This window comes from Antechinus flavipes, chromosome 2, assembly GCF_016432865.1.
Source record: "Antechinus flavipes isolate AdamAnt ecotype Samford, QLD, Australia chromosome 2, AdamAnt_v2, whole genome shotgun sequence".
NCBI classification, from domain to species: Eukaryota; Metazoa; Chordata; class Mammalia; order Dasyuromorphia; family Dasyuridae; genus Antechinus; species Antechinus flavipes.
The window spans coordinates 57387503-57531681 of NC_067399.1; the positions used below are offsets into that span (position 1 = coordinate 57387503).

At 38.2% G+C, this 144179-nt stretch overlaps 2 protein-coding genes across 4 annotated transcripts; one reads left to right on the forward strand and one right to left on the reverse strand.

Moving 5' to 3' along the window:
- The first annotated feature begins 2317 nt into the window (after positions 1 to 2317).
- ZDHHC7 (zinc finger DHHC-type palmitoyltransferase 7) lies at positions 2318 to 48113 on the forward strand. 3 transcript variants are annotated; one of them, XM_051974912.1, is made up of 9 exons: positions 2318 to 2600; positions 17004 to 17084; positions 23605 to 23660; positions 34826 to 35157; positions 39010 to 39134; positions 40825 to 40921; positions 41334 to 41415; positions 44295 to 44425; positions 45937 to 48113. In XM_051974912.1, the coding sequence occupies exons 4-9, from the start codon at positions 34843 to 34845 to the stop codon at positions 46111 to 46113; spliced, it is 927 nt and encodes a 308-aa protein (XP_051830872.1). In that variant the 5' UTR covers positions 2318 to 2600; positions 17004 to 17084; positions 23605 to 23660; positions 34826 to 34842; the 3' UTR covers positions 46114 to 48113. The 3 variants fall into 3 exon arrangements, with proteins under 3 accessions (XP_051830872.1, XP_051830870.1, XP_051830871.1); XM_051974910.1 differs by lacking the exon at positions 23605 to 23660; XM_051974911.1 differs by lacking the exons at positions 2318 to 2600; positions 23605 to 23660 and adding an exon at positions 3295 to 3566.
- Positions 48114 to 49470: 1357 nt separating this feature from the next.
- Positions 49471 to 119691, reverse strand: LOC127547842 (hepatocyte nuclear factor 4-beta-like). Its single transcript, XM_051974914.1, has 10 exons — positions 119477 to 119691; positions 100716 to 100917; positions 94311 to 94405; positions 87282 to 87388; positions 74447 to 74602; positions 65959 to 66046; positions 59742 to 59894; positions 57519 to 57755; positions 55415 to 55564; positions 49471 to 54686 (listed from the first exon to the last, which is right to left on the reverse strand). Exons 1-10 carry the CDS (start codon positions 119589 to 119591, stop codon positions 54553 to 54555), a joined length of 1437 nt encoding a protein of 478 aa, XP_051830874.1. The 5' UTR covers positions 119592 to 119691; the 3' UTR covers positions 49471 to 54552.
- Between the last annotated feature and the right edge of the window lie 24488 nt (positions 119692 to 144179).

Sequence of the window (144179 nt, forward strand, 5' to 3'; positions counted from 1 at the left end):
TTTGGAATCCAAGCCTAGGACTATTTGCTACACTTTCCTAAGTATACTGAAGTCTTTGGTGGGACATATGGGGGGACTAGCACCTCTGGTGTGAAGACTTGCCGTTCATCTACTTGGGACTCAACACTTCCCTTTGCTTCCAAGAAGCTCTTGCATGTGCAGCAGCCACACTTTGGTAAGCCATTTCAGCAGATGGGCTAAAAATCAAGTTGTTGGTAACTGACAGGGGTCTCAAACCCATTGGTACAGGAGGGCTCACCCTAAGCATGTGAGGAGTGGGTGGATGAGAACAATTTGTTCCAAGGACCAGGAAGGTGAATGAAGCAGGTGCTGTGGAGCACTTAGACCTTGGTCAGATGTTGCAGAAGCCAAGGTCATCCACTTCATCCCAGGGCACTGTTAGCCATCTTGACTTTTATCCTACCAACATATTTCAATGATTCAGGAAGAGTAAGGCTAATGATTGTACAATTCTGCCTCACTTAAATCCAAGTCACCCTCCTTGTTCTCTTTGGTCCTCTTTGGAAACAAAGGATGAACTGCATAGTCTTTAGTTATTGGTGTGAATCCCCTTATTAGACCCTAAACTCTATGAAGGTAAAGACAATATTTTTCCAACCTGGAAAAACTTTGACTTTGAGATGAACTGATCCAAAGTGAAATGAGCAGAATCAGAAGAACATTGTATTTAATAACAATTTTATATGATGGTCAGTTGTAAATGACTTGCCTTTTCTAGCAATACAATTATCCAAAACAGTTCTGAAGAAAGTATCATGAAAAAGTATTTACCTCCAGAAAAAGGACCAATGGAGTATGAATGCAGATCGAAGCACAATTTTTAAACTTTTTTTCTTGTCTTTTTTTTTTTTTGGCAATATGGCTTAAATATGGAAATGTTTACACAATTTCACATATACATTTAATATTATTTTTCTTGTCTTGATGAAGGATGGGAGGGAAAGAATTTGGGACTCAACACTAAAAGAATGTTAAAAAATAATAAATTTAAAACAAAAAATTAGACACTATCTTCTCTAAACTGGTTTATATCTCCTCTTCTCTTTCCTCTTCCCCTGTTCCCCCAAAGACTCTCTGCTCTTCCTACTGGACTCCATTTCCCAACCCTTGTGGCACCCCACACGTGTGACGCTGTCCTTCCTTATCTCTGCTTCTGGGTTTTCCTAGCTCTCTTTCAGACTAACCTCATTTTTTTCACATTTTACATGAGGTTTTCCCCCTTTGAGTTCCTTTTGTCGGCTCTATTTGGATCTTACATATACATAGTTATTTTATATGTTGTCATGAGCTCCTTAAGAAAGGGGACCGTGTTTCTGTCTTTCCTTGTAGCAACAAGAATTAGGACTCGGTGGTTGCAACAGAATGCTTTAAAAGTGCTGCTTGACTGACCATATGCAGTAGACCCCAAATAAATATTTGTTGAGTTGAATTGAATCGGGGAATGGAATCTTAGATTTTGGTCCTAATCCTAGCGTTTTTTTTTTTTTTTGTTTGTTTTTTTACAAAGGAGGAAATTGAAGAGCAAAGAAAGAAAGAATGGGCACGGCTTGAATCATCGTATGTTCTTGATTTGGTAAAATGAGATAATGGTCTGTTTTTATTTCTATTATTACTGCTGCAGTCTTAAATATTTTAATGGCTGATTTAATGATGCTTTTCCTCCGGGGCTTTTTAGCAGAGATCCTAATTGATGATAATAAGCATATATATGCTTATTAAACACATTTGAACAAATGATCTACACATTAAATAAGTACAGAAACTAGAACACATAAACCCAATTCCCGTGTAATCTCAGCTAAGGAATAGTTTGGAAGCTTTTTTTTTTTCCTTAGGGGACAGATTCGTTATCTTAGGTTCTAGGTTGCAGGCTTGCAGATTTCACAGCCCCCGGTTATTAAGCTGCAAACGAGGCTTCCCGGGAGGCCTTTGCAATCTGGACACGGCAGGAGCTGCGGCGCGAGGACTCCCGCACTCCGCCCCAGAACTAAGCCTCACAGTTTGGGTGGGGTGGTCTCCCAGAGTCCCTTTCCAGGTCTCCCAACCCACCGAGGAGTTTATTCTCTAGGCGGAAACGTCTAGGGAAAGCCTGCTATTGGTTAACGGACTTTCTCCGCCCCCCGGAAACGTTCGCTTTCCCGAGCTGATCTTCGATCCCACCTTTTTGCCCCACCCGCTTTATGCCTCTAATTCCCCGGGGCCTCCCCCCTCCCCACCCTGTTGCGGAAGTCGGATAACGGCCGCCCCAGACCTCCGCACATGCGCCGTGCCTCCGCGAGATTACTTCCGGGGGCTGCGCTCGGCAAGGCGAGCCCTGGGCGGCGGGTCGCCTGTGAGGCGCCGGCCGCTGCTGTGGGAGGTTCCGCTGACGAGCTGCAGCGAGCCCGGCCCGAGGGAGCCAGCGTGCGGCTGTGGCCCTGCCTCCTCCTCCCGGCGCCTGCGGCCGGGTCATGAGCTCAGGCGCATGATGTGCGCCCGCCCGCCCCGGCTGCCGCCGCCGTCGCCGCCCGCAAGCCCGGAGGAGCCGCCGCGCCGGGCGGACCCCCGGGGCTCCCGCCCAGCCCGGCCCGGGGACCCGGGTGAGTGAGCGCGGCGGTCCGACCTCTCCCCGCCCTCTCCTCCTCCCTTTTCTCCTCCCTCTCTCCTCCTTCTCTCCTTCCTCTCGTCTCTCTCCTCTCCTCCCTTCCTTACCTCCCTCTCTTCCATATCTCTCCACTCACTGCCTCCTCCCTCACTTCCTCCCTTCTGTCATCCCCCTTTTTTTCCGCCCAAATCATCCAATTTAATTTTATGCTTTTGAAAACTTAATTCTGAGAAAAGACCCCTAGAAAAGGTCTGTCTTTCCCTATTTTCATCTTCCCCTCCCCCTCTTCTCTTTCTCTTGCCTTTCTCCCTCCCCTCCCCCTTTCCCTTTCTTCCCTTCCTTCTTTCTCCCTCCCCCTCCCCTTCTCACTTTACTTTTCTCTGCCACTCTGAGAGGCTTGGCCTCCCAGATTGAAAGGTTCACCCTTATCCCCCTTAGCTGTCTCCGTTCCCGGAGTCCTTCTCGATTTTCTTTAATCTCTGCCACTTTCCCATTTGTAATTCTACTCTTTTTCTCCTCCAGTCTTTTTGTTTTGGAGACTACTCCCTGCACTCTTGTTGCACCAGTTGCCAAATCCCATTTTTTCTTTCATCTGCCACTCTTCTACTTTCTTTCTCCCTCCCTCCCAAAACCACCGTTTTTGCGTTTTTCTGGTGTGCATTTTTTTTTTTTTTACTGAATTTGATAAAGTGCCAGTTAGGAAGGGGTTCTTAATTCAGGGGGTTCTTAACCTTTTTATGTGTTTTCAGATTCCTTGGTTATCTAGTAAACCTTATGGACCCTTCTCGGAATAAGTATTTTTTAAAGCAAAAAAAAAAAGAAGAAAGGAAATCAGTTATGTTAAAATCTAGTTATCAGTTTTGTTTTTAAAAGTTCATGAGATCCCAGATTAATGTTTCAGTCAATCCTTTTTCATTGATAGAAAAATTGGAGATTTAGAAGGATCCAAGATCAGCAAGAAGTAAGTAATACAGTTGGGATTGATTCTTATTCTGGTCTTTTTGCTACATTAGGTGTTTCACTTTATTTCTTCCACAGGAAATAATAGCATTTTTTCCTATTAATTGTAGTAAGGTAGTTTAAAAATATTAGTAAAAATTATGATAGGGGAAAACAGATTTCTGGAGCCTGAGATTATACTATCTCCAGGCAGCCTTCCCTGGGTCTCTTCCCCTAGGGGATGAATGATCCTCCCTCTCAAAACCTCACTTTTTGTACTTTCTCTAAGGCCCTGAGCTGCCTTAAACAGTGTTAATATAGTGAGTAGAGTTATAGGATCTGTAGAGCTAAGGCTAAAAGGATCTCTATGATTCAGTCTCTGTGTTTTACAGATGCTTAAACAAAGTTGAGACTTACCTGAGGTAAGAGATAGGAAAAAAATCAGGGTGGAACTTGATACATTATTATGAAAATCAGTTGAGATAATAATGTATTATTGTATGTAAAGAGGACAGCAATCACATCTAATTGAAATTTTATCTTTTCCAACAACCGTTGCGGTTTTTTAGTACCCTTTTTTGACCTTGGGTAAATTTTTCTCATCTGTAAGATGAAGGGCTTGAATTAAATGATTTCTTAAGTATTTTTCAGCTCTAACATTCTATGACTGGGAAATCAGGTTTTAGTATGTTCCCTCCCTATAGACAGGACTCTTCTTATCCCATTAAAGGTGCTGTTGCTGCTACTAAGACCCTGAACATTATCCCTCTTTCTCTAGTAGGTACTCTGCAAAATAGTTGAGCGTTCTTCATGCCTTATCTGGAACCATAGGAGAGACCTGGAATAAAAACATTAAAAAATATATATTGTTAAATGGAGAAGAAGAAATTGCTGATGTTTGTAATTTCCCATTTTAGGTTAGATTACCATTTAATCAGAATTCATTAAAATCTTTAATTTTCAACAAGCTTCAGTATGCTAAAATTTTTTGACTATTATAAGCCTTTGCTTATAGTTGTTGTAAACATTCTTTTAAAGATGCATAATAAGAGAATCATAACATTTTACAACTATAAAGTTCTAGTAGATAATCCCTCTCATTTTACAGACGTCGTTAAAGTAATTTATTGTTGTGATAGAACTTGAATTAAAATAAAATATAGTATACTTGACTCCCTAACCAGTCTGTACCACACTATCTGATCAAGATTTAGTATTCCTTGTATGATATTAGTGATAGGCCATAACATTAATATGAAGTTCTTTTGGACTGGATTTACAGCCAAAGAATACTCATTAAATGATTTGAGGCAACAACCTATAATAGAAAATACTAGAAGCATAGTTAATATTAGATGGCTGAATATTGGGAATGAGTCTAGTAAAGTGAAACTTAATAGGGATAAATGTGAAATGTAAAGATTAAAAAATCAACTTCACTAAACATAGAATGGTCCAAGAGGCTTTCTTCTTAGCTATCAGTCCACCTGAAAGATCTTGGAGTTTTAATTTACTTCAGACTCAGTAAAACTTAATAGTGTGTTATGCCAAGTTATGAGATACATAGTATCCCAAAACTAGGGAGATGTAAGTCTCTTTGTATTTTTTTTTTTTTAGTTAGATATAGTCTTATTGCATTTAGTTGCAAAATGTTTGATCAGATATTGATAAACTGAAGAGCAAAAAGAGTAGTGAAGAACAGGCAAAGTGTCCTGTGATCTTGCCAGCTGAGGTTCATTTGAAGGAGCTGGCAAAGTGTTCTGCGTAGAAAAAAGAAGATTTAGTGGGGACATGTTAGCTTTAAAATATCTGAAAACATCATATAGATACCTATCAATTTTACAGAACTACATTTGGTCTTGTATATGCAGAGAGGATTGGTAGGAAGAAAAAGCTTCCCCAAGGATGTCCCAAAGTGGAATGAGATCCTTTGGGAGATGATGGATTCTTTTTCAAAGGCTGAAAGCAAGTATCTAGTATATTATAGGAAGAAATTCTTTTTTGTTTAGATCTGATGGCCATTGATGTTCTAATATTGTGATTGAAAGTTATCTCATCTATAAAATGGGGATAATAATAGTAACACCAACCCTACAGGGTTATTGTGAGAAATGAAATAGTGCATAAAAAGTTCTTTGTAACCTTAAAATGATATGAAAATATTAGCTGTTCTTAGGGATAAACGCTGAGCCTGTGATTATATTGATATAGGAAACTCCTGGATTGAGGAAAGTCTACTAATTTAGATTGGCAGATTCTTTGCAATTTAGAGGCTCAGAGAAAGAGAACAAAGAATTTAAGGGATTGGTCAGGGTCATGTGGTTGTTAAATATCCACTATAACAAGAATGTCAAATAGAAGAGAAAGCCACTAATCTGTACTTGAGGATTCCTGTGGGTCCCATATTAACTTAGTTTTAAAATATCTGTTGTTATGTTTTTGCATATTTCGTTAAGTATTTCCCAGTTTTAATCTGGTTAGGCTGCACTGTGTTATGGGCTGCATGTAAATTGGAACCACGTTTAACCTCTGCACCACACTATGCTACTTTTCTTCTGTTATCATTATTATTGTTCTTATTAATAGTTTCCCTGAAAACAGGGAAGTTTATTTTTCAGTTTCTAGAATTTATTTGATTAAATGATTTCTAATAATCAACTAAAAAGTGATCTTAAAACAAATTTCAAAGCAGAATAAAATTTTGGAAGCTAGTGTGGTAATTTAAAAGACTATTTCATACTTGGATGCTACTTTTCTCTTAAAATTAGAAAATACCAGGGAAGGCCTTTTAAAAATATATTTAATTTTTCTGTAGCTTAGAATGTTAATGAAAGTAGAACCATTCTCTTACTTTTTGTTGTTGTTGTTTGCAGTTATTCAAATTGCAGTTATTTTTAAAAAATTGCAAATCATGTATATGAATGTCTATAAAGTCTTAATTGATGCGAGGAAGTATAACACTTAAGCATTCTGCTGTATCTTATTTTAAGGGGGAAATGAAAGGAATGTTGTAGTCAGAGGATAGGGATTCATGTTTCAGCTTTGCCATTTTTGCTACCTCTTGACTTTGGGCAAATCTTTTAACCTCCTGTGGCCTTTTCCTCATTTGTAAAAGAAGCAGGTTGAATTAGATGACTAGTGAGCCAGTAACCCTGTGAGATTCACAGAAGAAGTAAAAATGCCATTTAAAGATGAGGTAAAATCCTTATTTTTACAGATAAAGAAATGGAACATCAGACACTTGCTCAAAGTTAGTGATACAGGCAGAACTAGCCACCTAGGTTTTAGGATTCCTAATTGGTGTTTTTAATAGGCTACTGTGCATTTTTTCCTAACCTTATTTCTCACTTCTCCCAAATGAACCCAATATTTCAGTTAACTTGTAATACTCCTTGTCTTTGGACATGTTTTTACATTCATGTTTTTCTCATGCTGTTTTCTTTATCAGTCTTGAGCTCAATTCAAAATCCAGCTCAGTTATCCTTTCTGAGTGGTTTCTTGGTACCAAACTACCTATGGAAAAACTGAGCTTTTCATTTTTCTCCTTGTATAAGCACTTAACTTTGTACTAGTCACATGGTACTTTGATATATTTCTATGTATTGAATATTTCATGTATAACTTCATATTTTTGCGATGGCTTGGCATAAACTTCTATATAGATACTCAATAATTTGATAATTTATGATATTGTCATTGTGGACATTCTTTTACACTCCTCTAGATGAAAATCTATCCTTTCTTCATTCAAATCATTAAACATCTATTGAGTACTTGCAATGAGAAAGCTCATTGTGCCAACAGGTCAGGTTGTGGGGATATAGAGACAAAAAAAAAAAAGTATCAGCAAGCTTAATTTTTAGTTGGACTTACAACACATTCAAGTAAGTTCAAAGTAATTAGAGGGTAATTAAATGACATGGGAAACCCATTATTATCTGGGGTGATAAGGGAGGTAGAAATTCTATACAGTGTGCTGGAGACCTTTCTTTTAGGTGTTTTGGAGATAACAGTGCCACATGCATGTTGTATAATTGTAACTCCACATTCTCCCTCTATGATTAATTTTTTATGTTCTATGCTTTGTTTTCTGGACTTCAGTTTCCTTGATACTTAATTGTTGTGTCTTTTTTTTAAATACTGTTTTATACAGTAATCTTTGATCCATGGAATAAGCACTCTATGGTTGTTTTTTCAAGGATTATTTAATATCTTTCAGTAGTTACTGAATAAATTTAGAGAGCATGCAGCTTTGCTTTATCTCCTTTGTATCAGTTTGAAGGTACATAAAGGGAGAAATGAACCAGTTTCTCCCATCAGACTTTTGTAGTATTATTTTTGTTGAAGTTTTCACAGTATTAGAGACTCTCTTAGATAGATCTAAATTAAAGTTACCTTTTGAAACCAGATACTGTGAACATTTATTCTCTGGCATTTGCTGTCTCCATTTGCATGGATATGGTTGAGAATTTAGTACATTTGTATTTGAAATCCTTTGCTACTTATTTGAATATGGGTGGGTGTGTTTCTCTGTAAATTCACTTCAAGCGAAATAAAAAAACCTTTGGAAGATCTGAAGAAGTCTAGTTTTATTTTCTTAGGACCTGGTACTTGGGGAGAGATTCTGGCTCCTGGATTTGCAAGTGTGGAATTGTAAATTTAAGATTCTTTTGGATTCATTTACTGGACTGACCATTGTAGCAACTTTTCTTGTATGATAGGTTTCAGTTGTGCTTTGAATTTTAAGAACTAAATGGGGCATGTGATCGTTATACGTGAAAAATTTCCTCTTATTCTCATTCAAAATATGTGTCTTTTCAATCTTGCTAAACTTGCCATCTCCTTGAATTACAATTTCCCTAAGGGGATTACAAGACAATGAAGTGTTTTGATTGAAAAGATCTTTCTTGAAGTAGGAAGCCATATTTTGATATTGATAATATAGATTGTGGATAATATGTTGGTATAAAATTGAGAGTTGACTGTAGTTGGCATGATAAATTAATATTGTACTTTCCTTTTGAATATTCTTTAGATTCTGTAATTGGAGAGGAAAATAGTGTTTTTTGTGTTCAGTGGATAATTGCTAAGCTTTTAAAGAACAAACTAAATATTTCATGATTGCAAATTAACAGAAAGAATGTTTAAAGACCATAATTGCTACATCTGCACTTTAGTTGATTATCTAAAAGTTATATCCTTGTAAGCTCCAGTTTCCTTCATAACTTGCCTCAGATACCAACTTCTGAGTCCTTTCTTGATTTTCTCAGTTCTTTAGTACCTTTCCCAAGCTTGTAATTTTGCCTCATAATTTTGTTGTTATTTATAAGATGTATTGCCTCTTTCCTTAATAGATTGCTAACTCCTTGGACATAACGAGATAGTTTCAAGATGATTTCATTGTTGTCTTTCTGTTGCTGTGTGCCTAATACAGTGCTTTACTTAGAATATGTTTGTAAATACTTGATTCACAGTTAAGTCCTTCCTGAGGCAGTAAAAAGGCCAGCAATTTTTTTTTTTTTTCTTAAGAGGTAGTAAGTGGACAAGGAAATGATGAGGACTTTAATCCAAGCTTTCATTTAGCTCACATTCCAATCTTTAAAATAAGAGCCTGTCATAACAAGTGCTTTTAAAATACTTGTCTAATGAAATTTAGTGCATACTTTGTGTAACACATTGCAGGTGCTATATACCAAAATCCAGGGCAGCCAATTTGGTATATGTAATAGTAATAATAAACTATTGCTTATATCTTGGGTTTTTATAGCATCTTTGTTTCAGAAAAACCTGGAGCACTTTTACCTATTACCTAATTTGTTTTAGAATTAATTTTCAGTGTTAATATCCTCTTGTTCTCTGCCAAAAGATGTGGGTGAGCCTAAATAACTTGGACTGAAGTCACAGTTAAAAGTAGATATCCAGTTCTAGACTGAGTTCCTGACTTGCAGCCTCATTGTTCTGCCACAGGTCCTGTTTTAACCAGCCAAACTAGATATCAGAGTTACATAACATTATATTTATATTTCATTGGAATGAAAAATTATTGCTAAAGCATCCTAAAAGATTTTCATTTACATAATTTTTGGGAAATAACTAGAATAGAATATATGCTACCCTCATATATGCTGTAGAAACATATCTTTGCCCAGTTTGTACTGTGCTTTAGTAGAGGTAACTCCTATTACAAAAACTCTGTATTTAAAAAAAAAAAGTTTTAATTCCAAGATAATTCCCTAACTTTTGAAAGAGATATCAGATTATTGTAAGACATATGGAATTAATACTTAATATTGCCCTTCCACTGTTTTTGTAGAAGAGAAAACAATGTATGTAATGGGAATTTTTTTTTTGATTAAGTAGAATGCATATAGGAGAAATACCTGTATTTATTCATTGTCTTGAGGAAACTGCCTCTACCATTGCAAATGTGCAGACTATTTTTATCTTTTTTTTTTTTTTAATGGTCTTTAAGACTTGTCTGGGTCACTAAGAGAGAATTAAGTAATTTGCCCAAGACATCTTTACCTGTCTGTTGGATGTTTCAAATTGGATGTCTTGTAGAATCTTAAACTTAACATGTCTAAAACTGAACACCGAACTTATTCACTTTCCCCTCTCCAAAACTCTCCTTCCTTCCAATCTTCCCTAAGGGCAGGTAGGTGGATAGAGTGGACAGAGCAACCAGTCCTGAAGTCAGGAGGACCTGAGTTCAGAAATTTGGCCTCAGACTAGGTGTGTGATTCTAGGCATTTCAGAAAAATCTATACAAAGACATTCCCAAGGTTTCCCTTAACTTTATTTTTTTTAAAAATTTTTATTTAATAATTACTTTATATTGACACTCGTTTCTGTTCCGATTTTTTTTTTCCCTCCCTCCCTCCACCCCCTCCCCTAGATGGCAAGCAGTCCTTTATATGTTGCTTTAGAATTGACAGTATGACACTGGCACATGACTGCCCAGCATGGCATGCCTTCATTGGAGAAAGTGCTGTGCTCTATGAACAAAAACAGAATTGAAATAGCTCAGGAAAAAACACAAAATGTGCAAAGTTAGAGACTTCAATCCCGATGTTCATAAGGGACTATATGTGCCTGACCTCTGGGCAGAGCATTGTGAGCTCATTTTGGTCTGATCCGCTGCAGACACACTGTAACTCAACACTAACGCAGTGATGTCATTTCAGTCCTCTTCAAGAACAAAGGATGACAACAACCACTACTATCCAGTATGCTATCCTCATCTTCCCAGTCGCCTAAGCTTGCAACCTTGCTGTCCTTGATTCTTCAGTCTTTTTTGACTTTTATCCAGTTTTGTTCCCTCTTCTCTCCTGACACTGCCACCACCCTCTTGCAGGAACTATTGCATTGGTCTGCCTTAAGTCTCTACACCAGTCTAGCCTCTACTCATCTGTTAATCTTCATAAAACACAGTCTGGCTACTTCTTTCCTTCCTGCTCATTAAACATCAGCAGTTCCCTTTCATTTCCAGCCTCAAATATAAACCCTCTTGGTCAAAACCCTTCATAACCTGATCTTTGTGCAGACGTGTTTAACTTTACTCCCCTCAATGTTTCCTATATTGTAGTGTCTCTGTCTTCTTTGCTGCTGTTCTCACAACATAGCCAATGAAAATGCAGCATCTGGACTTGGACTATATCTCCCATGGCTGAAATTCTCCCTCCTCATCTTTGTCTCCTGGCTTTCTTCAAGTCCCAGTTAAAACCCACTTTTAACAAGAAACCATTCTTGTCCCCTTTAATGCTAGTGCCTTCCTTCTGTTGCTTATTTCCAGTTTGTCCGATATATATCTTGTTTATACATCTTACATATTCTTATATTACTTCCCCATTAATTGAGTTTCTTGAAAGTAGGGTTAAACAATGTCTTATTTTGGCATGGCAGTGACTCTAGGTTTTTTAAGGCTCTGCTAGGTTATCCTAAGATCTGCCAAATTCTTGTAAGCTGGGAATGTTTCAGGTGGGCTAAGGTTAGTGACTGTCTTTTTAGAATCAATCCAGCTTAGTTCGAAGAGGCTCAACTATCACCAGAACTTTGTTCATGAGGTAAATATATTTGTTTAGATCACCAACAGTTCATAAAGTGGTTAAAACATACTTCTGGTCGGGGGAGTAGAGATAATACCTGCAATGATTATATCACAGTCTTTTAATGAATTGAAAAAGGATGCCATTTACTCTACTTTTCCAAGAGTGAAAAATGTTTATAGACTAACATTTGTGAATGGGTAGGAAAAGTAGCTCTTTTTTTCAATGCATTAAAAATATATGAAGTATCTATTCTGTATGCTAGGTTAGGATATACAAAGAAGTACAAAATACTCTTTAAAGTTCTTGTTCTCCAAGGCCTTTGTAAGATACAGAAGTTTAACACTATTATACACTCAGTATTGCATCAGGATTACAAACAAATGGAATAGTTCCTTGAACCCAGGTAATCAAGTTGCTCTTTTGATTAACTCTGCTTTTAACAGACTCTGTGGCTAAGCTGTCTGAAAAAGATCGTTTTTAGCAGCCTTACTATTCCTAACATGGCTTAGAGCCAACATTTTGGCATAAAAGTTTTCTTCCCCCTGATCCTAATTGCCAATTAGTTACTTATGCTGCTTGGCCTGCCTGCTTTGGTGAAATAAAGCTTTGATTTAAAGAGAATCCTGTGCTAGTGTTCTCACTCCTACTCTGAAACAACTGCTCTCCAGTAGCATTTTTCTTGAGCTGAAAACCCAGTTATGGGATATCCCTTATGGATCCTAGAACTCTCTTTCAGTCAAAAGAAGTAGAGATGAGTGCTTCATGGGATCATCACTTCGGTTTAAGGGTACTTAAGGATAATTTACTCTCTCATTTTACATGTGAGGAAACCAAGGGGAAAAAAGGTAGCAGGAGCTTGAACTCCACTCCCAACTCCAAATCCAGAGTGCTTTCTGTTGTTCTATACTACTTTATTTATTGATCCACGGAAACCAGTGTCTCATTCTTATCAAGCAAGCCCTTTTAAAAATTCTTTTAACCACCACTAAGCCTCTGCTATCTATAAAAACTCAGTAAGTAGAAATTTAGTCAAGAAAGTCAAACAGTGAAAGTAAATTTTGCCTCAATATTAGTTGTCCTTGAATATCAGATGACTTTTTAAAGAAGATAATTTTTAAAGTATAGGAATTAATCTTGGACCTGTGATAAGGAAATGCCCTCTCCCATTGTAGTTTGTCATCTTGTCTTCAGCAGTCCTTAAAGAATTGCTTTGCACATGGAGAAGTTAAGTGACTTGCACAGAATCACAGTATGGATCAGAGTCAGTACTTGAAGTGTAAAAGCAGCAGTGAAATTCGTGATAAATCACTTCTGTGAATCAGAAGTTTTTAGAGCTCCTCCAAATAAGCATAAGATGTACTTGATATGTTGATAACTTTTTCCAAGGAGATGTGCTGACTTTTTTTAAATAAAATTCTGAAAGTACCAAAGTAATGATTAGGGAACTAATGATAGGGAATTATGATATCTCCAAATGTAGTCTGCAGTTCAGTAAAGCAAGTAGGTCTTCATGAAGATGTATTTTTCTTCTGGGGAATATTTTTTTGGGGGGGAAGAAGTTGGTGGTATTGCAAATAGCTGGGGAGGATAGCTAACATTGAATCACTTCTGAATCTTGTAATAAACTAATAATCACATTTACCTGGATGGAATTTTTTAGAAGTCATTGTGAGCTTATAAACATGCTAAGTATTGAAATAGAAAATTTGAATCAATTCAGTTTCTCAAGCATTTCCATGTGCTAGTCTGGTAAGACAACACATAAAGGAAGCATGGCTTAACCTCAGTATTGATGGAAAGACCAGCTAGTACTTAAGTTTTAGCCACCACAGTTGGCAGGACCTTAAGGATCTTGGCTAACAATGGCTTTGTGAGTACTCAGTCCAAGAGTAATAGAGGATGAGACTCTGGGATATTGTTGGTGGTAGAGATTGTAGGGATACCAATGCTGTATGGTAACTAAGCAATAAGGATTAAGCTATAGCAGAAGTCAGCCCATTGGCTCCTCACTATGTGGCCTGGTAATGTTGATACCTTAGAATTCTAAAATATCTGATTTTTTTTTGTAAATTTTTGTATTCACTTGTGTCCTTAAGCATCATTAATCTAAGTGATGGTTACTATAGAAAAGTTAGAGCTGTCACTTATCTTAAAACTCATCATGCTCAGTGTCCTAATTTTACAGATGAGGAATTTGAGGCATAGAAAAGGTAAATCAGTCAACCTATTAAAGGACCTGTTCTGTGCCAATTGCTATACAGGGTCTTGGGGAAGACAAAAACATAAGCCTAACAACTCCTACCTTTAAGAAGCTTACATTTTGTTCAGTTAGATGATAAGTATTAGTGTATTAAAGGAGTGTGTGTGTGTATACACATCTATTCATATTGTAATATGTATTTTGTGTAGGAATGTATTTTATATATGCAAAGTATATATTCCCATATGAATATGATTATTCGTATATATGTGTGTGTATATAATCTTATATATACATACATATATATATAAATGTCATCTAATGATACAAAATGTAAGCTTCTTGAGGGCAGGGATTGTTGGATTTATATCTTTGTTTTATATATTTTGTTGTCCTGTCCAGATTTTTATACTTAATAGCATTGATTCTCAAATTCCTTTTTTCATGATTCAGTAGATCGTGAGATTTTGAACATTGGGAATGCAGTGCTTGAAGATTTGGTTTGGTAAATTCATTTGGATGACATTGGTTGTTTATCCTTTTTTTGGGAGGAAATTAGTAGATTTTCATTCTGTATAAGCATTGGACATGATAGTGGATACATTTAAGAAAAACTTATTCACAGAATATGAAACAAGAAAAATGACAGATTTGGAGAACAGAGAGAAAATATAAGAATAATTGGACTGCTAGAAAGTTCTGACCAAAAAGAGAACCATGACACAGTAATGCGGGAAATAATCCAAGAAAAAGTCCTAGAATGATAGAACATAAGAGGAAAGTAGAAGTAGAAAAAAATCTGTCAATCATCATCTCAAAGAAATCCTGTGTGGAAAACACAGGAATATTGTTGCCAAATTTCGAAACCCCCAGGTCAAAGAAACAATATTGTAAGAGGGGGAAAAATTCAAATATGCTGGAGGTACAGTTAGAATTGTACGAGATTTATCAGCAGCTTAATAAAAGACCGTGGGTCCTGGAATTATATATACCAACAACCAAAAGAACTAGGCTTGCAGCCAAAAATATCATATCCAGCAAAATGATCTATAATCCTAATGAGAAAAATTGGACATTCAACAAACTTTCAGATTTTCAGGACTTCCTATTAACCAAATCCGATTTTAACAGAAAATGTAACATATAAGAGCCGATATGAAAACTCAATTTTTAGAAACTTAACATGGACAAATTGTTTAAATGACAAATTATTTTTTTTGTGTGTGTGTGTGTGTGTGTGTAAGATACATATCAACAGTGGGGTAGCTTAAGGTAAAAATAATATGTTAAACAAATGAGGTGCAGAGAAAAAAATAAACACAGCAGCATTAGAGGAGAGAAGAGGGCTTATAGTTCTGAAAACCAAATCACATTGGGAATGGGTTTAATAGGTGACACTTACATATATGCCACAAAGAGTATAACACTCCAAAATCTATAAAGAAATGAGGGAAAAGAACGATCGGATGAGGAAGCAAAGGATTAGGGAAGAAGATGAGGGAAGGATTCTTGGGGGGAGGTTAATAACAAGCCAAATTATGCAGCAGGATTTAATTAAAGAGGCAGTAAGGATAGGAAAGACATGTATGTCTATGTGGGGGGCGGGAGTGTGTGTGTGTGTGTGTGTGTGTGTGTGTGTGTGTGTGTGTGTGTGTATAAGTGTATTTTTTCTTAAATGTAGCTTGCTTGGGAGTGGTGGATGGGATGAAAAGGGGGAAAAAAGAATAAAGTAAATAATGTGAGCAGCAGAGAATCAAAGAACAATTTACAAAGAAATAAAGAAAAAATAGTCATTCATAATTTCTTCTGATACATATGTGTGTTTTTACACACACACACACACACACACACACACACACATACTTTCTTGAGCTGGTAATTTGTTTTTATATATTTTGAATCCTCCCTGATGTTCTGCTGGGCACAAAACAATATTCTCTTTGGTTTTGCTTTGCTTTTTTTTTAATTTCTTTTCTGTTTTCCTTTTTTTTCTTACTCTGTTTTTTCAAATAAAAGAAAAGAAAAAAAAACAAAGAAAAACTTGTAATTTTCCATTAACATATGATGATAATTAGTCAAAGACTGATAAGATAGGGTTATTCTAATTGAGTTCCTTTTCCTCTGTTATTTGCAATTTTTCTCAATCTTAAAAGAATGAAGAACTAAATATATCACAGAATCATAAACATCTTATATTCTGATTTAGGACATTTTCATTGACTGGCATATATTAGATGTTTAATAGCTGATTATCTATCTAATACCATCTAACATGCTGCACTTTAAAGCATTTTCCATGTTTTAACTCATTTGGTCCTCATAGCAGCCTTTGGAGTTACGAGGATTAGCCCCATTTTGGAGATGAAGAAGCTGAGGTAGAGAGAAGTTAAATGATTTGCTCAGAGTCTAACAACTGTTGACCATCTGAGTCAGTATTTGATACTGACACCAATGTTTCTCTAGTCAGGAAGGAATGCATAGTCCCATTCCTACCTGATTGAGAAGCCCCTCTGTAACAGTCATTGATCATTTGGATCTTTAGTGGAGGGGAACTTGCCTGTGCCCCATTTCACTCTTGTGAAAGCTCAGATCTTTTTTCCATTCTATCAGGCCTAAGACTGTCTACAATTTCCACCCACTGCTTCTAGTGATCCTTTCTGAGATTGAGCAAAAGAAGCTCATTCTTATTCTTCTTGATAGCTCTTAACTGTACAGTTCTGTGATGTGTGCTTAAAATGCTGAGTAGGTTAATTATGCTTACCACCAGGGGGAAAAAAAGACCAAACCTCTGTGCCTACAATAAAACATGTGTTAGATTTCCAATCAGAGGTTTATTTTGAAATCCTGGATCTGTTACTATCTGTTTGTTCTTAGGCATTCATATTTTTAGTTTTCCCACGTATAAAACAAAGGAATTTAAATAAATTGCTTTTAAGGTCTTCTAAGTTCTACATATATAATCCTAAAAATATATATAATATATATTTTTTTCTGTCAATAGATTTGTGTGTCTTTGATTATCATCTTTTCTTAGTAAATTTATTTATTTTTAATATACATTGCTTTATGATCACATTGAGAGAGGACTATAAATCTTTCCAGGCATTTCTACAATCAATTTGTTCATTTTTTATAGACCAGTGATACTTCATTGATAGAACAATAATATTCCATTAGATTATTTTAATAATTGGATTTTTCCTTTTTTCAGATCATACCATATATGACAATATGCACCTTAGCCTGAAGAAAAGGCACAATGTCCAAGGAACATTAAAAAAAAGTCTGTGAGGTAAGTTGTCAGTTTATGGATATGATCTATGGTTTTTCTTTTATCTTTTGGAAGATTAGAGATTTATTTTTAAGTAGGCTTGGTTGTTATTATAAAAGTGTGGTGGGGCATACCTGTAGTCCCTAAGGCTGGGGAAACTTGAAGCTGGCATGTCAATTGAGTTAGGAAGCTCAGACCTATAAAAGAGTTAAAGCTGATTGTGTCAGCACAAACTGACACCAGTAAAGTAAGCCCTGGGAATTGGAGGGTCGGTCATCAGGCTATCTAAGGAGGGGAGTGCCAGCACAGATTAGAAAATGGAGCAGGTTAAAGCTTCCGTGCATACCATAATGGTATTGGGCCTCTGAGTGGCCTACATTAGATAGAGCCAGCTTTAGCTAAATAAATGCAGAAACTAGACCATATCATATGGTCAATATAATGGTATAATAATTTCAGAGGGAAATCTTTGTATAGCTGAATCAACTTGGCTTGGTTTGTCTTGTCCCTTTAAGAAATTAATTCTTAAGGCAGCCTACTATCATAGTAAACATTTGTGGCATATTATAGTACAATGTGCTGTCATTTATATGACTTAATATAATGTATTTTTGTGATTCTTGAAAAATTCTGGTTCATTCTCTTCCTCTGTGTTCTTATCTTAGAAGGAATTGCTAGGGTCAGATTAGTAGTGATTACATTTGGGCTAGAGGAACATAGAGATTTTTCAGTGATTCTTGTTTTCAAATAGGAGATGCTTTTTTTTTTTTTTTATTACAGCTTTTTATTGACAGAACATATACATGGGTAATTTTGACAACATCGTCCCTTGCACTCACTTCTGTCCCAACTTTTTCCTTCCTTCCCTCCACCCCCTCCCCTAGATGGCAGGCAGTCTTATACATGTTAAAGTATATCCTAGATACAACGTATATGTGCAGATCCATACAGTTCTTTTGTTGCACAAGAAAAATTGGATTCAGAAGGGAAAAATAACCTGGGGAGAAAAACAAAAATGCAAGTAGTCTACATTCATTCCCCAATGTTCCTTCTCTGGGTGTAACTAATTCTGTCCATTATTGATCAGTTGGAACTGAATTGGATCTTCTCTTTGTCGAAGATATCCATTTCTATCAGAATGCATCCTCATACAGTATTGTTGTTGAAGTGTATAATGATCACCTGGTTCTGCTCATTTCACTCAGCATCAGTACCTGTAAGTCTCTCCAAGTCTCTCTATATTCATCCTTCTGGTCATTTCTTACAGAACAATAATATTCCATAACATTCATATACCACAATTTACCCAACCATCTGACACGTGGGTTCTTTTCCCTTCTTTAATATCTCTTTGGGATACAGGCCCAGTAGTAGCACTGCTGGATCAAAGGGTATGCACAGTTTGATAACTTTTGGGGCATAATTCCAGATTGGTCTCCAGAATGGCTGAATTTGTTCACAACTCCACCAACAATGCATCAGTGTCCCAGTTTTCCGCATCCCCTCCAACATTCATCATTATCTTTTCTTGTCATCTTAGCCAATCTGACAGGTGTGTAGTGGTAGCTCAGAGTTGTCTTAATTTGCATTTCTATGATCAATAGTGATTTGGAACACCCTTTCATATGAGTAAAAATAGTTTCAATTTCATCATCTGAAATTTTCTGTTCATATCCTTTGACCATTTATCAATTGGAGAATGGCTTGATTTCTTATAGAGTCAATTCTCTGTATGTTTTGGAAATGAGGCCTTTATCAGAACCTTTAACTGAAAAAATGTTTTGGGAGATGCATTTTGAAACTTTTTTTGGGGGGAGGAGAGAGAGGGTTGAGGCAATTGGGGTTAAATGACTTATCCAGAGTTACATAGCTAGGACATAGTGTCTGAGGCTAGATTTGAATTCAGGGCTGATGTTCTATCCACTGCACCATCTAGCTGCCCCTGCAATATATTTCTTAAATATTTTATAAATTTACATAGAAAAAAAGGGTTTTTTGTTTGTTTTCTGTTTTTTTTAATTGGAGAAGTTAAAGAATAAAGAATGAGAGAGGTCTAGAGATCTCTTTGTTCCTAGTCTAGTGGGCCTTCTTTATTCCTGTGCTTTTAGATTTTGTAAGTTTTAGTAGGCAGGAACAAAATCCTTTAATGTAATGGAGATTTGTGTTTGAATTTAATTCCTATAGAGATTTTTCAAATTTGAGCATAAATGAAAAGAGAATATTTGTTTCATATATTCTTAGCTGATTGTCAGTATTCTTATGTCTCCAAGTTTTATGACTGCTTGTTTTTGATATATGGAACATCATATGCTGGCTAGGTCACCCTCCTCCTGAGTTTTCAGCTTTCTTTTGTGTACAGTCTTCCCCCATCAGACTGTGAGCTTCTTGAGGGCAGACAGACTGACTTTTACCTTTTTTTTTTTTTTTTGTATCCCCAGTGCTTAGTGCTATACCTGGCACATTGAATTGAATTGAATTGAATTAGCTTTATCTTGCGTGCTTGGAGCTGTAGCTTATCCTAAATAGTGTTACCTATTTTATAGGCCTCAAAGGCTGTCTAGTCAAACTTTTTCCTTTACAGAGTTCCTGACTAGCAGACATAAAGCTTCTGCATGATCACATCCAGTGAGGGGAGAATTTATGACCTCATGAAACAGCCTATTCCACTTTTGGAGAGCCCTAATTGTAGAGATTTTTCTTTAGATGAAGCTAAAAATCAACCTTCAATGGCTGACTTGTGTCTTCTATCTCTAGACTTTTGAATGCCACTTACATCTTTCAACATATCAATAGATATCCAAGCTCTTGTTTGATTATATGCCATAGGAAATGATTCCATTCTAGAGAATATAATGGTTCCATATTCAATAAATAGAACCTCTTAGGAGCCTTAGGCACTCAAAGACTGTGCATTCCTGATCTTCAGTTCTTCTACTTATAACCAATTATCTACAGTAAAGAATCCTTTACAGACATTTATCTCCTCTTCCCTCCTCCCCCCAAAACCTCCCCACTTTTCTAGTTGAAAGTCATTATTCAAGCTAAAATGATGTCACTGAAGTCTTTTCTGCCTTAAAGTTACATTTATTCTTGAGCTCCTCTTATTCTCTATCTCTTAGGTATTCCAACTGTCCTTATAGGAAAAAGTGTTTCATAGTCTGCTTGCCAAAAACTCAACTTCTTTACTAGTTTCCTTCTCTGAAGAATGTAGAAATTGTATTAGAGGTAATTTCCAAGGACTTTTCTAGTTCTAAGATTCAGTGAGTTGGGTTAGAATAATTAGCCAGTATCACAGAATAAAATATAATAACTAAATGTGTATGTATTATTACTTTTTGCCTTTCAAGTTTGGTACATTTTGAAGACCTTTAGAATTGCAGTCAAATCCATACTTTGCTTTCTCCCTCTGGTTTTGGGCTACATGGCTACTATCGCCCTGCTGATGGATCTAAATATATATTCTAATTTATTTGAAATTGAAAGTTTCTAATCTAGAAACTGTTTCTTGATTAACAGAAATTTGTGAATTTTGATATTCTGAGAAGTGAGTGCTATTTTTATTTAACATGATAGTAAATACCTTGAATTGGGAATGGAGTAAGAAAATTCCATTAAATCTGAGAAAACTGACTATTGCTGTTAGAGCATCTTGACTGTTAACGTTTCCAATTTCTCTTAAAAACGAACTTCGCATGAATTAGTGTGAAATCAGTAATGATTTTGATATTAAGAGTAAATCTAGGCATTCATATTATTCTTTAATGGGTATAATACTTTAGTAGCATTTTTTAAAATAAATTCTCATTAGTATACCATTTATACATTCTCAACTTTCCTTAGATTAGTGTCTCAAAAGAATTGTTTCTTTACTTCTGGCCTCCTGCCTTTGTCCTAATTAGTAGACAATTATAGTAATTTGTTACATTTTTTTCCATGTTGTGAAGAAATTTGTATCATCTTGATATTGTTTTAGACATTATTTGCTCTTCTGAAAAAATTGAATAATTGATTTTTGATTATTGAATCATTTTCTCATTGACGTTTGTTATAATTTCAGAAAGATGTTCCTATAAAAATGTTGCCCCTAAAACACAATCATGATGTTTGCATCAAGGAATGTTCTGTTTTGCTTTTTGTCTTTAGATTTTTTTCACAAAAACCCTACAATTTAATTCAGCATTCATTAAGCACCCAATCTATGTAAAGCACTGTAAGAAATTAATTAAAATGAGTCAGCCCATAAGATATTTGTACATGTTTTAAGGATATTTCTTAAAGTATACCAATTGGTAGTTTCAATTTCTTTGGGAACTTTCATATTGTTCATATTTGAATTAATGTGAAGTCATAGGACATGGATTCAAATTTTGCCTCATATACTTAACAAACCTTTGTGACTTTAGAAAAGTTACTATTTTGTTTGAGTACTAGTTTTTAATGACTGAATGGGTACAGCCTGTTGAAGACTTTAGCTTACAAAGACTGAGGTCTCCCACTGTTCCAGGGCCATCTCCAGTCATCCTGAGCTATATCTGGCCACTGGACCCAGATAGATTTGGAGGGGGAAGTGAGGCCAGGGACCTTGCCTAGCTCTATCACTCGAACGTCATGGTATCACACTCCTAATGTCATGGTCCTCTTCGAGAATAAAGAACAGACAACAACCATCTGCTTTTCTAATGTAATGTAGTTGAATTACTTGATCTCCAAAATTCTACTCTACACACACCTTCCTCTGCTGGTTAGAAGGTCTGCTTTGAAATAAAAAACACACCATTACTAGGACTGGCTACTCTTTCTCTCATTTGCCTTGACTTGGTTGCTGGTGGGAGCTCCTTAATATTCCTTGCTTCCCATCTCTTTCATCTTCACTAAACATATTCCTCCGAGTTTTAAGCCATCCCAATTTATCATCCAATCCAGATTCTGGTGGTTAACCCTCAATTCCTAGGAAATTTTCCTTCCTTAGTGAGTTTAATACCTGGCTTGCAGTCTCTCGCCTCCCCATCTTATGCCTCCTTACTAGGATATTTCAGCATACATATTCGTGCTCCCTCAAACACCTTAAATCCTCAGTTCATCATTCTGATCAATTGCCATGACTTCGCTCTCTACTTTGGTTGAGTGAGACACAGAGGAGGCCATATCTTTAATGTTGTCATTGTGCTGTGTTCTACCACTTTTTTTTTTTAGTGAATTTTGGTATAACTTTTTTTCTGATACAATCTTTTTATCATTTCACCTTTCCTAATGTCTAGTGATTCTTAGCCCTTTTCTTTGTTCTCATGGTAATCTTTCATTCCCTCCACCCTTCAATTCTTTCCTAGTTCTTGGTGAACCAACTCTGTAGTATCCTTTCAAAAATACTCTTAAATCCTTTACTCATCTATTCCATCAGGGATCATAATCTTTCTATATCACAACCCTGGATTACTCCTAGTATCTACTTTTGATACAGTCATGTGCTGTCAAACAGAGTTAAAAAATCATGGAACTGTGCTGATCGACTCCAATACAAATTCATGCTACATTACATCAGTTGGGCTCTTACTGTAGCAAAGAACATTTTTGCTATCCCATTTACCCCAGTGACTTCCTTCCTTAAATTTGCCATTCTCTCTCCCATCCCTACATTTGAGGACTCATCTCATCCTTTATTGAAAAAAAAGTTAGTTTTTTCCACTTCTTTTTTCCTCCTCATCTCACACCATTCAGACACCTTTCCCCTTGATCTCTTCCTTCCCTCTAATTTTGAATGAAAAGTTACCAGACTGTCTGCATGTATTCTTGCCCACATACCCTCTTGAATTCTCCATCAAGTTCCCCTCCTCACCCCCACCACTGTCATCTCTATTCTCTAATCTTCAGCTTCTTCTTATCTATTTGCTTCTTCCCCTGCCTACCCCAGAGTCATTTGGTCTTTTCATTCCAGCTCGCCCTCATCCTCTTTATAGTAATGCTCTTCACACTAAGTGCCTTGACTTCCTTTTTTCTTCACTGTCTTTTAAACACTCTGCAATATGGTTTCTAGTCCCATCATTCTCCTGAAACTGCTTTCCCCAAAGCTACTGATGCTTTCTTAATAGCCAGATCTAATGGCCTTTTCCTCAATCTTTGTCCTTCTTAACCTGTAGTATCTGACATGGTCAGTAACCTTTTGGACACAGGTCCAATCTCATTAAGTTTTTGTCACTACTCTCTTCTTTTACTTCAAATCACTTCTCAGTCTGTCACATAGCAGTGGCTGACATTTATATAGTGCTCACTGTGTCAAGTACTAAAGTAAAGGGCTAAATCAGTGGTTCTCAAACTTTTGTTCTCAGCATCTTCATGGTAAAAAACTATTGAGGATCTGTTCAAAGAGTTTTTGTTCACATGGGTTATATTTATAGCTATTTACTATATTAGAAATTAAAAATGATTTTGAATTTGTAGACCCTCTGAAAGGGTTTCAGAGACCCCAACAATTCTTTGGACTACACTTTGAGGACCACTGGGCTAAATGTTTCACAAATATGATTTCATTTGATTCTCTCAACAGCTCGGCAAGGGAGTGGTTGTTATTATCTCCATTTTATAAGCACATTGAGGCACTAGGTAAGTATCTTGAGATTGGATTTGAATTCTCTTCTTCCTGACTTTAGGCCCAGCATTCCATCCATTGCACTATATGGTTGTCCATGCTGCTTGTTGACTTAGGATTCTTTGGTGATCTTTGCTAATTCTTCCTCTAGGTTCCATCCAATAACCATGGGTTGTCCCCCATGCTTTGGCCTGGGCCTTCTTCCTCCTCTATACTACCTGACTTAGAGATCTCCTCATTTACCATTGATTTAGTTATTTTTGTGCTGATGATCCCCAGGTTTATGTTGTTACCTTTCTGTTGTTTAAGTCATGTCTGATTCTTCCTGATCCCTAAATAGTTTTCTTGGCAAACATACTGGAATGATTCACCATCTCCTTCTCCAGTTCATTTTATAGATGAGGAAACTGAGGCAAACAAGATTAAATGAGTGTCTAAGGTCACAGTTAGTTGATTTCAGGCCTATCCATTGCTCTGTCCAGGTCCTATCCATTGCTCCACCTAGTTGCCCCCAAATCATCAATATTTGTTCATAGAACCAATTAAACTCATTAAGAAGAGAGCTAAAAATTCCATTTAAAATTACTATAGAATGTATAACATACTTGGGAATTAACTTTGTAAGACACAAGTACTATATAATTATTATTACAATAAACTTTATAGAAATAAATAATTGGGAAAATATTAATTATACAAGGAATAGGGTAGGTGCTAGCTTTTTTAACATTGTAAAAATGATAGTTCTACCAAAATTAATTTATTGTTTATTCAATGCCACACCAATTAAACCACCAAAGGAATAATTTATAGAACTGGCAAAAAATAATAAAATTCATATGGAGGGAAAAAAAGGTTAAGAATCTTAAGAGAAATTATGGAAGGAAATGGGAATGAAGAGAACTTGGTAGTGATAAATCTCAGCTTCTATTACAAAACATTTAGTTCTCAAAACAATTTGGTATTAAGAAATAGAGATCAATCAATAGAAAGACACAACATCGAAGCAAATATGTCTAGAACCCCCAAATTTGATGAACACAAAAACACTTATTAGGATAAAGACTCAGTATTTGACAAGCTACTGGGAAAATTGGCAAATACATCCTAGATAGAAAAGGTCCTACATAAACAAATTAGGGAAATATTTTAAAAAATTTTAACTTTCAGATCTGTGAATAGGAGAAAAATTTATAACTAAATGAGAAGGTCACAGAATAAAATGGATAATTTTGACTACTTAAAATTGAGGTTTTTGTTTATTTTACAAACCAAATAAAGATGAGATTAAAAGACAAATGACTGGGGACAAAATTTTGTACTAAGCTTTTCTGATAAAGGTCTCATTTCTAAGATATATAAAAAAACCAGTTCAAATTTATAGTAAGAGTAGGAGCCATTTGCCATTTGATAAATGGTCCAGGGATATGAACTAGTAGATCTTAAAGACAGAAACTCAGACTATATATAGTTGGGAAAGAAATGGGGAAAAAAAAAAAAAGAAAGAAAAAGAAAAATTACTACAAAAAAGTTCTAAATCACTGCTAATTAGAGAAGTGCAAATTAATCCTTAGATCAATCCCTGCTTTTAAAAAAGATTTTTTAAAAAGTAAATCCCTGGATTCCATTTTGTAGTTGAGTTTTCATTTCTTACCAAAGTGACAAAGGTAATCCCTCCTCCTCCCAAAAAAGAAAATGATAAATATTGGAGGGATAAGAACAAAGACAAAGGAACTACAACCAGAAACAATTCTTTGGAATCCTTAGATGGCTGCCATCATCCTTTGGCTTTCTTCCATTTTGCTCTGACTAATTTTTTAAAATATTTGTACATTTTTCCTTAAAATTTTCCTATTTCAGGACAGCTAGGTAGTACAGTGGATAGAGCACCAGCCCTGACGTCAGGAGGACCCGAATTCAAATGTGGCCTCAGACACTTAATACTCCCTAGCTGTGTGACCCTGGGCAAGTCACTTAATCCCAATTGCCTCGGGGGGCGGGGGGGGGGGGAAGAATTTTCCTATTTCTAGCCATTTAGTAGTTTCACATAAATAAATTATATGTAAAGTCCTACAATTTTATGAGGACATTTTTGCAATTGTATTGTTTAGTCTTCATTTTACAGATAATGTAGTAGTAAGTAGTCGAACTGGAGATTGAAAAGTTCTTTGATTCTAAATCTGGTGTTCTTTCTATGATACCACAGCACTAAGAACAAGTTTTATCTTAAAAGTTAAGAGTATTGTGTGGGGCAGGGACAGGCTAAATAGCTATTTTAAAAGTTATGTTGTATGTTTTGTTTTTACATGTTTAGGGAATAAAAACTTATTAACTACTGAATTGTACAGGTTGTTCAGCAATGTCATATTTAGATTTTGGGGAGTTGCTTGTATGTAACTCTTTTAATCTGTTTAAAATTTAATCTCATTTATCCATTTTACCCTGCTTTCTAAATTTTATGTAAAATTTATTTCATATTGAGTTTTTTAAAATTCTTATTTGCTCAGTTCTTACTGCTTTTTTTTTTTACTTTCTTTTAAATCTTTTTTTCCTTTGACTTTGTGAAAAAAATAATTGTCCTTTTTTGTGCTTTTTATATATCCCATAAAGTGAGTTTACAATGCTTTTCTCTTTTCCGATAACCAGATTTTCCTTTCTATTTTCTTCTTGCTCTCAAGGTTTTCTTAATTTATGTTAAATTTTTTTTTTGGTTTTACATTTAGTTCTGAATAATTTTCTTACCATTTATCTTAGAACAATTTTTTTTTTAAAAGGAAGAAAAAATTAAACAACAAAATCAGTCAAAATAAACCATAAAGGTCACCTGATCTAAATTCCTTACTTTACAGATAATAATTAAGTCCAACAGAGGTTAAGTGATTTGCCAGGGATCACTCAAATTCTGAGACTGAATTTGAATCCATATTTGCCTGCCTCCCAGTGCAGCTCTCTGTCAGCCCCACCTTTGCAAAGGAGGTTGAATGTTCTCAGTTATTTTCTTAGGCTATGCTTGGTCTTTATAATTATCTAGTGTCCAATTCCCCTTTTGTTGTTGTTGTTCCTGTTTTCATTGTTACAGTTATTGTGTATATTGTTTCGCTGGTTATGTTTAACTTCACTCTATCAGTTTTATATATATAAATATATATACACATATACATACACACACAACAATATAGAATTCTCATAGTTTCTTATAAGACAGTAGTGACGTATTAATTTGTGTACTAGAATTTGTTTAATCATTCCTTAGCCTTTGGTCACATAATTTGTTCTACTTTCTTATTACCACAAAAAGTCTACTATGAATATTTTAATACATATGGATTTTTTTCCTAATCTTTAATATATTTGGAACACACACACACACACACAGCCTATTTAGATTTGGGATTTCTGGGATCAAAGGGTATGGACATTTCAAAATTTCATAGCTTCACTGATAGTGTTTTTAAAATACCTTTTTGCATATTTGCATATTTCTTAGTGATTTGGAGTAGTAGTCTTTTTAAAAATAAATTTATTGATATTTGACTTTTTACATCACTGGAATTTCAGTGTATCCTTTTCCCATTCTCAGATAGCAATGTCATATAACAAATAATATTTTTAAAGGAAAAGAAAAAGAGGAAGAAGAAAGCTGTCTGTATATGCAGAGAACCACACCCATGGACCTCCCACTTTTTCAAGAAGTGGGGTGAGGGTGTCTTCTCATTTCTCTTATTTTGGAGCAATAATTGTTCTTTGAATTTTGCAGTATTCCTTTTTGATCTTTTCATTTATATTGCTATAGTCATTGCATGTCTCATCCCCTCCCCACCTTTGGCTATGCTTATTTCACTCTACATCAGTACCTGTTAAGTCTGCGCTTTTCTGTATTTATCATTTTTGTCATTTCTCATGGTACCATAATATACTTTGTTACATTCACATTGAACAATTTGTTTAGCAGTTCCTCAATTGCTGGACATACTTAATTTCCTTTTTTTTCCCCTACCATAAAAAGTGCTGCTATAAATATTTTAGTGTTTATGGGGACTTTATTCTTGTTTATGAAGTACATGGGATATAAACCTAGTGGTGGAAACTCTAGGTCAAGAAATACGGATATTTTAGATACTTCATTTGCCTCATTTCAAATTGCTTGCCAGAGTAATTGTGCTTATTTATAGCTCTGCCTGCTTATAAGATAGTGTGCTGTTTTTCCATAACCGTATAACATTGACTATTCTAATCTTTGACAATTTTTTGGATGTTTTGATTTGCCTTTCTCTGATCATTAATATAAAGCAGTCTTTCGAATGACTGTTAGTTGCTTTTAATGCTTTTGAGAATTCTTTTTTCAATTCCTTTGATTATTTTTTTATTGGAGAATGGCCCCTTAGTCTAATCTATAATTATATAGATATATTACATATATCTATATTTATATATACATATTATTTCCTGTGGAAATATTTCATGCAAAGATTTTTTTCCTCCAACCAACAGCTTTCCTTATCCTAGATACATAAGTCTTTTTTTTTTTTTTTTTTTATCTTAATCAGATTTTCTTTATAGAACCTGATAAGCATCTTGGGAAAAGGAGATTAGAGATATCTCTAAGTAATCTTTTTTTTTTTTTTTTTTTTTTAAACTAGGAGAGTTCACTGAATAAGAGTGCTGGGCCTATAATCAAGAAGACAGATCCTACTTCAGACACTCATTAGGTGTGGGACACTAGGCAAATTACTTTTATCTTTGTGTCAGTTTGCACACATGTAATGGGGATGATGTTACTAGCACCTACCTTTAAAAATTGTGAGAATCAAATGAGTTACTATATGTAAAAATCTCATTGCACATTAAAATTCTGTTATAAATATTAGCTATTATTAATAGTGGTAATAGCTCCTTTTTTTGGCTTTTTGTTTACATTTATAACCTTTTGTTATTTATGTTTGTTGGCAAATGAGGAATAGCAGATAAAAAATCTACCATTAAATTTGTTTTTTCTTTCATGCAAAGACTTTAGAGCATTTTCAAAAACTTTTGTTAGAACCGAAACATCCTCTTGGATGAAATAATTTGTTCTCCTTTAGAAGAATGAAAGAAATTCAGATTGTTTCTTCTTTAGTGTCCTAAGTGATAAGTACATTAGCATCCCAGATTCTACAGTTAATTGCTTGGCTGGTACTTTCCTTGTCTGTACTGCCATTGAAGAGAGTTAAATTTTCCCTCTCCCTGAAGTGGGGAAAAATACTATTTGGCAAAAAGCTAAATTATTTAGATCACTAATGTTTCTATAGAATCCCCTCCATATTCTTTGAATGTTAAGTTGTACAGAGGTATATATTGTTAATGTTAATATTAGACTTGTAAAATTGTTCTTGCCCATGGAGAGGAAAAAAAAAGACAGATGTTTTCAGAAAGTTGGTATTAAAAAACATTTTTAGATTTGCAAAAATAAAATGTACTGATAGTAATGCTCATACTTGATCATCTCCACACTTGACCTTGCCTAGTGTTTTTGTTGCCAACAGAAGCCTCAAGAGGCAGAAGCATCCTGCTTTTAGAAAATTTGAAAAAATATTTCTCAGTAATGATGGTATAACATCTTTCCTGTTCATATTAGTCATTCTTTGAAATGATGTTTTTAATATTGAACTAGAATATTAATGGTATTAGCTTATTTTAATTCACCAAAGCTTTAAGGTAACTAGTGTATATAAAGTAGTATACCAAGTGGTAAAGAATGTAAAATTAAATAAAACAAGAAATTTGTAATTTAATAATGGCAATAATGTAGGAACCTAGACAACTGTAATGCACAATTATAAATTTATAGGTAATGGCACAGAGTGAAGAGACAGATTCAAAGCAGAAATTAATTCTGATTGGTGGGGGTGTGGATGGAGTGACAGAGACCTTGATCCAAGATTGCAGTAAAATGGGGCCTGGAAGAATACAAACAGGAAGCAAGAATGGGATAAGAGTATGGGTCTGGGTTGGGAACAGTGTGATCAAAAACACAAGAGAGGAACAAAGTAGTTCATTTTAAAATTTGATATGAATATTGCTTCCCCTCAATGAAATAAACATGTTCCTATAAAGACATTAAAGGACATTTATCTCTGAATTGTATTGTCTTTTCTCATTGACTTCCATTTTAATTTCTTGGCTATAGACACAGGAAAAATGCTGCCCCCAATCAGGAAGTTCTCTTTGTAGATCATGATAGATTTGCTGATATAACTAGCATAGTGTTACATGCAAGAAGAACACATTTGTTGAATTTAAGAGTCATGGCTAGATTTTGGATCCAGGTCACCTCATTCTAAATCCAGTGCTATTTCCCCTCCCCTGTATCTAACTTGCAATATGTAGTTGGATTTCTTCCTTTGGTGTTTTATCTGTCATAATTGAAAGGTATAAATTGTTTTTGTCCTTTCACTTATCCCTTTACACTGTCATTCCAAACCAAAATTAACGGATTAACAGTAGACCGTTGTTACTGTTATTTAATGTATATATCGCTAAAGAGGTGTGAAATAGAAAAATCTTGATTCACATTGAAGGTAGGAATGAGAAGAAAACATTAGCAAAAGTGTAGATAAACTTTTTTATTGAGTAATCATGTGGACTCCCAAGTGTAACTATCCCAAGGTGGTCTTGGAAATGGGACATAACTTTTTTCTTTTGCTGAGGCCATTGGAGTTAAGTGACTTGCCTAGGCTCACCCAGCTAGGAAGTGTTTAGTGTCTGAGACCAGATTTGAACTCAAGTCCTCCTGACTTCAGGGCTGGTGCTCTATCCACTGCACCACCTGTTAAAAATTTTTTATTTTCCTTTTTTTTTTTGGATTGAATTTTTGAATTCACCAATATAAAGAACTCTTTGGCCTGGAAACACCCTCCACATTACAGATCTGGCAGTTGTAGTTCATCTATAATTTATAGTCTGAGAGTTAATTGAGCCTAAAGAGATAAAATGACTTGACCTTGACCTGAGGTCCCCACAGCTAATATGTTTCAGAGGCCTTCTTCCAGGGCAACCCCTCTACCTACTAGGCCACACTATTTTCTATTAAATGATATCAGAATTAAAGAATAGAGATGGGAAACTCTCTCCACTAGTACTCTGCAATTTTATAGGCTTGGTAGTTGCCTAGGTTAGTGAGAGATTGTGACTTTTTCCAAGGTCACACAGCCAGTTTGACAGACAAATTTAAGACTTGACCTCAAGTCTTTTTGGTTCCAATGCCAACTCTCTATCCACTATACCATGCTACATCTCACATCAAAATGACAAGGGCAAATTGTAGGAAACATAACATACCTAAGTGTTGGAATACACAATAGCCACCTGACAGGGGCTGCGGGAGATCCAACCCAGAATGGATCTCCTCCTGTGAGAGGATGATACAAGGAGACTGAGGCCGGTGCATTGTCTGACCTCTCTCTCTTCCCTCTGCCTCCAATTTATCTCATTCCCAGTCTGCAACACCTGTGTCAGCAAAGACCGCCCTGCAACTCCTTCAGATGTTATGATCTACAGCTGTGGTGGCTCTTGGAGAATTGACCTGCCCCTTAACAATTCCCCATTTTGCATTTTTTTGCTGTTATTTCCCCCCACAGCATGTCCACACATGGAGGAGTGCAAGCAGCACTGTCACTTCTGGATGGTTGTAGCAGGTGTTGATTGAGGAGGCAAACTTCCAAGCGGAGAAGAGGACTGTAGTCAGAACAGGCATTTAAGTCTCTTGGCTTGGCCTTTTGATGTGATGGTCCATTTAATTACCCCAACTAAAAATGTCTTATGGGGCTCTTCTTGCTTAATTCTGGAAGGATCTTTTTCCACGAACAGCTCTGGTTCTTGTAATTCTTGCTCCAGATTCGGGTGGCATGTTGGAATACATGGGAGCCACCCGACAGTCTGCTGGAGATCCAAACCAGAATGGATCTCCTCCTGTGAGGGGATGATACAAGGACACTGAGAGGCCGTTGCTGTTCTCTGACCTCTCTTACTGAGAGGCCGTTGCTTTGTCTGACCTCTCTCCTCTTCCCTCTGCCTCCAATTTATCTCATTCCCAATCTGCAACACCTGTGTCAGCAAAGGCTGCCCTGCAACCACTTCAGATGTTATGATCTACAGCTGTGGAGGCTTTTGGGAATTGACCTGTCCCATAACACCTAAGAATTGAAAGAAATGGAGGATCTACTTATATGTCAGAATTAATGAACAAGGAGGAGAGTATTAGTCTGGTGTAGGGCACAGAGAACTATTCTTGGAGCCAAGTCGCTTCCAGGCCCAGCTCTTTGTGGTCTTGGGGAACTTAGAGCTGCTAACCTTTTGTTTCCTCTTCTGTAAAATGGATAGTGACACTTGTATTTCTTGTTTCTGAAAGTGGTTTTATTGAAAGCCCTTTGTGTAGAACTTGAAAGGCTGAGACTCTCTTTTGTGTTTGTATCAGTGTCATTTTCAGTTCCTAACCTATATTAACTTAATAAATATTTGAAGTAACTTGGTTTGTTATCTATTTCAGATTGCCTAAGGTTAATACAATGGAACGTAATCTAGAAATCACATAATCCTAGATTAAGAGGGGGAAGGAATGTTAGAGATACAGTCCAACCTTGTCATGTGACAGATGAAAAGTCAGGTTCCAGGAGGTTAAGTTGGCCCAGGGTCATCCAGAGGCCATTCTGGTATCTTAGTTTCTTCATTTAGTTGGATGAGGAGTTATACTAAAGGACTTGTAAGCTGTCCTTTGGAAATGTCTTCTTAAGGTCACACACAAGTAAGTAGTAGACTGCAGAGGCAGGAGCTCAGACTCCAAATCTAGCATTCTCTCTACTAATACCATGCATAATTGAAGTCCTTAATTTGGATTTTTAAAAAAGTTATAGGATAAGGGAACTGCACTTGGCTAAACTAGAGGTATAATGTGACATGACATCCAAAACAGTCCAGAAAACACTAGTGGAAGGTGGGGAGGACGCAGTAGCAGCAGCTGAAGTCTTTCCGTCCTGTTCCTGGTCCTGGTCCTAGTACATCTATCTGAAATTTTGTGTTCATTTCTTAACATCTTTTTCTTTCTTTTTTTTTTTTTTTAATTGATATTCTTTCGGTTTATTTTGGGGAGTAATAATAAAGTTCAAGACTCTTTTCCAAATATTTGTTGTTTTCCCATCTCTCAAGAGCTTAAGCACTAACCCCCTTAATACTTTTTTTTTTTTTAAATAACTTTTTATTGACAGAACCCAAGCCAGGGTAATTTTTTACAACATTATCCCTTGCACTCACTTCTGTTCCAGTTTTCCCCCTCCCTCCCTCCACGCCCTCCCCCAGATGGCAAGCAGTCCTTTACATGTCTTAACATCTTTTTCAAGAAGAATATTGATAGGATATAAAACATTCCCAGGATAGTAAGCAGCTCAGTGAAAAGAATGGAAACTGAATCATGTAGGAACTGAAGATAATTAGTTGGGTGAAGAAAAAGTTTAGGAAGACATTTGTCTTCAAGACATCAATACACTTCTATTTAGAAAAAGGACTCCTTGTTCTGCTTCTTAGTACTAGGATAGCAATGACTAAATGGTGAAGAGAGGCAAATTTCTGTAATATAAAAAATTGTTATATTTAGTGCATTTTTAGTGCATTTCTAAAATGAAATGACTTTCATTATTAATAAGGTATTAATTTTCCTGTCACTGGATTACTTGGAGTCATATCTGTGTGATCCTTTTGGGAGTTTTTGTAGAAAGGATTTTTTTTTAATAGTTTTTTGTTTACAAATTATATGTATGGGCAATTTTACAGCACTGACAATTGCCAAACCTTTTGTTCCAATTTTTCCCTCCTTTACCCCATCCCCTCCCCCAGATAGCAAGTTGACCAATACGTGTTAAATATATTAAAGTATAAATTAAATACAATATAAATATACATGTCCAAACGGTTATTTTGCTGTGCAAAAAGAATTGGACTTTGAAATAGTATACTATTAGCCTGTGAAGGAAATAAAAAATGCAGGCGGACAAAAATATAGGGATTGAGAATTCAATGTAATGCTTCATAGTCATCTCCCAGAGTTCTTTCACTGGGTGTAGCTGGTTCAATTCATTTACTTTCAATTCATTAAATTTCAATTTAATTTCAATTCATTACTGCTCCATTGGAACTGATTTGGTTCATCTCATTGCTGGAGATGGCCACGTCCATCAGAATTGATCATCATATAGTATTGTTGTTGAAGTATGTAATGATCTCCTGGTCCTGCTCATTTCACTCAGCATCAGTTCATGTAAGTCTCTCCAGGTCTTTCTGAAGTCATCCTGCTGGTCATTTCTTACTGAACAATAATATTCCATAATAGTCATAAACCACAATTTGTTCAGCTATTCTCCAATTGATGGGCATCCACTCAGTTTCCAGTTTCTGGCCACTACAAAGAGACCTGCCACAAACATTCTTGCACATACAGGTCCCTTTTTGTAGAAGGGATTTTTAAAAAGTCAAGTAATTAGATAGTAGATGGACCTTGGGGTCTCTTCTGATTTCGAAATTCTGGGACTTAATACTTCCTATCAGTGTGGCTTTGACAAGTCTCTTCATCTCACTCAGTTTCAGTTTCCTTTTATGTAAAATGAGGACAATGGACTAAATAAGGTCTGTGATCCTGTGAATTTGGAATCAACATGGCACTTTAGGAATAGGAAGAAACTATACTACATATGGATATGTAACCTTGTATAAGCTCTTGTTCTTGTTCTTTTTATGGTGTAGATAGAGTTGCCACAATTTATATGAGTAAAATCAGTGATGTTGATTATATTATGGCCAAGCATGAGAATGTCAAAAGCATTGAAGTTGCACCAGTCCTGAAGTCAGGAGAACCTGAGTTCAAATCTGGCCTCAGATACTTAACACTTTCTAGCTGTGTGACCCTGGTCAAGTCACTTAAATCTAATTGCCTCAGCAAAAAAAAAGGCATTGGAATTTAGAGCAGAAGTATTTAGACCTATTTTTGGGTTTCAAACCTAACTTAGATTTTTAAGGGCAATGGAAGAAGTTAATTTTATTTCTTTTATTCAAGACATGAGTCATCAAGTGCATATTTTCTAGCACAGCTCTGTTCTTTATTGGTTTTTATGTTGCATTTACATGTACATAAATGTTGCCTTTCTCCTGTCTTCAGGGTAAGCCCAGGAAATCATGCAGTCATCAGGGCACAGGTTCCGTGATGTGGAACATCATCCCCTTCTTGGTGAAAATGAGAATTATGATTCTTCATCCTCATCCTCATCTGAAGCTGACACAGCAGACAAGATTTGGTTCATCCGGGATGGCTGTGGTATGGTCTGCGCTGTCATGACATGGCTTCTAGTTGTCTATGCAGACTTTGTTGTGACTTTTGTCATGTTGCTGCCTTCCAAAGACTTTTGGTACTCTATGATCAACGGTGTTGTTTTTAACTGCTTGGCAGTTCTAGCCCTGTCGTCTCATCTGAGAACTATGCTTACTGACCCTGTAAGTATGTTCTTATTCTATTGATATTTTCTCTTGTGTTAAATTTAGCTGGCTTCTTTGAGTCTATAGCTGAAGATTTCTTGTTCATTTAATCTTAAATTTTTGTTTTATGTTTATGTTTCCTGAATGTATGGCATTTTAATTGCATAAATTAGAAAAGAAAAATGTCACTTTAAAGGTGAGAGACATCACAGTTTAGTGGGAATGACACTAACTTAGAAGTTAAGCTGAGTATACCTGCTGAGTGAGTTTGGGCAAGGCACTTTACATATTTGGGTCTTCATTCACTGTCCTTAATAAAATCAGATTTTGGACTAGGTAATTTCAAGAAGGTTCCTTTTGTCTAGAAAGTTGTGATCGTATAAATTGCATGGGGGTTGGGGTTGCCATGTTGTGTTGATTTGTGGAGCCTCGGATCTCTTCTGTTCCTTCTTCTTTTGACTGTGATTTTTGTCTTTATGCTTTGGAATTATTTGGAGTGTAACTGTACTATAAAAGGAGGAGGAGGGAGGAAAATAATAATGAGTGTCTGTTATCTGCCAGGCATTGCACTAAGAGTTTTGCAGACCTGAGGGTCTCATTTTTTTTCCTCACAACAATCCTACGGCTTGTTTTCTCTATTTTTTTTTTTTTTTTTTTTTTTTTTTTTACAATTTTACAATTACAATTACTAAGATAAACTGAGATTAAGTGACTCACTCAGCTAATAAGTGTTTGAGGCTGGATTTGAACTCAAATCTTTCTTCGTCCAGGCCCATTGCTCTATCCCCTGTCCACATAGCAGTCTCTTTAGATGCATCTTGCAGGTGATAGAAAAAATATATCCAAAATCCTTTTTAAAGTGTCTAATTGTATGCTCTTTATATGGTATCAAGAGATGAATTGAATTGTAATTTAATTCATTATATTTTTCTTTTTGTTGTGCCATCAAATAGTATTTATCTTTCAGTATTGCTCTTTACTCACACTTTCAGGCTCATTCTAGGCCATCCTTCACTAATCTCCAAAGCACAAAAATTCAGAGAGCTTAGAAAAAGCAAACTTTCTCCTTTGGATTTAAGCAATTTTCTTCATTTGTTAGTGTACTACCAAGAGGTTTTGTAGTGTTCAATAGAATGGATTTCACTTGTGGTTTAAACTCTATTGTTGCATGTCCTACTAAAGTTCTGGAGTTCTAACCTTCTTCAATCGCTGCCAAATCCCCAAGTCCAAAGTTGCCATGCTGGCTGACAGCATTTTTTGGTAGCAGTGACATGAGTATATTTGGTCCCTAACATTTTGAACAGGGAACAAAGAGTGAGTTAAGCTTGAGTCAGTGATGGAACAGTATATTAAATCATTTATCTAAAGGTCATCATGAATTTAGCCATTTAGAACCTTGGTTAATAACTCAGAAATGAGTGAAAAATCGTGGTTCTCTCCATAGCAGCAAAAGCCCTTAGAACCTGCTGGTATTACTTTAAATGTATCATTGTTAATGAACCCCTTCTGTGCCTAGATCATTGTATTAATCATTGGGATATGCAAAGACACTTAAAAAAAAATAGGCCATTGCTCTTAGGACCTAATATTGTAGTTGGTTAGATATGGCTCAACACAGATTAATAAATAAGTCCTAGGTGTTACTTGGGGTATGTTGAAATTAAGTGATTTGCCTGAGTTCACAAAGCTGCTGTCATAGAGGTGAGATTTAAAGCTCTAATCTTTTCTGCTCAAAGCACTCCATCCTGATGCAATCTCTAGATATTAAAAGATGAATACTGTTACAGGGAACCAGATGAGTACTTTTACAATTGTCTGATCTTTTATTTTAGTTTTGTTTTAAATTTGCACCCAACAATGGAACCAGCAGAATTAAGAGTTCCAATTTTGATACTTTCAGTCTGGTCACGAGAAAATCATTTTGTTTCTTAGAGCTTGAATTTCTCCATCTGGAAAATGGAGACAATTATACTAACTTAGAAGAGTTATGAGGAAAGTGCTTTGTGAACCTTTAAAATACTATACAAAGGTATACTGTCTTAGTCATCTGGTTTCCCAGCTTAGAACAGATTAGAAGTAATAAACTGATAAGAAAATCTAAAACAAAACTAAAAGACCTGACAATTATAAAAGCACATCAGCCTAGGGATTATTCTGTATAATGAATAGTTGGTAAACATTTATTAAGCGCCTGTTTGGTGCCAGGCACTATGCTAAACACTGAGGATACAAATATAAAAAAAAGAAAGATAATCCTCTCCCTCTAAGAGTATTGTAGCAGTATTGTAGTATTGTATTGTATTGTAGCAGAGGTGCAAAACAGTGAGGAGATATCTGAGCTGAGCCTCCTTCTTCAATGGGGGGTTTGGAGGCTGTGGCTCTACCCTTTAGTCAGAGGAACAAAGGGTGAGGCCAATAGGGAGTCTCCATGGTTGATGGCACAAATAGCCCTGCATATTTGAATGGCCCAAGAGATCTCATTGCATTATGTTACTGAATTAGGTAATGCAGTATAATGAGAATCTCTAGTATTTATAAAGCATGTTAAAGTTTGCAGGGTGCTTTACATAAAGTACTTCATTTGATCCTTACAACAACTTTAGAAGATAGGTACTATTATTCCCATTTTACAACAAAGGAAATTGAGGCTGAGAATACAGAAGTGAGTAGCCAGAGGTCACAGAGCTTAGTGCATATCAGAGATAGAATACAAACTTGAGTCTTCTGGATTCAAAGATCAGTGCTATTGATACTGCCCCAAACTGTCCCATAATATGATGATGATCCTGTGTGATGAAGAAAAGTGCAATATGTTTAATATGCTCTTTTGAAGAAGGCAGAAAAGAATTTATCTGTATCAGAGCCAATATGTTTGTTGTTGTCCCTGAATTCTTTTTACAGTGTAATAATATAAGTATAGTAGTTGGGCTCTTTAGTTGATTCCTTTATCGGACACAAAATAATCTCCAATTATGGCTGCTTTATTCGTGTATTGGTCCTGATGACTGCCTCTTTTAGTCACCCAAACTCAATTTAAGATTCTTACCTTTTCTACTTTTTCCTTTTACTGATTTTCCTTTCTGACTCCAGAAACAGCACTCTTTATACTATACCACCCTAAAAAAGCTTTTTTTGATTTTGTATGGTAGAATTTTCAGTTTTTTTAGCCATTTTTTTTCTTTTGGGGATTTTTATGTGTGTTCTGTTTATTTGTTGAGGACATAAGAGAACTTGAATGCTTCTGATCCTTTCAGTCCAAAATCTTGAATCTGGTTCCTGAGATAAACTTGTATTATTAGTTAAAATAAAAAATAAAAAAAAGACCTTAGTCATTAAAGTGGAGAAAGCAGCAAAGGCATGGTAGAAACAAGTAAGGAGTCTATGGGATACAGCAAAAAAAGATTTGGATGATTAAAGCAAAAGGAAATTGATTTGGGAAAATTTGAATGTTTTTCAAAGTAGACTGAGCTAGATATGTATTAGATTTTAGAAGGTAAGCTAAATTATTCATTTTTAGGTCAGTATTGTTCTCATTTGTATTTGGTACTAAAACTGATAGTACTTAGAGTTGGAGGAGTTGATTATTTCTAATGTGAAACCATTGTTAAGTTGGAACACCTTAAGGTTAGAGGTTAATCTAGCCTGTATAGTATAGGTTTGGTTAAGCTTAGAAAACTATTGAGATTCTTGGCTTGCAGAGGGTTTGAGATAATTGAGGTTAATGTTGTGGGACTTCTTTACAGAAGTCTTTTGATGGTGTCCTTTTGTGGAAGTGGAAGAGGTTGTGTTCATATAGAATACCTTTTCAAAAGCAAGTGCATCTGCAAAGACACAATTTTGATGGTTTTTCTCTAACTTCTCACCTTATAGGGGGCGGTACCCAAAGGCAATGCTACTAAAGAGTACATGGAGAGTCTGCAGCTAAAGCCTGGCGAGGTGATCTACAAGTGTCCCAAATGTTGCTGTGTCAAGCCTGAGCGTGCACACCACTGCAGGTAGAAGCTCCTGGGGGCTTGTGGAGTGTTTGATAGTAGCCTTGCTTCTGATGAGACTGCCAAAGCATTCTCTAGGAAAGGCTGTTTCTTTGAAAAGACTTAGAATACAAAAATTCAAAGAAGTGCCATTTAGATTTTTAGAATTTTCTTGTGCTATATTTCCATGTTGCCAGCTCTGTCATAAGCTACAAGACCAAAATGTCGCTCAAACTTAGTACTTTTTTTAGCTTTGATATGTTTTTCAAGAGCCCATAGGTGGCAGACCATTTTTTTGAAGAGATATATACTGTACTATAAATACTATAAATATGGATGGACTGTTTTTTACATGGGTGTAGTGAGGCAAGCAACCAGAATTTAGACATAGAAACAGCCCCTTTGAAATGACTGCCCTGGCTGTGTTACTACAGAGATTCCTTCCTTGCTGTTGGATCTGCTACTGCCTAGAATCCATCTTCCCCCTTGAATTCCAGTTCCTAATCCTAGAGTAGGAGAGAGTAACTTCCTACATGACTGACAGAGGGGTGCATGGGACAAGATACATTCTCATTGACCTCCCTATTCCCCATCAGCATCCACTGTGGTCAGTGTTGTATTATTTTTCTTTCTTCCATTTTCTAGTAGTGAGTTTTCTTTTAATAGGGGTATGAATCTTTAGTTCTTTTTGTGTCCAAAGACTCTGCTTTAAGTGGAAGCAACAGTTCTCCTTGGAGTCAACAGAGTTAATTACGTTTTTAAGTTTAGATCCAGGCTACTGTGTGACTCTGAGTCAGATATCCTTTTTCAGTCTTGATTTCCTCAGTACCAAAAAATGGGGATAGAAATACTGGGATGGCTAGTTCTCAGGTGTGTGGTGAGCAAATCACCTTGCAAAAATCCTCCATCACCTTTTAAAAGGATCAGCATAATTATCTGTGGACAGCTTTGTTGTTCCTTCTTAGACCAAGTGAAAAGGGCAGGTGAGGAGCCATAGAATCAAAACTTTGCTTTCCAGTTGCTGTGATTAGGAAGAACTCAAAAACTCCCAGAGGGAGAAGGGCTTGCTTCAGGAACAGGAAGGTAGGGAATAAGTGGTGAGTCTTTGTTCTTGTCCACAGTGGTCACCAGGGGAGAAAGAAATCTTTGTTAGAAGTCTTGTGTGGGAACAGTGACACCTCAAGACCTGATTCTTGAGGTTTTCTCAAGAAAAAGACTAGCTCTTGACAGATTGTTTTTCTGTCTGGTTTGACCATTTGGAGACCCTGACTTCCCATAGCTCTGCTCTTCACACCCTTCCTCCGTCCTCAGAAACAGTGCAAGACATAACTAAGGCTGCTGAAGCGGCTGTCCATAAAGCTCATTCTGGAGAAGTCCTGTTGCCCCTGGAGCAGCCCTGCTGGAGTTAGGAACATGTTTTAAAATGGTGTGATGAAATTTTTTAGTATAGCACTATTATTATTTTAAGTCAGTGGCCTGGCCTGGGGACCTCATACTATGGGAAACATTATTTTTTAATGCTTTGCTGCTTTTGGAAACACAACCTGTTTTGCAAATTGGAGACTTAGTGTAATTGTTAACATTTTAATTTCCTTTCTCCTTATTTTCTCTGCTCTTTTGTTTTAATTAATTATATTATTCTATATTTTAATCAATTATATTAGCTTTCTTTGCTAGAATATTAAAAATTTTTAAAAAACCTTCCTTTTTCTAGTATTTGTAAGCGATGTATTCGGAAGATGGATCACCACTGCCCATGGGTGAACAATTGTGTAGGAGAAAAAAATCAGAGGTTTTTTGTGCTCTTTACTGTGAGTAAAAATTAAATTTTGGTGCTTGATGGATTATAAATTTGCTTTTGATAGACACATTTCTTTTAGGATTCTTCCCTAACTATCCTTATCAGTAAGGCACAAATTGTAACAATTGCTTGGCTGCTAATTATGTGCTGCATGCATTGTCTGCTATGGGCCATAATGGTCTCTCTCATCATAGATCACAGATGTTTACCCATTGCTGCTCTTCACAGAAGAAATTTTCCAGTGTGATCTTGAGATGCTAATAAATGTCACAATACTTAACTTTTAAACTTTTAAAACTTTTATCACTCTGTGCTTAGTGCATTTATTTTACTTGACACTTGAAACTGAATAGAAAAACTATTATCTGTCAGTCTTTTCTGTTTCCAATGGATTACAGCCTCCTACTTTTTCTCTTACTCAGATGTATATAGCTCTGTCTTCAGCTCATGCTCTGATCCTGTGTGGATTTCAGTTTTTTTCCTGTGTTCGAGGGCAGTGGACTGGTAAGTAGATGCTTAGGTATAAAAAAAATTGTAGAAATATAGAAATAGCATTACCATACTATTGCATGTGGAAAGAAACAAACTATTACACTCAGTGGCAAACAATTGCCAAAAAAAGAAAACCATCTTTTGTTGTCACTCTGAATGCTTTTCTAGGATGAGATTATCTTTACATCATGACACCAAGACTTTCTATTATCACAGTGAAACCATATAATCAACTTTCCCTTAAAATCATGTACATATTTGACTCTTGGGAAGGTTATATAATTTGCTTGTTGCAGATATTGTGTCTACATAGAAATCAATATTATTTTTTTTCACCTATTAGAGTTAATACTCTACCAAAAAAATTTCTGCCAAAAATTTCTCCCTTCTTTCTCAGGTGATTTGTTTGTTTAAAAAAAAAGAAAAGAAAGAAACAGCCAACCACAGTTTCATACTCTTTGTACGTTGGCTTGAAGGCCCGTCCTACTTTAGTTAAATATATTTTTCTCACCCTCTTCTTCTTGCCTTCTTTAGCCATATACTTTTTATTTAAGCATGTGAATGGATGAGACCATGTATACAAGTGTGAGTGGGAGGGGTGAAGACATGAGCCTAATCATGGTCAAGTGATTGTAGGTTTATGTTTCCTTATGCCCAATTACCTTTGATTTGTCATAACCACTCACTACAACTTGCAATATTCTTAGGTAATTCTTTTGTACACCCAGTGATTGATTACAAAGGGCGTGGTCAATACACATTTTTGATCACCATTGGGAGAAAAAACCCTCAACAGTATTTATCTAGTAATGTGTACATATTCAGCATGAATTCTCATTGAAGGTGAATGTTATCATTAGATGCCGATGGTGATATAGTTACTGCTTCAAAGGGACTGAATATGATTGAGTAAATAAGTCTACTGACTTGGTGCAGGGACATATTTTAGATTTTGTGTAAATTCTGAATGATGGCATTGTTGATTAGGATGGCCTTACAAATGAGTGTAAAATATTACCAGCCCACACTAAATTTTTTTTAAACTAAATTACATTCACTAATTGGAGAGAGAGCAAAAGAAATAAAGTTAAAAAAAAGAAAAAGATTAAAATTTTTTTTTCCTTTTTAAGAGCAAGAGATTAAGTAAATTCATCTTTCTTCTTTGAGATAAGAATCAATATTTAACCATTTTCTAAAAGATAGTTGTGTTTTCTTTCTCTAAAAATTTCAAGAGAAAGACATTTAGTTTTTCTTAAAGTCTACCCCGAACATTTAATGTAAAGAAGGGAGAAATTTTCTGACACAGTAGCTAAGTGACATACAGTCATACGTGTTAGAAGAGAATCCTAAGAGAAGAAAACAGTAGCTGGAACAATCAAAAAATCATTTGTATTTAAGTTGGCTTTGATATCTTAGAAATTAACATTTGAAAAAAGTCACATAATAAATAGCTCAACTAAAGAAGAACTGAAAAATATTCCAGTATCCTCATCCTGTCCCCATCCTCCCTCAGCTCTGGTAGAGATTCATGGTCTTAACCTCTCAGACTGGTGTTAGAAATGCCAGCTTGAGCAGTGCTCCCATCTTGTGTCATCTCACTGTGTGTCTGGTTTAGCTCTTCCCTGGGTAAGTTAAGGGGTTAGGGTTGGTAATTCTGATTTTGTTTAAAAGGCCTTTCCTGGTGGATGAATCAGGGTGGGGAGAGGAGAGACACCTCCAAGTTACTGAACTGAAATGCTGTCCAAGGATGCAGTGGTCTCCTCCGCTCTCTCAAACCTTTCCTTCGGGCTTCTGCTGAATTGCAGGCCGCATGCAGTTAGTCTACAGAGGAGGTGAGAGCTAACTGTAGGTAGAGGTGAAAAATGAAGCCTGGGCCACCGGGAAACAATACATCTGGGCTGAAACTAAGAGAAATTCCTGAATGTGCAGACCCTTCTCAAGATTAGAAGCAACAGGAAGTACTCATTTAGAGCCCAAGTGTGGAAGAAAATTCAAATCCATTTCTTCATTTAAGCTGAATGAGATTGAGAAACAAAAATATTTCATTCAGTACACAAAATTCATGCTTCATGTATGTTTATAGTTTTACATGTAGTATGAAAAATAATTTTTTGTTTAAAAGGATTAGGCATACCAGGACAAAAATATCTTTATTTCAGTTAAATTAAATAATTTAGAATGTGAGCCAACATACACATATTTTGTTTTAGAGTGAAATTTGAATCACTTATTTGTTGTGCCATTTTCTCCATTTTTTTTAAAGGCTAAAAATTATGTTGTTGCTTACAAATTGTGATGTGCTTGACTACAAATGGGTTTGCCTATTTGTAAAAAGGCATACTTGTAATGTGCAAAAAGAAAAAGCCTCTTATAGTTGTAATTCTCTTTGGGAATGAGGCAGGCTAGCTTTGCTCAAGTACAAATATTGTTTAGTAGCCAGCAGCTTCACTGTGGAAAGATGAAAATGGCTTATTTGTACTTTCTTGGAGGGCATATTACTTTGAGTTTTAAATTTCCGACATAGTTTTTAAAATACTGTAATTTCTGTTGTTATAAAAATCAAACTAAACAAATCCCAACTCCTTTTTTAAAGAGTTCAAAAAAAATCAAGCAGTTACCATCTAATCAGACAGTGAAACTACTGACTAGGAAACACAGTTGTCGGGCTTCTTTTGTACTGGTGTAGGGTTGACCTCCAGTCCCCAAAGACACCCAGACAGAAAACCTTGTTTCTCTGAGTGGCCCTGGTGCCTCTGTTTGCAAGTGGGTTTGCCTTTCTGCAAGATGGATACAATCCTTCCTGTACTATTAGGAACATAGGATTTCAAAGTGACACAATTTGGGGATATGCTCTCTATGCTAATGAATGATTCTCTTGACCTGTTTCACAGAATGCAGTGATTTTTCTCCACCTGTAACTGTAATCCTGCTGATCTTCTTGTGCCTTGAGGGTCTTCTGTTTCTCACTTTCACCGCAGTCATGTTTGGCACTCAGATCCACTCAATATGCAACGACGAAACGGTAGGGTTGAGATTTTTGCTTTTTGTGCTGTTGTCTGAGATGAAGGTTTTAGAAGGTTCAGACCCTGATTCACAGATTCAGGAAGGATCCTCCAAGAGGAGTTTGTGTAGTCCCATTTTGAGAAAGCTGAAGGTCCGGGGTGTTTAAACAAATGACTGCCCAGGTGAAATAGAAAACAAATATCAGAGGAAGGATTTGAACTCTTGCCCACAGATTTCAGAGGTAGTATTCTTTAAAAAATTTATAAAAAAAAAATGCTTCTTTTACTACCAAGCTGCTTCTGTCTTTCAGAAGACAGCTTTTTGGAGGTGGGATACTATTGAGCTTGTTACAGTGAAGTTACAACACAAAGTTCAGTTCCAAAAAGGTGTTTTTGTTTTACCATTCCAACTTTCTTTTTACCATTAAACTTTCTTTTAAATAAAAGGACTTGATTGTAGGCTTGATTGAAGTACCAGCTAAGGAGAACTAGACTTATTATATTGACCTCTAAATCTCTTATTTTCAACTTCCTTATTTCTCTTGGTTATACAATCTTTTCATTGTCTCAGGTGCATAATATTGCCAGTATCCTCACCTCTATTCTTCCTATCCCCATGGATCCATTCCATTGTCAAATCCTGCTCTTTCAGCTATCACAATATTTCCACACATATCACATATTACAACCTGAGCCCTTCTCTTAGCTCACCCAGCTGTCACTTTAGGTAGGGTACCTCCTACCCTTCTCTCCGGTACTGTGATGACATCCTACCTGGTTTCCCTGCCTCGAGTCTCTTGTCACTCCAGACTGTTCTACAAAATGTCACCAGTCATTTCCTGAAGTGTACCTGTGGCCATGTAATTCTCCTACTTGGTCAACTTCACTGGCTTCTTGGAGTCTATTAAGTAAATCTGACTCTAGCCTATTTCAATAGGAATTCACTTGACATTATTTCTCTTCTACTCAACAATCCCACCAAAAACTTTCTCTCCCTCACTAATGACACCTGTCTCATATTTTTGTGCCTTTCTATTGGCCATTCTCTGTGCATGAAATGCACTCCCTTTTTGTATGAAATCTGATAGCCCCAATGGTTTGTGCTTTCTGTTCCATAGTACTTAGTGTGTGTATATATAGATACACACACACACACACACACACACGCGCGCGCAATTAGTGTTATATTTATGCTATATGTGTGCATGCATATATATGTGTGTGTATATACATATATATACTATATCTGCACATAAAAAACACTTGTTTTATATGTGCTTGTATGTCTCCATATATACACATATGCATCTGCACACACGTTTGTAGGGTATATGTATGGATATGTGTGTGTGTATATATGTCTCCTTTCTTTGGATCCAATATTGAATCAAAACCAAAAATACATAATTTAATTTGATTTATTTTAGTAATTGTAAAAAATGAGTATTGAACGCTTCTCTCTGAATTTCCATTTCATGTTAACTGTCTTTTGTCAAGCAGTAATGTTTTACCATTATTTATTTGTGCACAGGAGATTGAAAGACTGAAAAGTGAAAAGCCAACTTGGGAACGGAGGCTCCGATGGGAAGGGATGAAGTCTGTTTTTGGGGGCCAGCCTTCAATTCTATGGATGAATCCTTTCGCAGGATTTCGATTCAGGAGATTCCTACTGAAGTCAAAGAGAGGTGGTCCAGAGTTTTCTGTGTGAGGCCTACTTTCCCATACTGGAACTTGCAAATGCACTCTAGGATATTTATTTGGGGTTTGAAAGCCTATTGACATATAATCTGTGACCAATGGGGACTGAACCAACACAAACCAGTTGCTTGTAGCAAGCAGAATTTTATACATTTATAGTCACGGAGATCACAAATTTTCCAAAATGTTAACTGGATGCTGTAAGGACTTTTCAACTGTACCACTAATGAAAGGCATGTGGCCACACTAAAGAAGCCAAATGTCATTATTCTACTGTGAGATTATGTTTTCTGTTAAATCTTTTTCATTTGATCAAATGTTGTATTAATATGCTATTTTATTAAAAATCCTGTGTACTGAGCTGCATTTGTCAATCATGGAAAAAAAACAATCCCCAGTGGACAAGAATTCTCAAGCCAGTAGCATCAGGGAGTTTCTGTTTACCATGTAATTTCATTCCGTTATTGCTTTTCCCATGTCTTAATGCTACAGGAACCCTTTCTTAGAATTTCATTTCAATCTTTCATTTTTATCTTCTCTTGCAATTAAGTTGCAGAAGATTAAGTATGCACTGAGCAGCATAGGTAAATATCAAATATACTCATTAATTTCCTCCCTCCCCCATTTATCATTGCTTTTACTTCCTTTTCCCCTCCCTGCCTAACCCCAGGACAAAATGTTTTCTTGATCCTAGCAGCAAGTTTAATATATGTAGTAGTTTTTCCTTTTTTAAAAAAATTAAAATTTTTATTTTTAATGGCAAGCTATTTTTAAAAACCTATGTTCAGGGAAGAGGAAAAAGCTGCTATGATATCCTCCTTTGGGACTAACTATGAATGTATTTCCAATTGGACAGTCTACAGATCCAAAGAACAATCAGTTGTCTCCCCTTCCCATTCCCTTGTTAAGATCTTGTGTAGATTTAATTTCTGAGAGAGTAAAGGAGCTGGAACTGTTTTGGCTTTGTTTCTTCAGCCAAATTAGCATTATCTGGGTGAATGTCACTCTTGGTAAAGAAGAGTCAAGCCTCCTGTTAGGAAACCTCAATCTCTGTGTATCTCAATGCTGCATTTTTAGTCTGAGCAAGGAGGAGATCACATAGCCCTTTACTGAAGGCAGACCAGTGTGCACTTCACCACAACTTTAAAGAGATAATTCATGGGGCGTCAGCCCTTCTTTGTGGCTCCCTTGTAGAGGAGAGCAGAGCACACATTTTAACTCTTTTAGAAATAAACACAAACAAAGCTGAATTACCAGGATGCCTAGACGTAGATGTGGGACTGTCATTAATGCTGTTCTTTTCTCATCCTACAGTTGATGGAGAACCAGGAACTTTGGGGTGTGAGAATTATGCCTGAACAGTGAACAGCTTCTTTAAGAGTGGGGTGGGGAGGGGAGATATTGCCTTAAACTCACCTGGCTTGTGTATATTTTGTCAGAAGCTTCTAGGAGCAATTTTTAACATGCTAAGAGGTCTTCCTTATTTAAATTGATCTCTCACACTAAACATTTTGGTATTTTCTTTCTGGACACAATGCCTTTCTGTTTATCTGTGAAGATCTTCAAAGAAAACATGTATTTTAACTGTATATTAATACAGATGGAATTCGTCAAGAGATCAACCCAGCACTCAAAAGCCAAATGAACAAAGCAAACAGTTGGTGAAAGATCATCACAAAAATGTCTATAAGTTGTAGGAAATTGATCAAGAACAGCAGATAAGCAAGAACTTAATGGCATGATCAACAAAGGAGGCAAGTTCCAAAAGAATTTTTTTTTTTTTTTTGCACATCTGTTGGACCATATATTAGGCTTCATCATGAGGCTTTTGAAATGATATATTCTGTTGGTTAAAGATTAAGAGTTTGAATCTTGTGAGACTTAGCAAGTATGTGTGTTTGAAATCAGGTCTACTTGGCTTTTTCAACCCCTTTCATTGTAATTTTTATATAAAATAAAGCCATTCATTGACATTTCTCAAAGTTGGTAATTAAATGATACTGGGTCTCATTGGATTTAGTCTGTTTATTTCCTTGGCTCATTGAATTTCTTTTTTGAAGGAAGTTTATGATACTAACACAATGTTCAGGCCCTGTGGAATAATTTTAATATCCAAACTGAATTTTCAAAGAGTATTTACTGACTGGTAAAGAGTTCCAATTTCTAGTAAATTCAAATCTTTAGAATGTATTTGTGATCCGAGGACTTATCTTAAAGGTGTACCTACATTCAACCCCAACAGTTCTATGTAAAATAAGGCAGCAGAATATAGTTAATATAAAGCCACAAGCCGAACAGAGGGAGAATTATTACTCTATCTGCTTTTTCTAGCATGGAGCTCTGAGGTTATTTAACTTGGGGACAGGTAATCCTGCACACCACAGGCCTGAATTATAGCATGATATCATAATGTTTAGAAGAAACCAAGAAAAAGCTTAAAATTAGTCCGTTTTTAAGGTTGTATGCATTGTATTTTATATGGCTTTCTATTCAAAATGTTTAAAACAAATGGGATTTTCTTTTAGGCACTCTGAGGAGTTGGCTTGAATTTGTTGGGAAAAAAATCCCTTGAGGTTTTTCCACTTCATTACTAATGAGTTATTTTCCATTAATATTAGCAGTTTCTTGGTTTGTCCCTCATAATCCGTCTCATTTGCAGTCACATTCATGCTAGATAATTGTAGAATTGGGATAAATATGGCATAATTACATGTAGGAAAATATCACTGGACTGTATTTAAAAAAAAAAAAAAAACCAAGGTAGTGATGATTTTATATGTGTGTGTGTGTGTGTGTGTGTGTGTGTGTGTATTAAATATATATACATATATTTATATATATATATACATACACATTAATATACATGAAAAGTGCCTTAAATGTGGAGCCATAGAGAGAGGCATGGATCTATTTAAATGGTCATTGACAAAACTTACTACACAGCCTTCTGTTAGGACTATGGATGCAAAGATAGAGAAGTAGAATCTGTCTGCAAGGAAAGAAAAGGCATTAGCTTCCTTCTTACTAGTGATGACCAAATTTCTTTTTAGATAGAAATAATGGTTTCTCTTATAGTTTTAGTTATGTAGAAATTTAAATTTTATCATCAAAAAAGGTTTCATTTGGTGTAATAACTCCTTCGGGCAAATAGGGTCAAATTTTAAGTGGTTGGCTCAGTTTTTTAGACGTTTCTGGCTGACGTTTAATTCTAGACAATGCTTTCTGATTCAGTCATACTGAGTTAGCCCCTGTGCAATGAAAGCCATCTTCTAAGCTGAACTTTTAAGGGTCCACAACACTAACATGCACATTGCTGCATTTGTTGGATGATGATAGATGTCCACCCCTCCCAAGGATGAGAAGTTGATGTAGTGTTAAATGTACACACATTTACTTTTTATAAACCTATTTAACAGGAGAAAAAGTGTGCTCTAAACAAGGAGACATGGTTGTATTGACGTGAAAGTCATACTCCAATTAGGGCAAAACGGTGCCTTTAACCCCATTATCGCCATCTGTGATGAATAGACATTTATCACTTTAATTGGACCATCCCAACTTTTTTTTTTTTAAGTTGGGTTCACTTAACTTAAAACCTTAGGAGAAAAAGGAGGACAGAATCTAGAAAACTTTATGTGAATTACCTCTGAGTCCCCCACCCTAGAAGCTAGGGTTATGGGATGAATATTGCTGCCAGTTGCCCTCTTTCTTCAGAGTGGAGGACGTGGTGGCAATGATTACTTTGAAGAGGTTGACCCAGTAAAGCTTTAAATAAAATCTTTGTCTCTGAGACCTCAGTTCCCACTGTAAACTCTTCCAAAGAAATATTTCAGTGGCTTTTATATCAAGTGATAGGGGGAATCAGAATTGGTGGTTGTCCTGAGAAAAGGCTAAATGCAGATAAGCCTTGCGGGAAACCTATCTGAATTTTTATTATGTTTCTAAAAGGAAGGAGACAGCAGTGGGAAGAGTGCTAGGTTTAGATTCAGGATAAAGGTTCAGATTTTGGCATAGGCACTTAAGCAATTCAGTTTTCTTCTATAGGCCTCTGTTCTTCCTTTGTACAATGAGGGAATCAAACTGAATATTCTCCAAAGCCCCTTCTAGATCTAAATCTATAATTCTATGACTTTTTTAACCTGCCTCTGTAAGGGCAAGAGTCAGGAAAAGATAGTTTTTGGAAGGTTACTTCAAAATAGACCAGTATTATTATTTTACTTACAATAAATTCAGCTGAAGAGTCATTTCTTATGATGGGACTCTGGCAAAGTTCCAATAAGGTTTTATGCTGCGTTCTTTTCTTTTAATACATGCTTTTTATATATCTTCATTCAGAACTCTGATGCCTTACCTTGGTGTGGAAGTGACTCTGGGTTTCCTAGGGTTATGTCAGTGGGGAATCGGCTCTTGCTGATATCAAACTGGAAAGACTGAGTGAGCCAGCAACTCCCTCATATGTTGTATGAGAGCTAGCCTAGCTAAATACAGAGGATCGGTGACCAGATGATAAACAATTTTTGACACAAGTCATGAAAAACTTATCAAATACTGATCTTAGTAGAGAAAGTTCTCACACTGACAAAACCATGATCCTTTGATATACTGAAAAACCAATGTTTTATACATCATAAAGTGGAAATAAAGTATTTTAGATAAAGCATTTTGCAGATCTTAAGCACTATGTGAGCTACTATTATTTTGCTGAAAGACAGGTATGTAACCAAGGCCTTAATGTATCTTTACCTTTTCCCCAGAATCAATTGTAAGCTCCTTGAGGGCAAAAACTTTACTTTTTTTGTCTCTGTATACTCAGTGACTAGGTGCTTAATAAATTCTTGATTGAATTGTCTTTAGTAGCATTGCATTTGTAAAGAGGACTGATTTTTCAACACTCTTTTTTTCAACTAACTAAAGAGTCTGGGCCCTTTTTGACACCCATCTTTGAATAAAGATATAAGATATTTGTTTATCTGTATTAGAGTAGATGACAGGAGTAAGTCTTACTTTTCTAGGATGGCTGAGATAACAAGACTTGTGGTCAACTGGCAATATCACCAGTTTGCTTACTATTTTATCCCTCCTCTCTCTTCCCAATTCCCATAGACAGATTGGTTTTCTCCAGTTGTCTTATTAATCATCCACATGTGACAGCATTAAAGTCTTGGAGGTCACCAAGATCATTAGCTAAAACAAATATTGAGCAGTGAAATCCAGACATCCTAGTACATGACAGAACTTGTGCCGTGATTCTATATAAAATGAGATAGTGTTTGCACAGTGCCTAGCACACACCAGCCACTTAAGTAAGTGCTTGTTTTCTTGTTTGCCCCTGAGCAAAATTTCCCTTTCACCCATAGAAGAGCCCAGCACACATTTTTTTTTTTTTTAAATTGTGTAATGGTCTTGTATTTTATTTAGAAAAAAGAAAGCCAGAAGTTGGAAAAACAAATTCAGTAATGATACCTATAATAACCATATATACAGAACTTCTTCCAGAAACTGGGGAAAGAGTAGTTGGTATATATTGTTTTTGAGAGACCCTTGGAAACGTGAATGAGCTTTGGCATCACACTAATAAAGGGATCAGATAAAAAGGAAACATTTCTTGGATTTTACTAATTTTCTTCTTTTATTGCATCTCATCATTCTGATGACTTTGGTGAGCAGAGCTGTAGTTGGCAGAGGCCACTTGTGTGCCAATGACAACAGAAGGTCACTGCCGCACACTGCCTAACATCCCTGCTCCCCTACCTCCAGTGTGCACATCCATTTATTGGTCCTAGATAGTGCTGTCATAAACCTCATCTGAGTCTGCCTTCTGCTCCCTCACCAAAGCAGCTGCAGCTAGGGAGAACTACCTATATCATCGCTGGATTTGGGGACCTACAGGGTATCTGGGGTCAGTGAAAATGGCATTTGCTGCCCTTCTCAGTGATGTGCTGCTCAAGATTTCTGCCCCTTCCCTCAAATATCTAGTGATGGTTGGGATGCCCAATGTAATTTGTAAGAAGCACAAAAAAATGCAAATTATTGACATGGATTCCATTTCCTGATCTGCCAAATCAGTTTGGGGAAAAAAGTCCTCCCCCTAAAGTCACTTCTTTGCCTTATAGGATATTGGAAACTCATAGAATGGAAAATGATTCCCGAGTTCAAGAGAAAATTGTGATCTGGTCATTGCATGATAATAGTCAAACTTTTCTGCTATGGTGTTGTTCACTGGCCATTGTTTAATCATTATAGGGCTCCCCATTTAAGGCTAATGTAGCTGTAAAAATCAACAGATACATTTTTTTATTGGTAGTGATCAGACCAGTGATTTAGTCAAAGTTGGTCCATGGTAGAGTCTTTGCCAGACCAGGCTTATCTCAGATAAGTTAGCTTATCTTCAGTTTTGTTGCCATGATCTGACTTGAAACTTAAAGGCATCAGGCATTTCTGGATGTTGGTATAATTTCTGCCTTTCCATTTAGAAGAAGCAAGATTTTTAAGGCTGTGAAAAGACCACATGCATTGCAGTCATAACATTTTCATGCTGTAGGCTAACTTCAGTGAATAGAAATACCACGACTTTCTAGATTTTTTTGAGCATTAATACTGTGCGTAGAAAATTGTTCAAGAAGTTTCAGATAGGCAGTTTTATATATGTGGGGACATGGATCAGATTTTTTTCCTGTTATACAATACCAAAATATGCACATTTATTTATTTATTTATTTTAGAGCCTTGGCTATAAAAAGGACATCAGTAATGAGACATTTTCACAACTCTTGACTAATGTGAAAATACCTGTATTAATTATATTCCTCATGGATAAGGTGTGACTATGAAGTCATGGGACAGATTTTTTTTTTTAACAATAGAATTTACACATCAAATGTATAATGTTTTCTTCAAAAAAGTCACCATGGGAGATTATACTTGTGCTAAAGGTGCTATCATTACTTAAATATGTGTGTAGGTCCTCTTTAGATATAACCTTCAAGGACCAATCAATTTTGGTTTGAGTCTTTGGTAAGCAGAACTGAAACCAGGCTAATTCCTTTTCTATATCATCCTTCATTTTTTACCCAAATGGTTTTGTCCAGTTTGATCCCCTACTCAGTCACCTACTATGACTCAGAATGACTGTTTTCAACACTCAGTTCCACAGTCATAAGACAAAGATTTGTCAACCCTGGGAATAAAAATGATTTTGATTCTAAAGATAATTTTGAGAAGAAGTATCCTGAGGGATAATACTTATTTGGACATTCAGCTTCTATCTGAACCTCCTCTGTGTCAGGCAAAAAGGCCTTTGTGTCTTGAAGCTTAATTCAAGTACTCGACCACTGAAAAAAACTGGTTTAGAAGGAGTCTAAGAGATTAGGAAGTGCAGAAGGAGGAATGGAGGCAGGGATGGGGGTGGTTAAAATGACTACAGAGAGGTTTCATAATGCTATTAATAGTGGATATTCATCCCACACCTTGTCCCTAAACATCCTTTGATCCTTATCACAACTTGGCAAGGTGGGAACCATAAATTATCTTCATTTTATAGATGAATTGAATGGGGTTCCAAAACTCCCTTTATGGCCACACAGTTGGCAAGTGCCTGGGGCTAGATCTGACTCTAGATGGAACACTCCTTCCACTATTACCACTCTGTAATGGCTTTATTGTGTCTTATTAGAACCAAACCAAAATTCCCCAGTACTAACCAGTTATTTCTGTTTTAGGTATTGGTGTAACGTACTTGAAGTGGGAAATTGTATGGTTTTTAATAGGTGTTGCATTGGAATGCTTTGGAGAGGCATGTGAATGGCAGGAAGGAGGATACAGAGAAAGGATGTCTTAGAAGTTAGAACTTGTATGTAAAAATCAAGCCAGTGATTAGCACAATATCTTGCACATAGTAGGCACTTAGCAAATATTTCTGCAATTGAATGAAGGATGGCTAGGCCCTTCTTCTAATTATCAGGTGAATGCCCCAATAAAACCCTCCACCCAATTCCAAATGGGCTGTTTTTTCAAGATGTATGTTCTCTGTATAGTTCGGGTTTTGTCTCCACTTCTGAAAAATCTTAAGCTGAGGATATAAATATAGTTGGATCTGTATCGCTTTGTGTTATGCTAATGAAAGCCAGAGGTTTCACTCCTGCCAAATGGAGTTAGACTATAGTGGTTTTTCAGTTCTGTTGGACAGCTGTTGGAGACATCTATTTTCAAGTACCTCCAAATTTTAGCCATCTTATATTTTTAAAAAGGAAAGACATCCTGGGGAATCGCTCCAACAGTAAGCCTATTCCTAATCAAGTGGCCAACTGGATGTGAACATTGGAATCCCCAACCCCTGAAATCTGGGTGGGCTGTGCAGCTGAGACAGTCATGGTGGCTCACATCTGGAAAGGTAAAGAAATTGGCTTGTAGCTGACTTCCAAGGGGGCTTAAGTCTCTTGACTTTCATGGCTTATAAAATCTCTTGCTTAGGTACGACAGTCTGAGGCAGTATTTGAATGGGCATTTCAGATCCTCTGGCAGGGTCCAATTTGTAATCTTCATTCCCAGAGCTTGTAGGAGAAGAGACAGATGTGTCTGTAGACACTGGTCAGGGAAAAAGATGTTAGTTCATATTCTCTGCCAGCTAAAAGGTAAACTTTGAAAACTTGGAACAGAATGATCTATTAGCTAAGTTGGCTGACAAGTGTAACAGCCTGAAATGCTTATTTATCAGATTTAGCTTCTATTCCCAACTCCCCTAAAAAAAAAAAAAAAAAAATCAAGTTGATTCTCAAGAAGAAAGATTTTCAATTAAAGTAAGGATGATTAAACTTTTTTGGATCATGAACGTTTTTGTCCAATGGTGAAACCAATGGACCCTTTGGAATAAGGCTTATAGTACAAAGAAAATCAATTCTATTGAAAAATATATATTTTAAAGTTCACAGACCCCACGGAAAGAATTTTTGATCTAAGACATTCAAATATCTTGTGGTGCCCCAAACACCTACAGTCCTACAGACCCTTGCTTCTAAAGCTAGCTAGCTGCTAGCTAGTATATGGCCTCCTTTGAGTGTTTGCATTTAATAGATGGCTCCATCTTAAAATTCTCTGTCATACCCAAATGCAACTCTGAGGTAGAATTTCAGGCTCCATGACCAGTGACAAAATTGAGATTTGGGAGCAGGAAGCCCTTAAAGCACAACATAAGGACAACTGTTCTCATAGACATCATCCTCCACAAACTCAAAGCCCAATTATTCCAACTGCTTTTTTTTTTTTTTTTTTTTTTTTGTAACTTTAGTCCAACAACCCTATTTTGATTTCCTCACCATGACCTGGTGTAAAAGAGCAGTTCTGGCCTGATCCAGGGGCGGCTTGGATCACCGAACTGAGGGTGTTGGGAAGAATATGGCTTGTGACTGGCTCTAGGTTTAAGCTGGGCATCCCAGAATGATACTGGGGCATTTCCATGGTGTTCCCTGTAAGCAAATACAAAGGGAGAGTTTAGTTCAAGGCTGCAGCTGGATGTAGTACTTAGTTCTACATGGCTCTGGGAAGACTGTGATAAAACTCTTCTGTTCCATGAACTAGACCCAAAAGCTATACTGCCTTGATACTTAGCAGTTTGATGGAGGGAAAGAAAGACAAAATCCAATTTCAGGGGTGAGAAATGTTTTTCTTTTTCATATTCAAAGTCTTGCATATATTGAGCAAGGGGAGGAGAAGGAAGCAGAAGAGACAGTTCACAAGTGACTTCATTCTTGTGTGACAGAAATAGACTTAAAACCTTTAAGGCAAAATCTGTGATTTCCTCAATGTGCAATTCTCTTCACTGATGCAAACTGCTGCCTCCCTTGACTTTATTGGGGTCTGCTTTTGCTGTGGCCCCCAACTTCCCTGCCTACTGACCAAAATTTGGGTGATTTGGGTTTGCCTTTGGATGACAGTCTGTCCTAGGACCTCACAGACTTTGTAGCCTGGCAAAACCTGTCCCCAATTTGCCTCTAGCTGGCACTGCCTTTTTGAGAATCCAGAGGTATCAGAAGAGGACTTTTAAGACAAGAAGTGAAGCATTCAGGTCAGTCACTTTTTCAGTTAAAAAGAGGTAATGCAAAACTTCATTTAGTTAATTATGAATAAACATCAAGCTTTATATCATAGCTAAATAGGGAAAGAGGCAGTTGGTTTTGCAGAGATGAGAAAACTATGGGTGTAGATTGTTGCATATATGCCATCAGACTCAGTCAATGTGTTGGTTTGGACTAACTGAACTTATATTCTCTTTGCTTAACTGTTCTTTCTTGCTTTCCTTTTTTTATTCACAGAAGGGAAGAAGGATGTACTTGGAAATAAATAGTAATGTAAAAGCAAAAAATTGTAAAATATGTAAAAAGGAAAACTAGAAAGGAAGTATCAAGAAATTGGGAAAATAAGAGGAAGAAAAAAATGGTTAATTCTTTTTTCCCCACAATTTCTACGTATCCAAAGGTAGAGTGGATGGGAAATAAAGCCCCAGAGTGAAATGGAATTCTCCCTGGACAAGCCTCATATTCAGTTTCATCATCTATAAAATGGGAATAAATACATTTACTTCATTAACCCTTCAAAAGACTCAAATGAAAGAATATAGGTGACCGAACAGTAAAGATATTGTTATTAACAATTGCTATTATCCATCCCTATGCCTTAACCCTCCTCCCCCTCCCCCACCCCCCATTCCATTCCATTCAAGAGGCAGAAGCTGATTCCATCCCTGTTTTCGGGTAAATCTGACCCTTATTATCTGCTTAGCCCATGGTCTTTTTAACTTATACTTCTTTTCAGTTCATCTGAGTTTTATCTAGCTTCCCATTCTCCACCCCTTTTTCTATTCCAGCCTCAGGCTGCCCAAATGTTATTATAGCAAACAAAGTGGTTTGAAGCCTGCAAAGCACTTGACAGGTGTGGTCTCATATAATCCTCAAGGACCTGAGGTAGATGCTAATATCCCGATTTTTCAAAATAAAAGACCTACCCCAAAGGGTATTGTAGCCAACATATAGTGGTCTGAAGTCTGCAAAGCACTTGAGAGATACGGTCTCAGAATGCGCAACCTCCCTGAGATGCTAACATTCCGATTTTACAGAAGAGGAAACTGCGACACAAGCGAAGTGAGGTAGGGATCATAGAATCAGAAAGGGTTTGAAGTGGGACTTGACTTTGGTCCTTCCCGACTCCAGGTCTAGCGCTCTAGCCATTGTATCACCTCCACCTCTTCCAACGGAAAACAGCATTATGGGAACTTTGGTAAAAATTCATCCCAGAACCCTCAGCGGCCCAAGGGCTGGGCAGGTAACGGAGGAGGGCAGCGATGGGGAGAAGCGCGGGCTCGGGGGTGGGGTCCGGGCGGGCCCCGAGGGCAGTGGGGCGGCTGCTGGGCGGGGCCTTCCCTACCTCCCAGGAGCATCTCCTGCAGCAAGCTGTCGATGCGGGCCATGCCGAAGAGTTTGACGAACTGGATCTGCTCGATCATCTGCCAGGTGATGCTCTGCAGCGGCGGCAGCAGCAGCAGGAGGTCGCTGAAGCGGCCCCGCGAGTCGTACTGGCGGTCCGTGACGTAGTCCTCCAGGTTCACTTGCACCTGGAAGCGCATTCGTTTCACCTTGCCAGGGTCGCTCAGGCCTTTGCAGTCTGCGAGAGGGAGGGAGAGGGCAGAGAGCTGCCCCGGCTCGGGGTCTTGACATTGCCTCCCTGCCTCCCTTCCCAGGCTGAATCGGACCCGGCACCGACCGACCAACCAGAGGCTTCTCCGGGCCGGGCCGCGAAGGACGGAAATAAAAAAGGGGACGGGCATTGCTTAAAATTCTGGACTCCCTGTCAGCAGTGCTCAAGGCTGCTGGGCCTTTTGGGGTGTTTATATGCAGCACAAAGACACCCCTGCTATGCAGAAAGGAAGGGGATGGGAAGGAAAGGGGAAGGAGGGAGGGAAGAAGAAAAGAAGGAAGGGAGAGAGAGAGGAAAGGAAGGAGGGAGAGAGGGAGGAAGAAAAGGAAAGGAGGAAAGAAGGAAGAAAGGGAGGAAAGTAGGAAGGAAGAAAGGAAGGGAAAGGCAGAGAGGGAGAGGAGGAAGAAAAGGAAAGGAGGAAAGAAAGGAGGAGGGAAGGGAGGGAGAGAGGAAAGGAAGGAGGGAGAGAGGGAGGAAAGTAGGAAGGAAGAAAGGAAGGGAAAGAGGCAGAGAGGGAGAGGAGGAAGAAAAGGAAAGAGGGAGGAAAGAAGGAAGAGAGGGAGGGGAGGAAGGAAGGAAGAAGGGAGAGAAAAAAAGGATGGGAAGGAAGGAAAAAAGAAGGGAAGGAGAGAAGAGGAAGGAAGGAATGAGGTAAGGGAGGGAGAGAGGAAGGAAGAAAAAAAGGAAAGGAGGACAGGAGGGAATGTCTTAGCCAGATTTAACTCAGGAAGATGTCTTCCTAACTCCAGGCCCAACCCTCTACTCACTACAGTGCTACCTAGTTGCCCTTAATAAGCTTCTTTCTAGATAAAGTTTTGTAATCTGCCCCTCCCCCTTGGTTTCTTAAATTCTAGTGTAGATTAGATTTGTAAGGAATTTTTGTGGTCATTAGGCCAACCACGAATCTAATGGATGAATCCTGCCCTGTGACAAGTCACTCATTGCCTCATAAAAACTGCCAGCTTATCCCACACTGAGCAGTTCTGTCCTTGTGTCCCAGTTCTGCCCGCTGGAGTCAAGTAAACCCTTTGGGTGTTTGAAGATGTTGTCTGACAACTTCTGCTTTTTTTTTTTGACAACTTCTGCTTTTTTTTGATGTGGTTTCAAGTTCTCTAACAATCACTGCACCAAAACAGACACCTGGAGCAGCTAGACTGGTTGTTTTCTTGGGGCTTTGTCAGCTTTAAAAATACACTATCTTTAGCTCGAGTAGTGGCTAGAACACTGGACCTGGATCAAGACGATCTAACTCAGACATTCACTAGCTGTATAACCCTGGCGAAGTCACTTAGTTTTTGCTGTGCTATATAAATGCTTATTTCCTTCCCCTTTTTTCTACTGGTTGGCAAAAGCATTGCTTAAGTACTTACTGTATGCCAGGCACTGCTGTACTAAGTCTGCTTGGGTGAGTAGTAACATCAATGTGTACAGAGTTTTCCAGCAATTTTATACCAGGATCCTTTTCTCCCCACCTTTCTTTTAGGACTGGTTTCTCTTCCCTATCATCCTGACCCATTCCTTCTCTTCCTCCCTCCCTCTGTCCCTTCTTCCTTCCCTCCCTTCTTTCCTTTTCCCTCCCCCCTTTCTTTCAATTTCTCTTTTTTTGATTTCTTTCAATTTCTTTGTTTCTTTCTTCCTCTCTCCCTCCCTTCCTTTCTTCCTCATTCTTTCCCTCCCTTCTCTCCCTTCCTCCTTCCTTCCTTTTTTCCTTCCTTCCTCCCTCTCTCTTTTTCTCTTTCTTTTTCTTTCCTTTTCCTTCCTTCCTCCCTCCTCCTTTTTTCCCTTTCTTTTTCTTTCCTTTTCCTTCCTTCCTTCTTTCCCTTCTTTCTTTCTTTTTCTTCTCTCCTCTCTGTCTGTCTGTTTCTATCTCTGTCACTGTCTCTCTCCCTTCATTTCTTTCTTTCTTCTCTTGCATAGCCAGAGTCAGAGACTAGTGACTTTTAGTTCTCTTACCTGGATCAAAGAATATAATAGCTTTAAGACAAGCATATTCATTGTCATCAATTTGGATTTCTCTCAAAGGCTTGACCAACTCATCCAATATTCTTATAGCAACTCGAGCAATTTCCAGTTCTGGGCAGTGCATAGGAATAATGAAATCATTTCCTGGAGAGGAATGAAAACAGCTGTATCATCTGCATTGGACTCTGTCAACTGGTACACTTGTCATGAAAGCCTATCTATATACAGAAAATGTATCACACACATGCCAAAAAATGACCTTGAGCATATCTATGTGTAGACATACTGGAGTCTATATACTTCTAGACTGGGGACTGGGAGAGAATCTCATAGGATAATAAGTATGTGAGAAAATGACCACCTGAACTTTTCAAATAAACACAGTCCTTTGCCCATTTAAATAATGACCATTTCACACTAAAGCCTACTCTGGGGCAAAAATCATGGAGATAGCCAACCACTCCCTTTTGGGTTTTTTTTTCACTTCATTGTAGGTATATCCCCTCCTCTCCACACATCTTATGATCTGGTCCTCTCCCCTAAACTCTGCTCTCAAGAAAGGTACAAATGGATTCATTCATCTTAAATGGCTAATCTTAAAATTCAATTAAATCTCAATCAAATTAATTCAATTAAAGTTCAACAAAAAGTCCATTAAAGCCTACAGGACTAGTTCGTTTATTAATCAAATCCAATCTTCTGATGAGGATTTACATTTTAACATAGAACTGAAGGCATTATATAGGGCAATTAGGTGGTACCATGGATGGAGCACTAGGGCTGGAGTCAGGAAAACCTGAGTTCAAATTAAGTTTCTGATACTGCGTAGCTGTGGGATGATGAGCAATTCATTTAATCCTGATTGTCTCAGTTTCCTCATCTGTAAAATGAGCTGGAGAAGAAAATGGCAAACCACTCCAGTATCTTTGCCAAAAACCCAAAGTAGGTCATGGGGAGTCAGACACTACTGAACAACAACAAAAATGACTGAGGATTACTGAGAATGTAGAATTGGCAGTGGTCAAAATTCAAACAAAAGTTAAATGGTTTTAGGAGGTATTTTAGGGCAATGGCTCAGTAGGAGTTGGTAATTCCATTATATAGCACAATACAGGCAGTTGCCTCTTTTACTTATTAAATCTAGCTCTCTGTAATACTGATAGGAAAGCTCACATTTAATAAGTAAATTTGAGTTTCCTTTAAATCCCAACTAAAATCCCATCTTCTATAAGATGCCTTTTCCAACTGCTTTCAATTTCTTTTTTTAATTTATTTTATTTAATTAAAGCTTTTTATTTACAAAATATATGCATGGGTAATTTTTCAACATTGATCCTTGCAAAATTTTCTGTTCCAAATTTTTCCCTCTTTCTCCCCACCCCTCCCCAAGTCCAATACATGTTAAATATGTTAAAATATATTAAATTCAATATATGTATGCACATTTATACAGTTATCTTGCTGCACAGGAAAAATTGGATCAAAAAGGAAAAAAAAAAACCAAACCTGAGAACTGCTCTTAATTTTTAGGGCTTTCCCTCTGCTAATTGTTGTCTCACAGGGACTTTGTCTCAATTTTAAAATTCTCAGTATTTAGCACAGTCTCTAGGACACTATTGTTGTTTTGATTCTTTAAGACCCCATTTTTGGAGTTTTCTTGGCAAAGATACTGAAGTGGTTTGCCATTTTCCTTCTCCAGTATGTCCCCATTTTACAGATGAGGAACTAAGGTAAATAAGAGTGGTGACTTGCCCAGTGTTGCACAGCCAGTGTCTGAGGTGGATTTCAGCTTAGGTCATCCTAACTCCAGGCCAGGTGCTCTATCCACTACACCACCCAGCTGTCCTCAACATACAGTTCCTAGCATATAGTAGGTGCTAAATAAGTGTTTATTGATTGCTTTGTAGAATCAATGTAGGTGGAGACAACTCTACTAGTACAATACAGTAACTCTTCCTGACAGCAGGTGGTGCTCTAGGATATGCTCAGTTACTCTGATGAAATTTGAATTATTAAAGGTTTTACTTTTCTCTAACTTTAGTCTATCCTTTTTCCTTCCTTGTTCTATGCAACTCAATTCAGCACCAAAAACCAAGAAAATTTCTTAAAGCTTCTGGGACTGGCTTATTTATTAAGTAAATGCCATGTTGTTGTTTTTTTGTAAATGCCTTCTTCTACATGGGGACACAGTAGTAGGCAGTGATTAACAGATTGGGCCAACATTCACAAAGCTGGATCCTTAGCATTAGGATGGACTTTACTCTAAAGCCCCAGGATTCTATCTCACCCCCACAATGTCCCCTTTCTGCTCTGACAGTAACCTCTCTGGTTTGGCCCCTCATGACTTCTAGACTGGACTATCACCATAACCCCCTGACTGAATTCCCTTCCTCCAGTCCCTCCCTATTAAATCCATCATCCTCAAAGTTACCAAATGGATATCATAGATCTGAGCACGTCCCTCCCCTCCTCAAGAAGCTTCAAAAGCTGTTTCTTGTCTGCAAGACAAAATATTTTTTTTTCCTTGTGATTGGTATTTAAAGCCTTTCCCCATATGACTTTAGACTTTCTAGGTTAATTTGATATTATTCTATCTCCTGTATTTTGTGGTCTAGCTCACATGGTCTAATTGTTATTCTCCATATATAGTATTCTGCCTCCTATCTTTGTTGCTATTTTTTTGTTTGTTTGTTTTTTAGCATTGTCTGTATTCTGTCTTTTAAAATCCCTAGATCCCCTCACATGTTAGTTCAAATGCCACCTTTTTCAACATGAGGCATTTCCTTATTCACTTTTTAGTGCTTTTATGCCATCCTTGAAAAAACTAATACTTTTGTATACATTGTATTTAGTTATCTTTGTATATATTATATACACTTTAATATCTATGATTCTGTCCATGTTACATATTACAATGCAGTTTCCCTATGGTACAAACTCCCTCAAAGTATGATGCCTATGGATTGTTGTTGGTCTTTGCACTTTCAATGTATACCATATATACAATATATGTACAGATCAATCAATACAAGGTCATTTGAGAAAAGAGAAGGAAGAGCAGGAAGACTTTGTAGAATATTTAACATCTGAAGGATGATTAAAAATTCTTAAAGAATCAAAAAATCTCTGGGTTGGAAGAACCTCAGTGTTTATATTCAAATCCAATATTTACTGATAATCATATTTTCATGACCCTCTTGAAGAAGAATCCCTTTATAGTATACTCAACAAGTGGTCATCCAGTCTTTGCATGAAGGTGAGAAAAATGATTCTTTCTTTCTTATATCAATAACAATTATTGAATTAGAATGAAGATTTCTCCTCTCCCCATCTTTTCTTCCCTCCCCTTTCTACTTCCTCATTCAGAAATTTTAGGTTATTCAGGCAGGCTTTGAAGTGCAGCACTGATAATGAGAGGGAAAACTCTTATCTGTTCAAAAGGAAAAGAAATTTTAATTTAAGTGAATTGATGGATTCTGGCCCATTGTGTTTTACTCAGACAGGTCTGGGAAAATGTGGATTCTCTCTTGTGTCTAGATCAAAACTTTTTAAACTGTGTGTCATCACTGAATGTGAGGATCACAAAAATATAATTATCAGTAAATGTTTGATTAGTATACCTATTTTAAATACCTATGTACTTGTATAAAATTTTTTTTCTGGCGAAAAGGTGTCTTGAGTGGAAAAAGTTTAAGAAGCCCTGGTCTAGATGACCTTAGAGGAGATGATATATGTATAGATAGATCTGTTTGTCCAAGACTGAGTGATCAGATTAACCCACATCTCATGATAATATTCATTATCTCATTAATTGTAAAGTAACTAGAGCTGATTGCCACCCATTCTTCAAGGGCATATAAGTATTGAATGCATTCCCTGAGGGGTCTTTGACCCCTTTTATTAATTATATGCCAGCATGATTAACAAAGTGATTAATTACCCCAAAACTATGTCTTTTGAACTTTTTATATGTCACAAAAAACTCCAAGTTAGGTGGGGGCCCTCCCCCTCCTGGGACAGGTCACTCCACTTTTTCATTACAATAATAAGTTTTAGATCAAGCTTTATTATCTTTTCACTGCTTACATTCATTCTCACCAGAGCTCCTTTCTCCACATTTTGGGGCCAATAAAAGGAAATTTCTCTTCTGAAGGAGTCTATCAAATACTTGGAAATGATCACAGAATCATAATGCTAGAGCCAGAAGGAAACTTGGAAATTATAAAATCCAACTCTCCACTTTTAGATGAGGAAATGGAGACTCAGGGAGGTTAACTTATTTACGTAAAGTCACAAATGTAGTCAGCATCAGAGAAAGGTTTTGAACCCAGGTTACCAGTGCTATTGCTACCATGCTTCTATTATGGCCTCCCTTAAATGTTCCCTTTTTTCAGCTAAAAAGTCCCCTTTTCTTTCAAACAATTTCTCAAGATATGATCTTAAGGCTCTTCACCCTCCCTATTAATTTTCTCAGGGCAGTAAAAGTTTTCATTTGGATATGGGGTGAATTGTGCTCCTTTCCAAGACTAAGATTTTGACTTCTGTGACTCTTTCTGAAATATTGAGTCCAAAATGAAGCTCAGTATTCTATTTGTAGAAAGAATAGAGTAAAACCTCCCTAGTCCAACCACTGGTTGCTGCTTTGCTTGATTCACACTAAGAACACAGCAGCTTTTGTAGCACCCACTGATTTTTCTTGAGCTTGCGATCCATTACAATCTCCTAGCTTTCTTTTTAGATGATCTACCTAATTCTGAGAGCTGGAGATAAGGAGGAAATATATTCCAATCAAACAGTATGAGACTATCTCCTTCTCCTTTAAAGGAGGAAATTTGGGGTTAGAGGAAGTGACTTGTCCATTTAGGCCCATGCTTTGTCATTTGACTACAAATCTAGGGTTCTTTTCATCCTATCCTGCTTTCCTTAAAGGCAGCATAATGTACTAGAAAGAGAATTACACATAGATTGAAGATATTTAAAAATCTTATACCTGGTTCAAAGAAATCGTGAGGAAAAGCATGGTTAGGCAACAGTTTGAAGAAGATCGGGGGTCTTAATGGTTTGTGAACTTACTATGAATCAAAAGTAAGTTAGTCCAAAAAGTTAATGCAATCTTAGATAGTTTTAAAGAATAAGGAGATGACCCTTTTTGCCCTAGTCAGTCCGCAGCTGGAATATTGTGTTCAATTCTGGTCATTGTAGTTTATAAAGGATATTGGTAAACTGGAGACTATTTAAAGGGAGGTAACAAAGCTGGTGGAGAGCCTTGAGTCTATATCACATGAAGACTGAAGAAACTGTGGATATAGGTAGACAGCAAGATATAAGGCAAATGTCACTGAATTTGGACTTGTATTTGAACCTGGCTCCTTGGGTACTTGTGTGATCTTTAACAGGTCACTTAACTCTTGGAACCTTAGTTTCTTCATATGTACAAGGAGGAGGTTAGATTAGTTCACCTTTAAGATCCTTTCCATCTTTGGAACTATAATCCTATGATGTATATTTAGTGGAAAAGAGATTTAGGAGAGCAATGAGAGCTGCCTTCATGTATCTGAATGGCTACTATATGGAAAAGGGAATTGATGTGTTCTGTTCAACTCTAAAGAGAGGAAGCTGGAGCACTGGGTAAAAGTTATCAAGAGATAAATTTAGGTTTGATGTCAGGGAAAACGTCCTAGCAATTAGAACTGTCCAAAAATGGAATGGGCTGCCTCAAGATGGTAATGCATTCTCCCTTCCTTAGGTTCTTCAAATAGAGGCTAAATGACCACTTGCCAAATATATTTGTAGTAGGGGTTCTCATTTGGGATATGGGTTGGATTGCAGTTCCTTCCAAGTTTAAGATTGGGAGATTCTGTGACTCTCCCTCCCTTCCCCCCCCCCCCCCCCCACATATTTGCCTCTGTATCTTTGATTATTTCACTTAGAAATACCTTATTCCCTTTTGTTTTTCAAATTTAATGTTCTCTCCATCCATCAAAGCGCAATCTGGATATCATCTTTCCTCCAAGTAGCTTATCCCAACTACTCTGTAACATTGGTCTTATCTACTGGCTCCTCCTAACTACAGATCCATGGCTAGCACTCTCATTTCAGTGCTAGAAGTGATGATTTTACTTAATGCCAGTAAAGGGCTTACAGTGGAAGTTCAAGCAGATCAAGAAAAAAGAATTCTGAAATGTTTATTTTTTTGTTTGTTTTTTACCTAAAAGTAGAAAATCCGTAAAGGGAATAGATCGTTTGGCAACTCCAAGAAGAAGGTGTTCCCCAGCATGGGCTCTCAACAATGCCACCTGCAAGTCACATATGAAAGAGAAAAGAATTGATTATATATTGGAAGAAGAGCTAGAAAACATCTTTGAGATTTAGAACAATCCGTTAGCTGAGAGGAAAGATTTTTTTTAAAAAGCACTAATTCAATTGAATTTTAACTGTTAAATCAGTTTTAGAATGTTAATTAATCTGCTTTCATTTTACAGGAATCTCAGGCCCAGAGAAAGGAGGTAACATTCATTTCATACTGGTCTAGTCAGGACCATGACTAAAAACTAGGAGGCTTTTCCCATTTTTTCTCCCTTCTGGATCATGCTGACTTTCCTTTAGCCTGAAGGCTAAGGATTTCTTTAGAGTTGGAATGAGTTCAGCCTTTTCATTAAATTTTTTAAAATAGTATTTTGTTTTTCCAAATACATACAAAGATAGTTTTCAATATTCACCTTTGCAAAACTTTGTGTTACAAATTTTTTCCCTTCTTCTCCTGCCTCCTCCCTCCCTAAGACAACAAGCAGTCTATTATAGGTTAAACGTGCAATTCTTCTAAACATATTTCCATATTTGTCATATTATACAAGAAAAATTAGATCAAAAGGGGAAAAAAACATTAAAAAACCTGAGCAAACAAACAACAATAACAAAAAGTGAAATATTATGTTTTGATCTACTCAGTCTCCAAGTTCTCTCTCTGGATATGGGTGGCATTTTCCATCTCAAATATATTGCCTTAAATCACCTCATTGTTGAAAAGAGCCAAGTCCATCACAGCTAATCGTTACATAATCTTGCTGTTACTGTATACAATGCTTTCTTCATTCTGCTCATTTCACTTAGCATCAGTTTCATGTATTTCCAGACTTTTCTACAATCAGCTTGCTTATCATTTCTTATAGAATAATAATATTTCATTACATTCATATATCATAACTTATTCAGCCATTCCCCAACTGCTGGGCATCCACTCACTTTCCAGTTCCTTGCCACAACAAAAACAGCCCTTTCATTTTATAAGTGAAAAAAACAACTTAGACAGGGCACTTGACTTGTTTAAGATCACATAGTTCAGAGCAGGACTAGGACCAGAACCCAAATATAATTGTACAGCAGGTTTTTTTAGTTTCTAAAAAGAAGAAAGTTTTTTCTTTGTCTTTTGTTTTAGATATTTAAATTCATTTCATTGGCAAGTCATGGCGTCCCCTTCCTAATATAATGGTCCTCTTTGAAAACAAAGGGCAAACAACAATAATCATTTTCCTATATTACCTGTCCTCCTTCAGCTACATTCAATCCTCTAAAGAAATAGAAAAGAATCAAATAAAACCCAAGAAAAAGCAGTCATATTAATAGCATTGGCACATCCTGTACATCTACATGATTCATTCTCTCCTTTTAGAGGCATTAAGTGTGTTTCATCACCTTTTCTCTGAGACCAAGATAGAACAATTAAAATGATTATTTAATGGTATCCAGGGCTTGGTACAACTTTAGCATACAGTAAGCACTTACTAAATGTTTGTTGATTCATCTCTATTAAATTTGAGTTTGGTAGCATATTCCTGTTGCTTTTATTGACATTATTATAGACTTTATGCATATTATTCTATTGGTTCTATTTTCTCTATTCCATATCAGTTCATACAAGTCTTTTTCTTGGCAGCTAGGTAGTGAGCATCAGGTCTGGAGTCAGAAAGACCTGGTTCAAATGAAACCTCAGATGCTTACTGGCAAATCATTTCAGCTCTGTTTGCTTCAGTTTATCCATCTGTAAAATGTGGGTGATGATAGCACTTATGTGTAGAGGGTGGAATTTTGGAGAAGTATACATGAAACAAGGTATTAACTCACTAGAATTGATGAGACAATGGTTCTCTAGTTTACATATACTTAGTATTTAGCATGGTGAGATGATAGTTCTACAATCTATCTTGGATTATCTTTGTGGTGGCTCTCTTGCCTCCTGTGCTATAGGGAAGACTGGCAGACTGGCAGACTGCTGGAAGAAACTGGGGACAGTCAGTCAGACTGTGAGTCAGAATGGAGAGAGGAGGAAGAATGGGAGGGGTAGTGACACAATCAGCACCACCCATGAAGCAGCTTTGTCCACCCCTCATGACATGATTACAAAAGGCACTAATTAAAACTAAAGAGGAAGGACAAGATAAATCTGATTTAAGAATAGAAATGTATCTTGTGATTGAAAAGTATGACTCTTCAGGTCAAGAAAAAAGAAAATACACTCTTTTTAATCTAGAAATTATCAAAGATCTGAAAAAGGCTTGCACTCTTTATGGATCTACACCGTCTTATGTTAAGATGATATTAGAGAATTTGGCTTCTGAAGTTTTAACCCATAATAATTGAAAATCTATAGCAAGGACATTTTTAGAACCTGGACAAAACTTGTTGTGCCTTTCTGAGTATAGTGAACTCTGTAGAACACAAGCCCAATGAAATAGGCAAACTGGAGTTAATATACCAGTCACCTCTGATCAACTAGCAGATTTAGGTCTTTATGCAGACACTTTAGCACAGATTAATTTCTCTATAACAGCATATGAGCAAATTGCTTCTGCTGCTATCAAAGCATGGGACTTTCTCCCAGGACAACAAGATAGAGGAGAAGCCTTCACAAAAATAGCCCAAGATCCAAATGAATCCTTTGGTGATTTTGTGGGATGTCTGCAGACAGCTGTCACAAGAACTATTGGTGAAAATGCAGCAACAGAAATTATGATAAGACAACTTGCTAGAGAAAATGCTACTGAGGTTTGTAGAAGAATTATACTAGGACTATACAAGGATGCTTCTTTAGAGGAGGTCATAAGATGCTGTGCCACAATAAACACAAATACCTTTTATACCCAGGCTATGATGTAGACTTCTCAAGATTTGAACATGGGAAGACAGGATCCCTTTTGGCAAGGGACTTCCAGAAAGAATCATCAATGCTTTCAATGTGGTAAAGTAGAGCATCTGTTTAGCTATTACACAATTGGCAATGGATTTTTGAAGAAAAGGTTTCTAAGGTTCCTCTTAAAGGACCAACTATCTTTATAGATGCATCCAAACATAACATTTGTGATGTATACTCTCTCTTATGACCCAGTGTTTTTGTAAGGATCAGATGAAAAGAATAATTGTATAATACTTAGCACAGTGTCTGGTCTATGATAAGCACTGTATAAATGTTGGCTATGATGATGATGATGATGTCCCTTAAATTCATACTTTTCCATTATTTCTCTTGAAATTCAACACCTTTTTTTTTTTTTTTTTTTGCACTTTCTTCATGAACTTTATTATTTAGTTTAGTTCTATAAAGTAACTCCTTGGAATTTTAATTGGCAAATCACTGAATCCATAAGTTAATTAAAAATTATTATTATTTTTATTATATTGACTTAGCCCAACCACAAATAATGACTCCAATTATTTGTCTTCCTTTATTGCTGTAAAGGATGATTTATGGTTGAATTTTTATAAGAACTATATGTGTCGCCGTAGTTGTAATTCAGATATTTTTATGTGGTTATTTTGAATGTTATAACTCTTTCTATCATTTTTCTCCTGAGTTTTGTTAGTAATGAATAGAAAATTCTGATTTTTATAGACTTATTTCATATTATTTTCCTTTGCTAAAATTAATAATCAATTTGATTGGTTTTCTCACTGATTCTATGAGTGACTTCTGTTTGTCATCTACACATCTTTGCACTAGTCATTCCTTATCATCAGAGAATTCCTCTCTTTATCCAAAATGTCAATTTTGCTATATTCATCGGCCCCTTCTCTGCTCTGACATTGCTGCCACTTTGGGGCAGGCCCCAATCGCTTCACTTATGTTGCCACTCAGCTGTCAAACTAATTTTCCTAAAGCAAGTCTAACCATGTCTCCATAAAGTGGCTCCCCATCACATTTAGGATCAAATACAAAATATTGTTTGTTGTTCAGGTCTTTCATAAGATGCTCCCCCTTTTTGATCTTGTTACACATCACACACACACACACACACATTTCACTTCCTTTCCACCCCCATCCCCTCAACTTTTAACTGATTTCCTTGATTTTTTCTTAAAGAAAACCATGTCTCTGATCCAAGTATTGTTTCTAGTTGTTCTCAATGTCTAGAATGCTCTCCCTCTTCTTGTCCAATTCTTGGCTTTCCTGACTTTGTTCAAGACCCAGGAAAATCCTATCTTTCATTGTAGCCTTTCCCCACCTCTCTTAATTCTCATGCTTTTCTTTTTTTGTTTAGAGTTGCTTGAAGGATAATCGATTTTGTCCAAGTATTCACTCTATTGATAATTTCCCATTTATCCAATATATATCTTGTATCCTGTATATATGTTTGTATGTTGTCTCCCCCATAAGTTCCTTGAGGCCTGAGACCGCCTTTTGCCTCTTTTTGTATCCCCAGTGCTTAGCACAATACCTGGCACTGTAGATCCATCATAGAAGTTTTCATGTTATCAAAGAATAGGAAGGAGTTTTTGTTGCTGACTGCTTTCAGTCCTGCTGACTTTTTGTGAGCACTTTTGGGTTTTTCTTGGCAGAGAAACTGAAGTGGTTTGCCATTTCCTTCTCCATCTCATTTTCAGATGAGGAAACTGGGGCAAATAGGGTCAAATGACTTGCTCAGGGTCACAGAGCTAAGAAGTGTCTAAGACTGCATTTGAAATCAGGTTTTCCTGACTGCAGACTACTCACCTATCTAGCATCTTTAGGACATATTCATGCCAAAAAGGCATTTGATAGAATGCTTTCTTTCTCAATTATTGAGAATAATTTTTGTAGCATGGCTATTTATTGCTATTTAAATGCTTGATAAATCTACCTGAACCAACCTCTAGGATGTTCTGAGGTTAAGATCTCTAGCTCTTGCATGTTAATTTGAGAACTTTATAATTCAATGTTTAATATGCTATTAGTCGCTTTTGCTTTTCTTTATTAATTATAATTTTTATTATGCCTTTTTATTTGAAAAGCATATATTTATTATTGTAAACTTTAACTTTTTAATTTCTTTTTCTTTTTTACTGAGGCAATTGGAGTAAAGTGACTTGTCCAGGGTTACACAACCAGGACGTGTTAAATGTCTGAGGCCAGATTTGAATTCACGTTCTCCTAACTTCAGGGTTGGTGCTCTATCTACTACACCAAATAGATGCCCATCTTTTTTGTTTCTGTATGCCTTAATGAATCATCAATTTTTGTAAAGTTATTTTCTGATTATTATTATTATTATTTTGTTGTTGTTGTTGTTAAGGCAATTGGAGTTAAGTGAGTTGCCCAGGGTCACACAGCTAGAAGTGTTAAGTGTCTGAGACCAGATTTGAACTCAGGTCTTCCTGACTTCAGGGCTGGTGCTCTATCCACTCTACACCTAACTGCCTCCTATCTTCTAATTCTAATAAATATTATGTGTAATATGCTAATTCACAATCACCAATAGTCTTAAAATATTATTGCCCCATCATTCTGTTCATCTTATTGGCTGTAACCCTGGCAAGTCACTTAATTCCATTTGCCTCAGTTTTTCATCTGTAAAATGAGTTGTAAAATGGCAAACCACTCCAGTGTCTTTGCCAAGAAATCTTTTTGTTAGATTTATCCAGTTTAAAAAAGGAATGTTAAAGTTTCCTAAAATTATTATGTTGCCATCAATATCTTTTTGCAATTTGACTAGCTTTCACTTTAAGAATTTAGAAGGTAGGCTATTTGTTGCATATATATTTAAAAATTATTTATATCTTTTGTATTTACATCACCTAAATTTTCTCCAACCCCATCAGTTATCCATTCTTTATAAGAAAGATTTTTTAAAAGAAAAAGAGGAAAAGGAGAAAAAAATCACTAAAACTAATCAAAACATTTAAAAAATCTGACAATATTGTTGAATATGTACTTAATATTAAAGTTTCATTGACTATGGTATCTTCAAACATAATCTAATTTTCTTGCTTAGATATCTTGCTATTATCCACCTTTCTCTTTTAAAAAAGTCTCAACTTTTGAATTATCTATGACTGCAATTTCTTTCTGTTTAGAGTTGCCCGAACAATAGTAGATTTTGCCCAGACGCTCACTTTAAGTTAGTAGTGGTATATGTGTTTTAAATGTTTGTCTTTTATTCAGCAGATTTCTCATCCTCTCTCCCCCCCTCCATTTACCTTCTTTTTTTTTTTTTCTGGAAAAGTTTAATCCATCCCTGTTTAGAGTTATAATTGCTATGTTTGTGTTTTTGTCCATTAAGTTATTTTATGTCAATTACTATACCCAAAAAACCTCTTTAAAATGAGCACTTGGTCTCTGTGGTTTGTTTTGCTTACACTAATCTGGTCCCTGTCTCCTCAAACAGATTTCTTCCATCCAACCTAGCCAGTTTTCTTTATTTGACTTCATTTCAAACTATTGAAGTTTACTTTGATTTCTACTTTATTTTTTTTTCAATGCAAATATTTATCAAGCATCTATGTGCAGAAGACTCTGCTAGATCTTAGAGATACAAAGAAAAACATGAAAATAGTTCTTATCTTCAAGAAGTTTTTATATTTACATCTATCCTTCTGCTCCTGTAGCTTATCATCAGGCTACCTGGCAACCAGGACCTAGGGCCCATTGCTATCTTCCTTGTCCCTTCTCTTTGCCCATTAGAGTATGAACTCTTTCAGGGAAGGAAGAATCTTTGTTTTTATTTTTTGCTCTTATAGGTATCCTGAGATCTCAGAACAGTACCTGACATACAATAAATACTTAAGAAATGTCTGTTACCTATTTGCTGATCCTTTCCATCCAGGCCCTTTGGCTAGTAGGTACAATATTCAAGATTGAGAATGACATTTCTTGTAGAGTTCAACCTTGGATTTTTCTCTGTAGATGATGCCCTCTGAAAGCTAAATTATTTAAATTTTGCTTTCTTTCCAATACTTTTAATAACTTTACGATTATTTCTTGGAAAATTTCCTGTATTATTTTCTTATCTATGATGTTCCTGCTTGTCTGGGACAGTAGTATCAAACTGAAATAGATCCTGTGGTCTACATGTTGACTTAGAAAATTAACATTATATTGTATTTTTTTTTTTGTTAATCCCTAATTGCATTTTAATTTGATCTGAGTTTTGATAGAATTTGATGCCTCTGGCCCAGGACACTTTTAATTCTATTATTTCTTCTTCCCATCTTATACAATTTCCATAGTTTATAGAGTTTTCATATGTTCTTCCAATTATGTTTTCTTTTCATTTTTAAGTTCCTTTTCTTCTGTCTCTGCAGTTTTTACATTGCATATGTGTAATAGTATCTATTATTACAGGAATTTCATCTCTTCTAAGTATTCAAATCTCTTTCTTGTTTTTATTAACTTGAGACTTCTAGTTACTGTACACATTTCACCCTTATTTCTTTTAATTCTTTTGTGGGTCTTCTCAATCACCCTGGGGCTTCTTACAGTTGTTGCATTGTCATTTCTGGTGGTCTAGAAAAATGTAATAGAGAATTTTCTCCTTTGGGAATTTTTCTAGAGTTTTTCCTTCTGTCTCTTGTTCCTGATCAATGAAATGGCTTCTTTTTGCAACTGTTTGCTCATTTTTACTACTTTTCAAACTCTGTGTTAGCTTTTTTTTCTTTTTGTAATTCCCTTCCTTTATACAACTCTTTCTCTGTAATCCCCTTTCCCCTTTTCTGTTAGCTCTAATAGAAGAAACATCATTAGGTCTTTATTTTTTCTTTGTTGTTTCTGTTCAGTCATATCTGATTCTTCATGACTCAATTTGGAGTTTTCTTGGCAAAGATATTGGAGTGGTTTGCCATTTTCTTCTCCAGCTCATTTTACAGATGAAGAAACTGAGGCAAACAGAGTGAAATGATTTTTTAAGGGTCACACAGCTAGTAAGTGTTTGAAGCTGAATTTGAACTCAGGAAAAAGAGTCTTCCTAATTCCAGGCCTGGTGCCATTTAGCTGTCCTGTTTTTTTTTTTTGTTTTGTTTTGTTTTGTTTTTAGTATTGTTTTTGTGTAGGGCACAGGATTAGGATACTTGGGGAATATAAAATTGAAGTCTAAGTATTAATAAGTAACCATCTCTCTTCTTAGTCCTCAACTCTAGCTTGAAACTGGAAAGCTGCACAAGATTTCAAGGGAAGGAACAAACATTTACTAAGCACTGACTGTATACCAGGTACTTTACAAATATTATCTCATTTGAATCTCACAACAACCTGAAGTAAGTGCTCTTATAATTTCCATTTTGCAGATGAAGAAACTGAGGCTCAGAGGAGCTATAGAACTTTTCCTCTCTAATCCCTGCCCAACTGATATCCCCCGGGGGGTGGGGGGGAATGATGTGATGGAGCTCAGGTGAGACAAGGTGAATGAAAGGATGTTGTAATCATATTAAATTAAGGACCTTAATGTCACTACCTGGTCATCCAGTGGGAGCTCCCAGAACACTGGGATATATTTGGCCCATTCAACCAGAATCAACAGCTGCTGCTTCATTGACTCACACACATCGCTGATGGTGGCCACCTTTTTCGAGGTCACATCGGTTCTGTTCGTAGGGTTTATGGAGGAGTGCTGTGGAGCAAAGAGAAAGACTGTCATTTAGCTGACTTTCCTGAAGAGGGAGCTTAGAGCTAACAAAGTCCCTGCACCAGCTAGGGGAGGACAAGTTTTGGTTTTAAAGGAAAAATCAGAACAAAACCATATCAGGCCAAGATAGAACCTTAGAGATTATCAATATATATCACAGGTTCTTAACCTGGGGCCCATGATCTTTTTTCTTTTTTCTTTTTTTGGTATCTGTATTTCAATGGTTTCCTTTGTAATCCTACGTATTTTTTATTTTATGCATTTATGTAGAACTTGATTCTACAAGGGAGTCCTCAGACTTCCCCAGACTGTCAGAGTGGAGTCATGACAGGATAAAAACTTAAGAACTTTTGGACTGGGCCACCCCTCTCATTTGGGGAAAGTGAGACTCCCAACCCCTCCCCCCCACCCCGCTCCTCTTATACCATCCTGCTGGCTTGAAAATTACTCAGTAGTTGTATTATATACATTATTTCTCTTACATTCATGCCCAAGATATCGACATCTAACAACTCACATTCTCTAAATGGAAAGTGGCTACCTAGTCTCATCCTCCATTTTACAAATAAGAAAACTGAGACCAAGGAAGAACAAATGCTTTGCTAAAACTTATACAGGTAGTGCCCGAGGAAGGACACACAGACATTGTCCGTATCAATATCGGATCCAGGACCAAAATCCAGCTGCAATGAGAAAAGACGGCTTAGGACAACAGAGTAAGGATAGATTGGAGAATTAGGAGATGTGAGTCCTAGTTCCTCCCATAGCTTCTGACTTTGATGAAGTTACTGCTTTTCTCTGAGCCTTAGTTTTTTATTCTGTAAAATTTGGGAGCAGGATAGAATGACTCAAGGACTCTAAAAAATCACAACTTTGTAACTTCTGGGTCTTTCTGGGTATCTACTTTGTTTCTCTTCGCATCTCTTTATATCTCTGTTCTGTGTCTCTTTGACTCTGTTTCTTTGTCTCCATCCCTCTCTGTTTCTGTGACTCTGTCTCTCTGTCTCTGTCTCTGTCTCTCTCTCCCTCTGTTCTATTCCTTTGTGTCTCTTTATCTCTGTTTCCATCCCTGTCTGTCTCTTTGTCTCTTGTCTCTCTCCCTCTCCATCTCTCTAGTTTACCTCTATCTCTTTGTCCCTATTTCTATCCTGTCTATCCATCTTTCTGTCTCTGTTTCTGTCCTTCTCTGCTCTCTGTGTCTCTTTGTCTCTCTCCGTGTGTCTAATCTTTGGCTAGAAGACCAGAGCCCATGTAATACAAGCAGACAATTACTAGTTGAAAGGGCTCTGAAAGCCCATTCATTTGTGGTCAGTTGCCTGGCCACTCTGTACTCTGGGGAAGCCATACAAGCTGAACAGAGCCAAGCCCCCCTCAAGCCCCGGGCAGACCTCCCAAATCAACTTGTGGTCCTGCTACAAGGGAGAATGTCAATGATCTTGGGTCTCTATCCCCTCGCTGCCAAATAATCAATTTGTTGGTGTTTGCCAGTAAGTTGACTAGACACGATTGTCAGACTGGGTTCCTGTGAGTCTACATATTCTTGTGTATACAGTTGGTACACCCAGAGATATACACCATAGTAAACCTTCCAACTTTTGGATGGTACCAAAGGAAACTTGCAAAGAACAATGTAAAATGATGACTAATTTAAGGCTCACAAAATGATTCCCTCTCAGCACCTCAGTGATACAGTGAGTACCATAATTATCTCCATTTTACACAGGTGTAAACTGAGGTTTTAAGAAATGAAATCATTTACTCAGGATCACACAGAGTTTCAGAGTTGGGATTCAAATTTTGATTCCTTTAAATCATGCTGATAGTAATAATGTATCTACTGTTTCATGTCACTCATTTTCTGAACCTGGATGTGGAATTACTTGGACCAACCTTAAGCACTATCAGAGAAGGTGTCATTTGAGTGAGTTATAGGGTGAGAAGGTCCTAGGCTTTAGACCCTTTTGGAGAGCCACAAGATCACAATCCCATCATGCTGAGTAAAACTCAACCATTAGAGAGCCATTCCTTTGGGTGTTTATGTCAAAAGGTGCCTATTTCAGCAGTAAATTCACTCAGCAAATAAATTGTTATTGCTATTTACCATCAGCAATAGTAAATTGGAGTTTATTACTCCACTCTACCTGAGTGTAGGGCCTTGAGGGAGTGGAAATTTTTCTGGGTAGTCAGGACACAGAGAGTAATATTTAAGCATTTGGCTCTTGGTTTGATCCAACTGAGATACCATAGTTTAGGGTTCAGGGCAGCTAGGGGCCAGAACATGGAGTGAGCAAGATCTGAACACACAGAGAGAAAGTCAGAGAGGGATGATAGCATGATGGAGTGAAAAGAGGGCTGGAGACAGTGTTTGCATAAGAACATGGTTCTGGGCAAGTAATTCTACTCAGTTTCCTCATCTGTAAAATAGGGATAGTAAAAGAGTATAAATAGGGATATTTATATTCTTACATGGGGATACTATATTATATACTATATAGGGATTATGTTATACTATACACTATGTAGGGATACATATTATATAATACGTATATCATATGACATATATTATATAATTATCTATAATATATAATACAAATATCTATAATATACATTTATAATTAATATATAAAATTACATATTATACATGTACATACATACATATGTATATATTATACATATTATATTATAATATAAATTTATAATTAATATATTATATAAAAACTATATAGTATCTAATAATATAATATAATATAATATAAATAATATAATAATAATATAATATAATAACATAAATAGGGATAGATAATACTTGGTCTAGCTCCCCCACCCAAAGGTTAGAAATAACTTTGTAAATCTTCAAATGTTATAGAAATATGAGCTTTTAATCCTGCAAAATGGAATCAGAGTGACAGAGGGCTCTGAATAATAATGTCAGCAACCACAAGGTAAGACCCTTATCTAAACCTCTCTATTTCATTCAACACTTTCAGGAGGTCCTTTCAAACATTCTGTGGGCACATGGTGAATATTTAGTGGACTGAATTGAAAGTCTGACTCTGGTCGTTAGAGCTTATCCTATTGGCTAGTTGAATCAGGAATCAATTCAATTCAACTGAACAAATATTTATTAATTCCTGACTCTTGGCCAGACAGTATTCTAGGAACTGAGGATACAAAGACAGAAATAAATTAGTCCCTGCCTTCAAAGAGATTATACTCTTCTGGGGTTGGGATAAGGGATAGAGATACAACATATACACAAGTTAGTAAATACAAAGGAATTTCAAAAGAGACCATGTAACAGTAACTGAGAAAATCAGGAAAGGCCTGCTATAGGAAAAAGCTCAGGAAGGGTTCTTTGAAGAAAACCAAGAAATCTAAGAGGGGTAGGTGAGGTAGGAGTACATTCTAGACAAGGAACACCCAGATATGTTGTATATGGGGTATAATAGCAGTCAGTTTTATTGTGATGGAGAACATGTAGATGCATATACCACGAAATAAGCCAGTAAAGGCGATTATATGGGAGGTGTATTTGGCAGTTATCTATAGGAATTAGGGCAGCTAAATGGGACCATAGTGCAGAGAGCTCCAACGACAAACCATTCCAGGATCTCTGCTAATAAAACCGGAAATTGGGTCCTGAAGAATTGGACATGATTGAAATGACTGGCCAATAATAAAAACAGGATGAATTGGAGTTAAAAGACACAGGAGGTAGAGAAGGCAATAGAAAACTATAGCAGTGATTCATGAGAATGATGACAGAAACTTTGATTAAATAGGAAGTGATAGGACCATCTGAAAAGGTTGTGTGAGTGGACGGTTGTGTGAATGGAGGATTGACCAGATCTGGCATCTGATTGGGAATTGGGGATGAGTCCAAAGTTATGAACCTCAGCAATTGGGAAGACAGTGGATCTGTAAGCAGAAATTTCAAAATTTGGAGTAGTGAAAAATTTTGAAGGCAAATATATTTTAAGGAAAGATCTCTTTATTACTCTCTCTAAATTTTTTAAAAATAGGAATGGGTGCTATATTTTGTCAAAAGCTTTTTCTGCATCTATTGAGATTACCATATAATTTCTGTTGGTTTTGTTATTATATGGTCAATTGTGGTAATAATTTTCCTGATATTGAACCAGCTTTTCATTCTTGGAATAAATCCCACTTGGTCATAGTGTATTATCCTGCTGATAAGTTGCTGTTATCTTTTGAAGGGAAATATAATGATTTCTTTTTTGGACAGGTTGAGTTTGAGATGTCTTGGGGGCCATGTCCAATGGAGATATCTAGCGGGTATAGATATGGGAGTTATCTAAGTAGAGAAAATTGAGTCCACTTGAGTTGATGAGATTGCCAAAACAGATAGTATAGAATCAAAGAGGCAGGAACTGCTCAACTTTGCTGGTCAAAAGGATGACAATGAAACAGCAAAGAATGGTCAGATAGGCAAGGAGGAGAATTATGAGAAATTAAGGAAGGAGTGAATATCCAGGCCCGAAGTAGAGAAGAGTCATCTTCATGAGTTCAAATCCAGCTTTGGACACTTAATAAGCCGTGTGACCCTTAGCAACCCTATGTCTCAGTTTCCTCATCTATAAGATGAAGACAATGTTGACAGGGCCAAGGAAAGGTCTAAAGCAGTTAGGAGATATTGGTAACCTAGGAGAGAAGATATTTTACCTGAGAGGTAGGGCCAGAAGCCAAATTTGCAAGGAATGAAAGAGTGAATTGGAGGTAAGAAAAGAATAGACAATTTTTTGGGGAAGTTTGACAAAGTTAGAAAGAAGATAGGGTCATATGAGTTTTTTTTAAATTAAATTAATTTTTTAGTGTGAGGTTAATCTGAGCATTTTTTGTTGGTGGTACTGATTGGGAAGGATCTGATGACTAAAGAGAAATTAAAGAAGAGTGAAAAAGAGGAAGTGATTGAGAGAGTGAGTTCCTAGAAGCATCAGGAAAGAAGAGAGTCAAAAAACCAAGTAGAGGAATTAACCTTGAGCAAAGAAAAGACTCCCATCTTTATCAGAATCTGGAGCAAAGAAAAGAATGAGAATAATGAAGAAGCATTTTGAGGGATGGGATTGGGAGAATAGAGGGAGTTCAGAACTGACAGATATCCTATTTCCTCAGAAATTAGAAATTTCCTGAAAGAAAGAGAGGGGGAGTGGTTTAGGAGCTGTGAGCAGAGAGGAGAGTATTTCTAATAGCCATAGTGGAGAGTGTGATAGAGACCCAGTCAAGGAATAATAAAAAAATTGCTGTGCAATGGTGAGGACCCAGTTGAAATGAGATAAGATTGTGCATTTGGTCACCATGGCTGCATGATTTTCTCTCCAAGAGCATTCAGCAATGGATGAGTAAGGATGGAGAAGCTGATTTAGAGTTCTGCAGTAGATATTGCCATGTAATGAGGGGTTACTGTGTCTGGACTCGACATCCTTCTAAAAGACTGGTCAGAAGCATCCTCATAATACCTTTCCACCATGGAAACCTGTTCAAAGTGCCTTCATAGCGAGGTATAAAGGACTGAAAGCAGATAAGGTGGGCTTCCTTTCAGGGAGGTTGGCATTTTTACAAGTATCAAATCATAAAGCAAAGATTCACTGGAGTTAGGAACTCTTAAAAATATTTTGACACAATATTTCAATATAATTGGTTTCCTATGTCATCCCCTCTGCTATATCTTAAAATCTTATTCTGAGAGGGCATCCATTGACTTTATCAGATTACCAATGGGGTTTAAGACTCAGAAAAGTTACGAACCCCTGTCAACCTGTCCAAAATTAAAGAGAAAATGGTCCCACTATATTCTTCTCTGTTTAGACCATCTCTGGGGTATTATGTTTTAATTTTGGACGTTGCATTTTAGGAGGGATTTGAAAAGCTGAGAGCCTCCCCAAAACACTCTCTGTCTCTATCTCTCTCTCCCCTTCTTTCCCTTCTATTCTCTCCCCTCCCCTTTGGAGAGCAAAGCATCTGGAAAGGTGTTGGCAGGATGCAAAGGAGTTGAGAAATGAATAGTACCCAACCAGAATGGTAAATATGGTATATTGAGAATGAAGTGAAAGACTTTGGGACATTTAGGGTGGAGAAGAGAATATTTGGATGAGTTGATGATAGGAGGAGGAGAACATAAGAGCTGTCTTCAGATACTTGGAGGATCATAATGAGAAAAAGATGTTCTTTTTGGTCCTGATAGATAGAATTGGGTGGAAGCTGGAGAGGCAGATTCAGATCAGTACAAGAGAAAACTTCCCAATAGTTAGAATTAAAAAAGGAATGAGTTGGCTCAGAAAGTAGTGGATTCCCTCTCCTTGGAGATCTTGAAATAACGGCTCAGAGATATTGTAGAGGAGAATTCTTCTTAGAAATGGATTGCACCAGAAGACTTTGAGGAACCTCCTAATTTCAAGTTTCTGGAAAATCCTTAATTTAAGCAATAAAATTCAGATAATAGAATTCTAGGCATCAGATAGGGACAGGAGTGAATTTGGGACACAAATACATCTTTACATATGGCAGATGCAAGATCCTGGAGACAGGTTCACTCATGCTGTTGTCAGGAATGACAAAAAGCTTAAGATTTTCCTTTCAATTGGGACCAAGTTGATGTTAGAAATAGACAGAAACAGTCTCAGACCTCACTGGGACTCATCCTGATTCACTAGCTGGGCCTTCAGGATGCCACAGGCTCTGTCAGCCTGCACCAAAGGCCTAGGAAACCCCACCCTTCCTGCCAGGCTCCAGGGCTTTGGCCAGCCCGACACAATTTTTACCTGGCAAGTCTGACCAGTTCTCTTAGAATCACCAGAAACTGCTCTCAACTTCTCAAGTCAAGGAGTAGAGAGGGCAGCTCCCATAAAATAGTAACAGGAGAAGAAAGAAGAAGAGGAAGAAGAAGAATATGATGATGAAGAAGAAGAAAGAGGAAGAGGAGGAGGAGGAAGAGGAAGAGAAAGAAAAAGAAAAGGAGGAAGAGGAGAGGAAGAAGGAGGAGGAGGAGGAAGAAAAAAAGAAGGAGGAGGAGTAAGACAGGGAAGGACAAGATGAAGTAGGAGGAGGAGGAGAAGAAGAAAAAAAGGAGGAGGAGGAGAAAGAGGAGAAGAAGAAGAAACATTTATATAGTGCTTCACAGATTATATCTCATTTTATCCTTACAACTACCTTGGGAAGTAGGTGCTATTGTTATCCCATTCTCCAGCTGGGGAAACTGAGGCAGAGGCTTAATGAGTTGCCTAGGTCTCATTACACAGTGTCTGAGGCTACATTTGAACTCAGGTCTTCTTGACCCTAAGTACAATATTCTGCGTACTTGACAAAGGACCATCCATTCTCTCCTTCAGTAATGGGAAACCTACCATCTCACTATCATTTGGGGCATCTCCCAAAGTTTGTCTTACTTTGAGCCTTGGATGGCCACTGTGCAACTTGCCCCAGTTGTTTCTCGTTCTGCCTGTTAGGGCCAAGTACAAGACGTTGGGTCTTTCTCACCATATTATAGCTCAGTGTTTACTCGCAGAGGAATGATGCTGCCGGGCCCTTCAGCGTGGTTCCATGGCTAATGAACAGCTCCGGCCTTGGCAGGTGTCTGCCGGCTTTCATCCGGTCCCTACTCAGTGCAGGATCAGGGCAGCCCGGCTCCGAGCCCCATTCATTTCTCAATTCCCTTGCATCCTAGCAACACCTTTCCAGATGCTTTGTTTGCTCCTCGCAGGAGGGAAGGAGGGAGATAGAAAAGAGGGACAGAGACAGAAAGAGAGAGAGAAAGAGAAAGAGAGAGAGAGAGAGAAGCAGAGACAGAGAGAAAGAGATAGAGAAAAGAAAAGAGAGAGAGAAAGGGAGAAAAAGAGAGAGACAGAAAGAGACAGAGATAGAGAGAAAGAAAGAGAGACAGAGAGAGAGAGAGGGAGGAAGAGAGGGAGACACAGAGAGAGAGACAGAGAGAGAGCGAGAGAAAGGGAGAAAACAGAGAGAGAGAGACAGAGAGACAGAAAGGAAAAGAGAGAGAAAGAGAGAGAGGGAGGAAGAGAGGGAGACAGAGAGAGAGAAGAGAGACAGAGACAGAGAGGGAGAGAGGGAGGTAGGTATGTCTAGCATAGCAACACCTCAGTTATCTAAAAAGTGGAGGTGCCTGATAATCTCTTTTATTCAAAAGTGAGTTGAAAATGAGAAGGAAAGCAAAAAACAAAAACAAAAACCCTGAGTAACCAGAACAAATTGTCATAAAGTGCTCACCTCCAGGCTCATGCATTTTCAGGAAAGCTCTACCAGCCCCACTGAGAACTGTTAATTCTTAGTTTACCCTTAGCTGTAACAAACTTAGTTATTTGTTTCCCAACCAACAATAAATCAGAAAAGGCAAATCAGAAGGAGGGAGCTCTCTGGGTGAGGGCACTGGCAACAATGACAAGTGACAGCAGACAGAAAAACTGTAATTCAAACTACCTCAGTTTGAACTCCAGCTTTGTCATTTGGTACCTTTGTGATTTGGAGTAAATCAATGCCCCTCTTTGAGGATCCCTAGGGCCCTCCCAGTTCTGACTTTCCCTTTTCTAAGGGAACATCTAGCTCTGTCATTCTATGAGTCTGTAAAAGCTGAGTCTCCTATTCACTGTTCTCCTATTCCTATTCTGAATACCCCAGAAGACTGAATTTCTAGGACTGGAGAGTGATAATAGCCCTGCCTCCCACTTCTGTGACATTGAAGGCTTTCACAAGCGATCATACGTAACAATCCATTGTGGGTAGCACAAGTGAGATGATTTTTTTTTCCCCATTTTATAGAGGAAGAAACTGTCATTTAAAGAGGTTACGACTTTCTTAGCTCTGGATGATCAGAGCTCTTCAGAGGCCACCCAACCAAGTCCATGTTTTAAAGTTAAGGAAAGTGACGTTCAGGAAGACTATGATTTGCCTAAAATCACAGAACTCCTCTGTCAGAGATCAAATTTGAACACAAGCACTCTGATTTCTGAGCCAATTCCCATTCTACCATATCATGAAGCCTCCCAGAGGGTGAATAAACAGCCATGATTGGATGTAGGGGCCCACACACTCGCTGCTGTTCAACCCTGCCCAGTAAGGGGCCCGGATCCAAAATGCACTGGGAGGTCTGACTCCCGCTTGGTTTTGATCCTTACTGTATTCATATTAACAGTTAATCTGATCTTGGTTTTTATTGTTGTTTTTTTTTAATCCATTAAAAAAAAAAAAAAAAAGAAAGCCTATCCTTTCTAGGTCTATCATAGGAGTACAAATATTTACAAGATTTTCCCCAGAAAATATTCTTGCCCCATGATTTTTGGAATTAGAAAGCACTAGTCATTGGGTCTTTTACCTTTCTAATATGTGCCTCGAATGTCTTTACTATTAACCTTATAAGATAAATTTTATAATTCTCTCTCTCTCTACATATATATATATATATATTTATACACACACATATATTTATACTTAATTCTCTAATTTTATAGCGACGAAAGCTGAGACCCAGAGAAAGGAAATCACTTCCCCTGGGTCACCCAGCTCAGCTTAGGACTGGAACCCAGGCCTTTTCCCTCCTGGCCCATGTGTTCTCTCCATTAGACTACGCTGGCTCATTCACTTCCCACTTGGCTGTTTAGCTTGGAGGCCACAGGCCCTTTTCTGTGAAGTAGCATCGACAGATTTATTGGAAATGTGAAATTCCATGTGTTTTTGGTCTCTGGTTACACTGTCACTTCCAAAAAAATGCCTTTGGTTGGTGGTGACCTTGGTGATTTGGTGCCCTGGCACCCGCTGTCCCCACTTCACAACGGCGACTACTGAGCGATTTATTGGTCAGAGTCTGTCCTTGGCAAGGTCCAGCAACTCCTGCCTCCATCCCTCCATCCAAACCGTGTGGAGCCGTTTACAAACCTCCATTCCCCCACGCCCCCAACCTCAGCCTCCGTGGAACAACCCCCCAGACAAGGAACAACATGACTGTGGCCAGTCGAGTTGACACCCATAATCAAGACAGGGAAAGACCCCGCAGAATCTGTTCCCTTGGGGATGAGCTCAAAAAAAGTGACATTTGAGCCGAGATGGATGGTGGTTTCAGGAAAGAAACCAAACTAGTCAGCAGCTGCCAGAGGCCTGGTTTTTATTTCTTATTTTTTTCGACAGCTGCCTTAGACAGGATTCTCTATTCATGATGGGGCAGGTCAGCCGTGTCTGGATCTCCTGCCTGTTATGGTCATTTTGCACATCTCTCCTAGGGACATGGGGAGAGGGGGTGGGTAGCAAGAGGACCCAAGGACCATACATCGCCTCCCTGCTGGTGGAGGTCACTTCAGGGAGTAACTCCAGGTGCTGGCCAGGTGGCTGCAAATCTGGGCTCCCTCTCAGAAGGGCTGACTGACTGCCTTTCTTTCCCAACCCAATTTCATCACGGGCGATTCTGATGATTTGTGGGGGGGGGGGCAGCCTTTCTCTGGCTTCTCTTCTGTGCTGCTGGAGAGGTTGGAGATTGGGAGAAAGGATGCTGATGACATTTGAAATGAGCTGGGATATTCATAAGCTTCACCAGAATCATTGTCTGTAGCTACGATTCACTATCTAGCCCCCAAATTCTAGGAGTTTATCATTTCATGATTCCTTAATTGTCCCCCTTGTTCCCAAGTTTCATCAATAAATTACATGAGGCAATCTATATAAAATATTTTCTAATCTTTAAAGTATGGTCAAGTAGAAAGAGTCCTGAACTTGACTCTGATACCCTTGTGAGGGTTTATATATATATATATATATATATATATATATATATATATATATACACACACACACACACACACACACACATATATATATACACATACATGTGTATAGCTTGTGTGTATACATGTATGTATATATGTGTATGTGTGTGTGTGTGTGTGTGTATATATATATATATATATATATATATATATATATACCCTAGAGAGCAAATCATTTTGCTTCTCTAAGAAGGGGCTTTCTCTTCTGTAAAATGTGGGTGTTTAACTGGATAGTCTGTAAATGTAAGTATAAGTGTAAATATCAGATGGTCTATATATTAATATTATAGGGATCAATGTAAAGTCATAGGCTTGTATTCAAAAAGTCAATTGCATTAAGTAAAAAGTGAAGGAGAAAGGGAGGCAGCAGTTTGTCTGAAAAAGACTTGAAAAAGCTTCAGGAGACTTTGGGGTCAATAATAATCAACAGTGGGTTATAGGAGCCAAAAAAGCTAATGGGGTATTGGGCTGCAAGAATAGAGGTAGAGTGGAGGCCAAAAGAAGGAATGGTGATATTGGAATCTGCTATAGTCAGATCACATTTGCATTATTGTATTCTATTTTGTCCACCCATACTCTAGGAGGATGATTAATTAGCTCTAGAAAACATTCATAAGGAATCTTGGGGACTTTGAGATCAGGCCATATTTGGGATTGTTGAAAGAAAGGAGGTGGGGAATCTGGAAATGATGATTATTTTCAACTATGTTAAGAGATGATTGTATGAAGAAGAGATTGAACTTAGAAGTAGGAGCAGTGGGTAGAAATCATGGATATATTTTTATTTAATGTACAAAAACTATCTATATCATTAGAGGTATCCAAAGAGGAATGGGCTTCCTCAAGGGATAGTTGATATTTTCAAACAAAAATTGGATGACCATTTATCAAAAATGCTGGAAGGGGATTCTAATTTCAGTATGTGTTGGAGTAAATGAACTATGATTTCCTAATTAGGTATTCTCTGATTCCATCTTTTCCAAACAGATCTTAGGTCCTCAAAATGCAATGTAAATGTTAGTTATAAGGAGAAAAATGGAGCTAATAATCACTGCCCTCTCACTGTTCTTGTGAAAGCCAGAAAAGGTCTTAGATGTGAAAGTATCTTACAAAAAAAAAGACCCATCCAAAATGTGAGCAGGGGTGGCTCATATTTTGGGGACTGAGCTGAAGGACAGAGAATGTAGCTATCTATGAGAGGAAAAGAAAAAGGTATGCTAGTAAATGTTTAACAACCAGATCTTTTGGGGAAAAAGTATACATGATACATTTTAAAGTTTAAAGTAATGATAAATTTAGAAGTTTAATCTTAAATTATTATTTTCTCCATCATTTTCTTAAACCTAAACAATCAACAAAACAATAAATTGGACCCCATTTGAGATGTTTGCCAATTTCCGAGATGTAGATGCTAGTGCTGAAATTTTAATAATTTACTCTCAAGCGTCAGTTTAAATTGATTCCAGGTGCCATTAAATACTCCCCTATGTGTCCTATAAAGTCCTTTCCATCATCAAGTTTATCATCTGTCTTAAAATGATAAGTAACACCTGATAATCATAGTCCCTGCGGAGACTCTCCACCTTCTGCAGGTGAGACTCAATGAAGAGTCCAGGATGGATGCTAAGTAGCATTGGTAGTCTTTCTTTAGAGATATCTAGAAAATCCTTAGATCCTCAGTATCCAGAATCTAAGAGAATAGGGAGTTCCTTCCTTCCTCTTCTTCTTCCTCTTCCTCCTCCTCTTCCTCTTCCTCCTCCTCATTTCCTTCTTCCTCTTATTTCTCCCCCTCTTCTTTCTCTTTTTCTCTCTCTTCTACCTCAACAATTATCAAATTTGAAATCCAAGATTGAGAAGGAACAATAATAAAAGCATTCTCCTACCTGGGTTGCCATCACTTCTGCCTGGGTCAGGATGGCAATCGACAGGGACCCATTGTCTTCATAGCTGTTCCTGCGAATACTTATCCGATCTCGCTCATTCTGTACAGCTTTGAGAAGGAGATACACACAGTCAACTGAGCATAAGCTGGGCTCATGTGAAATCATCCCTGATCCATGACAGCTGCCCAGCTACTGACTGAATCTACTAAACAGACAATCAACCCACCAACAACGATCTATCGAGCAGTAATCGTGTGTAAGCATTGAGATTAGCTCTGGATACAAAAAAATATGGGAAAATGTGTCTGCTGCAAAAAAAAAAAAATAATACTAAATAAGACTGGGTGGGGAGACCCTAAACAAGTGACTTTCTCTTGGTCTCAGTTTCCTCATTTGTCAAAAGGCAAGTCACATCAAGTGATCTCTCAACCCCCTTTCACAAGCTTTAGAATTCTATAGTTTCATTGTATAAATTGAGAGAAAGGGTCACAGGGATAGCATGGGAAGGGTCCAATCCTTTTGTATCGGCTATTGTATGAAACCAAGACAATTATGTAATTAGTGAAGGGCAGACCCAACATTTGTTGGTGAAAAATCCAAAGCACTTTATGTTTTACACACACACACACACACACACACACACACACACACACATCAGGGTTGAATAAGGCTGCAAGGTACAGTTTGATGATGATGATAATAATAACAATAAATCCATGTTTCTATAGAGATTTATAATTAAAGCATTTGCTTCACAACAACCCTAAGAAATAGGGAGAACAAGTATTATTTTCATTTTTCAGATGATAAACTAAGAATATTAGATTAGATTCTAGCCTTTTGAAGTTTTAATCTACATTTAAATCTACATTTCTGTCATCTGTAATCTCATCAGATCCTCACAATAATTTTGTGAAGCATTAGAGATTTCATACCTAGCTAAGTGATTCAGTGGGTCTAGAGTTAAGAAAACCTCAGATTCTTACTAGATTGTGACCCTGTGGAGGTCACTTGATCCATGCCTGCCTCAGTTTCCTCATTTGTAAAATGGGCATAATGACAGCATCTCCTTCCCAGGGTTGCTGACAGGATCAAATGTTTGTAAAGAGCTTGATGTGTGATAAGCACTCTATTAGCTGTTTTGTTTTATAGATAAGCAAACCAAGACTAAAACGGGTTAGGTTGACCCGCCAAAGTAAATAATATTAGAGGCAATTTCAGAGCCCAGGTCTCCTCCAGCTGCAAGTTCAAGACTCTTTCCGCCTTCACCATAGTGTCTCAGAAAGCCAAGTTCCAGTAAAGTTAAGTGATTTGCTGATGAAAACACAATTCATAATTAGGACCAAGCCTCAAATCCAGTTCTTCTTGCTGCAGTCTCCTCCCACTCCTCAGAACACCAGGCAAACAGTTAAGTGTTAGAAGATCCAAAGCAGGGAGATCTAGGGTGGTCAGTGGAGACTTCACCAAGGAGGGAAGGGTTGGGTTGGGCCCTGGAATTGGCCAGTAAAGTACCTTGCTAGGGATTGCATGGCAATTTCTTGCTCTACTTTATCAGGGAATAAGGGTGGGTGTTGGTCATGTCTGGCTATAAAAAAGTGATGATAAACATTATTAATATTTCTTTAAAAGGAACCATCTCAAGATTTCCCAACTTATCTTAAATTTCCAAACTGTTTCTACGGCACATACTCTGATAAGGTTAATTGCCGCTATGGGATTGCTTCAACCCTCTCAAGGTGACTGTTTTCCCCCATGATCTCTACAGTTTCCTCAGAAGTCAAGCTAGGGCCTGAACAAAGTTGTTAATGATTCACCCACCATGAAAACCAGGCAAATTTCGCATCCTCTAATGCTGCAATATTTATTATGTTCCTAAGTAGAGCAGAGGTCAGCCCTCCCTCCGATCTTGGCTTTGTGGTTGAAGGATTGTCTCCCTCTTAAATGTCCACCCCGACATTGCACCTGACATTTGGTGTCCCCATTGCCGAAGGCTTGACTGGTTCATCTTATTTCTCAACAGTCTTTCCCCAAAATGGTCCCTTCCAGGCACTGTAACTGAACTTAACATCTCTCCAGCTTCAGCTAAGTCCTTGCTGTGATATTTTGGGGGGAAATCATTTCTCTCTGGGCTGAATGAAGGGGTTGAGATATCTCTATGATCTTCCCTCCAAAACTTGTCCCTGCTGCTTTCTTGTTATTTATAGACGGTACCAAACATTCCTAGCCACTCAGCCACTTTTGACTTTCCTCTCTCCTTTATCTCCTCCTAGAGCACATCGCTGAGCCAGGATGATTTTCTTCTTCCATTTCCTACAATTTCAGTTCCATTGCTATCTTCCATCCATTCTCGTCACCGTTGCTCTTATTCTTATATTTTTATACCATTGCTAAAGCTTCCTAACTGGAACCCCGGCTTCCAATCTCTGCCTCGTCCATCCTTGGCCCTGCTATCTGCATTAAATCACCACTCTGATTTTGTTCAAAACCTTTTAATAGCTCCCTGTTGCCTTTGGGATAAAATCCACTTTCTTTAACATGCCATAAATGGCTTTTCCCAATCTGGTTCTGGTCTTCTGGCCTTATGTTCCAAGGACTTTTCTGCACAAATTCTCCATTCCATTGAGATTAGTCACATGCTGTTTATAAAAGAGATGTCAAATTTTCTTCCCACTTTCCCGCTTTGCTTCCACTATAATCTATACCTGTAATCCCTTTCCCATTCCCATCTCTTTTTAACCAAATTCATTCTATTTTGGAGGACTGAGCTTGAGTCCTACCCTTTGAGAAGCCCTCTCCTAATTCTATCAGCCCATTCTGCCTCTTTTGAGTTTATATCTAGAACTTGGCTTAGCACTTAGTTATTAAACAAGGCAAAATACGGCATTAGTGTACACAAATTCTCTTTCCAAAGAGATTGTTAGTTTCTTTTTCTTTTTCTTTCTTTCTTTTTTTTTTTTTTTTGCTAAGGCAGTTGGGATTAAGTGACTTGCCCAGGGTCATACAGCTAGGAAGTGTTAAGTGTCTGATTTGAACTCAGGTCCTCCTGACTTGAAGGCTGGTGCTTTATCCACTGCTCCACTTAGCTGCCCCAGATTGTTAGTTTCTTTAAAGAGAAAACTGGGTCTTTCTTCCCTTCATCAACAATGAATATTAATCAAATGCCTATTTAATTGAATTCAACAAACATCTATTAAGCCCCTACCGTGGGCTAGCCACTGGGGACATAGAGGAAGAAATGAAATAATCTCAACCCTCACAAAACTGACATTCTTCTGGGAGATACACATATACTGGGAAGTCATATATGACATCATCCTGGTCTCATGGGATTTATAATCTAGTTAGAGGAAAAAAGGAACTCAATAATCCATATCAGAGAAACCTTCTAAATAAGAAAATTTCAGAAAATTTTTTTATACATATGCTAGAAGAAACACTTTATATTTCACTTAAAGCTCAAGGCAAGACTCAAATCCAGGGATTTTTTTAAGTCTTTTGATTCCAAATTTATTGATCTTTTTCATGTAAAGCTCCTGCATGTATACTCTAAGGGGTATTAAGACATAAGGTCTTGCAAAACATTTCCTCATATTTGTCATATAGTAATAATAATAAAAACATTAATATAGTACTTACTATGCCACCAGATCCTATTTCATTTGATTCTTACAATTGTCCTGGAAGGTAGGTACTAGTCTTACCCCCATTTTACAGATAAGGAAACTGAGGCAAACAGAGGTTAAAGGGATGTGGCCAGGGTCACACACTCACTAAGAATGGAGTTAGAATCAAGCTCAGGTCTTCCTGACTGCAGACAGGGCGCTCTGTCCACTAAGCTACCTGGCTTCCTCTAAGAGGAAGCTTTATATTATGTAAGGTAAATATGGACAAGAATCACACAGGATGAGAAAGCATGGAGGGACTGCAATGAGCACCAACCTGGGGAATGTCAGCCCGAGAAGGGAACTCATATTTTCAAGTCAGTGTCTCTGAATCCCAGATGTCTAGCTCCCTGTCAGTTCTGATGGTCTATTGTTACCTTTCCTTGTACACCCTGGAGGACCCTTCTAAGACCTTTAATAGACACAGGCAAAGGTAATGCAGAGGACAAGGATAAGCCCCAAAGGAATAACAGATCTCCCTTCCTCCCTTCTTTCTTCTCTCCCTCCTCCTCCTCCTCTCCCTTCTCCTCTTCTTCCTGCTCCTCCTCTTATTTTTCTTCTCTCTCTTTCTCTCTGTCTCTGTCACTCTGTCTCTTTCTCTCTCTCTGTGACTTTCTTTTTTTCTGTCTGAGTTTCTCTCTCTCTCCTTCTCTCCCCTTCTCTCCATCTCTCCATCTCTCTGTCTCTGTCTCTGTCTCTGTGTGGTTAGAAGAGGTTATTAGGGCAGCTGGGTAGCACAGTGGATGGAACACCCAACCTGGCGTCGGGCAAACTCATTTTTGTGAGTTCAAATCTGGCCTCAGACATTGACTGCTTATGTGACCCTGAGCAAGTCACTTCATCTACTTTGCTTCAGTTCCCTCCGTTATCAAATGAGCTGGAGAAGGAACTGGCAAACCACTCCAATATCTCTGCCAAAAAACCTCCAAATGGAGTCACTGGCAATCAGCTATAACCGAAAAAGGACTCGACAACAACAAATCTGGGGCGATCTCCTAAAAGGCTCCAATCACTTTAGCCTCATCATTTCCAAGCACCAAGCTTCTCAACACTGAACTGTGCACATGGGCACTGAGCACGGCAGCCAAGCATTTCCTCATTCTCATGATGGCCCGAGAGCTGACGCAGATTTGTGGGGGCCTTTGACCCTACTGAGATGATAAGATCTACAAGATTTCAAGGGAAGGAATTGCCAGGAGACAACAAAGACGGAGCTGAGCCCACTTCTTACACCAGAGAGGGATGGATCTAAAGTCAGAGAAAGTTAGCACATGTCTTGGCTCTGTGATTATCTTATCATCTGCAACTAGCTGGCTAGCATGGATTAGTTGTTTATGCTCAGATTTCCTCATCTGTAAAATGAAGGGACTGGTCAACATGAGGGTCCCTTTCAACCCTAAATCTGTGTGACCATGATCAGGTGACCCTAAAAGGGACTCATGGCTCTGAAATTCCCTGACTGTGCAATCACTTTATTTCTGAGCTTCATTGTACTTGCCTATAAAATGGATTTGTCCTTTCTACCTCACAAGGCTGTTGTCAAGAAAATAAACCTTCAGATGCTATAGAGCTACGAGCTACCATGTAACTGATGGACTGAGCAGGACAGAAAAGACATGTGGGAAGGGTTGAGAAAAGGGAAACAGGAGTGAAGACTGGAGATTTCCTGAAGGAGGCTGGGCTTGAGGGGGGGCTTGAAAGATGGGGCAGAAATAGGATAAAGGGGAGAGGAAGACGAGGGTGCAAAGAGTCAAATCAAGCCATCTAGGGGAAAAGAAAATAAACCGTGTATCTCTAAGTGTACCCCAGAAAGAGAAAGCTAGGAATGGAGTAGGGACGCCCAGGGATAGAGGCTGGACCATGATGGAAAGAGAGCCTCTGTTTTCACCCTGAAACCCATTGATTAAGCAGGTGGGGCTACCTCTTTGGTGTGGGTTCAAAGTTATCTCTCACCTGGTGAGGAACAAATCTCTTTGTTTCAGATATTCTTCAGTTTGACTATAACTTCTCCATAATCCATGCATGGGGATATGCTCACATCTCCACTCATTCTACTTCTCCCTGCTGTCCTATTTATATTTTCTTATCTGTGGATGTATTATAAGCCCACAGGAAGATAAGCTGTTTGAAATGGAGCCATTTTATTATGTTATTCCTAGAATCTAAGAGTGTCTGACTTACAAATGCCTATGGCTTTTAACAGAGAACAGCTCCTCTCTTCCCTAAGTAGAGATGAGGCTGTAACCGAAGTTACCCTTTCAGAAAGGTGTCACTGGTTTAAATTCACTCTGAAAGAGAAAGAGCTGATCCCAGATCTTTGAGGTTTTGTTTTGGTTTTGGTTTAGGGAATAGGGAAAAAGAGAGAGAGAGATGTTAAGGAGGGGTACAATTGGGGGGGAAAGAGGATTCTGGGAACTTCAGTCTTGGTCTCCTTTACTACTTTGTTGTGGCTTAGCCCTGTCTGGGACTCAGCTGGAACTGCTGAATGCCCATTTACTGTGGGCCATGGATGAGTCTGTAGTTGCCTGTGGCCTTGCCATGAGGCACCAGTCAGGAAACACCAACCTAAGCATCTTTTCTTTCCAGGCCAACATTCTCTTGTTCCCACTGCCACATTTGCTGTTTTTCCACAACCTACATATTTCTCAACAGCCTGCTTGCTCCTCCTCCCTTCCCAGCCTCAAAAAATTCCCCCAGGACCCTTGCTGATTGTTTCCAAACAGTGGATTTGACACAACACACCAGTGAGTCATGAAGACCAAAGCCCCCTTCTCTTTCCTTTCCTTCATTATCATCTTTGCATGGTACCATCACTGAATGAGTCACCCACCCTTCAAGCCCTGAACTATCCTCCTCCTTCATTTTCCAAATTCCATTTGCCGAGCTGGATGGATTCTTTCTCCACAATGTATGTCTCATCCACACCTTCCTTCTGTTATGACCCTGTTAAAATAGTCTTTGGTCCAAACTAATCTATCAATGGAAAGAACGATGGCTTGTGGAGTAAAAGGACCCGTGTTCAAATCCCACTTCTATGGGATTTGCTTACTAATGTGCTAGCCATGGGCAAGACCCTCAGCCATGCTGAGCCTCAATTTCCCCACCTGTAAAATGAACGGGAAGTACGCTCATTGAAGTCCTTTCAAGCTCTAGAATATCAATGTTATGTCAATAAACAATTATCAAGTGCCTGAAACTGGTATGTGCAAGACTACTAGGATAGGAACTGAGGATGCCACAGCAAAACGAGGGGAAAAATCCATCTAGAGCCTAGGTAAACATTGAATTTCAAGTGCAATTTAAGCAGCGTTAGGATCTCGGACATCATAACACATGGGAAATGGGAAGAACTGAATTCTGGACTCACCTTCTTTCTTCATTCCCGCTCTAAAACATTTCCTCAATCGACAATACCTGCATTGATTCCTCTTGTCTTTATCAATTACACATTGTCTGTTAAACCTAAAGAGAAAGAGGAGAAAGTTATTAATTTTCCTTGTGGGGGCTTCTGCAGGCTGGGCAGACTGTTTTCCAAGATCTCTTTCCTCACAACCACAAGGACTAGGAAGCTTGACTTGTTCCTGGGAGCAGGAACTTTGGATTTCCGGTTCTCAGAGCCTTGAAGATATTATCCCCATTTTGCAGATGACAAAATTGAGGTATATATCTGAACTTGGGTCTTCCATATTCTAAGTCTTGTGCTCTGTCTACTGTGTTCTAAGCATTTATTTCCTATGTTTTGTATGCACTTGTAAGTCAATTGAATTCAACCAACATTTATTAAGTGCCTACTATTACTAAAGAATCAACATAGTGTATTGGATGGAATGTTGGATTTCAAGTCAACAAAACCTAAGTTTTGGTCATGCCTTTGGTATGTGGAGCAGCTGGCTGTCAGTCAACGGGCAGGTCCTACTTTCTCTGAGTCTTATACAACTCTCTCAGACCATAGAATTTGCCTTTGATAAGACCAACATATTGACAGGTTGATGTATGTGGTAGGAGGGGGAGGAGATATACTCTGCTTTTAAAAGACATTTTTTTGGGGTGCATGTGTTCCAGAACACACACATGCTCGTGCATGAGTGTGCCCATATACAACATGTAAACAGAAAAATATATATGCTAACTTAAGGAAGGAGAGAGAACCCTAGTAACCAGGGGTTTTTCTAGGAGGTGAAACAGTTGAATCTTGAAGGAAGCTAAGGATTTTAAGCAAAAAGTATGGATTTTTTTCAGGGATATAGAGGAGTCAAAGGAGAGGCAAAATGAACAAAGGAGAAGCAAGAGATCTGAATTCAAGACTGGGTTCTGATGTTGACTTGCACAATCACTTCTTTAACTGACTCTAATGTTCTTCCTCTTCCAAATGAAGTATTTGGACCCACAATGTGCCAGACACTAGGGGTACAAAGGCAAAAGGGACAGTCCTTGTTCTCAAGGAAATTGCATTCTTTAAAAAAATTTTTTTTAATTTATTTTTTTAAAATAACTTTTCATTGACAGAACTCATGCCAGGATAATTTTTTACAACATTATCCTTTGCACTCTCTTCTGTTCCGATTTTTTCCCTTCCCTCCCTCCACCCCCTCCCCCAGATGGCAAGCAGTCCTATACATGTTAAATAGGTTACAGTATATCCTAGATATAATATATATGTGCAGAACCAAACAGTTCTCTTGTTGCACAGGGAGAATTGGATTCAGAAGGTAGAAATAACCAGGGAAGAAAAACAAAAATGAAATCGCATTCTTTTGGAGGTGCTTTGAAGGGGAAATAAATGAATAAATATACACATATATTATAAACTATGTGCAAGGTCAAAAAAATCTTAGAGGGTCAGGATTCAAGAAAGACCTTATATAGAATGTGTTGCCTTAATTGAGTATTAAAGGAAACTAAAATTTCTAAAAATAAGGAGGAAGGGTATTTCAGACAAAAGGGACATAAGATGAAAAGGCACTGATCTGGGAGATGAAGGCATACCTAATGAATTGTTAAGAAAATAAATTTGGAGGGCAGCTAGGTGGTGCAGTGGATAGAGCACCAGCCCTGAAGTAGGAGGACCTGAGTTCAAATCTGATCTCAGACACTTAACATGTCATGGCTCTATGACCCTAGGCAAGTCACTTAACCCCAATTGCCTCTGCAAAAAAAGAAAAAAAAAATTGGCTAGAGGGTAGAGTGTGATAAGATACATGTTGGGTAATAATGCTAGAAAGGTAAGATTGGAACAGATTGGGAAGAACTTTGAATGTCCAAATAGAGAATTTTATATTTTATCCTGGAAAAACCACTAGAACTTGTTGAATAGGCACACCAGGTGGGAAAATCGATAGGGTTCTGGAAGCAGCATCAGAAATATCTGATTTCAAATCCCACTTTGGGTACTTCCCAAATGTGTGACACTAAACAAATCATACTAACTCACTGTGCCTTAGTTTTCTGATATGGAGATGATAATAGACCTGTCTCTTACCCTTTGGATCATGGTGCTGGAGAAAACTTTTGAGAATTCCATTGGACAGCAAGGGATCAAAACAATAAATACTTAAAGAAATTAATTCAGGCTACTTATTGGAAAGACAAATACTGAAGCTGAAACTTAAATACTTTGGCCACACTGGAAAAGATCCTGTCGTTGGGTAATATTGAAAACAAAAGGCGAAGGGGAGGCAGAGGATGAGATGGATAGATAATGTCATAGAAGCAACAAATATGAGCTTTGGTAGATTTCCAGGAGATGTGGAGCTCAGAAGGGCCAGTTGTGCAAGATGTTTCTGGGATTTCCAGTTTGAAATATCCAGTCCACCAATGAGTGATGTAGATCTGAAGCTCAGGGTAGAGACTTGGGGGGATTATGAGAAGCCCAGAATAACACTGAAGTTGGGTGGTACCTTTAACAGAAATAAGAAAGATTAAAAGAAAGGAAGGGTTGTTTTTTTTTTTTTTTTCCTCTGAGGCAATTGGGGTTAAGTGACTTGCCCAGGATCACACAGCTAGGAAGTATTAAGTGTCTGAGGCCATGTTTGAACTCAGGTCCTCCTGAATTCAGGGGTGGTGCTCTATCCACTGCGCCACCTAGTTGCCCCGGAAGGGTTTTTTTTTGGGGGGGGAAGGATAAATTGATAAATTCTGTTTTAAACATATGTCACTTCTCTCTAGTCAGTTACCAAATCTTGTCATTTATATTCACCAGATCTCTTGTATCCCATCCCATTTTATCACGTTCACAGCCATTTTATTAGTTTAAGTCATCATCTTTCTTCTTGACCTTCCTGCCTCAAGTATCTCCTCAGTTCAGTCCATGCTACATACTACTGTCACATAATTTGCCTAAAATGTTGCTCCCATTATGCCACCTCCATACTTAGTCAACTCCATTGCTTTCCTATTACTTCCATAATAAATTATAATCTTTATCTAGATTTTATAGTACTAAACAACAAAGCTCCTAGCTATTTATTTTTATAGCTTCGTTAGTCATTACTCCCCTTCTTTTACTCTGATCCAAACAAATGATCTTCTCTATGATCTTCACACATGACCCTTGATCTCTCATCTGTGTCTTTGTCCTGGCTTTCCTACATACCTGAAATGCATTCCTTCATTCCCCTTACTTCATATAGTCTTTTTCTTCTTTTCAAGCTTCCCTTCTATCTTGAGCACCATTTTCTGTATGAAGCCTCCCTTCCCTCCTGAATTGTATTTGGCTATTTTGTATATATTTGGATTTATTAATTTTGTATCTATGCTATATGTATAGATGCATTACGTACACACACATATGTCTCCCTTATTGGAATATGAGCTCTTTGTGAGAAGGAATTATTGCATTCTTTATACATGTATCCACTAGCAGAGTGCCTAGCACACAGAAGGTGCTTAATATTTGTTGGTTTATTGCCCACAGCCATACAAATCACAAATTCTCAAAGGTAGGATTTGAATTTAGTGCCTCCTGACTCCAAGCTTCATACTCGATCCACTATATGATGCTGTCTGTGAAACACTTATTATGAGATATGGACTGGGGTCACAAAAATAAAAAACAAGTCTTTTCCCTCAACAAGCTTACATTAAATTGGGGTGATACCATTTTCAGTGGGGTCCAATCCTTCAATATCCTTTTTGGGATTTTCTTGGCAAAGAAAGCAGTTTGCCATTTCCTTTATCCACCTTATTTTACAGGTGAGGAAACTGAGGCAGACAGGGTTAAGTGACATGCCTAGGGTCAAGCTGGAAGTATCTGAGGCCAGATTTGAACTTAAATATTCCTGACTTAAGACTTGTACTCTATCCACCATGCCTGTGAATAGCCTAAATTAATTTCTTTAAATATTGACTCATTTGTTCTCCTTGCTGTCCAAGGAATTCTCAAATGACTTCTCCAGTACCACAATTGGAAGTGTTGCTTCTGTGGCACTCAGCTTTACTAATAGTCCAGCTCTCACAGCTATACATTACTATTGGAAAAAAAAAAACCCTTAGTTTTAACAATACAAACCTTGATGACAAGGTGATTTTTCTGCTTTTTGGTACACTATCCAGATTTGCTATTACTTCCCTTCCAAGGAGCAATATCTTTTAATTTCATGACAGCAATTGCTATCTGCAGTGATCTTTGAGCCCAAGAATATAAAATCTGACATTGCTTTCATTTTTTCTCTATTTATCAGGAAGCGAGAGGACCAGTTTCCAAGATCTCAGTTCTTTTGATGTTGAGCTTCAAGTCAGTTTTTATACTCCTCTTTTACTGTCATTAAGAGACTTCTTAATTCCTCTTTACTTTCTGCTTCCAGGGAGGTATTGTCTGCATATCTGAAACTGTTGATATTTCTCCAGCAATTTCAACATCAGCTTTTGATTCATTCAATCTGACATTTCACATGATGTACTCTGCCTTTAAGTTAAATAAATAAGGTGAATAATAATAAAATAAGTTAAATAAATAAATAAGCCTTGTCGTGCTCCTTTCCCAATCTTAAAACAATTTAGTCGATCCATGTTCAGTTCTGTTGCATGTTGATTTGCATAGAGATTTCTCAGGAGACAAATAAGATGATCTGTCACTCACATCAGTTGAGGACTTGTCACATTTTGTGGTGATCCACACAGTCAAAGACTTCAGTAATCAATGAAGCAGACCTGTTTCACTCAGTTCAACAGCCATCATTGGGGAGAAATCATCATGGAGAAGGGACCCTTCCTCATCATTGCCAGCAACAATTACTGTCTATCTGCTCTCAACAGGAAAACAAGCACAGGAAGTCCTAGGATTGGCAATACACCGCTAACTCCCACCACCTTCTTATCCCAGACCACCAATCCTTCTTCCAGACCAGTCCTCATGGCCATCATCTGGGCAAGAAATTTTTGCAGAGAGTGGGTCAGCTGTACTCACTGCCTGACAACCAACCGTCACTCATGTGGCAGGCAAGTCAGCCAAGCTGAAACAGCTGGGCTCACGCAAGGGGAGACAGGAGGCAGCAACATGTGCCAGGCAAGACCAACCACCATCACCTCCTTGACTACCAGCTCTTTAGACCCTGATGGAGGAATAATCATGCTTATAGTCCAGTGCCATGGCCAACATCCTGGGAAACAATCTCCATGGCAACATAGACTGGCGACTGCTCCTGCAGATACTGCAGCCACAGCCTCTAAAGAGCCAGAAAAAAAGCATTTTTGCCCCTCTCCTGTTCTCTCCTCCCCTTGACACTGCAGAAAGTGATATCATTTTCATCATTGGAAATGACATTGAAGAAGAGACATTACTATGTTTCTTGTCCTTCCATCCTAAGGACCATAGGATTTTTCCATCTGACTTTAAGCTGCAACCTTCCATTTGTATTATATCCCCCATCAAAATGTGAACTCCTTGAGAGGAAGGATTGTATTCTTTTTCAATTTGTATCCCCAGCTCCCAGCACAATTCTTTGCACATAGTAAGTGCTTAATAAATGCTTTTCTTTATACATTAATTCATTCCCAGAACAACAAAATCTTTGTCCAAAATGTTGATTTTTGTGGCACTGTATGAACCCAGCCCAAATAGTTAAGTAAATTCTTTGCTTAATCTTTTCTCTTAAAGGAGGAAACAGATTGTTTGTTAAGGCATTCTCCAAGGGGCAGCTGTGATTCATCTTCCCAGGCCCCTCCCACCTGATCAGTCAGACAGAGGAGTTTGCATTTTACTACAAATGCAATAGGAAGCTAATTGATTGAGCAGGGGAGTCATAGGATGAGAACAGTGCATAAGGAAAATTATAGGATAGATTGGAGTGGGGAGAAATCTGAGGCATGAAGACCAATTAGAGGCTGCTATAATAACCGAGGAGGGAGATGATGAAAACCTGCAGTAAAGGGGCAGTTGTATAACTGGAGAGAAGGGAGAACATGCAAGAGATATCTTGAAGGTAGAAATGACAAGATTTGGCAAGTGATTGTAGAGAACTGGGATCAATGGAAGTATGAGGGAGGTGGAGGGGGAAATTGTAAGAAGGTAGATTTCAATCAGTCAGTCAACAAGCATTTATTAAGCGCTATATTAAGTGCTGGAAATTCAAAAACAGGCAAATGTATGGTCAAGAAGCTCACATTTAATTTTAGTTCAATTAAAGGAAGACCTTGTTAACAGAATTATGGCGTTGTTTAAGAAGAGGCTGGAAAACTGTCTGCCGGGGCAGTTCCTGCAGGGGGTGGCAAGTGGGACTAGATAGTTTCTAAGATTCCTTTCAACTTGAAGCGTCTATGATACTATTGTCAGTACCTGCAAGAATAGACGTGGTTCTTGCGGACACTCCTCCGGAAGAATCCTTTGCACCCATCACAGCTGGAGGCACCATAGTGTTTGCCTGTAGCACGATCGCCACAGATGGAACACAGAGAATTAATTCCATTAGTCAGCAAGCTGGCCTGGCTGGATTCTGGTGATGTGACCTCTGGGGGGCCTAGACCTGAATCTCTGTGTCCTTTAAAATGAAGAAGAAGGAGGAAGAATGAAAAGGAGGAATTGAAATCCAAGTACCAGCAGCCATCCCTTCGGGTCCTGTTTACCCAGCTAGACTTTGTTCCTTAAAAATAACACGGCCTCTTTTCTCCAACAGAGTTCCCCATTCCAGTTAACTCTTCAGAGAAAGAAACTTAGAATCCTGGAGTTCCCTGAGAGTAAACTACAAAAGTCAATGTAGTTTGTGCATATTAGCAGAAGCCCCTTTTCAGTATGTACTCCTGATTGAAGCATTAGCCTCCTCCCAAGCCTTCTGTGGCTCCCTATTGCACAAAGAATTAAATCCAGTTGTATATTATGACCAAATTATAGCCCCATAAATTGCCTATAGGTAGATTGATCATGGCCCCAAACCCTTATTCTACTCAGGCCCTATATTTCTTTTGGGGTTGGGAATGGCTCCCTCACCTGCTTTCACTCTAAGCATACAAGAGCAATCCTGGTGTGTATGCACAGAGAGAAACATTTCTACTTCTAACCATTGTAGTTACTGTCCCCCCATTGATGTATTTCCCATTTAGATAAAATCAGTCACAGTGACACCATTGTCTCTTAAACATGAAACATTTATTTGTCAATAAGGGAAAATCAGGAATAATAATCTTTAGCCAATAGGAGATAAGAGCAGAAATAGCACTCAGTAGAAGGCAAGAACAAGAATAATTTAGATTTAAAGGTATAGTCAGACTTTCCACCAATGAGATGATTGAGACCAGTTCCAATGATCTTGTGATCAAGAGAGCCATCTCCACCAGAGAGAGGATTGTGGGGACTGAGTGTGGACCACAACATAGCATTTTCACTCTTTTTGCTGTTGTTCACTGGCATTCTGTTTTCTTTCTCTCTTTTTTCCTTTTTGATCTGACTTTGATTTTGCAGCAAGATAACTGCCTAAATATGTATAAATATATTGGATTTAACATACATTTTAACATGTTAATTGGATTACATGCCATCTAGGGGAGGGAGGAAGGGGAAAAAGGGGAAAATTTGGAACGCAAGATTTTGCAAGGGTCAGTGTTGAAAAATTATCCATGCATGTGTTTTGCTCTTCAGCGTTCTCAGAGATTAGTATGCAAATCTCTCATCAAAGGGAAGCAATAAGATCAAGGTTGCCTTGACCAATAACTTTAATAATAAAAAAAAATAAAGATATAGTAAGAAACCCAAGTTTTACTCTCCCATCACTGTACACAGTATCCACAGGAGGGATAGTACATACATTTATAGAAACCCATTTGCTGGTTGGGGGGAGAGGGCAGTGGTGGTACTTGATGTTTTAGGTTTCTTCAGAGAACAGTTTGTACCACATGTTTCCTGCTAGGCAAATCTGTTCCTTTGCTATTAACTTCTTGGGCAAAGCTGATTTTCTGCTATTTTCAGGCAGCTGAAGCAGTAAAAAGGCAAAAAACAAAAGCTCTTTTAGCACATAGACACCCATGGCAGAATGCTGAGAAAATGTTATGCTTTTTCAGTGACAAGCAATTTTTTAAAGCCAGAAAACTGCCAAGTACTTCAAATCTGCTTTGTGGCTCTGGGGAGGAGTCTCTCCCTCTTAAGTTATAGGTAGCAACTGGGCTATCCAGCTTCTTCCCAATCTGTTTGTTCAAATTTAGGGAATATTCTTTTTTCCAGTCAGGTTTCAGCAAACCAAGCCTTTTCTCATAGCAAAACAGATTTGAAACAGATCCTTCCTGATTTGTTTCTTCCTCTCAAATCATCAAAGACAGTAGAAGGTCACAGGCCTTGCAGAAAGGTTTTCCTCTCTGGATTCCTCTTGTGTCCAGTCCCTTCTCCTACTCTGGCCTCTACTTATTCATCTGTAAAATGGAATTATTGGTCAAGGCAACCTTGATCTTACTGCTTCCCTTTTATGAGTGATACTAATCTCTGAGAACTCTGAAGAGCACAGTGGCCCAACTACTGACCGAAGAGGATTTTCTTTTGCCCAATGGGCTCCGTGTGTCCCTTGGAGGGGACCTCTGAGCATCTGTGACAGAAGAGTTAGTCAGTCCCTGTTATAGTAAGAGAAAGAAGCAGAGAGGCTTGTCTTCTCTCCCTTAGGATGAAACCTTTTTTGTTGTTACAGGTCAGCAGCCTTAGAAAGTTACCTATAAGGCAGTTGCAGGGGCTCCTCTGACTGGGCATAAGGGAGTCTGGAGCCTTCTCCCAAAAAGTGAAAAGTTCAGCTGCTCGTTGTTCCACTGACTGAGTGTCCCAGTGGACTGACCTGACCCGTTGTTGGGGTGTCGCCTCAGGCAGACCCTCTGCTGGCCTGGAGGCTTCTGTTCTAATAAAGCACAGAGCAGTGTCCATTCAGGAAAAACAGCCCAGATCTTGTGGCTCAAAGAAACCTGCCAACCAACTGTGCCACAAAAACTCACTTCTCTTCCCCCATGAAAATGGGGAAAAGCCAAAATTCACAGCTTTAATTTTAGCTCCAAAATTGCCTGTGCACCTCTCCCAATTGCCGGGAACTCGGGAGACTTGGTCCAACATCTGGTAAAGGTGATGGCACAGAGACTTCCATTGACCTGGATGGTCTTTAAAGGTGCTACCCAAACAGAGGTACTTCAGTCTCTGTTGCTTTAAGAGTTCAATTAAACAAACACTTATTTATTAAATAATTACTCGGTATAGAAACTGACCTCAGAATAAGGAAGACCAGAGTTTGGATTCTGCCAGAGACTTGCACTGACTGTGTCTTTTTGTCTCCTGGTTCTTCTCTGGGCGAGTCTCTAAGACTATGTTGCCAGGGATGGATGCTAATTTGCACTGGTCAAGTTTCTTCATCTGCGAAGTTCTCTCCTGGGAGAAGTACTATACTATAAGAAGTCCTGGTAGTACCTATCCCATCTTACTAGTACAAGGCAAAGAAGCTGTCAAAGATGGGTGAGTGGAGGAGAATTGGTCTCAAAGTCAACGATGGGTTCAACTCGTCCCTGTGATGCACACTGGTTGTGCGACCATAGGGAAGTTCTTTAACTTCCTAGTTCTCCAGGTAACTTTCTAAGACAGGTACCACTTCTTTGCCTCAGGGATAAGAGACTGCTCTTGGGAGTTCCCTACATGTGGGACATCTTGGATGCAGTACTGTACAACTGTTCCCAATGGCCTGCGTTTGGGAAATGAACCCTGGCTGGCCATGCTTCATCCCTCTCCTGCCGTAACCTCTCTCTCTCTCTCTTTTTTTCTGTGGTAATTGGGGTTAAGTGACTTGCCCAGGGTCACACAACCAGGAAGCGTTAAGTGCCTGAGACCAGATTTGAAGTCAGGTCCTCCTGATTTCAGGACTGGTACTCTATCCACTGTACCACCTAGGAACCTCTCTGAGGACTTAAATACTTGGGCTCATCAGTCTTTTTGATCTTGAATTTCCTTTTCACAGACTCCCCTTTTATGTGCTGTCTCCTTGAATTAGAATGTAAACTTCAGGAGTACATGGATTATCTTTCTTTTTGCTTTTATCCCCAGTACTTAGCACAGTGCCTGCTATATAGTAAGTACTTAATAAATGCATATTGCCTATCCGTACAAGGCACCTTGTTTGGTGAAGGAACTACAGAGATGATCATCAATTAAAGTCAACAAATATTTATTAGACCAACCTATTAAGCCTGGGTCAGCCAATAAGCATTTAAGTGTTTCTTGTGAACTAGACATTGAGAAAAGTAAAGAAACATCAAAAATGATTCCTCTCTTGGGGATCTCAGAATCTCACAGAAGACAATATTCACAACTGGGAAGACAAAGATGAAAAATAACAAGAGATTCTTCCCTCTAGGAACTTACATTACCATGCACATGTATCAGTTATGTTACAAAGTAGAAGATAATGTAAGCAAAGGAGAAAGAAAAAAAAATTCAGGGGAGGGAGAAAACACTTTCATTTGGATGTGTGGGTGTATGGGTAGTGGTGTTGGGGAAGGCTTCATAGAGAAAGTGGCACTTGAGTTGTTCCTTGCAGAAAGAGAATTTCGGTATTCTAGGTATATTCTAGAGTGAGTATATTCTAGGCAAGGACAATGACCTGGATAAAGTTAGGAGATGGTAGGATGAGTTTGACTGGAATCCATCATTTGACCCATCCATCAGAATAAAGTGAAAAAAAGCTGAAAAGGTAGTTATGAAGGACTTCAATAACCAGACTAAGAAGTTTACATTTTATCCTTTTTGGGAGGGGAGAGAGGGAATGATTTTTTTTTTGTTCTTTTTTTTTTATTAAATTTTTTATTTAATAATTACTTTATATTGACACTCGTTTCTGTTCCGATTTTTTTCCCCTCCCTCCCTCCACCCCCTCCCCTAGATGGCAAGCAGTCCTTTATATGTTGGATATGTTGCAGTATATCCTAGATACAATATATGTTTGCAGAACCGAACAGTTCTCTTGTTGCACAGGGAGAATTGGATTCAGAAGGGAGAAATAACCTGGGAAGAAAAACAAAAATGCAGATAGTTCACATTCGTTTCCCAGTGTTCTTTCTTTGGGTGTAGCTGCTTTTGTCCGTCATTTATCAATTGAAACTCAGGTCTCTTTGTCAAAGAAATCCACTTCCATCAAAATATGTCCTCATACAATATCGTTGTCGAAGTGTATAATGATCTCCTGGTTCTGCTCATTTCACTTAGCATCAGTTCATGTAAGTCTCGCCAGTTCTCTCTGTATTCATCCTGCTGGTCATTTCTTACAGAACAATAATATTCCATAACATTCATATACCACAATTTACCCAGCCATTCTCCAATTGATGGGCATCCATTCATTTTCCAGTTTCTGGCCACTACAAACAGGGCTGCTACAAACATTTTGGCACATACAGGTCCCTTTCCCTTCTTTAGTATTTCTTTGGGATATAAGCCCAATAGAAACACTGCTGGATCAAAGGGTATGCACAATTTGATAATTTTTTGGGCATAATTCCAGATTGCTCTCCAGAATGGTTGGATTCGTTCACAACTCCACCAACAATGCATTAGTGTCGAGAGGGAATGATTCTATAAGAAAGAAGAACTATTGGAGACTCAAGAGTCATAGAATCATAGATCTAGATCTCTAGGGGTCCTTTGGGACCACCTAGTTTAATATTCTACTTTTACTGAGGCCGGTGAGTTTAAATAATTGATAGCACATCCCATGGCTAGTATGACCCAGACCCAGGTCTCCTCACTCTTAGTCTAGGGATCTTTCCATGGTGCTCTTTAACCCTTTTCTCATCCAGTTCGAAAATTTTCCTACGGGAATACATTGCCAGTATTATTATTCAAGTGGAGGGCAAATCAACATTTATCCAAGACCCAATTTTTCTGGACTGCATCTATGCCATGGAATGAAGGTTACCTGAATGCAGCTCTTGCCAGATGTTTTTCCTAGAAGAGGATCCCATTTAAAATCCAAAGCCCTACCCAGATTTTTTCACCAGGCTTCCATTGGTTTCAAAGAGACACTGTCACATACAAACCACAGAATGGGGGAGGGGGTAAAAGGGTGGAGGCTGCCTGACCTAATCTAATAGGAAATTTCCAGGAGAGCCCCTTCTTTTCCCTCCCCTTTGACCATCCCCTCCTCCAACCTGCCTGAAATCCAAAGCCAAACAGTATCTTGGCTGGTAGAGGAGAGTCAGACTCTAAGCTCAAAGAATGTTGTTTTCCTAGCCAAGCCAAAAGGGCCCAGAGTGCAGGGGATGGTAGACTACTGGAACTTGGTTTCAAATTTTATTTTGGCTTGTGAACTGCAGGCTGTCATTATGAACCTGGGGAAGTACTTTAAAGTGCTGATTTACTTTGATAATGGCCCTTTAAATGCTCTCTTGAAGCACAGCTCCATCTCCTTTCCCCCTTAAACAACAACTGGTTCCTGCCATTTTGGAAGCTCTTTGAGTAGCAGAAGATTTTTGCTGGGGGTAATTGGGTCAAGGGCTTTGAAATAGGTGTGTTCCCATCAGGTCTGAGCAAATGGAATGAATCATAGCTGTACTTTGGTTTCCATGTGGCAGGTGGTCTCCTCAAATATGGCGACTTTCTGAAATATGCTCTGAAGTGAGATGTATGGCCCAGAAAACCAAGACTACTTCATTTATGGCAAGTCAAAATACCAGTGTTTAAAGCTAGGTTCTTTTGCTTTTTAAAAAAGTCTACTGGGAGGTGGGGTGGAATACATTTCTAGTTCTCATGGATGGAGTGCCTGAGCCCCCATTAGTGTGCTTCCTATTTACACAAAATCAGTCACACTGACATCATTGACCCTTAAACAGGAAACATTTACTTAATGATAAGGCAAGAAAAAGGATAATCATAACCTTTACCCAATAAAAGGTAGCAACAAGAATAATGACAACATTTACTCAATAGAAGGCAAGAGCAAGATTAATCAAAACATAGCAGTGTAGCCATAAACCTAGGTCACATCTCTCACTAATGTACACAGAGGGTATCTTTGTGACTTTGTAATCCAGTCCCATAAGTTTGTAATTAAGGAAACTGAGACCTAGGGAGGAAAAGGAATGTAAGTGGCAGAATTGATATTTGACCCCACATCTTCTGAATTTACTATACTATACCATTAGTTTGAGATCACAGAAATAGTAAGCAGGGGAACTGGCATTAGAATCCTGGCATCTTGACACCACATTCAGTTGATTTTCCACTCTGTCTCTCTGTTGGCTTCTCTGAGACCCTGAGCAAGTCACATCTCTCTGAGCTTCTGTCCATTTGCAAAATGGAAATCACAATACCTGCTGTCTGTTTAAAGAATTACCTAAGAATCAAACGAGTTAGTGGCCATAAAGGCACTCTATAAGTGTTTTAAGGGCTTTCAAGATGCTACATAAATATTTTCCTAGAATGCTTCTTCTGGGTTTCTCCTTTTATCCCCTTTTATTCTACCCTATACTATACTGGTCTGGGTGCAAGTCATATCCTCCTCCAAAAGACTATAAGCTCTTAGAAAGCAGGGACTATATAACTTTTAATCTTTATATTTTTAGCATGTAGCATGGTCTCTTCTGCAAAACAAGCATCTATTAAAAGTTTGTTCAACTGAATTGTAGCAACACATTTTCTCCCCCGAGGACTTCTCTATAGGGAAAGTTGGGATTAATATATTATGTGAGCCAGTCTATGTTTAGGAAGGGCACATAGAAGCCCAAGACAATTTCTAGGGTACTATGGCTGGGCCAAATTTCCAAGGAAATTTGATTAAAATTTTAAAAAATGTTAGATGTAAAAGAACCCTTAGTCCAAATTCCCCTCATTTTACAGAGAGTTGAACTGGGTTTCAGAAATGACCTCCCTATGGTTTCATAAGGTATCAGACCCTAGATAGAATCCAAGCATCTGGATTCCAATTCAGTTTGTTTTCTATCATTTCACAATACTTTCTCAATACTGGCTTTTACCATTTTGTCAAGAGTCAGTCCTGAAAGATTACAATGTATACTCCTAGAACCACTTCTCACATATGTTACCCAGTTAAGATAAAAAGCCAGTTGAGATCAACTAACTGTGGTCAAAACCCAGTAATTCATTTTGGGTAAGGTCACTAGATGAAACATATTTGATATGAGATAGGGATTTTGACAAACTATTCCTCTTTAGGGATCTCTTCTCCCCTTTGCTTTCAAAATAGATTTCAGACACATTTGGTTTCAAACTGGAGCTCATTCCACATAGTGATAGAATGTGGAATTTAGGAAAGCCCTTAGCGATCATCTCATTCAGTCCTCTCAGTTTACAGATGAGAAAACCAGATAAAGTGATTTAGGGATGGTAGGTGGTAGTGGATAGAGTGCCAGGTCTGAAGTCAGGAAGACCCAATATTTAAATGTGGTCTGAGAAATTAGCTGTGTGACCTTGAGCAAATCATCTAACCCTGTTTGTCTCAGTTTCCTCAATTGTAAAATGAGCTGGAAAAGGAAAGGGCACACTACTCTAGGGTCTTTGCCAAGAAAACTACCGATGGAACCACAGAGTCACTCAACAGCACTGATGCTATCTTCTTTCCCCGTTTTTTCCTCCCTGCCATTCCTTCTTCTTTCTTTGAAAATCCTCCTTGAGAAACCATCTTTTCCCATGATATTCAAGTTTTGAGCTTGGGAGTCTAAATGATATAATAGTTATCATTTATATATAGTGAGTGTCTAGAGCTCTTTATAATTACTATCTCATTTTATCCTCCTGACTATCCTATTATTATCCCTATTTTATAAATGAGTAGACTGAGGCAGATAGGATTAGTGTTCATGCCCAAGTGAACACAGCTAGTAAGTTTGAGGCTGGATTTGATCCCAAATGTCCTTCTTTCCAGGTCGAATGCTCTATCCACCAATCTACCCAGCTTCTATTCTGGTCTACAGACAACCTCCCTCCCCCCGTACCCCTCTCCGTACTAAGTGGAAAACTCTCAGGAAGTTCTATCACTTACTTGAAACTCAACTTAATATGACACTTTCATTTCCTTCCTCATCAGGTGGTTGTGATGGAAATATTTTGTAAAATGCAAAGCTAAGTAGAGATGAACCTGATTCTATGATCGCTGGGGCTGGTCCTTCAACTTTTATCATCTGCCTCTTTCAGCCTTCTTCACTCTTCACTGTTTTAATTTTTAATTTAAAATGTAAGTAGCAATATTTTGAGGATTCCTTTCCAGCCTCTCAGGAGACAGCCAAGAGGATGTGCCATTTTGATTTTCAAGGTCAAGATAAATAGCTTGAGGTTTTAAAATTCATTTTAGACTCATCAGAAGCAACTAGGTAATGTTGCAGTGGGAGCTAGATCTGGAGCAGGAAGACTTAAGTTGAAATTCTGCCTCAGACACATGCTATATGATCCTGGGAAGGTCATTTACCACCACCCACTCCCCCTGCGCGCCCCCCTCCCCCCCGATTCCTCATCTATAAAATGGGGATAGTGTAACAGGACCTACCCACCTACCTTCTAGGGTTGTTGTGAGGATCAAATGAGATAATGTGTATACATAGTATGAAAATATTCCTATATATGCATACGAATATACACATACACATATATGTATACATATTTTGAAACAACTCTAGGAGATAGGTGATACATGTGTATGTGTGTGTGTTGTTTTGCAAATTTTAAAGCGCTACATATTAGCTATTTGTTATGTTGCATTTCTTATGTGTGCACAGGATTAAATGGAAACTCTTGAGGACAGGGTCTGTTTCATTTTTTGTCTTAGTATTGCTGGCCCCTATCACGGTGCCTGGTAAACATTAGGGACCTAATAAATGTTTGCTGATTGATTGATTATATTAATGTTGGTCAGCAGAACAGTTTACTTATCTTTTGTGAGAAGCTCCATGGCCAAATAGAAAGGGGAGGCCCGGGAGTAAGGATGTATACTTTTCAAGGTTTGCCCCCTACTAATTAAACTGGAAGAACTGGGAGAACTAGGGTGTGAAGGGAAAATTAGCCAGCAGATCAAACATCTGCTTCAAATAAGAGTAAGCACATGATCTTTAAAAAGTTTCTTTAAAAGGAATTTGAAAGGCAAAGGCCAATGGAATCCCAAGTTGTATAACTCACAGGGATCGCTCTGCTCTCTTGCAGATCCCTTGTCCTTGATGATCTAATAGTCAACAAACATCAGGATGTCCAGTCTTGAACGATGGACCTGACGGTCATTCCATCTGAGAGGTAGCCTGGGTGGGTCTGGCACTGACCATGTCACTCTGGGCAAATCCCCTCCACTCTCCAAGAAGCCTCAGTTCCCTCATCTATAAAATGGAGTCAGTAAGTTCTGCCCTTCCTGTTTCACAGGGATGTTCTTAGGATCCAGTTCAATAAACATTTATTAAGCACCTGCTCAATATATATTTAGCTATATATAGTTTATATATATATACATACTATATATTACTATTGTATATATATATATTACTGTATACAAGGCAAATAAAGATAAAACAAGATAATGAAAGAAAGCTGTTTATAAATTATCAAGAGCTGTAAAAGATACCATAGCCACGAAGAACTTTGGAGATTGTTTAGCCATAGGGTTCTTACCCCACTTTGTGTCCTGGACCCCTTTGTTGGTCTCCTGAAACCTATGAACCCCTTCTCAAAATAATGTTTTTAAAAATACATAGGACAGCAAAGAAAAAATTGTACTGAAATACACTTCTCATAATGTTTTTTTTCAAACAAGATCTTGAGCCACAGCTTAAAAGCCCTTAATCTAGCCCAATCCTTTCATTTTTCAAAGGACAAACACAGGTAGAGAGGAAGTTACTTGTTTAAGGTCATACATCTCCAATGTGACAGGATTCATGTATCCTGACTCCATTTCTTCAACACCCCAACTGGAAAGGGAGGGGAAATTAGATAGTAGTGCCCAAAGAACCTTGACTTGAGGGGCAAGAGACTTAGCTTCCATGTTCTGACTCCCCTTTCAATTATACCAGTCCATTAGTTAGTTAGTTGATAATAAACATTTATGAAGCACTTATTATGTGCAAGGCAATGTGCCAAGCAGTGAAAATACAAAGAAAGGTCAAAGACTTAAGGATGAGGTAATCTCAGATGAGACTTGGGTCAGACAGCAGATGGAGACTGACTTGGAGTGGGGGATCCTCACTAATATACAGCCAATTCCAGAGAGAATCCAGATCTTAATGTAGCTTTTTGGCTCCTAAGTCTATCCTACATGGCCTTTCCCCCCAAAAATGGTTCTTTCGTCTGCTAGTCCACTTCTAAGTCTTCTGCTCTATCCCCCCAAAAGCAGAACTTGCAAGCAGAGACCTCACCTCAAGTCCACATTCTAGGGAGACTGAACTATCTTTGTCACTCTGGCCAAGTCACCCTTTCTTTTCTCTTCTGTGAAACTAGAAAATTGCACTAGATCAATCATATCCGCGGGCTGTCCAGCCAGATTAGAATATAATTGGGAAATACTCAACAAAATAAATAAAAAGAGTAGAACAGAGATAATGTTCATAGGAGTTTTCTAAGTCAATATGTGGCTCCATAAACTTGGTGGCCCTATTATCTATTTGAGTTTGACACCATTGACCTCTATTGTGCCTAAGGTCCCTTCTGAGAATGATATTCCATGAAAAACTGAAGATATTCAGCAAGGTCCCAGAAAACACTGCTCTAGCCTCTAGAGGGGCAATCACCAAGTAGTTTCATGTCCCAGATGCCAGCACATCTGCATGAGGAGCCCAAAGTACAGCTAATCATCCAGAGATCGGACCAGAGACTATCAAACAGTTGGCCGCTCAATTGCATTCCCTACATCTCCCTTGGGTGACATCTGGCCCAGAATCTACTGATTCAGCTGGTGACCTCTCAATGGGTGGGGAGGGGAGAGGAGGCAGCCAGTGGCCAAGGAAGACTTAAGGAATGTCAGTCAGTTCCGAGACCCTGGCAGTAGGACCCATGGAAAGTTCTTTTTAAAAAATGTTGGACAAAGATTCCCTTCAACTAAAGGGAGACCTTCATGGCTTTTTAGCATATCCCCATAAAATGGCCCTGCCTCTGTCCACTTATAGCACTTCTGTTTGCAAACAGAACCAGTGCTGTGGGCTCACTTAAAATATCAAATGATGTAATTATAGGGTTCCTGGAAGTTACTTGTAATTAGCTGGATTATAGGTTGTGCCAGCCAAGAGTTCTAAAAAGCCATTACTGGGGGTGACCATGAAGGAGGGTTACAGGCTCACCCATTTTAAAGGTAGGAGACATAGAGAGGGAGGAGTAATATTTGCCCAGTCACGGTTTATTCATGTTGGTATGGGTTGGGGATTCAGTTTTCCAACATAAGTGAATTTTCAAGAGAACTATAGCTTACCTTCTTTAAGTGTCTTTTTTTTTTTTTTATTAACATCATCTTGTATGGAATTCTATCTAAAACCTAATTCATTTCCTTCTTGAATAGAGGACTGAGATCTTCATTAAAGTGGGAACTCAGATACTAACAGAAATGAATACTTTCTTAATGACTCATCATTAGGAATGATTATGCTCCATAGTAATATAGTTCTAAGTCACTACCCCCATTAGATAGTTGTTGTTGCCTCTAACACAAGACCCATTAGAAACCCACCTTCAGTTAAAGTCAAGAAGGCTTGGAGTCACTGGGGTCTCAGGAAGAAAGCGTATGGTTTCATGGTCTTCAGTGCATGGTTTTGTGACCTGTTTTGAGTGAACCCTTCTTGGCTTTCTCATCCCTGGAGGGTTGTAGTTGCCCCAATATGACCATATAGCATCCGAAAAGGATCCTTCATTATTTTAGCCAAATTTCTGCTAAAGCGATTCTCTCTGTTTACATATATTTAATAATACAGTCACTGATCTCAGTGCTTCAGGTATTGGATCTCTGGAAGTTTGAAGAAGGAAAACCAGGAGAATTCTGACAACAAAAATGGCAACAACAAAAACCCAGCCTCAGATCACATAAAGAAGCAACATAATCACTGTGTGTTGATTGTTGGAAAATATTATTTCTTCCCTCTTTACTAAGAAGGAATGAAGGTATAGTCTGTCAAATGACTGCACTTATCTTGTGACAACCAAAATACACCACTTAATTACTTGGATTTTTCCCAGTTTCCAGCTCCTCATGTTTTTTGCTTTTTTTTGTTTGCTTTTCCCCCCTTCTTCCATGGAGACACAGAATAGGGTTTTAAGCAGCAAGGAACCTTAGAGATCAACTATTCAACTCCCTCATTTTACAAAGGAGAAAACTAAAGCACAGAGGAGCCATATGACCATACTACAGCCATACAAATGGTTAGTTAATTCATCCCCAGATTGCCTAACTCCAAACACAATTTTTTTTTCAATGAATTTTTTTCACTTAACAAGCATTTGCTTATCTCTCCTTCTCACCTTCCCCCCACTTTGAAAAGAGGGAAAAGGGAAAACAAAACCTGTTTAACAAATAGTCCAACTACAAATGATTTTTTTTTTTTAATGAACAAGTCATACCCTGGGGGAGCCAATGATCTGATTGATTACTGATCCAATGAACTGATTCCAAGGTCATAGATCTATAATGGAAGGAGACATACATCATCTAGTATAATCCTTGACAGAAGAGAAACCTAAGGTCTACAGAGATGAAGTGACCTGCCCATTGTCAGACAGGTAGCAAGCCACAGAGGCAGAAATCTAACTGAACTCAATTCAATCCATGTTTGGAGTCTCTAACTTTAGGTCTATGGTCTTTCCACTAAATTATGAAGACCAAAGTCACAAGGTAGATCCAAGAACTAGGAAAGCCATTTGTAAGAAGGTGTGGTATTCAGGGGGCAGGCTAAAATTTTGGTAGAAAAATCTCAGCAGTATTAGAAAGGATACCAGACTGGAAATTCAGAGAGTTGAGTTTGATTATGAGTTCTACCTCTAATTACTTTTGTAACTTTGGAAAAGTCAAGTGTCTTACTCCGAGCATCTATTTCCTCATCTGTAAAATGAGGTAGTTGGGTTACATGGGATGTCCTCTCAGGTGCTTTCTGATCCTGCTATTCTTTGATTCTGTCACTGTAACCTGTGGACAAGTGTGGCCCTTGCCATTAGATCAAGTGATGACTAACTTTTAGGACTTCTGATCGCTGCCATCTTCCCTGTAGTCAAACCCTCTTTTTTGTTGTCTTCTCTAATTGCAATATCAGGTCTTTGAGAACAGAGATTGTCTTGATTTTTCTGTTTTCTTTCTTCCTATGCTTCTCACACAGTAAGCACTTAATAAATGATTTTTCAATTATTTATTCTGATAACAGGGAGAGACTCTTATTGTGCCTTGACTGAGGATACTTCCCTCTTACATCTTCTCCACTTATTCAAATTCCATTTACCATTCAAAGCCCAACTATGATCCCACCTCCCGGGTGAAATCTTCCCAAGCTCACCCTGTCCAACAATATTTTTCCCCTTTCTCACAATTCTGTTAGCTGCCGTCTCCTGTTTGGAATCTTCTTTCTGTTTCCTTTATTTTTAGCTAAATTCCACTCATTAAAGCCAACATTGTCCACGAAACCATTTAATGATTCCCTTCTTGGACCTTTGGGAACATTGATTATCTATAATATTCGCTCTTGCTTTATGCTTCCTCGGTTCTATCTCCTTGACTAATTATGAGGTAGTAGAAGGAACACTGGTTTTGACACCATTTAAGATCTTCAAAAAAGCAGAGGCTGGATGACCGTTCATTTATTGGGGGCATTGCAGAGTGGGAATTTGTCCTTAGGTACAGGTTGGACTAGATGTCCTTTGAGGTCCCTGCCAACCCTAGGCTTGTGATCTTGTGACTGGTTTCTTACAGTTGCAGGGAACTGGAGAATATGCCATCCAGTGATGGGCTGAAGGAAATGAGAATGCTCAAAGAGGAGATGTAGGTATGGAAATGATAGTTGTCTTTAAGTATTTGAAGGGCTATCATGTGAAAGGAGGATCAGACTTTCTTTGGCCCCAGAGGACAGGAATAGGAATGTTGGATAAAATTTGAAGAGAGACAGATTTTGGCTTGATGTGAAAAGCAATTTTCTAGCAAATAAAGCTGTCTTGAAGAAGAATGGGCCGCTGAAGGCACTGTGAGTTCCCCATCACTGGAGGTCTTCAAATGGAAGCTGGATGATGATTTGATGAGAATATTATAGCCAGTTTATAATATCTTGTAATATTATATCTATATTCTCTACTCCTTGAAGGGCTGAGATTGGTTGATTGTTTGAGTTCAGGAGTTTTGAGCTGTAATGGGGATAATGCCAACTGGAAATCCATGGTGATCTTCTAGGAATGGGACCCATAAATCTGCCTTAGGAAGGGTAAACTAGCCCAGGTTGGAAATGAAGCAGGTTAAAGCTGCCATGTTGATCCATGGGGAGATTGAGTCCACAAAAGGTCACATGCATATACTAGGATATAACCACATATACATACCTAATGGGCTATGTGTATAAACATACCACACTCAACTCAAAATACAGAGTATATAGCTCTATGTCTGGCTTGGGTGCGATAGGGAGACTCAGTCTCAAAAAAGAATATGATAGGTGTAGATAGATGGTGCAGTGGACAGAGCACCAACCCTGGAGTTAGGAGGACCTGAGTTCAAATCCAGCCCCAGACACATACTTGCAGCAGACTTTTGGCAAGTCACTTAGCCCTCCCCCAGCCCTCCCCACAAAAAAAAGAATATGATGGAGGAATTTCTTTTCAAATAAAGATTGGATTAGATAGCCTCCAATGTCTTTTTTAATTCTGAGTTGCTATAATTTTGTGATATAATCTAGGGTCAAGTCTTGGCTCCAATACATACTGGTGGGGCAAATCATTTAACTGTTAGTGCCCCATGCAGCTCTCTATGGTAAGTGATGGATGGGTTACCTACCATACTTGTATTTGTGGAAGGAATTTCCACTTTCTTGAATCACAGTTCCAGAACCAAGACCAAGTTGGACAAGTCAGATCCCCATTCTAGACCTCAATTTCCCCATATATAAAATCAATGATTTAAACTAAATTATATGTGTACATATATGTATGTGTATATATATACATTGTATGTATATACAAACACATATATATTATACATACGTGTGTCTATTCATGTACAGTGTTTGCTATTTTCCAGGCACTTTGCTTAGTTCTGGGAGTACAAAAGGCAGTCCCTGCCTTCTAAAACCTCTAGTTTACTGGATTATATATTATACTCAGTAAAGAAAAAAAAAGAAAGGGCAGCTAAGTAACGCAGTGGATAGAGCACCAGCCCTGAAGTCAGGAGGACTTGAGTTCAAATCTGACCTCAGACACAACACTGTTTTGCTGTGTGACCCTGGACAAGTCACTTAACCCCAATTGCCTCAACCAAAAAGAAGAAGAAGAAGAAGAAGAAGAAGAAGAAGAAGAAGAAAAAGAAAGTGATAGTATCCTGACTAGCACAAAATGCGAATATGAACACATACATACATACACATACACCTATATATACATACACATAGAAATACACATCTGCACACATTTTACACATATAGTATACACACATAAACATACCTAGTGTGCTCTGTGTGTATACATATACCATACAACTCAAAAGACAGTGTGTGTGTATGTGTGTGTGTGCGTGCATATATGTTCATTTCTAAATCTTTGGACCCTTTTCAGAGCTGTCCAGTACCTCACAAAGAAGATTCCTGAAGTGTGTTTGCTGAAAATATTGAAGATTCCTAATGACTGAATCCCTGGGGTACGAGGGGTTTTCTCTCTTGTACAATAACAACAAATAATAATAAAAACAGAGTCCGGCACCTTGCTCTCCCAAGCTTGAGCCCTTCCATCTTCTCCTAGGACCACCCAGCACTGGTGGCAATTCTGGAGCTAAACCTCAGGCCTTAAGGACCCCCACAAGCTCGCAGGTCCCCGCCGAGAAGGGGGTGCCCCCACCCGCCGCTCACAGCATCCGTGGAGGGACCTGCTCTCCGCAGCCACAGAGTGGATTGAAATTTTATTTTCATAACCTTCCTCCCTCCCCCCCCCTCCCCCCCCCCCCAACTTTTGCAGAGGGATTCTAGCCCAAGACAAACACGTTTCAAAACAGCCAGCTTCTGCAGCAGCCAAGTTACTCATTAACAGCGGGACAAATAGGTTAGCATTGACCTAGATTGCGGGTGCCTTCAGAATCGAGATCCTGTCAACTTCAGGCCCCTCCCCCTCCTTCCCCCACTCATCCCCCGGGGGAAACAGGGATCGAGCGCTCGCAGAGCTGGAGGCTTTGGGTATACTCCGGTGCACTTGGTCAAAACCAGCCGCCTCTTCTCCAAATGTCCCGGCAACCCTTTGGAAGGAGAGCCCCGGAGGCAGAAAGATGGGCACTGGCTAACACTGATATTTTGTACTGGAGATGGTAAAGAGCCGAAGAATCATATACGTCTAAGACCTTTGAGAAGAGTTCCTTGCGTCTTCCCTCCACCTCGTTGTAAATATGAGAAAACCGAGAGTCAGAATGGGAACTAAGCGGCTTGCCTAATGTCACATAGGTCTCCTAGCAACCCCCAGCCCCATGAGGGTTCTGGGGGCACATTTCTCATGAAATTAAAAAAAAAAAAAAGACAAGGGGCAGCTAGGTGGTGCAGTGGATAGATCATCAGCCTTGAAGTTAGAAGGACCTGAGATCAAATCTGATCTCAGACACTTAACACTTCCTACCTGTGTGACCCTAGGCAAGTCACTTAAGTCCAATTGCTTCATCAAAAAAAATAAAGAAAAACAAAATAAAAAAAGAAGTGATAGTACCCTAATTGACTTGCACAAAATAAGAATACTTAACTTAAAGTCTCAGCCTCTCCCTCACTCTGCCTTTTCCTCATGGGGCTAGGTTCTATCTTCCAATTCACTGACTTTGTAAATAACAAATACATCATTCTTTGTGTTTCATAGAAGGCACTCAAGAAGAACTGATGTGGCCAGCAAAAGAAAGCAGTAGTTTATAAAATAATTTGCTCAAATCAGGAGAACATTGTACACAGTAACAGCAAGATTGTGTGATCATCAACTCTGATAGACTTAGCTCTTCTCAGCAATGCAGTATTCCAATAGACTTGGGATGGAAAATGCCATCCACATTCAGAGAGAGAGAACTATGGAGGCTGAATGCAGATCAAAGCATGCTATTTTCACCTTTTTTTTTTTTTTTAATTTTCCCTTTTTATTCTGATTTTTCTTCTACAATATGACTAATATGGAAATGTGCTTAAAATGATTGTACTGTATAACCAATATCTCTCCCAATATGGGGAGAAGGGAGGGAAGGAGACCATTTGGAGCTCAAAATCTTACAAAGATGAATGTTGAATTACATACAATTGGAAAAAATAAAATATAATTAAGTGGAAAAAATAAAGTAAAATCAATTGCTCAAACAACACCTTTTTATGATTCTTTTCTTTTTTCTGTCACCAGAAGTTTTAGTCTATTTCAGGATCAGTGTTGCAAAGAGTCATTATTTTGATTTAAGATCACAAAAACCATAATTACAAAACCTCCCATTTCTATTATATGCTAAAGTCTACAAAGTGCTTTCCCCACAACCCTGTGAATTTAAGACTATAGATAGTTTTATTGCCCTCTTACAAATGAGGAGCTCAGAAAGTGATGCAAACTTTTAGAATTACAGATTTTAGAGTTGAGAGGAAATAGAGATGATCTAAACCAATCTCAAACATGAGGGAATTGAGATGCAGAAATGTTAAGAGGCTTCTACAATTATGGTAGAAGCAGAAGAAGTGGAATTTTGAACCCATATTCTCTGAGTCTAATTATGGGGCTGATAAAACATTAGAAGGTTCTTTAATGAAAGAAGATTTCCATTTTTTTTACTTAATTAGTAAAAATATTGATAAACACATTAGCCAAGATTTCTCTCTTGGAGAGATTCATGGGCTACTTAAGTAGCTGGACCAACTAAAAATACAAATTCATCTCCCCAAGTATTGCTCTCGAGCTCAAGAGGGGATTCGGTCGAGCAAAATCCAGGGAGAACTCAGCCCGTCACTCACCTGAGTTTGTGGGTAACCCCCGCAGGTTCTCAAACTCTAACATGGTGTAAGAAGAGTCCAGGGGCACACTATAATCTGGCATATCCATATCCATTATGGTTTCATGAAGCTTCATGATCACCTGTCAAAAGCCAGGGCTAAGAACACAACAGCCTGGTGTCAATCACAACCAAGGTCTAGTCAGGAGAAAAACGTTGGCCTTAGGCCTCCCAAATGACAAATCATTATCTAGCTCCCTCCCTTTCTCTGGCCTGGCCTCCCCTCCCCTCCTAGAATGAGGTCTGTTTCTCTTTCTATCTTCCTAGCTCGTTCTACCTGGGAATGGTGTCTCCTGGGGATTATGGGACACTGATAAGTCAGTCGATTTAGGCTGTATTCTTGATTCAATACAGTGTCCTTTATGGCTGAGCCCTAAGGGAAAGGCCCTTGGCCCTACAGTGCAGAGCAAGACCAATGTAACCTTTTTCTTCTCTGCCAGAGCATCTTCCTGGGCAGCCAAGCTGGTGGGCATCAGGGGAAGAATCCCAGGGGATAACATTAGTTTTTATCTCTGTACGTCTAGGGCTTCTGGCCTTCTTTCTACTGGATTTATCAGTTAGTTTTGTCATAAGCAGGGTCAAATGTTAAATCATTTCACTGGCACTATGAAGGTTTTAAAATGCTAGTCCATATTTCTAGGTGACATTACTGTTGATAAGCTGATTGGTATTATTCCTAGAGGGAGAGCCTTTCCCCTTCAAATTGTACATGGTCACAACTGGGATAAGGGTTTCCGAACTTTAAAAATCATAGAATACTTAAAAAAAAATCCACAAGATCCAAAGGTGTCGGAGCTAGAAGGAACTTTGGTGATCATTTAGTCTGCACTCTTTGTTAGAATGTCTCTCTGTTCCTCTATCTCTGTCTCTGTCTCTGTCTTTCTCTGAGTGTCTCTGGCTCTTTCTCTGTATCTCTCTGTCTCTGTCTCCTTTCTATCTCTGTCTCTGTCTCTTTCTATTTTTTTCTATCTCTGTCTCTCTGTCTCTATCTTTTTCTGTCTCTTTGTCTCTTTCTAGCTCTGTTTCTGTCTCTGTTTCTGTGTCTGTCTTTCTCTCTCATCTGTTTCCTCGTCTGTCTGTTTCTATCTCTGTCTCTGTCTTTGTCTTTCTGTCTCTCTCTGTCTCTGTCTCTCTGTCTCTTGTTTCTGTTTCCTTCTCTCTCTGTCTCTCTTTCTAGCTCTGCTTTTATTTCTGTCTGTGGGTCTCTGTCTTTCTATCTATCTCTCTTTCTGTCTCTCTTTGTCTCTGTTTGCCTGTTTCTGTCTCGTCTCTGTCTCTTTCTATCTCTGTTTCTGTTTCTGTCTATTTCTGTCTCTGTCTCTCTGTTTCTTATCTCTGTCTGTCTCTGTCTCTCTTTGTTTTTCTATCTCTGTTTCTATTTCTATCTTTCTCTGTCTGTTTCTCTGTGTCTTTGTCTGTCTCTGTCTGTCTGTCTGTCTCTCTCTTTCCCATTTGTCTGTCTGTCTCTGTCTCTCTATCTCTGTTTCTGTTTCTTTCTTTCTGTATGTCTGTCTCTGTCTCTGTCTGGGTCTGTCTGTCTCATCTGTCTCTCTATTTCTGTCTCTGTTTCTATCTCAGAATGTCTCTCTGTATCTGACTCTGTTTCTGTTTCTATCCCTCTGTCTCTATCTCTCTCTTTCTTTCTTTCTCTTTCACTCTCTCTCTCTCCCACCTCTGTCTTTCTGTTTGTTTCTGTTTCTGTCTCTATCCACTTATCTGTCTATCTATCTATCTATCAATCATTTGTCTGTCTGTCTATCATCTATCTGTCTGTCTGATTATCCAGATTATCCATCTATCTATATGCAGCTAGGTGGCACAGTGTGCCAGGCCTGGAATCAAGAAGACATCTTTCTGAGTTCAAATCCAGCCTCAGATACCTAGTAGCTGTGTGATCCTGGGCAAGCCACTTCACCCTGTTTGCCTCAGTTTCCTCATCTGTAAAATGTACTGGAAGAGGATGACTAATCACTTCAATATTTTTGCAAAAACAAAAACAAAAACAAAAAAACCCAAAATGGGATAATGAAGAGTTGGACATTATTGAAACGACTGAATCACAATAATACACAAAATAACTCCAAAGAATCTGTGAACATCTTAAAATACATAGTCCCACCAGTAATGCAGATTTCAATCCATTCACACAGTCCATGCTGTTTAATGTCTGTCCACATCTCACTGTGAGTTTGCCAAAGGGGTCCCTTAATATGCTGGCCTCTATTCCAAGTTCAAACAAACAAGCTCTCCAGGGTTAGCCTCCACTTATTTCTCATGGGGACAGCCCTTCTTTTTCAGCTCTCCAGTTCCTTGGGCACCTCCTCCCCTCCTTGCTAATGTGTTCTTTGGAATCTATGGCAGAGTCTGCTCAGGAGCCATGAGCCTCCGTTGGCTTGAGGAGGGTCCTTAGCTTCAGTTCTGCAGGGACCGTGCAGTCCGGAACTTGTAGCCAGGTAGTGTGGGCCCAACATTGGTTTGCTAAAGAGCCACACAGTGTTTATAACAGGTTGGTGAGGTCAGAGATGGGATTAAAGGGGCAGCGTGACAAACTGGAAAGCATTCTAGATTTAAAGCCAAAGGACCTGGGTTCAGATTCTTTTATCATCTGTGTGACCTGGAACAAGCTTTATTTTTCTCATCAAGGAATTTTAATTTTAGATGGCCTTTGCTAAGGGTCCCTTCTAGCTGTAATTACCACAACAATAAATGTAATAATAATTAGCATTATGTAGCACTTGAAGCTTTCCGAAGCACTTTACAATTATGGTCTCATTGATCCTCACTATAACCCAAGGAAATAGATGCTTTTATTCTTGTTTTACATATGAATAAAGTGAGGCAGACAAAGGTCACACAGCTAGCAAATATCTGAGCTTGGATTTGAACTGAGGTCTCCCTGAACTTCCCATTGTGATTTTTGTTCAGTCATTTTCACTCTGACTTTTGGGATTTTCTTGGCAGAGATACTGATCTGGTTTGTCATTTCTTCTCCAGCTCATTCTACAGATGAGAAACTGATAGAGAGTTAAGTGACTTGCCCAGAGTCACACAGCTAGGAAGTGTCTGAGGCTGAATTTGAGCTCAGGTTTTCCTGACCAACACTCTATCCACTGTGCTACCTACCTGATAATTGGAATACCATTCTGTTGTTTTATTTTTTTTCTTTTTGAATCATTAATTATCTAAATGGAGGTTAAGACAAATGTAAACATTTTCAACCTCAGTGTGACAACCCTTGTTCTCTTGCTCCATCTTTGATTATTCTGGGGAAGAAATGCATTGCTCCGGGATGAAAATGATCACATGATTACTGCATTTAGAAGTGAAATTATTTACCCAGGATCACAAAATTAGGAAGTGACGAAACTAGGATTCGAATCTAGGTCTTCCATCAAAAGTCCTGGATTGGAATCCTCTCTGCTACTTTGTATCCTCGACATTTACTGTTTTGAATTCTCCCCGCTACTTCAGACAAACCAATGACTCTCCCAGAAATGGAGGTTCCCCCTCTACAACATGAGAGGGCCGGACAATGACACTTGTCAGGTGCCTTCTAGCTCTAGATCTTAGAAGCCAAAGGCTTTGAGATAAGAAGTCCTTTATCTCAGCTTTTGTTCAGGTGAAGCAAACTGTCCATAGAGCAAATAAAGCAGAAAGAAAGGAAGATGGCTGTTAGATAGAAGCAAAGGACTGTGAAAAGTGGAAGCTGGAAAAATGGAATCCGACCCTCTTTCCCTCAGCAAAATAAGCATTTTAGTTATCTTCTTAATACTTGTCCATTTGTTCCAAGAGGCCAGCACGCAATTGGTACATATTGCTGTTGCTGTTGTTTTTTAGTTGTGTCTGACTCTCCGTGATCTCATTTTGATGGGTTTTCATAGGAAAGATAAAAATGGCAAAATTGTTTGCCATTTCCTTCTTGAGCTCATTTTACAGATGAGGAAACTGAGGCAAATGGGGTAAAGCGAATTGTCTAGATCACAGTATCTGAGACTGAATTTGAACTCAAGTTTTCCTGACTCCAGACCCAGCATTCTATCCACTGTATCACCTAACTGCACTGGGTACACAATAGGTGCTAAATAAATGCTTATAATTAGGCTAGCTTTATTGGTTTACAATGAGGAAACTGAGATTTAGGTTAATAGTATTTACAGACTGCTGTGCTTTGTATTTATTAACTCATTTGGTCTTAATAAGAACTCTGTGAAATGGGTACTGTTGTTCATTAATTTTTAGAGATAAGGAAACTAAACCATAAGCGATGTTAAATATCTTGCCCAGAACCACATAGCTAGTTAGGTACCTGAAGTAGGATTTGAACTCAGGACTTCCTGACTGGCAATCTAGCACCCTGCACTATTTAGCTGCCTTAACTTACGAATGGCAGAATGGATCAATGATTTACCTATGGTTTTAACCAGCAAGTGGCAAAGCCTGGGTTTTAACAAACTATGTTTTCTGCCTGGAACTTGTGGTTTCCTCCCCATAATTGCTAGAGTTGAATCCATGCTTTTTGTCCTCATTGACACCGTGTTCTAATCCCTCATCAATATCAGTTTGCCCGGAACCCAGCCCTAGCCCTGGCTCTGCCATGAATAATCCTGAAGCTCCTTAGGTGAGATAAGAATTTATGTCCTGGACTCTGCCCCCAAGGCTTTCAGCCGTACTATCTTCATCTCAGCGTCTGCACAGGAATCCTGATGTCATCAGGGCAATACTTGATGCTCCATATTGATTGATCCCATTTCTGAGAAACAGCTATGGAAAGCTGACACGGGACACGTGGCAACCCACCTTCATGACCTTGACACGTCGGAGGAGCAGGAAACCACTGCTTTTGTTTATACCATATAACTCATCATGACCTGGGACCGAAAAGGTGGGGCAAGATGGGGCCACTAGAGGAAATCAATTGATTGACTCTAGACTTCTCAGTTGGGCTGTGTATTACTTTATGGCACTGGTCTCCTCCCCCAGAAAACTGATGACACTTCAAAATCCTATTCTTAATAGTTTTTGTCCTTGTCACCAATACCTGCTACATAAGTGTGAAGTCAGTGCCTGCTGAAATAATTGAATTGAATTAAATTGATCTGTTCAGGAAGCTCTTCCTTTATAAATCTGAAAAGAATTCAGAGCCACTTAGATTCCAAAATCTAAGGGGACTTAAGAACATCTTGAGTCTTTGAGGATATGATTCCTTTGGAGACTCCATACTCAGCTGCCTGATTTTACGGGGATGGGGAGAGGAGATAATGTTGACCATTTTGTCTAGCACCACCTTCAATCCAGAGATGTGGCTGAGGAGCAAATAAAATGCCTTATTTTAAGCCTCTCACAGCTTACTTCTAATTATCTTTCCATTTTTAGATCTTATTCTCTTCCCACCATGGGTTCCACAGTCCAGTGGCACTCACCTGCTTATTGTTCCATGATCTCCCAACTCTGTCCATGGGCTGCCTACCTCTTGTGTCAGGGATGCTCTTTTTCCTCACCTTTGCCTCTTGGCTTCCTTCAAGACTCAGCTCAAATTTCATCTTTTTCTAAGGCAGACGTTTCACCTTTCCTCCTGTCTCCCCTCCCTCTTAGCTGCTAGTACTTTCCCCTCTGAGATCACTTCCAACTCACCCTGTATACATCTTACATATATATATAGTTGTTAATATGTTTTTTATCCCATTAAAATACGTACTCTGATGACAATGGCCGGGCTTTTGGGGGAGGCTTCTCTTAGTATTCCCAAGGCTTAGTGTAGTATCTGGTATATGGCAGACACCAATAAAGGTTTGTTGATTGACTAAGGAATTGTGTTGAAAGTCATGAACCATATGGAGAAATAGACACAATGGATTCATTAATGGATCAAGCACTGCCTTTAGTATCAAAGGACCTCAGTTTAGTATTAAAGGACCTCTGTGGGTCCTTAGATGAATCTTGTCTCTGGATCCCAATTCCCTCCCACATAAAATAAGTAAGGAGTGGAGCTGGGAGGGACTAGATGGTCGGAAGGTCTTTTTATTAAAGCTCTCAGGAACCCATTAAGCCTAATGATTGGATCATTGACATCCTTATTACCAAATTATGTCAGTCAACTGGTCATTAAACATTTATTAACTACCTAATGATTGCTAAATACTGTGCTAAGTGCTAAGGATATACAGTAGAAAGGGATAATCTCTGCCCTCAAAGAATTCCCAGAGAATGGCTGGGCAGAAGTGCTACAGCATTCAAAGAAGGGAGATCCCCTCTTCCTTTACTAATTCTAGAGATCTTCCCAGAATAATGTTTTGTGTGTTTGGGGAGGGGACAGGTCCAAATCTGTGATTTCTTTGGTGTAGAGAACTCCCAATGAGCAAAAGCTCTCCACCAATGCACGTCAGCTCCTGCTTTATAGTTTAGTGCACTAGAATACAGAGAAATAAAATGGCTTGCTTGGGGTCACATAACTGGGACATGTCAGAGGAAGGACTTGAATTCAGGTCTTCTTATCCCTGCTGCCTCTTTAATTAAATTCTGCTCCACAACTTGCCTTGCTATTGCTTAATCTCCCCCACCCAAGAATCTTGTCTTCTTCCCTCACCCTTTGCTTCCCCATTTGCCCATCTTTCTTCCCTTATTTCTTTATAGATTTTGGAGGGGGCTACACCTTTTATAATTACAAATAGTTTTACCTATTTAACCCATTCCCAATTTGAGTAGGTTTTCAGAATGATGAACCCCATTTGTATAACCTGAGTTATTTTGTTTTGAGTAACCCTATTGTTGATATGAATCTTAAACATAAAAAATACATTTTCCCATGTTAAAAAAACATAAACAATTTGTCCATGTTTAAAGTTAGTCTAAATTAAGTTCCTTAAAACTGATCATTCATATTGACTCTTACATGTTAAATTTTCTGTTAGGTTTGAGTTTGGTTGATAGAAAATCCTGAAAATCTGCAAATTCGTTGAGTGTCCATTTTTTTCTTATTAAAAATTCAAGTCTTCTTGACTCTGAAGTCAGCCCTCTAGCCATTGTGCCACATTGCTTCTCAGCCTTGTATATAGTAGGTGCTCAATAAATGTTTGTCAAGTTGAATTGGCAAAGAACATTGTACCTAAATATCCAATGGAAAGGTTTAGGAGCTTCCATTACTAAGTTACAGAAAATTTCCTTGACCAATGGCACTATAACATCCAAGAACTTGCTAATAATGGAAACGTAGCTACTTATTCAGTCCTTCCTTCCTTCCTTCCTTCCTTCCTTCCTTCCTTCCTTCCTTCCTTCCTTCCTCCCTCCCTCCCTCCCCCTTTCTTTCTCTCTCTCTCTCTTTCTTTCTTTTTTTTTTTTTGTCTTTCTTTCTTTTGACAATTGGGGTTAAGTGACTTGTCCAAGGTCACACAGCTAGGAAATATTATGTGTCTGAGGTCAGATTTGAACTCAGGTGCTCCTGACTTCAAGGCCAGTTATTTCTTAATGGCCAGATATTAGATTTCCTAAGACATGACCCACAACGATTTAACTAAAGAAACCATAGCGTGATCCATAAATGTCTTATATCTGTTTCCATATGAAACTAGCTGCACAAAATAGGGAATGGAACAGAGATCTCTACTGATATGGACCTTTTGTTGTTATTCTGGAAAGAGAGGAGAGTGGAAATTGCCATTTCTCCTCTATTTGCTCACCAAATCAATAGGTAAAGCCATCAGCAAGTGTTAAGTCCCGGAAATACAAATAGAAGCAAGAAGAAAGACGGTTCTTGCCTTTAAGAGGCTTACTTTCCAATGGGAAAGATGACATATTAAAGGACAATCTCAAATTCTCCATTTATATCCTTATCCCTTTTCTACCAGAGGCTTTGGAGAGCTAAAGGGTTCCCCACTCTCAGTGCCCTGATGGCCATCTTGTTCCTTAGTGCTTCCCTAGATTCCTGGAGTTGAAACATATTCATTATGAGAGACTCAAAAGAGCAAATGTATTAGTCCTTCTGGAGGTGCTGGTTGGGAAATCTGGCTGAACTTTGTTCCTTAGTGACACCCCCAGTTTTGTGAAAGATAAGGTGGTCAGACCATTAAGGCTATAAATGATAATTATATAAAAGCAGGCACGCCCTGCTCCAGTGTCAATATCATAAACTTTACTTGTCACCAGGAATAATGAGAAATATGTAACTGCTATTTGGGTGGGGAAGCAAATTTCGCTCTCATGTTTCACCACACTTGCCTAAAATGTTTGCTCTAATATATATGTAGCCTTTCTGGAAAAAAGATTTTTTTTTTCAACAGTACGAACCACACTTGGTTTGCAAAATTCGAATGTTATTTGGTTTACGATTACTGTTGACTTCTCTCAAACATACTTTTCCTCCAAAATATCTTGTTTTGGGTCAGACATGCTTGTAATCCCTGCTAATAACAAGACTGAGGCTGGTGGATCACGAGTTCAGGAGTACTGAGTTTCAGTGGATTAAGCTGAGGGGTGTTCATATGAAGTCAAACAATAACACAGTGATTCCCCAGGATCAGGGGACTACTTACTACCAGACTGTCTATGAAGTGAACCAGATCAGGTTGGAAAAGCAGAATAAAGGAGGGGGGGCAAGAGAGAGAAGGGGGAAGAGAGACAGCAGAAACAGAGACGGAGGCAGACAGACAGACAGACAGAGAAGGAGAAAGAAGGAGAGAGAAAAACAGAGAGACACACACACAGAGACAGAAACTGAGACTGACAGAGAGACAGAGACAGAGACAGACAGCAGACAGACAGAGAGGAGAGAGAAAAACAGAGAGACACACACGGAGACAGAAACTGAGGCTGACAAAGAGACAGAGACAGAGACAGACAGATAGAAAGAGAGAGAGAAGGAGAGAGAAAAACAGAGAGACAGATAGACAGATACACAGAGACAGAAACTGAGACTGACAGAGATAGAGATAGACAAGAGACAGAGACAGAGACAGAGGTAGAGAAAGAGACAGAGAAAGACAGAGAGACACACAGAGAGAAACAGAGAGAGGAAATTTTCAAGCTAGCAAATACTATTATTAAACACCTTCAGTGAACAAAACACTGCTATTATATGTGGATACAAGGAAAAGGAAGCAATTCCTGCCTTTAGTGGGATTACATTCTGGGTGAGGGGAGGGAATGTAACATAGACAGAGGAAATTTAATATATAACTATTTTTTATTATTATTAAAGCTTTTCCCCTCCTTCCTTCTATTCCCTCCCCTAGATGGCAAGTAATCCAATATATGTTATACATGTTAAAATATATGTATACAACATGATTTGAGGACTGAGAGAGCACTAATAATTGGGGGTAGAGGGAGCATGTCCAAAAAGGGTGGTGTAGAAGGTAGCATCTGAAACAAGCCTTGGGAAAAAGCAAGGATTTTAAGAAGAGAGGGTGAAGAGAAAGTGCTTTTGGGACCGAGAAGACCAACTGTACAAAAGCATGGAGAGAGACAATGTACAGTAGTCCAGTTTAACTAGAATATTGGGTGTGTGAAGTTGGTTGTGTTGGAGTTGGTTGGAGTTGATTATGTGGATTAATGGAAGTGTAAGTTACTCTCCCTACAGGACGATAAGGAAAAGATAGATGGGGAACAGGAAGACATGAGTTCAACCTTTGGCTCTGCTTCCAGCTAGTTATGGAAATCTTGGATGAGTCATTTCAACTCTCTTTGGAATTTCCTCATTTTCTTCATGGGGAAAATGGGTTGGAGAAGGAAATGGCAAATTACTCCAATATCTTTGCCAAGAAAACCCCAAATGAGCTCATGAAGAGTTGGACATGGCTGAAAAATAACTGAACAGAAAGTGGGTATAACCACACCTGCTTAGCCAGTCTTAAAGGATTGTCATGAAGGTGCTTTGAAGACTCTAAGTTGCCATAGAAACCGTGTGTGTGTGTGTGTGTGTGTGTGTGTGTGTGTGTGTGTTTCAGTATGATCTATGTGAATTTGGGTTGATGTGATAGCGGTACAATGGCATGTCTCATTTGAATATCTGCTCTCCAGTTTCAGTATCATTTGCTGCTTTGGATTTTCTGTTTCATGTTTGCTCAGTCTTCTTCAACTGATTGGAGAAATCTAGTGATGTACCACATGTGTCTTTTAAAATCATCTGCTTTTCCCCATTTTTCTCATTGGCTCTTTGCTGTTGTACAGAGACAGCCAGGAAGAAACCATTCACCTGGACAGCAACAAAACAGCTGCCAAGCCATGCTCTTTATGCCAAGAACCCCAAAGCTCTTGGCAACAAGCTCAGGCAACAGCCTCAGATCTTATTGGTGGTCTTAGTAACAGGTGTGGGCTTTACAGGGACCCTTTGGATTCAAGTTAGGTCTAGAACACTGGTTCTCAAAGTATGATTTAGAGAATCCTGGGGATCTCTGAAATCCTTTTAAAGGTCTACAAATTCAAAAATAGTTTTTATTTCCAACATGGTAAATGTTTAAAAATATAATCCAGATAAACAAAAATGCTTTGGAGAGATCCTCAATAATTTTTAATAGCATAAAGATACTGAAAACAAAAGTTTGAGAACCACTGGTCTAGAACAATTCCAAGAGTCATAACTATGCTGTGCTATATGATTTCAGAGGTAGAGACAACTTCAATGCTTAAGAAAATCATACTGATAAAATAATAACAATAACTATGTGTTTCATCTGAAAGTTGGTTTCATCTAAAGCCATTCTAGATTTTGATATCTATTAAAAGTTCAAATTCTTAAAAGGGGATGACTATTAGTTATTTTTAGTCATTACTCATAAATTACTGATGGATGATGACGGGGGAAAGACAGCATGAAGGTATTGAGTAATGGCACATATTGGTAAATGTTTCACAATCAAGAAAATGTACATAGGACATATTTTAAGATTAATCTGCATTAATAGTACTTCCTCCAACACTTTCTTAACTCTACAGTCAACAGAACAAATTAAGCCCAAATCTGTTTATATTTGGTGATTTCCAATATGTAAATACTGACACTGAAAATTTAACAATCAGTTCTTTAAAAAAAATATTTCTTTAAAACTTAAATACAAAATAAGGGGGGGAAATAAGAGAAAAAGAAAAAAAAAGATAGGAAAAGGAGAAGAAAACCATTGTCATATACCCAGTGGAACATCAGGGAGGATTCAAAATATGTAACGATAAGGTGAGGTACAGAAGGGTGTTTAGATTACCAGGACTGGATAAGGTGTCTAGATTAATGGGAATGGAATAAAGAAGGAAAGAAAGAATTGGGGGAAGAAGATAAGGAAGGGACCAATGAGGAAGAGGGAGTTTAAGTTATAGCAAGGCAAGTTAAGATGTAGAACTAAAGTAGAAGAGTTAGCAGGGATAGGAAATAAGAGATATATACAAACAAAATTATGAGCATCAGGAATAGACTTTATCAGGGGAAAAAGTAGGGAAATTTATCAGGGAAAAAATTTATCTCAGACAAAATCAAACTTAAAGATTCATTCAAGAGAGAAATCTATATTATATGTCAACTATACTAAACTGTTTTAGATGCATGTTTATGTATGTGTATATGTGTATATGCATGTATATAGGTATATGTATGTTTGTATACAGATATAGTATTGCATGGGGGTGTGAGTATGTATGTGTGTATGTATACATAAATAAATATCCTGAGGGAGGGAAATGTAAAATTTACATTACCTTAGAACTCAGTTCATAGCACAATTGTCACCAAGTGGTTCTGTTCCTTTGAGGATCCCAAGTGGCATCTCATTTGCTCAGGATGATTGGTTATTTATTGTTTGGAAAGATACAAGTTACCACTGATTTTTTCCCCTAGTAGTTTAATGTTAGGAAAACAACTTTAATAAAAATTACTTTGGAGGTGCTTTCTATTATCTTTGAAAAGTCAGAAAACTTGAGCTAAAGTCCCAGGTCTTCTCTTACTACCTGTGTGACCTCAGTTCAGACACCCTCCTTCAGGGTGTCTCACTTGGAAAGTGATATATCAGTATAGAAGAGGCAGTGTAGTCCAGTAGTTGGAGCATTAGACTTAGAGAAAAGAAAACCTGAATTCAAATTAATTAATTTGAATTAATTAATTAATATTTCCTTAGTGTGTGACTTTGGAGTCTGCCTCAGTTTCCTCATCTGTAAAAATGAGAGGTTTGGGGTAACTAAGTGATACAATGGAAAGGACTCCATCACTCCTGGAGTCAAGAGGACCTGAGTTCAAGTTTGGCCTCAGACATTTACTAGCTATGTGACTGTAGGCAATTCACTTAACCTCCATTACCTAAGGCTTTTTTTTTTATTGAGGGGTTTGGATTAATTGGCTTCAAATGTCCCAGTGCTAAAGCACCTAGTGCTTAACTAGGTGACAGAAGAATAATAGCATTTAGAATAGGAAAAGAACTTAAGGGTCATGTGCTCTAATCATTTCATTTTACAGATGTATGGAATAGAGAGAGAGATAAGGTAAAGAACTTACAGGAATGTGTGAATTCTTTTTCTGTATTTTATTTTCATTATTTCTGTGTTTCCCCTATGACCTGTATAATAAGTGCAGGCCCATATTTACTTGAGCCTTGGCCAGCTATAAATATATTTACTTAACCTGAGCTGATGACATTTAGCAGTATTTGACATTTATCGATATTTAGTCTATTAGCTTGACCATTGTCTACTTAATTATCTAAAAGCCTGAAGGCCTGATTTTCTGTTTCTTACAAATCAGGAGATTTCAAGGGAAACAGAAACCTTCCATTCCAATCTCCCCAAATAGCAACAACTATTTAGATACTTCCCCCTCCCCTTCTCAATGCTCTCTTACTTGTGATGTAATTTCTTGTATAAAAGCTGTGTATCTACTTCTTTAGCCCTCCTACCACAAGCTTTCTCTTTCTTATCTCGCGATGGGATGGCTCATCCTCTGGAGGTTTTCAATAAACAACTTTTCTGCCTTCTACTGAATGATCTCTGTGTAGTCATTTTGGGTAAGGGTCTTCTACATCCCTCACACAGATGAGGAAACAGAAGCCCATAGAATACACAGATATTCAGTGGCAGAATCAAGATTGGAACCTCTGAGCTCTCTTGAAGCAATGCTGTTCTGTCAGTAGATGTTTTCGTTTTTAGGATTACATCAGGTCAACAAGTATTTATTAAGCACTTCCTATGTACTAGCCACTGGGCTAAGGTCTGAGAATACACATGAATATGGAAAGAAAGTCCCTGCCCTCCCTACATTCTAATATATAAAAAAGGAAGATGGATAGAAGTAGTAGAGTTGAAGGTACTAGAGGGAGGGGATAAATGAAGACATGGATGGCCTTGTACCTTCTTTAAAGTAGTGGTTCTGGAATGGACCAACCAATCAGAGGGTAGGCAGGGTACTTCCAACGTGTGAAGCTCAGGGGTGGAATAAGGCTCCAGTGTGAAGAGGTATCTGGGGGCATTTTCAGAACATGAAGTCATTTTAAAACTTTTTTTTTATGTCTCTCCATAACAACTGGACAAGTAATAGTTGTTGTTTGTGCTTTTTTACAAGGTTAAACAAGATTAAAAATAAGGTTAAATAAGGTTTAAAAGATTAAATAAAAATAAGGTTACAATTCTTCTGAATACATTCCATATTTGTCATTCTGTGTAAGAAAAATCAGCTCAAAAGGGAAAAAAGAGAAAAAAAAATGAGCAAACAAACAACATCAAAAAAGGTGAAAATACTATTCTTTGATTCACATTCAGTCTCCATAGTTGTTTCTCTGGATGAGGATGACACTTTCCATACTAAGTCTATTGAAGTTTGTATTTATTCTCAAAGAGGACCAAGCATCAGGGAGATGGCGCCATAACACGCGAGTGAATTTAAGGGAGGGACAAGGTTACCTGCCTCCCTCTCCCCTCCAGAGCCATCTGGGTCCAGTGGCCAGATATTGATCAGGATGATGGGACACGGCCCTGGGGGCTGTGATCATCTCCTCAGGCTTTTTAAGCTCTTTCTCAGATCTGTTTGACTGAGGCAACGTCCAATCAATGAGCAAAGCTAGATAAGAAATGAGGCAGAGAATGGCCTCTTTTACCTAGTCTCAAAAAAGCTGTTCGATAAATACAGGATGATTGAAAGGAGTGATGGTGTTGGAGAAATCCTGAGTGGGAATGAGGCTTTCACAGGTGGGCTATATCACACTCCTTCAGCCAGTAGGTGGAGCTGCAAGCTCTCACTTTTTATCCAGGTGATGATGTCCAAGTTGGCTTGTACCTATTCTTTCCATTTTCAGAGAGTCATAAACTTCCATGTTGGGAGGGACCTTAGGATCATCTAATCCTGCTCTTCATTTACAGAGAAGAAAACCGAGGCTCAGGGGGATAAAATTACTTTCCCCAAATCATCAGGCAGTAACAGGAGGAGAATTTCAACCAAGACCATCTAGTTCAAGTTCTAGTTCTATAGAGTCATCCTCCCTCCCTTTTTTGTTTTTCTTTTTATATGTTCCGTTGTGTTAATCTATCAGGAAATTCAACAGTATTTTAAAAAATCCCTGAGCCATATTTATCCATATGATTAATTCTGCTGACAGATTCTTGGAGGAGCTCTCTATAATAATACTAATATTATGATTACTACTAATGAAGATGCTAGCTAACATTTTCATAGCACCTACTATGTGCCAGGCACTGGACTGAGCACTTTACAAATACTATCTCATTTGGTCTTACTTACAACAACCCTGAGAGGGAGATGCTATCATTACCCCCATTTTATAGATGAAGAAACTGAGGTAGACAGAAGTCTAGGGTCACACAGTTAGTGTCTGAAGATATATTTGAATTTAGATATTCTTGACCTGTATCTACTCTACCTACTTTGTCACCTCCCTACCCCCTATAGTACTTATTATCAGATTTGGGAGTTTTCTTTCTTCTAAGGGTATAACTCTCTTATATGCCAGTAAAACTCCCTTCTCTAGGGATGGGGAATACATAATAAATCCAGTTGGTACAATTCATATAAGCAGTTGAATCTGATCATTACTTCTATAGGAAAATAGAGAAGCTTTTTTTTCTCTCCCCTAGTCAAAATATAGTATCAGATTTAGGAAGGTTTTTTCTCATACATATGCATAATAAAAACAAGACCAAGTGAACCAAAGCCTACTTTGTTTAACTTTTGTTTTGACTCAAATTCATTTGCAAGTTAAGCTGGCAAGGAGCTTGGGAATTTCTGACCCTAAGTCAGATAGTCATATAGTACAACGCTCTATATTTTAGCTTCAGACAGAAAGTTCAAAGGATAAACTTAGCTTAGGAGTCCTCTACCTGCCTTATTCCAAAGCCTTTAGCTGGGTTTGGGGGCTCATAAAAGTTACCATAGCTCTGGGCTGGGAAAAAAAAAAAAAAACCCAACAATGTCAGCCTGCCCTCATCGCGGGGAAATTTTCAGTTAGTCAACAATTAACCATGTGCCTACTAGGCGCTGTGCTAAGGGCTGGGGTTTGAAATAAGAGCAAAAGCCTGGTCTATGTCCTCCAACAATTCACATTCAGATAAGAGATGCAGTTTGCAAGCAGCTATGTATATACAAGTCAATGAAAAGTGATTTCAGAGAGAAGGAACTAGAAGTGGAGGCAACCAAAGAAAGCTGATTGAAAAACTGATTTTTAAAATCAAGCAGAAGGTGGGATTTGAACTCTTGGAGAAATCTAGGGAGATTTATAGAGATATACAGAGAGAGAGAGCAGAAAAGATGGTTACTAAAAGGCTCCCAAGAGATGAGCATCTTGATACTCAGAGACTGCCTGATGACAAGAGAAATAAGTATGAAACAAGGAAAGCAATTTGAAAAAGAGAGCAGAGAGATTAACAAGTTAATATCCCCAAAGTACTTCAGCTGCTCTGCTACATCTGAGATAAGTTTTACTTTTCGCACAAATTCACACCCAAGATCTCTCCATTTGTGTCATCCACATGCATTCCCTGGCCACATGACATCCCTGGTGTATGCCTTAGCATATATTCTTTGGCCATATACGTTCCCTATACATGTGCTCTCCATAGATGCTCATTGGTCACATGTGTTCCATATGTGTGTCCATTCTTCCAAAGGATGATATAGGTATTTGTGGGAGAATGTCTCCCAAATTAATGAGGAAGAAATTCATCCCTATTTTTATACTATATACTATTTCAGAAATGCCTGTGCTTTGAATTAAGTATACTCTTTGACTAGTAAAAGCAAACACACCAGTGGGGGCTCTTGAGCTATGGTTTTGACTGGATAAAAACTCCATACTTCGATATACATCAAAAGAATAGAAAGAATACAATACTTGGAACTTGGGATAGCTTTTCAGAAGACCCCACATGTAAAAAGAGAGTCCTACACTTATTTTCCCATTTCTAGTACATACTCAATTGGTCTTTCCATTTCACTCTATTAATCACTATAGGCCTCTGTGCCTATTTTAGTCCTAGAGATCCCAGTCACTTCCTGCTATTTCCTAAAAACCCATATAGAATTGCTGATAAAATTAACCATGACTGACATATGTTAGCTACTGGGACTTTTATTTTTTTATTTTTTTTATAACTTTTTATTGATAGAACACATGCCAGGGTAATTTTTTACAGCATTATCCCTTGCATTCACTTCTGTTCCAATTTTTCCCCTCCCTCCCTCCACCCCCTCCCCCAGATGGCAAGCAGTCCTTTACATGTTGAATAAATTACAGTATATCCTAGATACAATATATGTTTGCAGAACCGAACAGTTCTTTTGTTGAACAGGGAGAATTGGATTCAGAAGGTATAAATAACCCGGGAAGAAAAACAAAATGCAAGCAGTTTATATTCATTTCCCAGTGTTCTTTCTTTGGGTGTAGCTGCTTCTGTCCATCTTTGATCAATTAAAGCTCTCTTTATCGAAGAAATCCACTTCCATCAGAATACATCCTCAAACAGTATCGTTGTTGAGGTATATAATGATCTCCTGGTTCTGCTCATTTCACTCAGCATCATTTCATGTAAGTCTCGCCAGTCCTCTCTGTATTTATCCCGCTGGTCATTCCTTACAGAACAATAATATTCCATAACATTCACATACCACAATTTACCCAGCCATTCTCCAATTGATGGACATCCATTCATTTTCCAGCTTCAAGCCACCACAAACAGGGCTGCCACAAACATTTTGGCACATACAAGTCCCTTTCCCTTCTTTAGTATCTCTTTGGGGTATAAGGCTACTGGGACTTTTAGATGGCCAGCCCAATGGCCCATCTGTCTGCTCTTTACCTCCATTTTTTTTCTCTAAGGCTCACTGTATGGCCACATGGAACATAGATCTATGATGTCTGCCCATCCTGGGGCAAAAATTGCCATTGTTTCTTCCTTTCTTTTCATAACGCAATACATCTTCTGAAGAAGGGTCAGTAACAATGTTTGCCTTGGGTTGGAACGCCAGCACACCTGGGTATACCTGGTTCACTTTCTTTATACGACTATGATGCATACGAGAAAGATAGTAGAAGATATTTGGGATTAAGTGGGACCACTTCAGGTCATGTGGGTTCCTGAAAATCCACCTAAGCCTGCCGCTTTCATTTAACCTAGAGAGAAAGATATTTTTTCCACTTGGTGTTTTTGCCCATGGGTCAAAATCCTCCTACCAGGTTCTATTTCCATGTTTACCAAAAGTTTTAAAAGACATTTCTTTTATACCATTTTATTCTAAGCTACAAGGCACTAGAAGGTAAAAATACGCAGAGAAGCCAGCAAATCCTGGTCCAGCAGAGGAGTTGGTTACATATTTGCAGAAGGGCAGCAGTGGGCTGTAGGTTCAAAAAGGAAAACCTATTAAGAGCCAGAGCTTCGTCACCAAGTCTCAGAATTACAATGAAGGTCCTATCACGAAATCTAAAGGCATTGATGTTACTCAAACCGCCCTCGTTCCTCTCCAATTGATTTTGGCCAATGTCTGTAGCATTAAATTAAGTACATTCTTTTTTAACCAAGGTAGGGAATGAAGACGGAATTAAAATACGATCGAGACAAAGCCTATATTTTTGGTGGCTTCATCTCTGCCAAGTCTGTCAAGTTCAACCTCACATAATTTTGCCTTTTCTGGTTCCTGTTCCTTCCAATATCTTTCCTGCGGCCATTCCCTTTGGCTTCCTGTTAATGAGAGGTGAGGGGCAGCCTGTGGGATTGAAATCACTTACACATGGCAGGTAAAGGGGCTGTCAGAGCAAAGTGAGCTAAAATAGGATCAGGGAGAATGTGAACCAAACCAGAGCCCAGTGGAAGGCACTTATTCAAGTGGACACGTAGAATAGGATTCCAAAAGTGGCGCTTTCAGTGCAAAAGCTGAGTAAGCAGTGGGAAGGATGCATGCCTCTAGGCTTTTTTGAGCTACAGAATTTTTTTTGTTGTTGTTGTTTAAATAGAAATGTCAATCAGGTTTAAAAAAGAAGACACCAATGGAGGGGGTGTGGTGGGAAGCAAGCATTCAGTGGGGCCAGGTTTAAGGATTCAGGCTGCTGACATGGCTACTACATGTCAGAAGGATGGGTCATGTAGATTCCAGAACCTTAATGATACTGACCCCCATCCTCTTCACCTGGCTTCATCAATCAGTTCAATTCTTGAATGCTGTCAGGAGACTGAGAAAGAGATGGGATGAACCAAAGGGTTGACTTACAGATTCAATCAGAGAAAAAAGTTGTTAACTCCTGGGCTATAAAAAAAACTTCAGGACTATATTTCTTTTCATTCCTTCATTTGACGAGTATTATTTTGCTGTCCGCTCCCCAATTACATGTTTAAATATGTTTAAAAGTTTCGAATTCCAAATTCTAGCTTTCCATCCTTTACCTCCACACCCCAAGATAAGAAGTAATCTGATATTGGTTATACATGTTAATCATGTAAAATATTTCCTTATTAGTTATTTTGCACAAGAAAACTTGAAAGAAAGAAAGAGAGGGAAGCAGAGAGGAAGAAAGGAAAGAAAAAAAGAGAGAAAGAAATAAAGAAAGGGAAGGAAGGAAGGAAGGAAGGATGAAAGAAAGAGAGAAAGAAAGGAAGAAAAAAGAGAGAAAGGAATGATGGAAGAACTGACAGAAGGAAGAAGGAAGGAAGAAAGAAAAAAGCATGCTTCAGTCTGTATTTAGACAATCTCAGTTCTTTCAGATGCATAGTATATTTCATGAGTCCTTGGGTTGTCTGGGATCATTGAATTGCTTACAATACCTAAGTCACACACAGTTCTTCATCATATTATATTTTTATTATGTACAATATTCTAGTTCTGCACACTTCATTTTGCATCAATTGTGTAAATCTTTCCAGATTTTTCTGAAACCATTCTGCTTTTGACAAGTATTTATGAAGGATCTACTATGTGCTAGGTAATGAGACTACTGAAACAAAAATGAAACGTTCTTGCCTCGAGTTGTTTACAGGAAGGAAAACACCATAGTGTACGTATAACCAGATACAAAACAAATATCACATTCTAGCTTAGATCTATGATCCATAATTCTAAGCAAAATGTAATTTCCTGGCATTGAGTATGTGAGGGTTAAGCACCTGGACTTCGGGGAGAGGATCAGGAGGGGCCTCATGAAGGAAGGTGACATTTGGGCTGAGCTTTGAAGGCAGCCAAAGGCTGAGGTGAGAAGAGGGGGAGCATTATGGGAATGGGGGAAACCAAAGCAAAAGCCAAAGGTAGGAAGGGAATGTTATATAGGAGGAATAGCAAGTATACCATTTTGTCTGGAACATGGTGGATACAAAGGTAAAATGTGCAATCAGAAGGGAAAAATAAATTGGAACCAGATTATGAAGAAACCTTTTAATGGCTCAATAGAAGAATTTGTATTTTTAAAGAGGGAACTATTGAGGGGGTGAGGGGGTAACATGATCAGAGCTGTGTGATTGGCAGTTGTTCAGAGAATGGACTGGAGAGGAGAGTCACTTGAGGAAGGGGAATCATTTAGGGTTTATGTCAACAATCCTGGAAAAAGGTGGTGAGGTCCTTTTGTTGTTTTTCCTTTGTTTTCCAGTAGGGTCTATGAAGTTATGAGGTGATGTGTGAATTGGATTGAAGAGAAACAAAGTTGAACAGAACTCTCTCTTCCTAGGTCACTGAAATCTAGAAACAGGACAAAAGTCAGAACTAATGATGGTGGCCCTAGGGTGCTATGGATGACCTGTGTCTTGCCACTGGAGGAAAGAAAAAGACTGATGACCTTTGCCTCTCTTAAATCTATTTATTTGGATTCCTCATTCTGCTGGGGAAGTCTTACATGTTTGGGGCAGACACCTCCTAAATCACCAATGCGTTTAATTTAGCCATCTTCCCAAATGGTTTAGTGGGATGTGGCTGCTGCACATGCAACAGCTTCTTGGAGTCACATATGAGAGTTGAGGGACAGGTAGACAAAGGTGGATGATCAGCTTTGAAAAGGGCTCCTCAAGCCTTCCCAGCGTTAGTTCTACACAACCAATGACCCTGTGAATAGAAAGGATAGATGCAGGTTTTTGTTATCATGGGTACATTACTTCCCCATTTGGGGTTTCCATTTTCTCATTGTTAATATAGAAGTCCTTTCTAGGTTCAGGTCTCTGATCCTAGGACCAAAAGAAGTATTTGAATCCAGATCTTCCCTTACCTTCAGGGCTCCCTCCAGTCTGGCCCATTATCTAATTCTAAATATTATTGTCTTAAAGACTAGACCTCTTACTAAGATGGGGCAAGAAGATCCCCAACTTGGAGAGAGCATCTAATTTAGAAGGCATTGATAGCACTAAACAAGGCACTTACCAAGAATAATTAATGAAAGTTATTGTTTGTTCTCCATTTTCTACGAGGTCCAATGACATCCATCATGGAGTGATGATATACCTATGAATTGGATTTAAGTAATGCAAAGTTAATGAACCCATTCCTTCTTCCTGAGTCACAAAAATTTAGTGGCAAGAAAAAAGTCAGGATGGCCAGGGTGCAGTGGATGACCATGACGACTTCAGTGTCTGACAACATTCTTTTCATTATTATTATTATTATTATTATTATAGCTTTTTATTGACAGAACATATTCATGGGTAATTTTTTTACAACATTATCCCTTGCACTCACTTCTGTTCCAATTTTTCCCCTCCCTCCCTCCACCCCCTCCCCTAGACGGCAAGCAGTCCTATATATGTTAAATAGGTTACAGTATATCCTAGATACAATATATGTGTGCAGAACTGAACAGTTCTCTTGTTGCACAGGGAGAATTGGATTCAAAAGATAAAAATAACCGGGGAAGAAAAATAAAAATGCAAGTAGGTCTGACAACATTCTTAAACGCTCCGTAGCACCTGCTTCAGTTGCCTTCGTGGCTTCTGGAACAAATTGCTCATTTGTCTATTCGGCCAGAGCAGCTAGGTGAGAGAGTGCCAGGGTTGAAGTCAGGAAGATTCATTTTACAAGTATAAATACAAGATAAATAGGAGATAATTAACAGAGAAAAGGGATTAAAATTAAGATATTCGGGAAGGTTTACAGCAAAAGACGGCATTTTATTTGGAAGTTAAAGGGAGTCAGAGAGATTAGTAGTCAAAGCAGAGGAGGAAAAGCGTTCTAGGTATGAGAGACGGCCAGAGAAAATGCCCAAAGCTGAAAGATGAAGTGTCTTGTTCATGGAACAGCCAGGAAGCCAATATCTATCATTAGATCAACAAGCAGATGTTGGGGAGCAAAGGGTAGGAAAAATGGAAAAGTAGGAGTAATGCAGGTTATTGAAGAGTTCTGAATGACAAATAGAGCACTCCATGCTTGCTCCTGGAGGCAAGAGGGAGCTACTATAGTTTATTGAGTTGACTGACATGTTGGCTGACATGATCAGAGTAGCACTTTAGGAAAATCACTTTAGAAAAAGAAAGAACACATGACAAATTACTTCAATATTTCTCTCTCTCTCTCTCTCTTTTTTCCTTCTTTCTTTCCATTTCTCTCTTTCCTTCTCTCTCATTCTCTTTCTTCTCTCTTTTTTTCTTTCTCTCTCTCTGTATTTCTCTTTCTGTCTGTCTGTCTGTCTCTCTCTCTGTGTTTTTTTTCTTTGTGTCTTTCTCTGTCTTTCTCTTTCTGCCTTACTCTCTCTCTTTTCTCTTTCTTTGTCTTTCTCTTTCTTTCTCTCTGTCTTTGTTTTTTTTTCTTTCTCTCTGTCTTTCTCTTTCTTTCTTTCTCTCTATCTTTCTTTCTCTTTCTCTGTGTTTCTTTTTCTTTTTCTCTCTGTTTTCTTTCTCTTTCTCTCTGTCTTTTTCTTTTTCTATTTCTTTCTCTTTCTCTGTCTTTCTGTTTTTCTCTTTCTCTGTGTCTTTCTGTCTTTCTCTTTCTCTCTTTTTCTCTATCTTTCTCTTTCTCTGTTTTTCTTTTTCTTTCTCTCTGTCTTTCTCTTTCTCTCTTTTTCTCTATCTTTCTCTTTCTCTGTTTTTCTTTTTCTTTCTGTCTTTCTCTTTCTCGTTGTCTTTCTTTCTCTTTCTCTTTGTCTTTCTTTCTTTTTCTCTGTCTCTTTCTCTTTCTTTCTCTTTCTCTTTGTCTTTCTTTCTTTTTCTCTGTCTCTTTCTCTCTGTCTTTCTTTCTCTTTCTCTCTCTTTCTCTGTGTCTTTCTCTTTCTCTGTTTCTCTTTCTCTTTCTTTCTTTTTCTCTCTGTCTTTCTGTCTTCCTGTTTCTCTCTCTTTCAGTCTCTTTTTCTCTTTCTCTGCCCGTCTCTCTCCTTCTCTCTGTCTCTCTTTTTTTCTCTCCTTGTCTCTCTCTGTGTCTCTGTCTCTCTGTGTGTGTCTCTCTCCCTCTCTCTGTCTCTGTCTCTCTTTTTCTGCAGATTTTGAGGCAAGGGGTTAAAGAGAACAATGGGAGGTTTGAGAAGGAATGAAAAGACTCGGAAGAGCCACTGTGGAGAATGAAATAATGAGTTGATAAAGGTAATATAGTAAGATTGCCTCGGAGAAGTTGAGGTTGTATAATATATAATTGTAGTGGATCTATTCAGAACAATTATGTGATTTTCTCTATTTTCATTCAAGAGCATGTGATAGGAGTGAAGATGGGAAATAGTGAGAAGGATCCAACACTGAAATTAGACTGAGAATAATCAGATTAAGATAAGAGATTTAAGAAGGAGGGTCAGTGTAGAATTGGATTGAATCACCATGGAATCTAGATGGGGAAAAGAGAAGAGAATAGTTAGTGCAGACAGAGTGGCCTTGAAAGAACTGATAGCTCTAGAGATGGGCAGTCACAAAGCAGATGAAAAATAGGGTTTCATAATGGGAGTCAGAATGATTTTTTTTTAAACCAGTAGACTACGGCTAGAGGAGATTTCAGAATACTTGAATATAGAGCTGGAACATTTGTTATTGCCCACAATAGCAAGATTAATGTTATAATAATCTTTGGGTGTGGATGAGGTGGGATTTAGGATTAGGTTGCGGGAAATAATTAGTAACTGTTGAACCTCTCAATTGATAGTGATGTTTGGCCCTAGTTAACACAGGTGTAACAATTCCTGGTTACTGCTTTGCTGAAGGCTAACATAGAAAAGCATCATGAGTAGTGGCAAGAACTTTCGTCTTAGTGTCAGAGTCTCCACTATGAAGTTTCTTAGCAGTGGGACTCTTTACCTTTCTCTAAGTCTTAGTGATTTTGAATGTAAAATAAACTCTATATTATACTTTACCTCATAGGGTTTTTTAACCAAATCAGCAAGCATTTTATAAGAGCTTTTTGTGTGCCAGACACTGGGTTAATTTTTTTATTAAAGTTTTTTTATTTTCAAAACATATACATAATTTTCTTTTTTTAACTTCAAGCTTTTTATTTTCAAAACATTTGCAAGGATAATCTTTCAACATTGATTCTTACAAAGCCTTCTGTTCCAATTTCCCTCTGCTTCCTTTCTCCTCCTCTCCTAGGTGGTAAGTAATCCAATATATGTTAAACATGATAAAATATATGTAAATTGAATATAGGCATACATATTTATACAATTATGTATAGATAATTTTCAACATTCACCCTTGCAAAACCTTGTGTTCCAAAATTTTTTCCTCCCTCCCTTCTTTTCCATTCCCTCCCCTAGATTGCAAGTAATCTAGTTTTTGTTAAATATGTGCAATTCTTCTATATATATATATTCATAATTATGATGCACAAGAAAAATCAGATCAAAAAGAAAAAATGAGAAAGAAAAGAAAACGCAAACAAACTACAACAAGAAGGTGAAAATACTATGTTGTGGTCCACACTTAGTCCCCACAAGTCCTCTTTCTGAATGCAGATGGCTCTCTATCACAAATCCATTGGAACTGGCCTGAATCACCTTGCTGTTGAAAAGAGGCGTATCCATCATAATTGATCATCATATAATCTTGCTGTTGCTGCAGACACTGGATTAATTATTTCCAATTTAAAGAAAAGCAAAAGAAAGTCTATTTGGGGAGAAAACAGCAAAACAGTTACATACCAATGAAATCTAGAGTGCACTCCAAAAAGTCTGGGTGCAACTTCAAACTACTAAAGTTAAAATGTGCATTAAGACTTTTTGGAACACCCTGTGTACAGGATAAATAGGAGGTCCTCTCCAAGGAGGTGTTAAGATTAGGGAGAACTGGGAAAGGCTTCTTGCAAAAGGGAGGGCTTTCAC

Coding starts and splice junctions, on each gene's coding strand:
- ZDHHC7 (XM_051974912.1), top strand. CDS start 34,843: ATGCAGTCATCAGGGCACAGGTTCCGTGATGTGGAACATCATCCCCTT. Junction 35,158..39,009: donor GAACTATGCTTACTGACCCT/GTAAGTATGTTC, acceptor CTCACCTTATAG/GGGGCGGTACCCAAAGGCAA. Junction 41,416..44,294: donor TGTTCGAGGGCAGTGGACTG/GTAAGTAGATGC, acceptor CCTGTTTCACAG/AATGCAGTGATTTTTCTCCA.
- LOC127547842 (XM_051974914.1), bottom strand. CDS start 119,591: ATGAAGCTTCATGAAACCATAATGGATATGGATATGCCAGATTATAGT. Junction 94,406..100,715: donor AACCACGTCTATTCTTGCAG/GTACTGACAATA, acceptor CTTTCTCTTTAG/GTTTAACAGACAATGTGTAA. Junction 66,047..74,446: donor AGCTCCCACTGGATGACCAG/GTAGTGACATTA, acceptor TGTGACTTGCAG/GTGGCATTGTTGAGAGCCCA.